Consider the following 144,179-nt stretch of genomic DNA (forward strand, 5'->3'; position numbering starts at 1 on the left):
TTATTTTCAACAGAGAAAATGTCACTGAGCGCCATTAAGGACCATGTGCCCTGAGAGAGTTTTACTCTTTCCCCATTAAGCGATGCCTTCTCGCAGGACCCCAGTGTAAGAAATCAAAAATGTAACATCTACCTCTGTGCATTAAAAGGCAGGAGCTCAAAAGACGTTCAGCAATCTGGGTTAGTCAAATCAAGTGTGTACATTCTAACTTCTAACTCTTTTTGTGTTACTGTACCTCTGCAGCACCTCAGCACACACTGACATTCTCCACTGATGTTTATATAGCTTCTTTATGAGCATTTAAACTTTTATTGATACAACTTTTTGACGTCTCCTCAAGCAAAAAAAAATAAAATTGAATATAAAATCATCCTAGTGATGTTTTCACTAGTGTGTTTCATCTTAATTGTACGATTTGTTGTTTTCTTTACCCTTGAATGGGTCCTTTATAGTTAAATACTTTATATTGTCATCGGGAGCGGGTCCTCTCTATGGAGGCTGCCATGCTTTTCACGGTAGCCCAAACAGGACAAACACCTTTTCTCAGGTGCTCCTTCATGTTTGGAAGGGTCGTGTGAGGTGAGGGGTATTCAGCTGCAACATGCTACTCCACCTCTAGAGGTCACTAAATTCTACACACAGAAGCTTTAAGTTTAAAGAGGGATTTTTGCTCCATAAGGAAGGTTATAGTTCTAAACTCTTCTTTATGGACAGAAAATTAAATGACAAACACTTCTGATTATGTGTTACCTTCCCTCTGTGGACAATACATAAGCATTACATCAAGATTAAGACATTTTGTGATATTGTTATTGATGGAAATTATATCGCGATACTTATCGATATATTGTCTTATGTCCAAGCCCTGCACAAACCCATTCCTATAGTGAACCAGGTTTTTTTTGGGGATATTGTTATCTGAAATGTTTAGTCCTATAGAACGAGCTGTCTAATGACTTGTCACTAATGCACCTTGCAGCTGCTTAAAACATATCAAAAATATTTGTCCTGATGGAATCCCAGGAATATTGAATCCATTCCCCACCTCTTCAAAATAAGTTCACTCTGCCAACTCGGCATCAGTATCGAATGATACAACTTTTTGACGTCTCCTCAAGCAAAAAAATAAATAAAATTGAATCTAGGGATGTTTTCACTAGTGTGATTCATCTGAATTGTAAGATTTTTTGTTGTCTTTACCCTTGAGTGGGTCCTTTATATCAGGAGCGGGTCCTCTCTATGGAGGCCACCATGTTTTTTACAGTAGCCCAAAGAGGACAAACTAAACACCTTTTGAGTTTTTATGATAACTGAAGTCTACTACAGGTTCTCGTCATGTTTGGAAGGGGCATTTGAGGTGAGGGGTGTTCAGCTGCAACATGCTACTCCACCTCTAGATGTCACTAAATTCTATACACGGAAGCTTTAAGTTCAAACTGTGATTTTTGCTCCAGAGGGAAGGTTATAGTTCTAAACTCTTTAATGTGTTACATACACTCATATGCCCAATGCATAAGCATTATATCAAGATTTAGAAATGTTGTTATAATATTATTGATTATATATTATCTTGATATACTTGATATTGTCTTATGTCCCAGCCCTACACAAACCCATTCAGACATAGTGAACCAGGGTCTTTTGGGGATGTTGTTATCTGAAATGTTTACGCCCAGCTATAGAACGAGCTGTCTAATCACTTGTCACTAATGCACCTTGCAGCTGCTTAAAACATATCAAAAATATTTGTCCTGATGGAATCCCAGGAATATTGACTCCATTCCCCACCTCTTCAAAATAAGTTCACTCTGCAAACTCGGCATCAGTATCGATTAAAAGTGCCTCCTCCTCCTCGGGATGCGTTCTACTCTCTCTCCCCGGTCCAGGAGTAACTTGGGTGAACTTTGTCCGGGTGCTGGCTCGGTGCAGTGGGCGGCGGGTCCGGGCCCGGCTGGCTCCAGCAGGGCGGACTCTGAGCTGCCTTCGGAGGAGGAGGAGGTTTCTCTCTCTCTCTCTCTTGTCTATCTTGCGCGCTATCTCCGCCCTCCAGGGAGAGACTACTACATTCACCCAGCGCCTTCTATTCTCCTCCTCCTCCACCACCTCCTCCACCACCTCCTCCTCCTCCTGCTTCACGCACTGCTGTTAAACGAAGATGAGGTGTGACTGACGGAGCGACCACTGAAGGACGCACCCGGCTCCGCATCCACCTGCCCCGGGGATGAATTTGTGGATTATTCTGGGGACGTGGTGAAGCTCCGACGCTTTCCAAGATTAAATCAGCCGAGATAGACACCAGGGGCACCCCCACTCCCCCCCCAAAAATGTGGCAGGTATTGTGGAGATGCTGCTGCTGCTGCACATCCTCGTCATTGCGCCTGTGAAAGAACCTCTGGGATGTTTATTGTGGATGCGTTTTTGGTTTTAGTACGCGCGTCTTGCAGCAGCCTTGCGCAGAGTTTCCTTCATCCTCGTTTCAACATCACCCATCATCGCTAACGTGCAGAGAGGTGGGGGGGGAGCCGTGGGTGCAGCCACTCACAATGCGTGTGCTTTGTTTTTAAATGTAAGATATAAGTGACAGGGGATGAACTAATTGGCTCCGTGGATCGTTAGAGCTCCAGCGCCTGACAGGAGCTCCCATCATGGCCAGAGACTGAAGCTGAAGGCAAGGGGCCGTTTGAAGTCACATGTGCCCGGGACAGACAAGTAAGATGACAAGAGCCGTCCCCTTGGGAGAGTGTCTTTATTGCCGAGGAAGCTGCGTTGGGATCACATCCGAGTTCCTGGATTGCAACCGAGTTGGAGGGACAGGGAGCGGAGGGAGAGGAGAGGGAGGAGAAGCAGAGGAGAGCTGCTGAGCTGCACCACGGAGATGATGGACAAGCTGTGGCTCCAGTGATGGACTGAGCTGAAGGTAGATCACACAAAAGCTAAAATCGAAGAAGGGATCTTTTTGACACTTTCATTCACACCTGACCTGCATGGACACACAGCAGCTTATAGGTGAGAGGAGCCGCCCACTTTGAACCCAACAAACTGGCCCAATGGTTGAAGTACAGCTCCAGGTGGACGACGCCGGCCTTGATCTGGAAAGCGTCTCTCAGGTCTGCACAAACTGATTCTACAAGTAAAACCTGGGAACCTCAGCCCCCTTTCCCCAAGTGCCCGGGAAACCCCCCACAGGATTCAGTCTGCAACCTCAGATGTAACAAGTTGTCAAGTTTGCGTCACCAGGGAGTCCTGAGATTTTGGGTAAGTGTGGGAATCTGAGTTTCATGCACCAAAATGTAAAGATTTTTCTAGAGATAGATAGACGAGATAGATACCCCATGTCGGAGTGAAGCGTTAGAGTCAGCTAGCCTGGAGATGTTCATGAGACGTTTAAGATAGTTGTCAATCTTAGAGTCTACAGGATGATGTATAACAGCTTTTGTCCAATACAGCTGCACACAGAGGACAGGTGATCACACCAGGTGTTTTTTGGAGACGTCTAAAACGTGTGCATTATAAAGCTGAAATGTAGCCATGGGCGGTTTGACCATATATGGAGTGTTCGGGCTCATGAAGCTCTGATTACGCACCACGTTTCTTTGCAGGATACGAGACCGTCAGCATCACTTGCTGAATTTGCCCAGTACATAAAATGCATTTGTCCGCATTTGTAAATTCTTTTTTTTATGAATGCAATTTTGTGGCATCCAAAATACCTGCAAATCCAGGTAGTGCCATTGAGTTGCCAAAAAATTAAAGCTAGCCGAGTGTCATAGTTGATTTTGTAAGTTATGCCAAGTTGAATCTTGTACGTACGTTAGTGGATAAGAAAATTTCAAGCCTATGATGTCCCACTGAGTGAAGTCTAAGGAAAGTGGCAGGTTCGTGGTCGACTACTCTCCAATCAGCACTGATTTCTCCGCTACCTGCAGTTTGCTAATGAGCTCCCCCTCGGTGTAGTGCATTGAACACCTGCACAGACTACAGGGGAGTTTCTTGGAGCTCGGATATGAATAATGAGATATTGACAAGGTGCTTCTTTCATATTATTTTAGGTTTGAAAAAAAGTAAAACAGACCAAACAGCACTTTCAGGGTTTATTTAGCCTCTCAAATAAGATTACGATAAAGATTAGTGTTTCATTTGACTTGGAGCAACAGATAAAAGGACATCAGCGGGTGGCGTGTTTTCTTTTGTGTGTGACCGTTTTCCTTTCCCAGCTTCCTCCATCTCAACAGGCAAGATCTGATGATGTTTAGACTAGAGCCCGACCGATGTATTGTTTGGCCGATAATATTCACCTACATGAGCCTTTCACGTACATATGAGTGTCGGTGTTTTCCGATATGTGCGAATAAGAATATACATAACATTTATCTTTACATTTGACAGTAAAATATTTATTTTCTTTCAGGTTCAATACATTTGGTAGTATTTGTGTTTTCTTTTCATTTATAGTTATTTGTATTTAATGATATCGTAAAACATTTCTTTATCATGAGGGTTTAAAATGGACATCTTAGGAATCATTGCCAAATTACAATATAGTAGTAGCTTCAACCCGTAATCTTCAAATCGCTTGTGCTTTAGTCACCATTATTGCACTTTAACTCTTAACATATCGGGTGATGTATCTGTTTATCTGATAGAGACACTGATCTTTAATCAACAGACAAAATTAGCCAATTAGCATTATAAGCTAATTTTGCTCTATTGTGCCTATAGCAACCTGAAATCAAATATAATGACCTCACTTACATAATAGCAAATATCTATGGACAATTCATGGGCAGATTAAAATACTATGGCGGAATCGGTATTGGAATTTCTTTACTTTCTAATATCAAAATCGACATCGGCCCAAAATATCCATATCGGTCAAGCTCTAGTTTAGACACTTGATAACATAGCAATGACGAAAGGTGTCCACCATCTTCATCGCCTATTTGATTGTACAGTTAAGATACTGTGATGTCTTTTGTACAGTTCTCCACCTTGAGGAATAAAAACTATAATGCATTGCAAAGAGAGGAGCGACACTTAATGAAATGTCTGAGGCTGCACCTCTGATGGAACAAGATAAGTCCGGCTCACTCTGACTCATTGCCCCTCGCAGGATTTCCTCTTCCTCCTCCATATGAAATATCCATCTATGTGGGAGAACGACTATCTCATACATCTCCTCATGGAATGATTTAGCTATTTTAGTCGTGGACATTTATTCATTTTCTGAACTGGTGAGAATCTGGCGTCTTTGCCGCTCTGCCACAGTTGTCAGCTGGCAAGGAGCTGATTCTCCTCCAACACCAAGTTTTCCCTCATAATTCTGCTCAGCCATCTTCAATGAAATGCACAGAGGGGCTTTCTGTTGCTGCCAGGGACAGAAAGCCTTTGTCAGTCTGTTTGAATGTTCCCTTACAAAAAAGAGAAAACGAAGGGGACGCCTGTCAGTGAGCTTCTGGCCCAAAATCTTCTCGTATTGCTTTCTTTTGCCTCAGGCCATGAAGTGCTTACCCAACCCTTATTTTTTTGGAGTAACCCAACAGAGAAAACATCAGGTATTATTATCATTCTGGTTATTGTCCTTCCCGAGCCTCTGTTTTCCAATTAACATAATCTTTTAACGTTTTACCTCACAATGTGGAGTTGAACAACTTCTCTCTGGAGCTCCACAAAAAGTCGGTCAGCCAATCAGAAGAACCTCAGAGCTCTGTACCTGAGGGCAGAGGATGGTGACTGTTTAATGACATCTCAAAGTTAAGGACATAGTGTCTGAATTTGGTCTTTGTGCATTTCTCCACGGATTGTGTGTTGTGATACCTCCCCAGTATGTATATATCACCTACCTACTCTATAATCAATTAAGACATGGACATCTCACTTCATACAATATGGGGCCTTAGTCGTAAATGGACGCGGCTGCTTCTTGTTATGAGACAATAAATATCTTCAATGTTTTGCCAACAACCCTGTTTGGATTGATTAATGTAATGGCTGTTTAATGACCTATTAGTGCCCATTCAGAGAATAAGAAATAGAAGACTTGAGAGTTACACACTGATGTGCCTGTTGGAAAGCTTATCAATTAATCATAGTAACAGCTTGTGGTTAGGCAGCAGCATGACATTTAGTCTCAGTCTATAAAGGCCAGTTCATTGTGGTTGCAATACAATTTGATCATTTACTCAGACCTGCATGTTTCCAAATGTCTTATCCATGCTGAATGAATTTAAGATGTGACTTTATATTTTAAAAAATGTAAGCTACAAGTAACATTTCACCTTGTTTCCTTCGTAAAAAATGAGCCAAACCAAATGTTTTACATTTCAGCGTTTAATTCTTATCCTCAAACACTTTTAATATCTTTCTTGTGTTGTTTTTTTTAATCATGTTCATTGTCGTGTCGTGAATATCTAAAAACAACAACCTGTCTTTGCCACATAGCTGCATGGACACATCAAAGACGTGGCTGCCGCATCAGAGTCAGTTTGGGTTGGTTGGTCAAGCGGAGGTCTGCTGTGGACCTGGAGTTTTAACCCCAAGTGAGTCGGTTCAGCCCCGGATCTGTCAACGTCTCTCCGCCGTCCGTTTTGCTCTCTGTACCGTCCCAGTTCCTCCAGTCTGTCGTGGTCCGAGGAGATTTCTTTTTCTGTTGTATATGTTTTTATGTGTTTCCCCTTTAACACGCTGTTTTCTCTCGAAAATCCACTGACACCACCTTTGCCAATGGTTAATGAAAATGTTTGACACGTACTTCAGCCTGTGCCACTCTGCTCCCTTTCCTCTGCTGGGGCTTTCCAGTCTTATTCACTCCTCTACAGCTTTACAAGTACCGTCAATATCATTTTTTTTTTTTTTTTTTACTCTCAATCCTCCAGCGGAGCAACACTCGCCCTCTGAGCCCTGCTTTGTCACACTCCCAGAGTTTTATTTTGACATCCCCTAGGTTTGATAGCACCATTTGCCTTTCACTTCAGCTTTGATACTCTCCCAGTCGTCCTCCTCTCTGTGCCTTTCACTTCCCCAGATGAAAGCAGCCATTTCTGCTCCCTCCAGGGGCGGCAGGAGGAATCATTTTTTCTGTTGGTTTGCGCAGCGTGTAAAGCTGTCTTTTGATTTCGAGCATTTAGTCTTTTTTGTGTTGAGCTGAAACAAACAAGGTGGTTTTTATTCTTTTGGGGAAGTCTCGGTTGAAAATAACCTCGGTGTGAACTGTGATGTGATGATATAATCCAGGAGCGCCTCAGTCATTGATGAGAGCCTCAAACTTGTGATTGATCCCCAGATTTTGCCAGATTTCCATCCCTTTAATGTGGGTTTTGCTCATTTACAGCCTCAGCAATAATGCTTACAAATACATTGGTAAAAGTGAAGGTAGTTGGATGGAGAGCAGTGCACAAACTACAAACAGGTTCCTATGGTAACTAGGCCACACTCCCGTTGGCTGGCTCACACACAGGCAGAGCGAGAAGCAGGAGAGATGAAGACAGGGATGCTGGAAAAAAAAAAACGTGACAGAGAGCAACTTCAGATTGTTTTTTCAGGTTTCTGGTCTTGTTCGCATCTTATGGAGTGTTTGCATTTGCTCAATAATCTTGAACCTGAGAAAATGTTCAGAGTCCCTTCCGTTTCTTTTCCTCCCAAAATATCTGTCAGCCTCTCCGAGCCGATCACAGGTTATTTCCCGTGGCTCCCTGGCGCCCACACTGCCCCTGATTCCTCAACCCCTCCACCCACCTCTGCTTTCAAATCCTGCAGCTCTACCGCTTCTGTGCATCTTACATTTACTTGATTACAGGGCTGTTTCTAAACATAGCAGCAGAGTGGGTCTGAAAACAGTCGGAAGCCTCACATGTACTTATTTTTGCTTAACTTTTCCCAGCGCAAAGCCAACAGCCTATTTGCTGCATTTAAACATCTTGTAATTAAATCACTGGTAAGTTTTCAGGGCTATTTTAATTTCTAGTGTATGCATTATGTAGGATGCATAATTGAGTAAGTCTGAATAGATTAACTCCTCGATGTTTGCAGTCAAGAAGCAGTTTCACTTTAACAAACAATTGCCCTGATGTTTATTCATCTTGCGTTGAAATCACAAGGCAGGAGAGAGGAGTTGATTCCATTTAGCAGCTGACTCTCTGTGTGCCGGCGTCTCCGGTGTAATCCCATGTTTTGTAAACCGCTGCTCCAGCTCAAACCGTGTCAAACCTCCCGGGCGACGCCGGCAGCTTGTCAGAGAGCCACGAGGTTGATGGAGCGAGGTTTTGCTCCTGTCAGTCACGCAGGCTGATTGTTTGGACGGCTCACTGTTAATGAACATTCTGCACTTGTCTGCGGGCTGCACTGAATTTGTGGTTGCAGATAAAACACTGTTGACCCAGTGTGCTCCAGCAATCTGTGCTTATTTTGTTAAAGAATAAGAAATTCTTAGGTTCAGAGAGTCCACTCAACCTGAAATACAAGAAAACATATTTTCTCACTTGCCCCTTGTGCAAGTAGATTTGTGCTTTTAGTGCTGCGTAGTTGGGACGAGCTCCTCTGAAACGTCTTTTGCATCTTTCTCCAAAACACCTTCCTACTTCAGTTAATGTCCCTGTGAAAATGAGCTCTCTTTTTCTAATCATTTAAATAGCAACTTAACACCCTGTTTGAGTTTGAATACTCCTCCTTTATCATACTCAAAAACAGTTATTCATCCCGCACACAGAGATCAGAGTGAACTTAAACTGTTCTCAATATATAATTTAGATGAGGTCACAAACTGTTGAATCGTGAAAGAATAAAAATGGTGCATAAAGAAGCAAATATTGTCACACTCATAGTACTTTTGTTTTTGAGACAGATACCAGCATTTTTTCAGGATAAACAAAATGAGAATGATCTAATGGCCAATATTAATGTTTGTTATACATTAAATGTTATATAAGGATCCCTAAAATTTGAACTGTGACTGAGCTGGATGTTTGGGCTTCATTCAGGTAATTTATTGATTATAATTAACCCAGACTTGGTGCAATTTGCTACTTATGGAACATCGTAAACGTTTATACTGTTGACTGTTTGTAGATATTATATCGGCCGGCCAATTAATTTGTTGTGCTACAAAAATGATGGAATGAAATGCACGTACTTGCAGTATATAGCTTGCTTAAGATCAGTTTTTAACTGCACCATCAAATGCCTTCAGTCCTCTTGATTTGTATAGATATTTGAAAATGAACAGATTGATAGAAACAGTATAACGTTTTGAATAGATAAATATAAACATTATGGCAAGAGATTAAAATGTCACAGACCATGAACCTTCTGAAGTAAATGAAGGATGAGCCTTTGCTTCAGCATCAGGTTACTAGCTGCAGAGTTTGTGCTGTGATTTATAGATGTCATTATATTTTCCAAAGGTTATGAACTTGCATTAATTTGTCAACATGTTCAACCACAATTCTATGACAGGAAGATTTTGCAGTAGTTAAATTAGGATTTAGTTTGGCCACCGTGACATATTGACTTTATCACGGACATGTTGGAAAAAAATAGCAATTTCCCGGCTTTAATTACCAGGTGGTTGTTGACATGAGCAGTATTTACTAGTCGGAATATGGCAATTAGAGAGACTTCCATATGACATGAGTGCGACGTCTGCCCCAGCCGGCCTGTCTGTGAGTCAGCAGAGAGTCCTCGTCGTCAGATGGTCCAGAGTCAGACAGAACAAGATCCTGTGTGCGTGGTCTGGGACTGGAAGCCACCCCGGCCGGACCGTCACAATAAAATCAGACTCGCTCACTCAAGTCAGAAGTGTCGGCTCCCACCTCCAATGAAGTGAGATGAGCATTTTGAGCATTAAAGCTCGACAAGCGATAAAACTCATATATATATATATAATACATGGGACATAAAACTGAATTAATATGACAGATATCAAAGAGCCTCGTTTAGTAGCATAAAAAGTGACGTTTCTCATCATGAGTAAAGAGGTCGACTGACAATTCTTCAATTTCTCCATTTTCTTAGAGATGCAGAGTGACATCCGTATAATGGATTTTCTGAAATATGTCCTCGGCTGCACAGTTTATCAATTCAGCATCGCTATCGTGATGTGAGCATGAACAATAGAGACGGAGAGGTGTATAATGTCAAGTAGGTTGTGAGGCAAATTAACTCAAACATGTCATTGATGTTATCTGGTGAAAATTCATATATTTCTTCATATTGAATATAAAGGGCTGAAAAATAATGTCACTCTTCTCCAATATCGTGTTTATTGACTCTTTTTTTTAAAAAGAAAACCTACTGGACTAACTTACTACCCTGAATCCTCCATCTTATAACACCCACAGAGAATTATAAGAATTTGGCCATGCTACTGTATTTCCTTTGTCCTAGCTGTGTCCCCCACATGACACTTGAGAGGACACAGTGAAACTCTCTAATTACTTCCAGACCACTGACACTGAGTGGGGCTGAGAACTGTTTTGTAATATGTGTGAACAATTGTTCACTAGCAAACTTCACTCTTTCTTTTTTTAAAGGAAAAAACACCAATTCAAGTTTCATCCTCTGATATTGATCCCGATACCTCAGCTAAAACCAGGTGCAGTCTTTAGATTATGACCATTATAGATTGACCAGTCCTCAACATTTAAATATCTGAACAGCTATTGAATGGATTTCAATTTGGTTCCACTGTGACCAGAGGATGAATCCTACTGGTTCTTAACATTCCTGTGACTTCTGTCCAGTGTTTTTAAGTTTTTTCGACATCGTTGGATTGTCGGATGACTGTGGCAACTCTCTCAACGAACACCTTTTTTGATATTGGATTCTATTTCATTAAACATTTTAGATGTCTAAATTGACTATAGGAGGAGAGATGCAGCAGCTCAGGGTCTCCTAAAACAGATGTGTGTGCAGAAATGCATGTATGTACGTATATCTTTTTTTAGGTGCTGCACAACAAAATTCATCTGTGCAGTGACAATAAATCCTTCTATTCTATTCTATATGTATTTGGGGATTAGCCTCGTCATAGGTGATTCCCAGTGTTGGAGCTGTAACCAATCTATTATATCAGATCAGTGCAATTGCAGTTTCAGTAATGATGTTTTGATGACTGTACCAATGGGTTGAATGATAAGTTGGTATCAGTTTTCACTGAGCACCTTTTATGCTGAATGAATAGCTGCTGTGAGATGTCATGGGTATCGATGGCACATTGATCTCTTGATTATACTGCATCAAATTTGTGTCCGATCCTGTGAAAAAGGTCATTTTATTCACTTTATTTAAAAACAAAGTTCCCAAACATGTATTAATAGAGAGTGATACTGTAAAGGTTGAGTATGTTTCTCTTACACCCACTCAGTCTTCCTCTTTCTGTCTTTCTCTCCCTCTGTATCTCAGTTAGCTCGAGGCTGTTGCCACCCACATACTCCGTCCTGACAGCAATTTAAATTCAGAATTGCCCATGTGAATTCATCTTTGTGTTAAAATATATATACGCTTACTTACGGCCCTTCGTGTCACAGGTATTTAGTGGCAGCTATGTTAAAATTGGAAATATGCTAAATCATCCCTTGCCAGGAGCCTTCAATCAATTGGATGTAGGTCTTCCCTCGGTGAAGTGTCAGATTTCAGACCCACATGAGGCACAAAAGAGGCTGAAAATCTTCCACCAGCTGAGGAAGATTCCCTCTTGTGGGCACCGACAGGTCCGATCGGTTTCGCGTGTTCGCAGAAACGCAGGCTGGTGCAGCGTTTCACTTTTTTCATCATCTTTTACTGTGCGGCTGTGTGCCAATATCTTCTACAGTTCTACAGAGTAGAAGCCCTCAGAGTTGTTTCCATGGATACCAAACAATTAGCTGGGATTCAGAATAGAACCTGGAGAGTCGCCTATTTACAGGCTTTGGGAGCAGGGAAATCAGAGGATGACAGAGTGTCTTGATTCTCTGTAGCAATGGAGGGGGGGAAAAGAGCTCCTTTGGGTAATGGGCGATTTAAAAAAAAAAAAAATGACCCCCTCAGATGAATCACAGACCGAAATAGCAGCGCCGAGTGAATATCAACATGAAACCTGATCACATGCAGCTTTCAGAGATGAACCTATGGAGTTAATGTCTATGCTACGTTTCAAAGGATTAAATGTATGACGCGTGGTTTGAATTACACAACCAGCTTTTTTTAGGAAAAGGAATGAAATCCTGACAATATATTTCAAATACAATGCATCTCCTTTGTATAAGCATGGCTGGAATATCCTTTCTGGCCTTAAGTACCTAAGACATGCTTTACTGCTTCTTGTGCTGCTGTCATCACAAACCCGGAGCTGAGTAAAATTCAGTTTTTCGATTCAGCCTGACATCATGTTCATATCAACTGATTTCATTAAGATAGAGGATAATTTGTTATGTTTTGCCCAAGTCTTAAATTTGTAGCGAGTGATCTATCCGTCTCACTGATAAAAATGTTGCGTTGCCGGAAGTTACTGAATGTTTTTCACATTGATCAAACATAACGATTCACACGTTGTTATTTTTAGAAATCTGCTCAGAACCGCTTATATTGGGCTTGCCACCATTTTCATCATTTTTCATGAACGTAGCTACTTAGCCAGCTAGCCACCTACACTCATACACTGCTATATCTTCCTACATATCTTTCACATCAAGATATATCTTTGAACATGGCTGGCTTAGGGGCGGCTGAAGTCCACGAGGGAATCCACTATCCAGAGAGTATGTGGTTTGATCCCTGACTCATCTAGTCTGCATTCCGACGTGTCCTTGTGCAAGATGCTATACCCCAAAGTGACCCTGACGGCTGAGCTGACAGTGAATGAATGCTGTTCAATGAAAGTATGTGGGTGAAATTGAATTGTAAATTAACGGGGCTTCAAGTGGTTTATAAGACTGAAGAAGCACTATAAATAAACCATTTACCATTTAGCTAGGTCGCTCTTTAGAAAGATGGTTCATGGACGGTCGTTTTCCCCTGATAGAGAAACAATCAGATGTTACTTGGTAGGTTAAAGGATGGTCCTCGTTCTACCGTTGTAAAATCTGATTGGTTTCTCTATCAGGGGGAAACAACCGCTTTGAATCAAACATATTACTCGTGTGAATGTGGCAGTAATTCACAAGTCAACCAGCCGAGGAAATAGGACAATTACGTAGGGGAATAGGGAGGAATTTCGTACTGTACTCCAAAATAAACTGCTCCTAGATTCTGTGATTGGAAGGACCTGATCACATTTGCCTTCCTTCTACTGTTGGTAAAGCCCCTCTTGGATTCTATTGATCCTTGTATGGCAAGATAAATATTTTTGAGTCATGTATGGAGTATTCACTATCTTTATGCTCCTTGCTCCTTATTCTTAGTCAGCAAACAGTCATATGGAGGCAGCATCAGGTCGGATTCCCTTAAGACTACTGCTCATACTTTTATAGATCCATCACCATGTTCCAGAATTTGCACAGCCCTCAAGTCAGACTGTGGCTGTAAAGTTGAAGATGAGTCATAGGAGTGTTTCCTCTTCAGATTATATAGGAAGAGTTCTCACTTCAGCTCTGCGTCATTTTTCCACGACCTTCACAGAAGAAGTTTCTCCAATAGAATCGTCATAAATAGCTTCTCTCTCAGACAATACACACGTCTCTTCCAGACACAGCGTTGTTTCTTCTTGTTGTTTTGAGCTGTGGCTGTTTGTCCTTGTTGACGACTCTTCTTCTCTTCTGCATTGTTGGTGTGTCGGTAGCTTGCTTGTGGTCAGTGTGTGTTCTGTCATGATTTCTGATGCTGTTTCCCTTTGTTTGTGTCCGGAGCGGCTGCAAGGTAATGATTTTAGCAGTTTGGAATTTTTTTGGAAAAACTAATTGTTGACCTTTTCTTTCATAAGCGTAGTCCAGTTTGCTCCGAAAGTGTCAAACCAAACTCTGACATATGGATTGGTGCATGTTAGCATTTTCTTTTCATCAGTATCTTCCATCTTGTGCCTAAAGCTCAATAAGCTAAAGATAAGAGACTTGATACCATTGCTTGAAATAATAATGTGCTAACTTTGCACAGTTCATAGTGTACAGTTGCACTATATTGATTTGTACTCTTTGCAGTTTAAGGAGAATCTGGAACCACGTACAAATTCTAATTATCTAGATTAGAAACTATTTTCTATGGCTTTCATATTTATTAATACCATTCTTTCTTGGCACTCTTTTCTCATAGACCAATCTCGCAGGGCAAGTTTTGCCTCTGTAAGACAGTCAAGCATGGAAACTCCTCCAAATGCCACCCCACAGCCCTTCAGACAGCCGGTGAGTGTTTAGTCTTATTTTGCCATTTCACAGAGAAGAATGTATAGATTGGATTTTATTTAGTCTGATATTGTAAAATACCAATTCTTACTTGGGAAGCAAAGCCAATATTTGTTGTGCTTAAGTTAGAGTTTACTCACTCATTGATAAGAAGAACATTTTCATGTACATTGCTTTGTATTTTAGCATTTTCATTGAATTAAGCAGGATTTTATAATAGTTGGACATCAAGGCAAGCAATAGAAAACATTTGAAAACAGTTGAAAAGTTGAAAAAGCAATAGGGCAGAACTGTAAAAGTAAAAATGCTACAAAAGAGGAATATAGTACAATACAATAAAAACATTCTAAAATGATTAAAATTGTCAGTTAGAGCAGAGCTAGGATAAAAACATTTGTTCAATACAAGTTGTTCTGAATAAAATTGTGTATTTACTCTGCTCTTATATATCTTATCTGTAGTTTGGTTTGTTTTTGAATTTTCAGAGTTTTCTCAATCGAAGGTTGAAGGGTTCCATCAAAAGGGCCAAAAGCCAGCCCAAACTGGACCGGACCAGCAGCTTCCGACAGATGATCTTGCCCCGGTTTCGAAGTGCCGACCAGGAGAGGTAATTAAACTTCACGGTTCAAAGCCTTCCAATAATTTCGGGCAATAACATTCATCCAGTCTAGTTGCATATTCTAACTGAGACTCATGGGGGTTCTGGAGCTTGTCCCAGCATGTTTTGGGAAGAAGCCAAGCCAAAAAGCTGCAGACAGGTTGCCAGTTTATTACAAGTGTAATAAATATATTCTTACCCATTGAGTGATTAAGTGCTCGCAGTTCAGCCAAGACACATTATGAAACGGCCAATTAATCACGCGTCTCCTTGTGGTTTGTATTGTGGATTTGTTCCCTTTACGAATTAATCCCCAAAACAGCTAATTTTCCGATGTTATAAACATGTTTAATTCACAAGTCAGCATCAGTACCTGTTCTGTTACAGCTCGTGTTGTGTTGAGCTCACACAGATAGAAAACAACACCCTTGATCAAACCCACACAATCCCTGAGAGAATATGGCAGCTCCATGCAGAAAAAGACAGATGATGGAAATGGTGTCATGTTGTTGTGCTTATAATTGTGCAGGAAGCAGGAATTTTTAGTACATGCTAATGTGGGTGCAGTAGTACAGCAGGCAAAAGGCATTATAGCAACATTATAGTTTTTTTATGCTAACATCGTATTTTAAGTTTAAAATCTAATAGATTCTAGTTTCACAGTTTAATTATGCATACATTTATCTCGTCTGTGTGATTTCTATCATCGTGTCAGGATGAAATATATTGCATCTTTAAATGCTCTCATGGGCTTTCTCTTGTTTTGTATTCTGACGTGAGGTCACATCCCCCAGGACTCTTGCCTGCGTCGTGTTCAAGATTTTATGCTGTCCTGACACAATCCAGTCATGACGCACACATGGGAAAAGTACATACGTAGAGAGGGAGAGGCAGAAAGTCAAAAAATAAATCATGCTGACAGTTCACTTTCCTCCCACCACGATGCAGAATAGACATTTTTAGGGCAGGTGTGGATGTCCGTTGCTCAGAGATGTGGAATGTGTCATTTAGCAAAGGATGTGGAAATCTTTTAGTTCTAAAAATAAAAACTGAGAAGCCCAGTTAAAGTTAAAACCAGAGGGATTTTGTGAAGGCTGCACTGAAGGACGATGGGGAGGAAGCTCAACGTTGTCGGGGTGAAAGTGACTCTGTCTTTCAGTCACTGTGCCGTTCACCACTGCCTCAGACAGCTGCCTTCACAGCCGGCCTCCAGTGCTGCCCACACACGCCTAATTCACTCAGTAGTGATAAGTTGACTTAGCTGTAAACCCTCGCCGTCCAAATTCACACTCGAGCTTTCCAGCACAGCCGCTCTACCTCTGCTGCCAAGGCGGTTTACCAGAGCCTTTTCCACGCACTGCATTCTGCCGTGGCTCTTAAACCGGACGATTTGCTGTATCTCTGAGCAGCATTAAATCTGGCCTCCAATTAGTGCTCGTCATTTGCAATAAACTGGTGTCTCTTAAAAGCTGCCCTGTTCTTCTTCTTCCCCGTTGTTTTCTCTCCCATGAACAAAGCTAATGTTAATAATAATGATTGAAGCTCCAGCTCTTCAGTGCCGATGAACGCCAGGGCTTCAGTTCAAAGTGTTTCAATTATAGGTTCAAAAAAAGTTTGAGGGATTAATAAACCTTGACCATGTCACCTAATGGATACAGCGTCTGACCTGATCCCAGTGAGATACTGAACCCTTATAGCATTAGCACTGTAACCATGGGCACTGCAAGAAGTAATCCAGCACATTACCACAGTAAAGTAGTGGTTAGTTTCCCCCGGCATGTAATTTTACTGACAGCAGCCGACTCTTTAGCTTCACATTTAAAGCAAAGACATTAGAAATTGCACTCATCTTCTTATCTAACTTTAGCTGGGGAAGGCAAAATGGGGGGGGGGGACTTCACCTGTGTATCTCACCGATCCATCAGCAACCAAATCAATTTACTGACTTCCATTCAGGCTATTCACTGCACCTCAGCCTGAAATGCTTCAGCTGAACTCAAAGGGCAGGCACCCACTCAGCTGTCTGAAATGGTGACACACACACGCACACACACGCACACACACACACGCACACACACACACACACACACACACACACACACACACACACACACACACACACACACACACACACACACACACACACACACACACACACACACACACACACACACACACACACACACACACACAATCACACAATCACACACACGCTGAAGCTATCCCAATAGTGGATTTAATTTGTTTTGGCCTCTTTTGCCACAACTGGTCAGAAAAAAAGTGTTTTCCTCACAACATTTTCTTTTTCAATTGACCCGCTGACCTCGCTTCGCCTGAGAGACTCACCTCCATTCTTCCACTTCCACCAACACTTTCTCTGCTTTGATAGAGCTGCCCTGTTTTAGAGGTCACCAGGTCACCAGGTCTAATCCTCTGGGCCTTTTTATACCTGCACTACAATGTTGCTGCAGACTGTAACTGCAGAACAGTTTATTACAAATGTACAGTTTCACACAATGTGCACAGCAGATAATATCAACATTACATTTAGAGTTTGCATTGAAAGATTATTGTGTGGTTTGAGTAGCCCAAGGAATAAAACATAAAATGTTGGTGCTGATCAGAATTAGGAGGTGGATTTTTAAACTTTTTTTGTAACTTTCTTGAACTTTGAAAGATGTATTAGAACACTTTATTGATCTCTCAGAGAATAATTCATGAATCTTGATGGAAGAAATCTGTCTGCAGTGTTTATGGAACTGATATTTATGAGTCTGTGCGATTTGGTGCAGATCCAAATAGAAATATGGATCTAGTAATTTTAAATGTGGTTTCATGAGGGGACTGTATGCATCAATATCGTTGTATACATAGGGTTTGATGCTCTACATCAGATTTGTAAAATGTTATAAAAATTGACTGGTATCAAGATTTTTATATTTGAGACACTGTCGGCCATTTCTTAAAAACATACAGCATGAGCCACATGAGCTGAGTCAACAGAGCAAACTGTGAACTGACAGTCTGGCTGTCTTAACGTCTCCATAAACTCATTATAAAAGGATCTGGTCTGAGGAACCATTCTGAAATTGCAGGAGGGACTCACGAGGATTCCTGAGCCCCACTGAATCATTTTGTATTGTATGAAGCACTGACATAATCACATCTGACTTTGAATTGTCAATAAATCTCCCCCTCGTTCTTCTTCTTCCCCTCCCGCCAGGACTCGCTTGATGCAGAGCTTCAAAGAATCCCACTCCCATGAATCCCTGCTCTCGCCGAGCAGCGCTGCGGAGGCTTTGGACCTAGTTTTGGATGAAGAGGCCATAATCAAACCTGTCCACTCGAGTATTTTAGGACAGGAGTACTGCTTTGAGGTGTGTTAAGCTGTTTAACCCTTCTACAATTCTCCCACTTTTTCCCGATTCCCTTCCTTCTCTCGCAACCAAAATAGTAATTTCATGTTGTGTATTTAAGTAACAAATCGGGTTACCTTTAAATGTCATGTTTATTCTGTTTTTAAACAGGATTTCTTCATCTCACAATCAATCAGTTTTAAGACATAGGCTTGGGCTGTTTCGGAATTTTAAACGATTTATAAAAAAATGGGTTAAATTGGTCAAAATGAAAGTAATTGTTATTTGCAGCCATAAAAAGTAAACTCCCTGATTATGATGAATATATATTTCTTGTTTTTTTTCTAAAGGTGACGACCAATTCAGGGACAAAATGTTTTGCCTGCCGCTCGGCTTCAGAGAGAGACAAGTGGATCGAGAACCTCCAACGAGCTGTCAAACCCAACAAGGTTGATACAATAGATTTTTCTTTTTGTTCACTTCCTCAGCAGACCTAGGGTGCAACATCAATGTCAGTTGTAAAAAAGGACTGTTATAATGCAGTAACAGCACTCCTCGTTTCGTTTCCAGGACAACAGCAGACGGGTGGACAATGTGCTCAAGTTGTGGATCATCGAGGCCCGGGACCTCCCCACTAAGAAACGCTACTACTGCGAGCTGTGTCTGGATGACATGCTGTACGCGCGCACCACCAGCAAACCCCGCACGGACACCGTCTTCTGGGGCGAGCACTTTGAGTTCAACAATCTGCCTACCATTCGTAGCCTTCGCTTGCACCTCTACAAGGAAACGGACAAAAAAAGACGCAAGGTAAAGGAAGGGTGCCGGTAAAACCATAGAATAAAACTGGGGTGGCACAACTTTGCAGTGGTGCCTAACTTTTTTGAATTACAGCTTGGAAGGGGTCCTAATGTCTGGCGGTTGCATGTTTTTCCCGTGTACATTTTCTTGTGCTACTCTAACTTCCTGCCACAGTCCAACGACATGCAGATTCGGATTATGAGATGCTTAATCGTTCATAGATGTAAATGTGAGGCTGAATACGCCAGCGGTGTAAATCATGGATTTATGGATCTAATAAAACATGTTGTTCTGTTTTCGTGATCCAGGAAAAAAGCACATACCTTGGCCTTGTCAGCATCCCCATCTCCAGCATCACGGGCCGGCAGTTCGTGGAGCAGTGGTACCCGGTGATACAGTCCAGCGTTCTGGCCAAGAGCGGCGGTGTCGGAAGTGGCAAAGTCATCAATGCCTCGCTGCGCATCAAGTCTCGCTACCAGACGATGAACATCCTGCCAATGGAGCTGTACAAGGAATTCGCCGAGTACACCACCAACAACTACCGAACACTGTGTGCCGTTCTGGAGCCGCTGCTGAGCGTGAAAAGCAAAGAGGAGGTGGCGTTTGCTCTGGTGCACATCCTGCAGAGCACAGGGAAGACAAAGGTGAAGATAGAAGATATCTGAGTGCATGCATCTTTGTCTTTGAGTTCTACGGCCAATTTATTTTTTCTTGCTGCTGTCATGTGAGGCCTTGTTTGTTAAAACCCTGTCAAGCCAGTTGGCGCTTAAAATGTGATGCTTGTCTATTGGCGGTATTACAGTCCAGGTGCTTGAAGCTTCCGAAAAGGAAAAGCACACCTATACCGTAAACTCACTAATAGACAAGCATCAAATTTTGAGAGAGAATCGGCTTGTTCAGGGTTTCACAAATGACGACTTGACCACAGACGCTCACTTGAGTTGTGGTTGTGTTTCCATTGTGTGGCTTTTTACATTGACCACCGTACAGTTCTCTATGACCAGGTCATTTTAAATGTCTTTACGGAAAAGTGTTGTTTCTTTGCCTGTGCTCCACTGAACTGCAAACGGGATCTCTTCTCAGGAGTTCCTGTCCGACATGGCGATGTGCGAGGTGGATCGATTCATGGACCGCGAGCACTTGATCTTCCGGGAGAACACGCTGGCCACCAAGGCTGTGGAAGAGTACCTCAAGCTGATCGGTCACAGATACCTCAAGGACGCTATAGGTAAACCTGAGCACCACCTAGTTTCCTATTTCCTGCAGAAAGAGTGAAGGGAATATGTGTAAGTTTATCATAAATCTGATATTTTGATAAGTTGATGTCTTAGACCTAACTACACTTCAGCATTTTATTCAAACGTCTGCCTCTTAGCAAAGGTAATGTCACTGTTTAGAGTCGACATAGTGACATTTTCCCGAGGTACCCTTATTTGTTGTGGAGGCAGCTTTTAATACATAAGTGATCTGAAGAAGAAACGTTTAAATGTCACAGCAAATATGAATCACGCAATAATAACTCTTATGCAAAAACATCAAATACAACATTCTTCTTTTATTTTATTCAAATGTTAATCTGCTGATTATAGTTATTATGATTTTAATGCACATAGACGATAAAGAATGACAGTATTTTTTGTTTAAGCCACCTTTATGTGTTAATATGCTTTACAGTTATATTTATATATCAGTATTAGACCACGACAAACTAACATCTAATAATAATATTATAAAAGAATGCAGGTAGTGCCAGTGGCAGATTACAGGAGAATGATCTGATATAGAAAATATGTATTTGTAACATTTGCTTGTTCACTGTAATTAATTATGAACACAGATGGTTGCAAGTGACTTAAATGCTTCCGCCTCAATATTGATCAGGCCCTGGTTTCACAGTGGGACAGGGACTTAAGATTAAAGCAGCTCAGCTCTACAAAGGCAGACCAACAGAATCTGATATAAGACATTTGACGTAATTATAACTTGGACGAAGGGCTAAAAAGTCAGAGACATAAACATCACATAAAGAAGCTGATGATGCACTTTTCAGAAACATAATGAAAATCTGTTCTTCAACTTCCAGGTGACTTCATCCGAGCCTTATACGAGTCGGAGGAGAACTGTGAGGTGGACCCCATGCGTGTCCCCCCCTCTGTGCTCGCCGACCACCAGGCTAACCTGCGCATGTGCTGCGAGCTGCTACTCTGCAAGATCATCAACTCTCTCTGGTCAGTTTGTACGCTCCAAGAAACTATATACAAAGAAAAGGGTTTCATTGTAGAATCAGAGGAAAAAAATATAATTTTCAAATAAGGAAAATAAATATACAGACAGAAATAAAACATACAACACAATCACATATTGTTAGATTTTTTTAATAAGCACCACAACTTTCAATTTCAAATTTCTTTCTCATATTTATCTAATAAATGATCAAAACAAAGTGAAATCAATGTAAACGCTTTCTTCTTGCAAACTCTCATATTGAAACAGAAATTAGAACATTATCATTCAGTGTTATAAAACAACACCACTATGTTAGTCTCTTTAGAAAAAGGTTTTATGAGTATGTTTCTTTATTCTGAGCAGGCTACAGTGCAGTAATTATCCGTACGTCTCTGGAACTGGATGAAACGCCAGATTTCTACATCTCCCTCCTCCTCGACAGCTGGTACTAAGGTCATGTTCCCCTTTCAGCATATTTCCCCGCGAGCTGAAGGAAGTCTTCGCCTCGTGGAGAGCCAGATGTGCTGAGCGCGGGAGAGAGGACCTCGCCGACAGCCTCATCAGCTCCTCCCTGTTCCTCCGCTTCATGTGCCCGGCCATCATGTCCCCCTCCCTGTTCAGCCTGATGCAGGAGTACCCCGCCGAGCGCACCTCCCGCACGCTCACACTCATCGCCAAGGTGATGCAGAACCTGGCCAGCTTCAACAAGTGAGTGTTCGTCATCGCTCGGATCTCTACACCCTCTGATTATGTTCTAGAAGTGTGGACGTTGACAGAGACAGATACCTGCAGTTTGGACTGTCAATCATGTTCATTGAGTTCTGAACCTTTCAGCTGCAACAGATTCAACCCTTCTCTCTGAAAGTTTTAGTGAAATTCATTGAATATTACTGACTTTAACTGGAACCTGTAATAAATGCATCAAATTTTAATGTAATTTTATGAAGTCCACTTTTTTAGAAACATTGGAAAAAATAGTCTGATTATCCCAGTTGTCATATTTTTTTAGCTCTGAAATATATCTTACCAGTTTCACTCCACCCCAGAAATGTGATGTTCCCATACGACGGCTAACTGTGTAAACATTAGATTCATCCACTCTTTCTTTGTTATTCACTCTCTTCTTTGTCTGTCACACAGATTTGGACCCAAGGAGGAGTACATGTATTTCATGAACGAGTTCCTGGAGATGGAGTGGGGCTCCATGCAGCAGTTTCTTTACGAGATTTCCAACATGGAGACGGGAGGAAACGCCGGCGGATTCGAGGGCTACATTGACCTCGGCAGAGAACTGTCCATGCTCCACAGCTTACTGTGGGAAGTCATGGGCCAGCTCAGCAAGGTGGGGGGAATAATGATTACATTAGTTAATACAACACATTTGGAGAGCAATTTAAATATTTGATCATTTGAATATTTAATAGGATTTGATTTGGATAATGAGGTTCTGCAGTTTTTCCATTTTGCTCACATAATGAATCTTATTTTAACTAGGAAAAACAGAGGTGGAATTCGTACTTAAATATTTAACTCTAGCTCTTGCGCTGTCGATGTAACCAAATTTCTACTGTAGTTTCAAGGTAATTAAAGCTATAAATACTTTGTGGTCATCCCTGAATATCCTCCTGGATCATTTGAATTTAGAGAACGATGAAGTGAGATTTACAGCCGAGGTTCTCAGCCTCTGGGCCGTGGTTCGGTAACACTTGCCTCCAGGCAGGAAACAATATGATTCTGCAAAAACAAACACTGAATAATGATTTTGAGGAAAGCACTGATCCAACTTCAGTTCTTCTAATACACATCCCACCACCTAAAATGAGCGTATATGTCAATACTGAGTACTGATCAAAATGTATTTTTTAATTATTTTTAAACATATAAGCTAGGTTTCCTTGACTGTATCTGTGTTCTAGGACGCCATTCTCAAACTGGGACCTCTACCACGGTTGCTGAATGACATCAGTGTCGCCCTGAGGAACCCGCAGCTGCACATGCCGGCAAATCACCAGCCCGACCGGCCGAAGGACCGACTGTTCTCACGGCCGTCTTTCAATCGTCTCATGTCCTCCGACTTCCAAAGCCTGATGATGCGGGACTTAAACAGGTATCGTGGTTTTTCTTATGATCGATATCACACAGCGAGTGAGAATTCAAAAGCTCATAACAAAACACTGGTGTATTTCTAAAGAGCCCATAATACTCCTCTGGCTTTTTTAAAGTATTCTATCAATCCATAACTGTCGGGCACCATCTGTTCCCACACGCTCTTTCCTAAACCCTGTTTCCTCTGTGTTTCAATTCACGTCAGCACTCTGCTACTGTCGTGGGACGGTTGTTCTAATTACAGCCTAACTGTTTAAATAAGAAGTCTTTAATTGAGAATAAGAACAGAGGAAATATCACAGGACGCCACCGCAGCTATTTTGTGTTTTCTATTAGAAGTTCCTCCTACCGAGCGGCTGTCTGCGGGGAGCTAAATCTGCCGGAGTAAACACCGAGAGCGCTCAGAGTGAGTGACAGGATGGAGTCAGGCCTCGTTAATCATTCTTAATAAAACATGAAGGTCTGACAAACCTTTTAATCCCATAGACATGTGTGCAAAGGTTAAAAACATCTTGTCTAGAATCATGTTTGCTCACTTTATTTAGGCCTGTAACTGACAATTATTTTCATCAACCTGTGAGGGGTTCGGAGATGAATGTAGTGGTTAACTGGATAAATCGAGATGATTGCTCAAATAAGAAATAATAAAAAAAACAAAAACCTATTCTGATTAAGAGCAGATTCCTCACATGTGTGCAGAAGCAGTGTGAGAGGAGCTGAAGCCTGAGCACAGGGAATCTAAGGAGTCTGTCCTCATATTAGTTCCATTAGGTTCCTCCTCTTTCTTGCTGTCCTTTCCTGTCAGCTCAGCTCTCCAGTGTCCTCGGTCTAATTAAGGTATAACACATCCCAAAATACTCTAAAAACACAGGACAGAAAGCCGAATACACCACTTGGGACTCTTCATTGTGTGCTTACACTTTTGCTTCCCTCCCCAGGGCCCATGCATAATAATTATTAAATGCTTAGAGGCAACGCAGTATTCAGTTGGTATTACTTGTCTTTATCTCTCTCTGTTGCTCCTGCAGCTCAATAGACATCTCTCGCCTGCCGTCCCCTACGACGGGAGTGTCAGCCGTCGAATCCCTCTCGTCCAATCTGAACATGAGACGCCACGCAGAACGGGACCTCCGCTCGTCGAGGGAGGTTTTCTACGTGACCCGTCCACCGCTGGCTCGATCCAGCCCTGCGTACTGCACGAGCAGCTCGGACATTACTGAGCCCGACCCAAAGGTGTGGTGACATGTAGCCGTTTATTTTCCCTCTGGTTTCATAATTAAGAAGCTTTTAAAGCTCTTTTGACAGCTTTGTGAGTGTGTTTGAGATCCCAGGGAGTAAAAGCATTCATCTTAAGTCCTCGACGTTGGCGACAGCAGTGGTCAGAGGCCGTCAGTCCATGCATTTCATTACAACTGCTACAAACATTCAGTCTGACTCAAGAATCGCCTGATTAGAAATTGGTGGTCAAAGGTCAAGGTCCCTGTGACTTCACAAAATCAGTTTCCTGGCCATAACATACACTAATTGTAACAAAGATTTCACATCATTGTCCAATTATGAAGTGAAGAAATTTAATATCCAAAAGGTCAAAAGTTAACTTCATTATTATTATAATTATGTTCTGCAAAAATATTTTTCTGCTCATTATTCAACACCATGTGTGAAAAACAAGTCTCAGAGTAAAAGCATGTTTCTCACTAGATATTATTTGGAATGTCAATAGAGTGACAACTTCTATTTTTCCAAAACATATACTTTTTTATTAAATTGCTTCACAATCCTCACTACATATAGTATAGTCTGAGTTTGGACGGCTGTGGATGTTAACTTTATCTTGACTGGTTTGCGGAGCCAAACAACAGCAAGGAGGTAATTCGAGCACCTTAAAACAACAGAGCTACTCAAAGTGCTTTAAATAAAATTTTAAAATGTAGAAATTAGATCTAAAAGAGGAGATAAAAGATAAAAAGCTTTTATCTCTGGAGTAATAAAACCTACGGGGGCAACTAAGAGAATTTTTTGTGTTTTTTAAATCTCATTTATATACAATCACAGTCTGTCTTTTGTGTCCCAGGTCCACAGTGTGAATAAAAGTGTCTCTATGATGGACCTTCAGGACTCCCGTATGAACAGCATTTCCAACCTGAACTCGGTGGGAGACATGCTCACCTCCTCTCAAGCCTCCATCGCCGGGCTCGGCCACAGCTTTGGGAACCTCGGCGGTCCTCTTCGTATGGGAGGACATATGCCGCCGGGCTCGTCGGGCTCCGGTTTGAGGCTGAGCCAGATGGGCCACATCGGGGGGCCCACAGAATCCATCTCTCAACAGCAACAGCAGGCAGCAGCGGCCATGCACTTCCCACTATCCTTCCAGAACCCGCTATTCCATCTGGCCGCCCAGAACTCTCCAGCTCAGTCTCAGCAACATCCCCCTCCTCTCCTGCTCGCCCCAGAGCCTGAGAATGGCCACCATGATTACACACCCACCTTTGGCAACAGTGGTTTCTCCCGCAGCGAGGACTTGTCCGGCCTGCGGTCACAGAGCAGCCTGGTGCAGCCCAGCATTGTCCACTCGCACAGCTACAGTGACGATTTCACCCGACAGAATCAGAATAACGACTACGCCTGGCACCAGCTGTCGCTGCAGGTGCAGGTAGGAAACTCTCAAACTAAATTTGTCTCTTGCAGAACCCTTCGTTAAAAGCTTTATTTTTTCATTAAGAAACACAAAAAGGTTAATATGATGATGACTACTGTAGGTGACAACCAAAATATTACCACCCCATAACCTGTGTATTAAACTGAATTTATTGATGCACCATCACGACCAACCTGACCAATGAGGCACCAACATCTTTTACAATCTTAACATCTTAATTCTTCTTATATTTGTTTGAAACATCAGTTGAAATGCTGGCTTTGAATTCCTATTTTTTCCACAGTTTCCTTACTTTTTGCAAGACAAATTTTTTGAATTCTAAACCAAACTTCCTGACAGACATAATCACCTTTAACATCTCATCGCCCCACTTGGATCAGACCTTCTGTTTTCCGTACAAAACAAAGATCCAGACAAAATGGCAAATGTCTACAAAAAGTGGTTTCCCTGAGTAGTGTGGAATATGTAAATCTAAGGGCACCTCTGAGAGACACTCGTTATGCAACAGCTAACACGCTGAGGCCAGTTGATTCCCTCACCTCCTCTGCCGAGCTGTGGAGGATGCTTGACATCTATCACACTGTGCCGCCTTGTGTCAACAGGACTGGAAGCTAGCTTAAGGTCAATGGAGCAGCGAGAAGTGTCTTAACTGCGGACAGTACAAATATCATCATATTATATGAACTCAAAACCTTAGCCTGGTGCAGATCGGACTGCAGTTTGAGCATTTTTAGTCAAATCATATAAATTAAACTCAGGAGATTATTGTATTTTGTTGAAACGAGTGACTGGTGGACACGATCACACTCATTAGTTTACTACAGAGCGTCCGTGTAGAATTACAGTGTTTAATGACACTGTCATGTCGTCTTCAGCTATTTCTGTCCTGCTGCGTGGGCCTTAATGGAACAAACATCACAAGAGCGTCCTGTTTTATTAATACAGATGGGGCGATCAGGACTGTGCTTTAGGCATCAATCATCCATCCATGCCTCCACACTAGGACAGGTACACATGTTTTATTTTTAGGTTCTGCGCTTTTATACATTAAATAAAATAATTGATGCAACAATTAAGTACGCAAATACTCACGGTTCTTATGTGGAGGTTAATCTACTCCAATTAATGCACAGACTAATGTAACATCCATTATTTTATGTCAAATTTGATATGCTGAAGCTCAGAGCCGGAACAACTAAAAATTGTACCCAAACACAAAAGGTCTTAGCTGTACACTCATCCGAGTCCAGAGTCTGACCAAGACATCAGCATTCGGCTTTTCATGCCCCAGAAAACCTGAGCTCAAACTGTCAAAACATGTTAGAAAAAGCCTTTTGTTAAAATTGAATTTGGAGCAGCACCACTTAGTTGAAGGAATGATTTAACATTTATTCTTATTTCATAAATACATTTTTTTATGTATTTCTATTTAGTTCTAGGTTTTTACATCCTCCTTATGCACCTTTTTATATTAGCTCGTACAATTTTTATTTCTTGACTTAATGTCATTTTATGTATTGTCATAAATCCATCTGCATGTCAATCCATGTAATCATTTTGCAGCATCTCGTATCAATTCAGATGTCATATGGTTTTTGTTTGGAAAGAAAACAATTGAATCTGTATAAGAAAGTAGTGAAATTATATAATTTCTTTTACGTCCTTGGATCAAACACATGAGTTGGACTTGAGGGGTAGTCATGTGCACAGCTGCCTTTGTGTCTTACTGGATTTTACCACTGGGTGGCATTAGAGCGTGATCATTTTAAATTCTCTATATACAGATTTTCAGGAAACCAATTTAAGTGAATAATTCATTCAGTAAATGAGTTTAAGATTAAGTTTTTTTTGTGTGCGTGTGTGTTGTTTTATTCTCTCCTCTCAGGAATCTCTCCAGCAGCAGCACATGATGGGAATCGCATCACAAACTCCCACTGGGACGGGCACCCCCGCCTCTCTGGCTACGCCTCCCACCACAGTCCATCCTCACCGCCAGTCATCCATCGCCCCGCAACACCTCAAGTCCCAGCGGTCAATTAACACTCCGGCCACCGCCACGCCTCCGAAGGTGCGCCCGCAGAGCAGGAACCTCCTCCTCAACTCCTCTGAAGCAAGCTTCAGTGGCAGTCAGCCGAAACAACGGCAATCGCAGCAGCAGCAGCTACAGCAGCAGCAGCTACAGCAGCAGTTGCAACAGCAGCTGCAGCAGCAGCAGCAGCATCAGCAGCAGCAGCAGCTTCATCAGCAGCAGCAGCAGCTTCAGCAGCAGCAGCAGCAGCAGCAGCTTCAGCAGCAGCAGCAGCAGCAGCTTCTTCAGCAGCAGCAGCAACAGCAGCAGCAGCAGCAGCAGCAGCAACAGCAACACACTCAGCAGCAACAACAGGACACACAGCTGTCGGTGACTGACAGTCCGGCTCCCGGGCTTCCGTACCAGACGAGCGCTGCCAAAGAGAACCAGGGCCCGTCAGCAGCTGCAGAGGAGTCAACTGACACTCCCACGAAAAGCACCAAGAAGCCTCAACAGCTGCAGCCTCCACAGCAGCATCTGCTCAAACCAGTCAATAAAGTGAGTCTAACCTCAAACCTTCAATAATAAACTGTCTTTTCAATCTCAGCTCACACAACAGCATAAGAAAGAGTAGATTTAAAGATTCAATGTATAGAGTTTAGTGACATCTAGTGGTGGAGTTGAATGTTGCAGCCGAACACCCTTCACCTCACCGTCCCCTTCCAACATGAAGGAGAACCTGTGGTAGACTTCAGTTGTCATAAATACTCAAAAAGTGTTCAGTTTGTCCAGTCTGGGCTACAGTAAAAAAAACAATGCTCCCGATGTAAATATAAATGATTTAAGTCTAAAGGGCCCATTCTAGGGTAAGAAAACAACAATTCATACAATTCCGATGAAACACACTAGTGAAAGCATCATTAGAATGATTTTATATTTAATTTTTGCCAATAGCTCCCTTTCCCCTAAATCTTACACACTGGACCTTTAAAACTTGATTTGAAAACCTTCCACTTCAGTTAAACTCACTTTTATTTTTAGGACATGATTCAGGCATCAGTTTGAAATGTGTGTTCCTGTTCCAGGGTTCTCAGTCCAACTTGAACGAGCGGACTGTGGCCTGGGTGTCCAACATGCCACATCTGTCTGCTGACATCGAGAGCCTGCGGCCGGACCGAGAGGGTCAGCTGAAGGAGTACTCCAAGAGCATGGATGAGTCACGATTAGAGAGGGTTAGTGCGCTCACCTGCTTCCCTTTATAGTGGGCTAAAAATACAACAGTTTCTAGTGTGGGAATGTGTGTGTGTGTGTGTGTGTGTGTCTGTCATAAATATGACACTATTTAAAGTGAGAGCTGAGATGAAAACAAAAATTTACAGGAAGAAGCAGATTCAAAGAAATCTTGAAAGCGTCATAAAACAACTTCTTTCCTGAAAAAATATGTTTTCTTAACATGTGACGCACACACTCTGAGTGTAAAACTCTAGTACAGGACACTGTCAGCTAAGAAAAGCTGCAAGAATCAATTGTTTAAAGGGAATCATGCATTTCAGACAAATGTTGGTCTGTTAAGTTGTGAGTTTTTCTCCTATATATTTAGACACGAAACATATATAGTATCAACAGTAAAGATCAATTATTGACACAAATCCAAGAACAAAGTTTCATTTGTTATATGAAAGACTATGTGACTAAGATATAAAGGACCTCCTGAAGCATGACTTTATTATATATTTTGTTAACAAAGTGATAGAGTTTATTTCATTGTACATGAACAACGTTTCCATAAAGGAGTTTAAATCACCACGAGTAGAAATGGCGTCATTAAGTACCATGAGTTTGTTTGGAGAATGACTGATTTCTTTCTGCTAATATTACATGACTGAGGTATTTTAATAATAATGATTTATTTGATTTACTGAACAATGAAACTTGATTTACAAAGGACTTTTCAGCTGCACAGTGCTTCACAATAAGAAAGACAACAAATCATTAAAAATAAAATAAATAAAACACACCAACTACCAAAGGTTGAACAACAACAAAAGATCTTTGTAATCTGTGGTTTATAGATAAATAAAAATCAGTCATCATTGAGGAATATTGCCACAAAAAAATGGATTTCTAAATTTGCTTCCTCTTTCAGGTCAGAGAGTACGAAGAAGAGATCCACTCCCTGAAAGAACGGCTGAAGATGTCCCATCGCAAGCTGGAGGAGTACGAGCTTCGGCTCCAGTCGCAGGAGCACACGACCAGCAAGATCCTGATGCAGTATCAGAACCGGCTGGACGACAGTGAGCGCCGCCTCAAGCAGCAGCAAGTGGAGAAGGACTCTCAGATCACAGGCATCATCCACAGGTGACTTGTGTTCAGGTTGAAGTATAAGCAAACTTAAAATCCACATGTGGCGTATCTCAGAATTATTTCCAGCTGTTCATCTATAAGTGACGGTGCATTGGCCACAGAGATACTTTCCAGTCTGTCAAGGCCGCTCGTGGTCATGTGACCTGGACAGGCACTGACAGGAAACTATACAACAGTATTTGCTGTTGCTGGAAAGTGTAACAGGTTGCAAATGTTTTCAGGGACACACAGAGGGAAACATGCAACGTAAAGGTTTGAAGTGGTGAGTCTTTTCCAATTCAACAAAATGTTTTCCAGCTCAGACAGAAATTCAAAAGTTTTCCACAAAAATACTTCACAGTAAAACCTCATAGTAATTATTTTACATTTCCATGCAAATGCTGAAATTGGAAATTGATTTATCAATAATAGAATAATGCAACAGATTTATCTAACGTAACTATTTGTGACCTACACCTTACTCAGGTTTCCCCTCCGCTGAAGCCCAACTTGTAATATTTGCTTAATGATAGCAGATGAAATGCACAGGCTCAAGTTTCATTTTGGTTTGTTAGATTTTCTGGTGCAATAGAACAAAGTGCAATATTTGGAAACATGGCTATTGTGGCCATGCTAGTGGAATATGACACAGAAATACATGAATAGATACATTTCTCCATAGCACTACTAGGCTTATACTTTTACCATTTTTTCTCATCCAGTTCTCAGAAAGCAAATAAATTGATTATTTCCCAAAATATTCATTTAAAAGTATCTCATTTAAATATCATGACTAATACAGAAATAAATATCCATACTTATATGAATTAATTATAAACATAGAGGCAACTAATCCAGCATTATTTTAATAGTATCACGGAGGTCACATCTCATTTGGCAGAAAGCCTCCTTTAGAGTTAACTTATTCCTAAATACTCTGAATGCAGATATGGCAGATGGGTGCACACTTCACTATCCTGCACACACTCGTACGTTTCCACAAGCTGACAGCTGAATTTGAACTGTCTGAGCGTTCTGCAGGCAGCTCAGCTTGAGCTTCAGGAGGATAGCTGAACGTGCCCGGAAACGTGTCAGGACCTTAATATCATCATATGGCCACATAATCCTAGAGTAAATCTGAAGAACGCCGGGTTCGTCATTCTATTTTTATCAACCGGTTTGTTTGTCTCTATTTTCCCTGTTGTCAGACTCATGGCTGTGGAAGATGAGCTGAGAGTTGGTGCCATTCCTGATATTAAGCCTCGAATCCTCACAGACCAGGTTTGTGCCTGTGTCTACATCTGTTATCATCTCTATTCGCCAAACCAAGTCTTGTCCTGAGAAAAAAACAGAAAAAAAACCCCAGTTTGCATCATTCTTACATCATTATCCAGAGCATTCGCTTAAGCCAGTGCAGGAGAGAAGCTTGCAGCTGCCATGCACGTCACCTACTTCCCATCTTTTCAAGAAGTCCGTTCATGTCACATCTGAGCTTTCACCATTTTACTGCACATGTGCGAGGGGGAGACAATTGACAGCTGGATTGAGCTTACAGAGGTTGTTATGTTTGTGTGAAGGAATAAGATGGTTTCAGGACTTAACTTAAAGGTTATTGTTTTACCACATAATGCATTAATCATTAGAGGAACCTTGTCTGAGTCACCGGCAGCATCGCAGTAATTCTTCAGGGCTCAGCCTTATAAATGCACCATGTGGGCTGGATTGTGACGCAGGTGGAAGAGGCTCTGTGTGTGTGTGTGTGTGTGTGTGTGTGTGTGCACGTGTGTGTTTACACTAAAATTACACAGGAGAAGCATTTGCCGTCCTTGAAATTCGCTGTCACCTTCCTCGCAGCCATCAATATGAAGGGCAAAGGACATAATTGGCTGTTGGAAAATCAGACCGTTTATAGAAGCGTTCCACTGGGTCTGTTGTGAGAGAGTAAATGTTTTTTACACCAGACTTCTCGAACAAATACGAGTGAGCAATGAGGGCGGATCCAAACTCTGAAAATAAAATTAGAGTCTATAGTTTGGGAGCCGTCCTCTGTGGCTCAAAGTCATGCTCAAATTTAAAATATGAATTCAAATGCTTATTATTGGCGCTTTTCGCTTCAAGGACAATATGTGAGAATGAACAGTTTTCACATCCATAACAATAGTTTTGGGAAATACATTTATTTATTTTCCTTTACCAAGGACTTGTACCACTTTATAACACTCAGGTGACTATAAAGCTACAGGGAGCAGCTGGTTAGCATCGCTTTGCTTAGCACAAAGACTGGAAATGGAGAATTGAGGCAGGGGCTCATGTGCTGGCTATAATTAGCCAGGAGCAGTGACTTCCTGGAGTCTCTGCTGGTTGCCTGGCAATAGATCCCAGCCAAGAAATACCAGAACCCCCTCACTCTCTCCTCTTTTTCAAATCACCTTCAGACAGAGCCAGGCTAGCAGTTTCCCTTCTGTCTCCAGTCTTTGTGCTAAGCTGATTGAAGGAAGTATCGATACTGCAACATATGGTCATCCTACGTTTATCGCTGTATCGTGATATGATCGTTGTCGTGTATCATATTGTGAGTTACCCTGCGATTCCTGCCCCTAGTATCTAATCTCCATGAAGAAAGGGAATAAACATTTAACCCGAAAAAGGTTAAACTGTTCTTTTAAAGCTGCACCTGCATGAGGTTTGAACTGCAACTAGTAATTTCCCCTGTTTTCTCTCCCCTCCAGTCTATCAACCACGGCTATGGCGGACATCCAGGATCCTGACTGCCAATTCCAGAGTGACCAGAGTTCTTGATGGTCATTTGAGGGAGAGAAGACTCAGATCCTCTACAAAGAAATAGAAAACAAACACAAAGAAGAAGAAGAAGCTCTGCAGTGGATCCAGCAGGACGTCTGGAGGCTTCATCTCCCAACGTTCTTCAAAACAAAACAAAACAAAAAACTTTGCACATATTCAAACTTTGCCTGTACCAGAACTTGACAATCAGTTTAGTGTGAGGACCGACGTGTGCGGTGAATCTTACGCACACGTTGAATGAAATATAAGCCAACGCCACAATTACGGCAATACTGAACCCATTGAATTTATTGATTTGATCGGGAGAGGTGAGACTAGATATGGTGAGGAGGAAAATGGAGCTATGATTTGTTTTTCCCTGTTACAAGTGCCACACTCGCTTTTCACCCCAGTGGCTGCAGACAAAATGTATAAAAGGCTTTAACAAGCACAATATCTCCTCCTGGTGACAAGGAACCAGCCTGTCGTTAAATCAGAGCCTGAGCAGAGAACTGCTGTACATTATTACTATTTGACTCTGATAAAAATCTTTCGTAACATATTCCCACCACAGGTGGTTATCATTAATGATTTTTGCATCTTTTGGCATTATTTATATTCCAGCTAACCTACGTGAATAGACACCAAACAACTCCTACAATCAACAAATGTTATAACTGCTTAAAATACAATCTAGATCCCCTTGTTTTCCTGTGGTGAACAGTATAAAACCACAACTACAATCTATTAAATTTCTGTTCAGTAAAGTATTTCTTAAAGCTACACATTTTTTAATATAGAAAAGTCCTATTTTACAAAAAAAAATTGGAAGTCAAAATGCATTGTTCACTTTGTAATAATAATAATAGTGATGAAAACAATAATAATCAATATATACAACATTTACAACAGTGGAACTCGACAGTTCCACTGTTGGACATTTCTAAATCCTTTTTCGAGGGAACAAAGAAGCTACGACATTTACATCCTGTTACAGCTGCAGCTGAATATCTTTGGGTTTGAGTTCGGGTCTCGGAATTGGTGTGTGCAGTTTTCTGATATTTAATTGGCTAGACATGCAAATGAGTAAACTACTTGAGAGATACAAATGGACGGAGTTGGTTTGTTTCTGGTTGAATCTGAGAGACGCTGTTGATCAGGGTTAGGGTCACTTTCTGGGACCCTCCTGAACTAAACCCCAACCCTCAAACAACTGGCCTTTAGTTTTCTAAACCTGTCAACTTGTTCAAAGTGATCAAATCCTCTCAGCCGTCCACCTCTGCTTTTTTATCATGTTAACGTCGATTTCTTTCACAGCACTTTGCAACATTGCTTTGAAAAGTGCAATATAAATACATTTAAATATCTATGATTGTACTGGAAACAAATGATATTATAGGGAAGTATAGAATTACTCATCTGTTGTGTTTGTTTCTGAAGCATCGATGTGCAACACTTCTGCATGAGCTTTTTTTGTTTTTTTAAACATGAAGACGAGTAAATCAGTTTGCAGTCAGATATTCTAATGTACAAAAAAAACGGGGCTTTCTTCTCGGAAGGCATCTGTTTTTTGTTTTTTTTATTCCGACCTGCTGACTCTTCTGTTTCTTTTCCAAAGAGGGCAGCATTCAGTCTTTTGCATTATACAACAAGCAAGTTCTGGGAGGATCGGACGAACAAAAAGACGAGAGACGGCAAAAACGTGTAGTATATGTGCATAGGATTCGACTGCCTTACAGTCCGTGTCACAGGGCCCAAAATAACAATGCAGAAACAAAGCCACTTGTAAACTTTGTATATTAAATGTCCTTTTTTTGTAGTCAGGTGATGAATTAATAAGCAGTGTGTTGGTTTACTCCGTATGTTAGTCAGAATCATTTATATTACAGATTTCATGGTTGATATCATTTATCTTAACCTCTTGCCTTTAAAAAGACATTTTCTTTCAAGATAAATAAAAATGACACAAGATTATATGTTTATGTTACCAGAAATGTATAAAATAGCTTAATGTATATTTATTCTTATATGTAAAATGTATTCAAATCAAGGGTAGGCCTTCAGGCATGTTGGACGAGTCGGTGTTTACCGACTCTTATATATTATAACTCTTAATGCTGCAATCCAGAAACTACGGTGTCCTGATGGGACTGCGTTCAGGGGACGAGGGTCGGACGAATTCCCAGCACTTCTGTCTCACATGAACTAACGGGGACACATTCTTAAAAGATCTTTGCCAATGTTGTGAGAACCAAAACAGCTGTGGTGCTTTCTACAATACTGGATTGCAGTTTTAAGTCGTCTTCTTTTCAAATACGTGTTTATTTCTTTATCCTGCATTGCAATACAGTATTTTTAAACGTTATAATGCACTTCTGTTTTCATTTTACAAGAAGCTGCAATCCATAAACTGAGGAAAATGATTTTAAAGACATAAAAAATATTATATATATATATGTATTAAATATACGTTAGACCCATATATTATTGAAACTTCTCTGTATGAGCTGCAGTGGTACAGGGTGCTACCTCTGAACTCTTCATACCACAACCTGAGAGGACACTTTATTCCATGGCCCCCCCCCCCCCAAAAAAGCTTATTTATTTATGAGACAATTCTGAGAAAAAGTGTTAATTTTGTTCATAACTAGATATAAAAGTTTTAGGTTTAATTTTGGTTCCTTGTTAAGAGTTTCTGTATAAAACCTTTGCCATCACAGGGCCATTTCTAAAGTTCTGTCCTGTTTACTACTGCATTTAAGTGCCGTTACCGTAACATTCACATGAATCTCCTTTTTATTAATGGGATGGGATTGATCATGTTCCAGGAATCTGTCAGACTCTCAGGTGTCAGGAGGAACACAGAGACATCTTTTCATACCCTTGATGCCAAATGCACAAATTATTGACACACAATCTTTGGCGAAGAAGCTAAACACATATGAAATGAGGGTTTTGTGCTCTAAAGGTAACTACTCTGCTTTTCTTTTGGTTGGTTCCTGATCCTTATCTCATCATTTGTTGCTTTTAAAAGGAACCAAGAGTTTTGTCTGTTGCTCCAAATGAAACAATGTGATAAAGACTCCACTGTAATACAACTTGGTGGGAATTATTATTGAAGTTACGATGGAGGAAGTGCTTAATGTTTACAGAGTCGTGACATTTACAGGATGTATGAACCTTTGTTGACCTAAGGGGAACAGAAGAACTGCCTCTTTGCTGGAGCTAAAGCAGGACCTAATAAATGATATGAGATATCTTGTATATTTTAAGAAAAAGAGGTAATTAACAACAATCAACATATTTATGTTTATAAAATCGATGTATAGCGTTTTGGAATCTAACAAAGTATTTTTCTTGGCAGCTATTATTCTGCACAATTGATCTACTGTGTTACAAATATATAGTTGGTGGGGTTTCTGACTTGAATTCGGCCTACTGGATGTAATACCTTCATTTACTTGACATTTCTTTTGAAATAAGCCATGCCCCATGGATAAGCCATACCCTCCAAACCCCTGATGTTCTATGGTGGATGTTTAATGTTGGTAGTTTTATTTACAATGGTAGTTATTGTGGGTATGATTGCGCTTGTAATGATTATTATTAGTGTAACTATACTTGATTGATATAATTTGTTTTGTTTGAACAAAGGGAATGTATTAATTTTTCAGGTGATTTCTGAGTGATTTCAATAAATTAATAAACCCCTAAATAGAGATCTTTTATTATTTATCCATGGTAAGAGTGTGAGTGGGATCAGTTTAGGACTCAATTGGTTTTAAACCTGAAAAACACCACCATCTTGTGGTCCACTGAAAGTGTCTACACTAATGATAACACAATAAAGTTGGACAAAATATAGATTAAAAATAACTTTATTTATTTCTCAAACAAACAACAATGTTTATTCACTCTTGACGATCTAAAACTAAGACAATAACAACCCAGAAGTACAGTGCAGTTACGGTTGTTGGTCCAAACTGCAGCAGTAAATATGTGCACAGTAGTTTTATACAATAATAAACCATCTTAAACTTATTCTTTATCATGAGAAAGAGAAGAAGAAAAAGCAATAGTGAGGTTTCATGCAGATGTTACATTTGCAGTGAATTGTAGGGTAAGGGGTTGGCCATGAATCAGCATCAAATCTTCATGCAACTGATACAGAGATACAGAGAGCTAGCAGCAGCAGCTCTACATATTGGACACTGCAGTTGGGAGCATTGACACTGGTGCGTATCCCTCTGTGTGAGAAGGAGTTGTCTGGCTGAATGTTTTGAGAGGAACAGCCAGGTGCCCAGCTTGTGCCGATCTCTCCTTAGAGTAAATGCAATAGGGCACCTTGGACACAACGGCCAGACTCAACTTGAGGAGCACGTTGTGGAGCGCCAAGCGGTATTCCTTTCTAACCAGGCAGTAGATGACAGGGTTGAAGCAGCTGCTGGTGAAAGCCAAGCAGTTAGCCAGAGGGAAAAAGTACGTTTGAGCCTTGTAGTACGACATGCTGATATCAAGGATGTCGAGTTGGATCAGGACACCCCAAAGCGTGAGGACATTGTACGGGAACCAGCAGATGCAGAAGGAAAGCACCACCACCGCCACAGACTTTGAAATATCAGCCTTTCGTCGAGAGCTGCTGCCTTTCAGCTTGTGGAGACAGAGGAAGCGCAGCAGAAGCAGGTAAGAGAGGATTAGGATGGCGTAGGGCAGAAGAAAACCCAGCACCAAGCGCAGGAGCTGGTTTATTCCGAGCCAGGCGGTGCCATCTGGGAAACGGAGCAGGCATGCTGTGTCGTTGCCCACGAGTTTCAGGTCAGCAAACACAGCTCGGGGCAGTGCGGCTATCAGCGCTCCGGCCCAGATAAAGGCCGCGGCCACTGGAGAGGTGCAGGATCGATTGCACAGGGAGGTCCTGGGTCTGAGAGCAGTCGCCACCAAGCAGTAACGGGTCAAACTCATAGCTGTCAGGAAGAAGCAGCTAGCGAAGACGTTCAGTCCGGTGAGTAAGGACACGGCCTTGCACGTGGCCAGGCTAAAAGGCCAGCTGTAGTCCAGAGCAATTTCCACAGCCCAAAACGGCAAGGCCAGGGAGAAGAGCAGGTGGGCCAGAGCTAGGTTGAACACAAAGAAATTGATGGTGCCAGTGTGGATGGTGTGTGTGGAATACAGCAGGAACATCACCAGCAAGTTCCCCAATACTCCGGCAGTAGCCACGATGAAGTACACGACGGAGATGACGATTCGTAACCAGGGGGGTCCATCCTCAAGAATCATCAGCTCCTCGTTATCACTTGTGTTTGGGAAATTTAGGGGGGAGTTATTACAGAACGGGCCGAGGCTGCAGTCGCTCATGAGGCTGCGGAAGAACTCAAGTCTCTGGAAGTCGATGTTTGACATTTTGACAAACTGTTGATGGTCAGTGTCGTGCACTTATTACTCAAGATGTGGATCTCTCGTCCTCCTTCTGTAAGGAACAAATTAAAAATGTAAAGTTCTGGTTGTCGGGTTATTGGCAGACAGTCATCTATCCCTGAAAGGAAAGCGGAAATCATTATTACATAATGGCAGCCACAGTTTATGAGGAAATAAGTAGATTAGTCTTGTCAGATAAACAGATTAGGCTAAAGTGTTAGCCACAGAGTTATCTAATCTAATTCACATCTCAAAGAAACAAACATCTCTGGGCAGACACAAAAATAAACATAATTCACCTTATGAAGTGGAAAAACAATCTTCACAAATCACGTCAACAACATATTTACATCCTATATATAATCTCTAATAATCTGTAAATGTCTATTGTCAACCATCATCAAGTTTGAACATTTTGAGTTTTACATTCAACATGAAATAATAAATATATCTGAAGTTTAAATCAATAGAATCTGAATTTACTTCATGATATTAAGACTATTTTTTTGTGTCATACAATGGTTTTGATGTAATTTTGTAACTCACACACTTTGCAGGAGCTTTAAAAAAAAAAAATCACTTGATTTATTTAATTTTCTCATTCGTGGCAGTAATCTTGTCTTTTCATGGTTTAAATCAAACAAAAAGCCAAAGATACCATCTCCTTGAGTAGTTACATTTATCAAGTAAATATTTGCGAGAACCTGTAAAGTGACTAGATACTTTATATTAACTTCTCTGATTTAAAACATAGTGATGAATGAATTACTGGATTAATCCTCATATGCCACCACACTTCATCATGAACCACTACAATGCACAAATCACCTTGAAAACAAAGATAGCAATGACTATTGAAGCAAAATGTACCAGATACAGAAATACAACATTTTGCATTGTTTACAATCCAAGCTGCCATTTATTACTAAACTCAAGAAACAGTGGAATAAGTAACTAAACTATTTCATCTACATTTTAAATTAACAGAGATGAATAAGACTGGGGCTTAATTTGAAACAGGGGCTAACAGACATAAAATAGTTAAATTTACTGAAGCTGTTTGGCCTAAAAGCTCTGATTGTCCGTTAAATACACAAATTCTCAGCTACATCTAGAAAAAAAGTAACTTACCTTGATATTTACCAAGGGAGACAGATCTTCAGTATTCAGACAGTCCACCCACCAGCTCTGCTGCATAACACAGAACGACAGTAACAACAATGTGTTTGTCACCCACCCTGTTTTCATGCTCCACCCATTGTCATAATTTCCACTCACCCACACCAGCTCCACCTTAAACACTAAAAACCAAAAACAATAGAATAACAGAAGAGTTAAGAGTTCAATTTTTTTTAGTTTTGAGAGAGAAACTAAACAACAGATTTTTTTTTTCTTGAATCTCCTTGATTTATTTATTTTTGTTAAATTACTCTCTCTGCACGTTTTTATACCATTTCACCCAAATCCGGTATAATTGCTACATCATAGAACAACCAAATTATATGTTTAATCTTATAATGCATTATGTAAATGATATATATATATATATATATATATATATATGTCAAACAACATGTGTGACATGTCAAAACTCTTGATTACATCATGCTATTAAAGTTAGACCTACACACGTGTACTCAAAGCTATTATGTGGCATTTTATAGAATTTTTAACAGCAGGAATTCAAATGACCACATCAGTCGTAAGGAATGTGAGTCACCAGTGATCAGCCCTGAAATTAAACATATGTGCTTCACCTTCCTTGTTCCTTTCTCTAACTGCAACTTGCTGTTTTACGGAGCTGAATTTGGCTACTTTTGCTGTTGAGTAAATTGGTTTGACTTTTGGTAAAGCACTTCAAAAAGATATGCACCAGTTTGAGGCCTGCCTACTTTATTGTTGTTCAGATATTTAACAGGGTTTTTCTCATCCGTATTCAATCAACCCTCCTTGTAAAGTTTCTTGAAATCTTACTAATTGTTATCCACCTGCGATATGCTGTTAATATTAATCAATGTCACAGGTTTATCATTTACCTTTTAATGCTCCGTTTTCTTCACATATCCATGAATTTGATGGAACATGAACTGAGATTTTAAAGCCTGTCATTTCAGAGTAAAAATGTAATTAAAATCAAATAAACATCGTGGGTCTTTGCATTGAAGAAAACACCAGAGGCATTACAGGCACTCTGACCTCAGGTACAGGTAAAACAAATGACACGGCTTTGACAGAAAATTAGGCAATTAGCTTTTTTTTCTTCTATTTATATCTGTTGTGTTGCTTCGAGATTAGATTGAGCAGCAGGGATGACTCCTCATTAAGAAATGTTGATAGTGGAAAGGACATCAGCACTGAATGACTAAATGAGATTTGCCTGGAAGAGGCGGAAGCGTGGGGAAGTTGATTAATGCTGCTCTGTGGAGCCGTCTCCATAACCTCGCTGGACAAAACATACAGCTGCCACACTGGCAATCTTTTCATTGGAACAACAATTCATCTTCCTGTTTTTCTAGTTTTGCCAGTTTTTCTACAGACATTTCTTTTCCTTATTTTTACTTGCTGCACAGGGACTGAAGATTTTTACTTGAATCAGCTTTAAACAGTTTTAAATCAGTGTTTGGATCAGACAAGTGTCTTCCCGGGGTCTGTAAAACTGCAGATGAATTATTCCCTGTACATTCAAAGCAGCGTATCTGTTAAAAATATGATATCACCTATAAAACTCACTAATTTATACATTATATCTCAGGTATTGTAATCTGCATGAAACCTAAAGTGTCAAAATTAGGATTTAAGTGCCTGACAAATAATTAGAGCTGTAAAGGATTTAGTTACAGAGTCAGGGGTAGTTGTTTCCTGTCTTTATGCTAAGATAAAGTTTTGGTATACACATCTTCCCAAATAAGTCTTGGTAAGAAGGTATGTTTTTTCCAATTATGTCAAACTAATTATCATTATTTTTTAGGATATATTTCTAGGCAATTAATGGAGAGAGAGACCGGCAACGACACGATGCAAAGGCCAGGTGGGATTGAATCTCCAGCCGCTGCAGCACGACTCAAGCCTCATTAATTAGCAATCCATTCCATTTCAATTATTTCATCAACTCAGCCCTACATTCTTTCATTTTCCAGGCTTTTATTCTGTAGTCTCCGCTCATATTTAAAAATGCCTCACTTGCCTCACCCCTCTGATAAATTCATCGCTAACTCATTATATAAAATCAAAAGAGAATCAAGGCCAATCATATCTCTGTGTTTCTATTAAATAAGACAAATGGAAGTGACCTACTTTTGGCATTTCAAGTCATGTCCAAGAACAGTGTGATGCACCGGGTTTCACCTGAATTTCAAAAGGGCCGATAATCTACCCCTGGAACACTGGGAGAGGTGAAGTGCTTTTACATCATATGTGGGACAAACTGAAAGCCACTCTAAAACAGTGACTGTGACGTGAGCAAAAAAGTTTTGTTCTCATGCACATTCAACTAAAAAAGACTCCAAGAATTTCCAAAGAAGAAAATGAATGAAATGTGTTTGTTTAAACTTGATTTATTTATGTAAAACATAGATTAGCTGTTCAGATGTATATTTTAGTTTCCACTTTTATAAATGGATAACACCATGCTGTGTGCACTTCTGAGCAAGCCAGCTGAGTTGTGCCATGGGGAATATGTCTGTGAGGACAGCGCTTTGTCGCCACCCATTGTAAGAATGGGAATACAATAGATTGTCCAAGAAAGGAGCAGGAGGAGGAGGAGGAGGAGGAGGAGGAGGAGGAGGAGGAGGAGGAGGAGGAGGCGGAGGAGGAGGAGGAGATGAGCTCCCCTCAGCACTCACTCTTAGTTAAAGTGAGCCCTCTGGTGACAAATGTTAGATCCAACAACCAAAAACCCATTTGTTCTGTGGTGGAGCCTTCAGTGAAGGAATATGTGAGAACATGTAAGACAACAAATATTTATCTTGTGTATTCACCATTAATAGATTGTATATTACTGAGATACTACTTTGCTGACCTGTAAAGTGACGTCTTTTAGCTGTTATTCTGAGCTTCGAGCTTCATCAGGACTCGAGCCATAACAGACCAGAGGCCCCTTCTCGTATTGTTTGACAGCTGTGAAATCCAACCACTGACTTTGGCCTCCTCTGATTGGTTGGAAGTAGGAGGCTCGCTCAGAAACCTTAGGAGAGAATATCTCTGCACTACTGAATGGGCCGACAAAACAGACAAAAAGTCTTCTGCGTTCTATAATAGCAAAGTGTTGGGGTTATCATCCTGCGTTTGCTATTTTACATCTTTAAAGAAACACTGTGTAACGTTGAGTGACTACCAAGAGCGCCCTCTGCTGCCCCATATGGGTATTGTGTTTTATTAACACGTTTCTACATAGGGAAATTCTCCACACAAAGTTTACTATTAGGGCCCAAGTTGATGTTTAACTAGAACTTGCACTTGTCCGCACTCTGGCACTTTGACAATTATTTATCACTTTCTTTCTTTTCCTGTTTTTGTATTTTTTAACTTAATTTAATTTCTTTTTTTCAAATTTCCTTTCCTTTCTTTTGAAGCCAATTCAACATGTTTCTGTTTTTATCTATATTGCATGTAAGGGACTATCAGCTGCATTTCCTGAATAAAAGGTGCTCTATAGATGAAGTTTATTATTGGTCTCTTTCACTCTGTGGTTGTTGTGGTGTGTATCAGGGGAGCTGGGGGTCTCCTGTCTCTCTGTCCCCGGGGGCCCATCTTCCCTTGGACCATGGTTAGAGCTGTAGGAGTTGAGGAAATAAGCGATGATCCTGACAAATATGTTATAATTAAGGTCATAGGAGGGAAAACCTTTTGTTCACTGAAATGTTCCCCCTCAACTGTATCAAGAGAAGTGACCTTTTGGAGAAAACCACATTCTCCTCATAGTGTTATTACTATGATCTGCACTTTAAAAACACAAAAGTTGGATTTTTTGTGTATACACATTGATTTCAAGGAAAAGGAACAGCCCACACACCAAGTAATACGGTTCTTTCAATAGAAGTAGATGAGACCAGATAAGTTAGACTATTTATCTGGGATTTCAGTGTCAGACTGTTTTGTTAACTTGCGTTTTTCACTTGTAAAAAATGAGGGAAGACCAGTTTTAAAATTTTACGTAATACTCATAATTACTCACGTTACATTTTCACAACCTATTATATAAACATCTATCAATGTCTTAACTTTTAATGTGTCCACCATTTAACAGAGCCAGGCATTTCAGTAGGCCGAATTCAGTTTAGTTGCTTAATATCTAATTGAGAATGTTATGTCAAGTGGTTCCACGCAACTGCCTTACTTAAAGTCAACTTGACTGTAATAACTTTTTATCTTCTTAACTTAATTGGTTGAACATAACATTATTAAGTAGATTCAATGAAAGAATATTACATACAAATTAACCAATATAGTTGAATTGAACGTACTCAATTTAGTTGTATATAACTAATCAGTTGAACATAACAGTATTAAGTAGGTTCAATGAAAGAATATTACATACAATTGAACCAATCAAGTTCAATTGAATATACTCGATTACCTTGTGTATAATGTATTTGATTTTATTAAGTCCATATTACGAAATAATGTACATAAGCAGTTACTTAACACAGTTGTGTGGAACCACTTGACAAAACTTTGTTAAGTAAATCCAAAAAGTCATTTTTTTTAGTGTAGAGACCAATCAAAGGCTCCATCAAAGCCATCAAGTGGCGGCAGCATCCCGGGCGCGTCCACGTGTCACCTCTCAGGACGCGCGCGTTCACGTTCGGCTCTCCATTACCGTTAATAACGTTATCTCTCTGTGTGTCGTCACTCATCCCCCCCCCCCCCCACCGACGACGACCGCTGCTGCTGCTGCTTCCTGCCCCGGGAAGAGGAGGAGGAGGAGGAGGTGCAGGTGCTCCGCTGCAACTGAGAAACAAGGGACCGTGAAGTTGGAGGAGGAAGAGGAGGAGGAGGAGGAGCAGGAGAAAGAGGAAGGTGAAGAAGCGCAGCGCCCCGGAGTGTCATCACTTCAACCGCCATTGTTTGTGTTTCTTTTTACCGGTGATGGGATTCCTCCAGGAGCCAGGAGCCTAAACCCCGAGTCCGAGGTAAGAGAGGCAAAGTGCCGCTGAACTACCGAGCAGAGAGCCGGGGAGGTCATTGTTGTTTAGCCGGGCTGTGGGTGCTCGTGTGGCGGCTTCGTGTGGGAGTTTGTCCGGGGGGAGGAAAGTTAGCGGCGACCCTCCCGTCCGGGGGGAGGCTGGACCGCGGAGGTCAGTGGTAGTGAAACGCCGCCAAGTCAAGTGTCCTCCGCGGGTGTTGTCCCCGCGTTGTTGTCCCCTCCACCCCCCCCTCACACCCGTCCTTATCAGGCGGGTAGTAATTGTCTTTTTGCCGCGGAGCGAACACTGTCAAACTTGTGGTTAAGTGAGCGGGACAGACAACAAGGCTGCCATTGTACCGGATCAGCGGCGGATTAACGGAATTCCTCTTTCTCTGCACCGTCTGCATGGCCTCCAGCCTCCCTCTCTCCCTCTATCCCTCTCTCTATCCCTCTCTCCCTCCCTGGCCCTCGCGTTTATATCTGATCCAAACATTTAGCACTTGGGAGAAACTGACCCACCAGCAGCAGCAGCAGCTAGACCCGGGATGAACATGTGGATGGGCCGGGGCTGCCCTGCACCCTGGGTGGGGGTGTTGTTGTCAGGGGCATGTGGCAGGAAAGCTGGTGATTAGAGAACAACCAGGCTGCGTCCTAATACTCATCGTTCAAAACAATGCAAAACGTGTGTCAGAAAGCAGGGAAACAAACACAAAGACCTGTCAGACAAGTACACAAAGGTGATTAAGTTGCTTGGCTTTGTGTAAGAATCAACAGGAAGTAGAGCTGTAAAGCCTCATGTCTGATGAGCCAAAGGCCAAATGATGTTTCACTTTATATCTTTATATCTGACACAATTAATCAATTATCCAAGTAGTTCTCCATTGGTGTTCTTGGTTCACTGCAGGGAGATGGGGCTGTGCTTTGAACTGTACACATCAAAGAAGCATGTGTCTCATATGTGTCAGATTGTGTGTTGTCGCACATCTGATCATCGCATCTGAAGGATAAAGATGGAGATGTAGGCTGAGAAAAAGTCTAATTACATCCCACACACAAACCTGAAGTCTGCACTAGTCAACCTTTGCGTTCGATCACTCGCAGACGACAAATAAACAAACCTGTCTCTATCTCTTCCTCCCTCCTCCACCCCTCCTTCCTCCCGTACACTTGCACATCATGCACGACATGCACCATCCCTGCCCCCCCACCCCCCTTCCCACCCCCAGTATGTGGTCAGCCAACATGTGGGGAGGTAATCCCAGCTATTAGGGTAATCTCCTCAGCATGACGATCAATAGGGGAGGGTGTGCATGCGCGACGACTACCAGACATGGTAGCAGGGGGACACACAAAAAAAAATCGTGCTAAAGAAAAATGATTTAATCGTGTAGACTGGGTCAGGAGACTGGGGTCTGGACAGGGGCTTGGTGCTGGGATGGGGGGAAGGGTGCAGACAGGAAGATGTGTGGGGTAAGGCCATCTCCACTTTGGGCAGATCCCCTCGTGTGACAATGGGCTGGGGCAGTTTGTTTTTTTCTCTCGATCTGAGTCAAATCAAAAGAAAGATACGACCGCACATCTGGAAGCAAAAGCATCAAATAGACGGTGACACAGCCGGTGTTGTGAGAAAGCAAAAAATGGATTGCAAATACAATCAATAACATTTATGGAATTTATTGTTTATCAAAGAATTTAGCAACAAAAGCATATCTTGTTAGAGATACAACTGAGGCAGATATTCTGTTTCACATTTCTGAACATAATTTGGAGGGAATGCTTTAATCAAACAATAATAGTGACAATCTGTTGTGGAAATTAATGACTCAGATCACATGAAAACCAAGCTTTCAAGTGTTGAGAGGAAGTCGCTGATTCTGCAGGGAGGAAAACACAAGGGACACTATTCAACATGTCTCGTATGACACTTGTACAAATCATCACTTGATGAAGGAACATGCAAAACCAGGAAGTTAATCAGTTATCACGACAACATCTCTATCTTATCAAACCCTTTTCCACTTGCTGTCAATACCCCCCCCCCCCCAAAATATTAAAAAATCCATTCATCTCATTTGTAATTATGAAACTCCTAATTGTTAAGTAAGTACCTTGTTGTTACTGACTGTGCATCTACAGGTAAAACGCAGTACAACAATCTGAAGGATATGTTTTACACGGCTCCAGAATTGAACAAAACAAATCTTCCTAGCAGGATAATTTTTCTGTGCATGACAGTTAATTAACTCATCTGCACTATATTTAAGCAGAAAATATGGATATCAGCTCCTGAATGAGTGTGCACGTATACAGGTGCACATTCTCCCGAGGGTGCATCCTCTCTTATGATGTTATTACCTCAGAGCAGAGCATGCAGATGGACCGTACTGGAGTCAGCCTCGTGTTAACATATGCTAGCTGTCGCTCCCATGTCGTCTCTCTCTGTGTGGGTCGTGGTACCTGCACCTTCAGGCCCTAAATGTGGATCTATTTACAGAGGGACTACATGTGTGAACAGATGGGAATAAAACCGCTTCTGACATGTATCCTGTAAAACAGCAACTAAAAGACTAAGGTAGCTGCTGACCTATGATATAGGAAGCCAAGTTATATAAATAGAATACAAAAAACAAGTTCATTTTCTAGTAAGCAGATCTATGGAAAATACAAACTAATTATATAATAATTAAGACAACAAATAATTGGGAACAATCCAAAACTGAAACGTTTATTACTGCATATTAACTTGAGCTTTGTATTTCACAGGCGGATTAATCAGGAAATTGGTTTGCTTTCTTTCATGAAAAAGTAGAATCAGTGCACATCTCAAAAAAGTATTTGGAAAAAAGGGGCATATCACAGTATTAACTACATCAATGTACCTGCTACTGCAAATAGTATTTATTCTTCTAAAAGGAACTGTCATCTAATTTTGAAATATTGCTTTAACAAAGCTCATTTCTCATTGTTCAGGATGCAACCTTTTCGTCTGCAACACAAAAATATAAGGGGGTGAGTCAGTATTGAATGGACTGAAAAGATTCCCCAGTTTGTGACGAATGAGGAGAAAATAGACCGAACCTGCCCTTTAAGTCTCCAGTGGAGGAACTGGAGTGCAAACACCGACAAAATGTCCAGATGGAAGATGGGAGGGATGAGTAAGGCGTTCACAGATCCCTTCTGTTTGGCCCCATTGAGGCAGAGGGAGACGAGATTGGATGGGTCTGAGGGAGTCGGGTTACTATCGGCCCATTCTACTCCAAAGAAGCGGTGGTGTAAAAGATGCAATACCCCTAAGGAAACCTAATCCAGACCCTGCTGCCAGCTGTCATTCTTTTGCTCCAGGGCAAAATCGCTAAGCAGGTATCGCCTTACCCCTCCTCAATCCTTACCTTAATCATAGCACAGTATGGGAAGGAGAAGGGCAATTTGGCTTTATACACTGATTATATCCACATTATATACCATGAAAACAACAAACCTATAGGCAAGGTCAGGTTAAAAACGTCTTATAAATAGTTGTGAGGATTTGCTGTAGGTTTATTGAAATTGTATTTTGGAAAAACAGTGGCATTCATATCAGTCTTATCTAAAACACAGAGGAGAAATGTAAACACTCCAGTCTGTAGCATTAACACTTAGAGGGGATATAATACCATTTTACTTCGACTCCCACGTATAAAAGAAAATAATGTGTTGAAACCACTAACTGTATCACAACTGTTTGAGGTAATCAAGTAAAAGAGGTAGTGAGATTTATTAAGTTCTACTGTCAATAGTGAAGTGTTCAAGGTTCAACTAAAACTGAAGGTTACGTCAGAGTTTCAATCTTAAAATTGTTTAATTGAAGATGAATCAAGTACAACTGCAAGAGCCCTGCATGTGTCATTATCCAGGTCAGATCAAAACCACAAAAGAGATTTAGAGCTATAAAGACTTGTCTACTACCCGAATTGCAGATAAGAAGAAAAATAGTCCTCTTCACTAAGGAGGTTATGTTTCCACCCCTGTTCGTTTGGTTTGATTGTAAATAGGATTACACAAAATCAACATAACGGATTTTCATGAAACTGGTTGGAAAGATGCATTGTGGGTCAGGAGAGAGTCCATTAAATACAGGTACAGATCCAGATCAGGTGGAGGATGCTAAATTCTTTTTAACTCTCTTAAATATTGTGGCGTTTTTCAACATTCACCCTTTTCCCAAGGAATAATTCATGGATCTTGATGAAAACAAATCAGGCATATTAAGGGTACTAGTATCTATGTGCGTGTAAAAGTTGTTGCAGGTGATTTAATTAAAGAGGAGTGTTGGCCTTGGAGGAGGTATAAGCTCTACTGAGTAACATTCAAGCTACTATTTGTATAATCCGCTATTTATTGAAGCAATTTTATGAGCAAAACATTTACAATTTCCAGCTTCTCAGTGGTAAGAATTTACTACTTTTCTCATACGCAGTTAACTGTGTATTTTTGTTTTCTGTAGTATTAATTAAAACATTTTTACATTTGATATGCCACATAATTTAATGATGAGCGAGAAACGAAAATGGCATTTGAGTTCGTATTGAAAATCCCAAATTGCAGCCCTAGTGAGATTGTTTACTTCACTAATAGAACAAACACTATATATATATTTTTTTTACACAAAATAAAATTTTTCCTTTTAATTTAAAAAAAAAAAGTATTCCTTTTTTAAAAAATACTCTTCATAATAGAAACACTTTTCAAACACCATTTTCCAGAAATGGCAAAGTAGCTGGAGTAACATGAATATTGCTTATTGCTAAGTGTACTATAACATGTGGTATATTTAATCTGTGTTAATCTTTTGATGGTTTCTGTTGATTGCATCGGCAGTGTGATCTTTTTGAAATGGCGGTGTCTAAACGTTTACCTGCCAAAAGACAGTCGAGAGGAAAGACGGTGTCAGGAAGACTGATAAAGAGAAAGACAGAAAGCAGAGGGATCGAGAGACGTAAAGAGAGACATAAAGAGAGACTGTCAGCGCGAGTCTGAGCTGACCTTGCCATGATAATCTAATCCCTGTCGAGAGTGCTTTTTTTAGAGAGCAAGTTAATGCCAGCAGATTATACTCCAGTGTCTCCAACACTAGCCAATCCACACAGAAAAGAGAGTTGGATTCATTGTGGATCCTCACACTTACCGTAGTGGATACATTACAGTTTCCAGAGTCATTTGAAAAGGTCTTAAGAGATCGCATCTCCTCACCTTTGCCTTCCTGCTTTCATTGGAATCGTTACTGATGTCTGCATTTGGGTTTGCATCAGACATTCAGTGTCTTTTACCCACACGGTAATTGTTTATGTTTCAAATACAGGTACTCCTCTTTGTCGATAGCTCTTTCCTGCGTGTGCTTCACTGCACTGAGGGGACATGCACGGAAAAAGACCACTCATTGAGCAGCTCATCTCATGCTATGAAGAGTAATCCGTGTACATGTTGTGTAACTGAGTGGAGAGTTGGACAAGGAGGGGGATGGGCTCCGATGTGCGCAAGTTTGTCCGTGCTTGTGACTGTTGAGCCCCTGGCTGTCTAATCTCTTAGGTACATTAGGCTGTTTGCCCACAGTCCTGTGCAGCTTCACGCTTTTTCGTGCAATTAAGTAACTCGAGGAACGATGCTGAAAACCTTTGGGTTGTGTGTAAATGATGCATCGGAAACAGTTTGTACTGAGGTATATTGGTATGTGTCAGTGACCCACAAGTCATTGAGTGCTTATTATATCGGCGTGTTTCATGCAAGGGAGAGTGCAGGATTTTTTGGGAGTGATGTGAGTAACACCTTTTTATGTAACTCACTTTATATTTATTTTGTCAAGCACTTAGTTACTCAGGGGTCACAGATTATTGTTCAGACGATAAGGCACTTTCTATTGCACTCACTATTCCAGTGATGCTCAATGCAAGGTGACGTGAGCCACCTGGGCTGAGGTCTGACTCCAGTACATCTGGAATGAGTCATTTCCATCTGTTTCAGCAGTGAATCAGTAATTACTTTATTTTCCTGCATACAGTAAGCTGTATACAGTAAGGAACAAGTGAGGCGATAAGAAACCAATTCCTATCTTTGGTTGCCCGTAATGCTTTACAGGTGCTCAATATGGCCGACTGTGTGGTCTGGGACTTCTATTTATAAGTATGGCAGTCCTCTTGCTGTGCCAATCTAGGCATGCACTTTATGCTGATGCTGAGAGGGTTAATATTAGTGCAACAACCTTGAACGGGATACATTTCTGCTTCAGTTCGAAGGGTTGTGGCACAACCCTAAGGCTTCAGGCATTGGTGATATGAAGTTCTTCATTGAAAATCAGATTCCGAGAGGCCATCTGTCAATTCGTCTAATTGTATGTCACAATGAGTGCAGGATTATAAGGTCCAAAAGTAAAATACTGCATGAAAGATACTACAGTACTTGAATTAATATTGCCTCATATCTGTAACCAGCAAAGTGTTCCACTACATGAGGAATCAGTAATAATCACTTTATATATGCTGTTAAATTTTTTCTCTATATAGAATCCAAGATTTTGACATATGTGTACTGTAGCTAAAATTGTGTTATAGCAATTTCAATGTTCTTTAAGAAAACATTGATTTGATTTAGTGCATGGATGCATTGACAGGGGCCACAGCAGACACAGACACAGGGCTGGAGGGATGACTTGAAGATTAAGACAAAAGACATATGTCTTAACAATCCTAACAAAAACAGCCCCTTGTATCTCGACTGCATTAACAACAAAGACAACTTCTCAATCTGTGGATCGGTTTTGTTTTATGCTTTGGATGTGTTTTCAGCTGATAGAGACCGACAGGATTATTGGATACAAAACAGTAGATGTGAGGCTTAGCGACCGACTATGGCTTTGAACACTAGCATAAGGACAGTCACATGCTATCTCCAGTCAGGGGTATGTTGGCACAGGTTTGTTGCTGGTTGTTGAGAATATTTGGATGACTTCAGCACATACACACACACACACACTTCACACAGGCACATATGCATGATGGGAAACACGCCTGTGGTCACAGCATTTTGCAGACACTAGCTATAAGTCTACATTTCATTTCTGCATTTCAACAAATAGAAAATAGGGGTTTGAGATATTCTCGCTTGCGTGATGCTACTAGAATTATTAGTTGCAGTTCTACATGACAAATTCTACTGACAGTCCCTGGCAGGAAATTACACCCTCAGTTGGGTGCAGCGACCAGGCACACGAGGAGTGCACGCACATACAACAGTGGATATTTTCATTCAAGTACTCGCACACACACTCACACACACACACACACACACACACACATCACAGCACACAGGCTCTCAGCATCAGTGCCCTGACCATAGGGAGTTTGTGCTGAGCTGGTTGGGACGTCAGGATGAATCAATGCGAGGACAGCTGACTGGACATGCCTATTCATCTGCCAAAGAAAAGAGAGAGAAAAAAGCGAGGGATTCTAAAAGAAATGCGCTAAACCCCCGGAGCAACATGTTTGGCTATCTGCATTACTTTACAGATCCTCCAAAGGGCTTTCAGTGTTTGTGGGATGAGAGCAGGAGAGGTGAAAAAACACGGATAAGAAAGACAGAAGGTTCAAAATGTTACATAAAGATTGATTTTGGTCTTGAAAACCATCAACATACACACATTCCCTCATTTATACAACGTATGTATAATTTATGACAGAGCAACAGTAGGATACTGCAGATGCAAATATATAGAGCACACTAAGCATGTAGGCTGCTTTGACAAAGACCTAAGCTCATACTGTAGAGGCGGCTAACTCCACACTGATGGCCCGTTTATTCCCATCTGTTGCCCTCAGCTCTCTGACTTTATCCCCATTGTGTTAACTCATTACATTCGCCTTAACCTTAACCCCTTAATTGCCACCCTCCAGTTTCTCTTGCACCTCCTCCCCCTCTTGAAGACAGTGTGCCACATTGCCCATGCACTAATCTGATGGCGTCTGCCTACCAAACACCTGCCATGTCCGGAAAAACCTACCAAACTCCTCCCATATTCCAGATACTGCACCCCTTCCAGCGTGAGCGGATCAGCACACATGACCGCGAGCAAGCAGGCATGCATGCATGCGGACAGATGCGACTGGATGCAAATACAGATAATTAGACAGGCAATCGCATCCCCTGAAAATCATACTAGAGTCGGCCTGGTTTTTTAGCCTCTAAGTGCTCGTGCACCTAGTTTTTCCTCACGTTTTGAGCCTGACAAGACAAACAAGAGTTGTCCTTTGTCCTGCCTCTCTGCTCAGACTTGTGTTCGAAGACAGTGACATGTAGGCCCAGGCCTCTTTGCTTTAACAATAACTCTCTTGACCCCCCAATGAGGGGTGGAGGGCCAGACATGAGGCGATGTGACAGTTCTAGTGCGGCCAACACAATAGCAGGTTTTTCTTTTGACTGCCTGGCTGGCTGGCTATACACCACAGATTACTTTCTTTTGCTATTAACAATCTAACAGATAGTCATGTTTGCCCGAGGAACATGTTCAACCGCATCAGAGTGTGCAATGATACTATTTTTTAAAATAGAGTACAACCAAGGCTTGTTTTGGTTCAGGGTGGATTTGTTCTGGGTCAGATGTCTCAGAAATATCAGAGCCTCTTATGTCAAGGTTAAGCCCACATCTATGATTGTAAATTATAAAAAGGATTAAAACGTAATGGTTAACACACAAGGTCATGAGTGACAGCGAGAGGACAATAAAAATGCAGATGTCCCTTGTTACCTTTAACCACAATCTTTCCTCCATCGTAAAATCAGGGCTGTGTGTGGTCTGTGTGCGAGTTTGTGAAATGAAGTTTGTTGATAATGTGTTATTGATCGCGAATTAGAGTGGACTGCCCCTCAGGGTCCATCCTGGTCGGCCAGGAATGAATACATCTCTTCATGCTTCACCTCATGCACTCAATTTCGACATAGGAAACCAAAGGACACACACGCATTTTGAGACACTGACCCGAGCTCTAATACGTACAGACAGGCGTCGCTCTTCCACTAAGGGACAAAAGGTTATTCTAAAATCAGTGTGATGCAAATTGCCTCAGTGGGCCATCTCTCCCACAACAGAGCTTGTGGTTTTGACACATGCTGAGTGAAACTGCCCTAAATGTCACTGTTGGTGTATTTACAAGAAAACCAGCCTCTGCATTTCTGAATTCAAGTTGTCTGTACCTTGAGTTAAATAGGAAGTTTAACTCATCCCCTGACTGATGATTAAACAAACTAATCTGCCGACTCTGTCTCTCTTTCTGTCCCTCCGTCTGTCTGTCCATCCGTCCGTGTGCCCGTTTGAATTTGATAACAAGGTAGATATTGCATGTCTAATAAATGTATTCTCTATTTTCAGATATTCTTCCCAAAGATGACAAAGACCAGGATGGACACTGAAGCTGTAAAGTTTTGCAACTGAGAGCTCACTAACTTCTGGAACATAAACTTTGCATAGTTTGAGGATTTATTACAAGGCTGTGGTTATTGTGCTCCAGAAAAAACATAATGGAGACAGAAGAGAGGGGAGCCGTTTCCCCAAAACACACAGCTAGTATAAAGGCTGAGGCAGAGGAAGATGCGACCTCTGGACACACGTGTGGGGTGTGTGGTCGCAGCTTTCCACTTCTCAGCTCTCTGTCCCAGCACATGAGAAGACACACAAGAGAGAAGCCCTACAAGTGTCCATACTGTGAGCACAGGACGGCTCAGAAGGGCAGTTTGAAAGCCCACATCCGAAGCCATAAACTGGGCCTGTTGGGCCACAATACCAGTGACAAGGAGGGGGACGTCAACAAGGAGGAGAAAGACAACACTGAGACCCCTGATCCTCCTGAAATCGTCCCCAAATCGGACAAAGCTCACAATGTCAACGGGAAGGTGAAAAAGAAAGAAACCAAGAAAAAAGTGAAGAAAAAAGAGAGCGTCCAGGCTGATGATGACGAGTCTTTTACCTGCGCCATTTGTGGCCAGGTTTTCCCTCAGGTACTGCTCCTTAAATCCCACATGAAAAGACATCGCAACGGCCAGGATCACGGTTGTCGGATATGTGGACGTCGCTTTCGCCAGGCGTGGTTCCTCCAAAGTCACATGCGCATTCATCGGGTCAAAGACCAGTTGCAGGGCGGAAGAAGCAACGAGCCGCCTGCTACAATCAATGAAGTTCCCCAGGACCCAGCATCCCTGATAAATGAAGAGTGCCTCTATGAGCTCTGCGCTGGCTGCGGTAATTTCTTTTTTGACCGCAAGACATTGCGAACACACGAGAAGCTCCATAAACTGAACCACACTCAATCACAAAATCCACCACATGAAGACGCTGAAGCCTCTGAGCTGCAAAATACTAAGAGCCATTTTTTGGAAAGTTTGAACCTCATACCTGTCGGGGAGAGTAATGCATCTGAGGCAGAAACCGTGGGCACGAGAATTCCAGAGCTGGATCCAGTTTGTAGTTACCAGGCGTGGCAGCTGGCCACAAAGGGACGACTAGTGGAGGCCACGGAGAAATGTCTGGGATGGGAGGAAAGACTTGCTGATGCTGAGGTGGCATACGACATGGACAAGGGCGAGTATGTTCCCCTGAAGCCGGAGAGGAAGAGGAAGCAGATCGACTCCTCCGGCTCCAACACTAAGAAGAAGAAGGGGGACACAGGCCTCAACCACACGGCAAACAGCCTGGCTCAAGCTAAAGGAGGGGACAAGAGGATATCCCAGAAGGATCGGATACTGTTGAATGGACTTGGTCATGCATTCTATGAAGCACTGCATAATAAGAAGGTCAAAGATGTTCATTACTCACCTAAACAGACCAAAAGCATCAGGAGCCAAGACCAGGAGGGTAAGTCCAGAACACTGCACCACATTAGAGTGTTTTGACAACATAGTTGATCGAATTCCTTTAAATTGGGAAACAATAATCAAAGGTCATGTTTGTGAAGGCTTCATGGAACTACATTCTTTGACAGATCATAAGTTTTTAGCTTTAAAGTAAGATAAACCAACTAGGCCAGCAATTCAACAGCAATTCAAAACAAATGTAATTGCTTTATATTAGGTGAGAGATGAATCTACTACCATTATATTGTGAGGAAGGGAGACCTCTAGTGGATTTATAATGAATTTCAACTGTATTCAGAGTTTGAAAATGAACATCCTAGGTTTTCTCCAGAGGATTCAAAATAATCGAATGGACTGATAGATTACACCATTACTACTAGTACTACCTGTTTGTTGTGTAGTGTTTGTTGTATTCATTAATGAAAAAGTTAAAAATCAAACGTTTGTTGCAAATATTTTGTTGGATTTAAAGGGCTTAAGACTTAAGAAGGCTCTTTGCACACAAGATGACACAAAAAGATTCATTGGGAATTTGGAATTTTATCCATATTGGAAATGTGGTAAATAAATCAGAGTTATTTAGATTAATGCACAACACAGTGACTTATTATTATTTTTGTGTGTAGTTTCATCTTCAAATTTTGCATTTGTGGCAGGTAACATACATTACTTGTAAGTCCTTGACTAACATCAAAATGTCTTGCTTAGTTAAAATAGATTTATAGTTGATGAGGGGAAGGATTGTTACTGGGCTGCTTTATCAACCCATTCAAACATCTGTGTTTAATCAAGACTGAATATTAGAATGATCAAGATAACAATCACTAAAGGTTTTTCAGAAAACTTATATTTAATAAAAGTATTTTTTTATATTTTATATCTGATAAACTGACACTAACACACCATTTAATTACATGTCTGTTCCTTACACTGCTTCTGTTACTCTTACTGCAGATAAAAAGCCCTACTTCTGCGAGCACTGTGATTTCCACACTGTTGACGCCTCACTACTCAGGTCGCACCAGCACAAGCACAACCAGGACGTCCTGGGGTCCCAGAGCAAACACGGCACCACTTCGGACAACTTGAGCAAGAGTGGTTCCAAAACCTCAAGATACATGGACTACCTCAGAAACAGGAGTGTACTACTCAGTCAGCCATACTGGAATCCTTACCCATGTTTGCCCAGCCAGAGCTTAATAGAGTCAAATATTAAAACGGAGAAGACAAGTGTTACAGAGGTCAAAGGGCAAAGACTTACCACTGACGATGCTATCGGTCTTCTCAATCTGTCTGCGTTGCCTGTAAGTGAGGGAGACGACACCGTTAATTACCCATTAAAAACAGAGGGCCTTGTGAGACATCAGTGCCCGTACTGCTCCCACACGACCGGCTACCCAGAAGTACTGTGGATCCATCAGCGGGTGAACCACAGGGTGGATGGCGGCAGCTGCATGGCGCCCAAGTGGGCACCGTGCGTTAACAATCTCAAGAGTCCAAAGGCTGGTGTCTCCCAGTTGAGACGCACTGGGCCTCCTCCGTTCCTCGAAGGCAAGGACTGTCCAACTTTACCAGCCCCAAGAACTCAGCGCACAGAGCCCCCAAGCCCCCCAGCCCCCAGCAAGAAGCAATCAACAAGCACTCATTCTCAGTCCAAAACCCAGTCAGGTGTCCCCAAGTCCAAGCACCAGTCCAAGGAGTCGCGCTCTGTAGAAGGGACACATTCTAGTGCGAGGGCGGGACTCAAACCTCAGAAGAAGTCTGGTGGACATAACCGGGCAGCAGAGGGGGGAAGTAAAGGCTCCAGCGTACCAGCTACTTCATCGAGCAGTGTAGTGCACAACAAGAGCGTCTCTAGTTGCCAGCCAACCAGCAGCCCCAAGCACAGAGGCCACAGAGCGGCAGTGGAGGGGAACTTCCCTCAAGAGGGTTTGGGTTTTATGCTGAACAGGAGCCACAGTGGGACTTCTAACATGGCTGCAGAAAGACTCAATCCCCGCAGGCAGTCGTGTGACTCCTCCTCAGGGCTCAAGGGTCCTGATCTGTGGGCTGCCATGAACATATGGGGGCTACACGGAAGCAAAAATTATTTAGATCCACTCCTTTTTGCTCAGGGAAAGAGTGAGTCACCAGTAGAAATGCCAATGGACGTTGATGTTCTGAGTCTCCTGAAGAACTACAGCCCTCACGACCTGGCTGCTCTCTATCAGCACTGGGGGTTCATCGACCCCCGGATCGATCCACAAGGTGAGGAGGACCTTTACTTCTTTATTTTCTTTGTAGGCAGAGAGAAAAAACTGTTTAACTAAATATTATAAAGGCTCACCTAGATTGATTGTTGATGTTGTGATGTTTAAATGGACGTGTCACATTTTCTTTTTTTTCATTACTGTTAATCAAACCTGTTGAGTGGAATAATTAAAATGTTGTAACACTTATTTTTTCAGCAATGTTGACGTTAAATGGAAATTTTGGAAACGAAGTCCATTCCTCTCCTGAAGCTTCCAGACAAGTGAGTTTCCTCTGCAGCATTCACTGACACTACGTAGGTTTGGATTCAAAGCAAATGAGTGTCTACTAAAATGTTTCATCCATTAAACTTATCTTAATCAATTAAATTAAATATTATCAAGATATTCATTTTTATATTGAAGTTTCCCCACATATTAAAAAAATAAAAGCATTTCTTACTCTTAACAGTAAAGATATATAGGCCTGTTTTCCAGCTGACAAACACATCAACCATTAACAGAATCAGGAAACATTACTATTTTTGATAAAGTCATTGAGTGTCAGTTCTAAAATCAAACTTTTGCTTTAATTACAAACAAAAATGTGCAACTTAAGTCAGTCAACATGAAACGTGATCCATCACTAGAGCAACATGAACGTCCCGTCCATCTCCACTAACTGTCCCTGTCCTCCTGTTTGTGTCTGTGTCTGAGAGTCTGTCACACGTGCGTCTGCGTGTGTTCATTTGTTAGCGTGTCCGCCTGTCAACTTCCACAACCTGGCTGTCTCCTCCTTCGCTTTTTTGTTATAAGAGGCTCTGACAAGGAAGAGGCAAACAAATAAGTAAAAAAAAAAGACATAGTTGTGCCCCTCAGGGTAAAACTCGCCCAGCATCTCCATACCGTGTGTCATCCGCAGCCTGTCAGTCAGGCCTACCCTGATGCTACCTACCACTGCTCTGTCTTTTCCCCCTAGAGGAATGTGTGGGTAACTTCTGAAACACAGGAGATTGGCAGCATCTCCTTCTGTAGGGGTGAGGGATTATAAATCAGATGAAATGAATATGGATGACACTGTGGGTGATATTAAACAGTATCGTGGGAATATGTCTTTTCTGGAGGAGCTGACAAATTATGAAAGATGTTTATTTGTTTATGTCTCCTTGTCTAAAAATGTTTGTTTCTGTTTTCTTTGTCTGTGTGTCGTACTTATGATGGATCATTATATCACCATAAGATAGAATATCAAACATCCTCCATTAAAGACAACAATAAAAAAAAAAAATTAGGGTGTTGCTTTAATAATGGTTGACATATTATGATATTAGAACATTCCTAATTGTGATTTGCATGTCTAGATAATGTGAATGTATATTGTGTGTGCACACATACCCACACTACTGGATCTAACTGCTGCATCTCTAACTCTGTGTCCTGCAGGCAAACAGCCGCTCCTCTTCATCCTCAGGGTCTCTTCATAAAGGAACGTGAAGACACATCGTGTTCCTGTCGGCTTCCAGCGTGCACGATACGAACAAACAAAGACGCCGGTTGTTCTTTCCAGGAACCAGCCATAACTCCTAAAGGACAGGGGCACAGGTTAATCCACATTATACTGTATCCAAAGCAATGAGGTGGACTCACCTTTCTTTTGTCATAATATATGGTTGTTTTATTTGAAGTGTTAGGATTTTTTTTTTAAGAATGTTGATATATTAATTACTGCAACACACATGGATAAATGTTCCCTGGAAAGGAGGCAGAACCATTTGAGCTTATTGTAAAAATGATGGATCCACTGAGTGGGAACAGCAGCACATGTGGAAATAAACAGAGACACAAGGACATCAGCTGGTTTTGGGGCAAGAACAACTTTAACTGGAGAAGGGCCCCACAGAAAATCTGAAATACCAAATCTTACAAATAACGATTCTACCAAAACTTTCAGAATTATCAGTAGGATACCCCAAATTTTTTATTTCACTTTTACCTTTTTTATGTATGTTTACATTTTCATTTTAATGTTCTTTATGGAGCTTATGACCTTATTTTTGGGTTCTGGATGATTCTTATTACAACAGGGCAATCAAATGATAAAGAGAAATCTGTCCATATTTACAGATTATTCAAACTTGACCTGAGCCTGGAGCTGTCAGTGATTAATGGCCAATTGTCGATATCTCTGCTCTGTATCATGACAGTTAATACCGAGGGGTTCTCAGTCAGTTATTTCCTCTTCAGTTTCAGTGAAGCAGCAGAGGATCTCCTCCACAGTCACTAACAAAGCACATCACCATCCTCCCTCTGCCAAGCACCAGCTTAATTAGAGCTAAACTAAGCTGTAGCACTATTAAGTTCCCCATCCCACACAGGTTTATAAAGGACAGGATGCACTGGTTGTGTCATCTTCACTTAAAACTCAATGATTTGATCAAATGGTTCTGCAGCACAAAATCTGATGCGGTGAACTGGTTCAACTCAAAAACCTCAAACAAAACCTCAGACTGTAAATTGCCATCAACTTTGGTAGAATTAAATCCTGTTTTGGTCAAACAGCAAATCTGTGGCACCAGGGCCTTCACCATCAAATATCATTTTATTTGTTTCCAAACCATGACTGTCCAGAATAGATGATTAATTACTCTGAATTACATTCACCAGTTTGTTGAAGCAGGTTTGTGGTGAAAGATGCTTGAATTTGTCCTTTGTGTCTCAGATCAGGAAAATGGTGTAAACATCTTTTCACATTATTCTTGTTATGTAGCAATTTAATGCTGTAATTTCTTTTTAGAATTAGAACATGTAGCGAGACTTTCTACTGATGTGGTCCCGACTCTGCCTGAAAAAAACCCTACGGTTTTAAAAAAACTGTAGAAATATTTGTTTTTGACTTTTTGGAATTCACCTCATTCTCACTTTGTTTTCCTGTCTTTTCTGTTTGCAGATTTGTTTAGTCTGTTTATATTTTAGTTCCACCGATTCAGTGTATTCATCTCCCATAGAGAAATAGTCTATGCATTTGACCGAAAGCCATCGAGTTATGGATTCTTGGGAGATCTTGAGAATACATAAATTATTGCTGGAGTATAAACTCTATGACTTGTGTGGAAAATTGTTGTTTTGATAAATATTGTAAATGATAGTTTTATTTAATGGTATTTTTGTTTGATAAGAGTGGTATTAAACACTCCTCAGTACTTGATATTTGTAGCAACAGCAGAAAATGTTAAAAAAAATTCAGTTTTTGTTTTTTCCAGTGACACTTGAGGTCAGAGTGCAGGGTCCGCAGGGAGTGAAGAACCTGCAGCGGGTATTATTATTATTATTGTTTTAATTATTTTCATCAGTAGTCTGAGGAGGCTGCTGCAGACAGTTTGGCAGGAAACCATGAGACAGTGACGCTTTATGTGAGCCTGAACTTAAATGTGAAACTAAAGGTTGAGCTCTTCCTGGGTTCATTTGTTTTGACTGTGTCGGTATCAGAATTTCTATTTTCACCACTTCTACGTCTGTCTGTAAAATTATTCAATAAAGTTGGTTAATTCTTGATTTATAAGAGTGTCGAGGTTTGTCAATACACCAACACTTACATATTCTGTCTTCTATCTTTGTGAGTATATAACCTTCAACCCCCAACCAACCCAAATCCAAACCTAATCCTTTCCTTCATAGTCTTAACCCTTGTTTTGATGGTGTTTCAGTAACAACTGACCAAATGTCCTGAGGTACAGAAACTCCAGCATTCAGATAAATATATAAATGCATCAGTAAACACACATGACTTGAGAACTATTGAGAATATTTCCTACAAATGATAAATCACTTTTTCCCGACACTTCTCCAGAGGATCAATCTGAGGAGTCGTTTTCTTGTTTTGATGTTTCTAACCAATGATCTGTGGTGATTGAATATAAAAAAAAAGTCAAACCAATATGTATATCTGCTTGATGTAAGAGGCCACAGACCACGAGGGAACACAAGTTCAACTAGCTTCAGTTTAAAGGGTCACAAACAAGTCATTTTAATGTCTAGTATTTAGGTTTCGCTCTTCAAATGATCCTCATAACAAAATGGAGACTGTTGTTAGTCTTTATTTGCAGATCATTTCCTAATTTTGCTTTAAAATCTGATGACTTTAGGAATTCTGTCAGTCATAATCACATTACTATTATTATTATTATCAATTGTCCACAATTCATTCTGTAAAATAAATAAAAGTAACACATCAAATTGGGCCTTTTCCTTGCTGCAGTTCACCACTTCTACCAGCAGGTGGAAGTCAATAACTACAAATGTATGAGATCTGCTTCATTACATATTCCACCCCTCTTGGTTAAATTGCTCGTCATCTATATAACTGCTGCATGTGACATTATATTTCTTGTGCCATTTTTTCTTTAACGCTAACCCGTATACGTGTTTGCCCTAAAACTCCTACTATAGACTTGTCATGGCACAAAGACAGAGCTTCAAATTATAGATGAGGCCTTATTTCCCTCCATCAGCAGACAGTTCTGTGCCTGCAGGCTTGATTGAGACGTCAGATCTGCTACATCTCAAACTCGGGGCCCAACTGAATCCACGGGAAACTTTGTTTGCATTTTTGCTTTTTAAACGTGTCAAGTGTGTAACGTTAACCTTATGGAAAAACATAATAAGTCACAGAGTCGCAGAGAAACGTTTGTATTCTAATATATTTCGTGACGGTCAACATATGCAGAGCTGACCTTATCTGGTTGGTGGAAGCCGGAGGAGAAAATAAATACTGAATAAAGGTTGTACTCTCAGCTGCAGTCGTCTGGCACATCCACGACACATGAGCACTTGTGCCACCGTGCATGTGTGTGTCTGTGTGTACACGCTGGTGTGCCTGTATGTCCTTGTCACAATGTGTTTGTCAGCAGGGTTGTGTTATATCTTGGTGCAGTGACAGCATCAGTTAGCTGCCGGAGAGACATCAGAGATCATGTTGCAGTGCCAACAGCAAGAGGGCTGAGGGTTGGTGCCGGCCACGGGGCCTGAGAGTAGATAATGTCAGGCCGCTCGGAGCTGCACAAACGCTGCGGCATATGTTGTCTGACAGGGAAACGCCTGGATGTTGTCGAGTGGAGAGGAGAGACGGACTGGTGGCCGATTGGAGTGACAGCTGTCAGGAGTGTGTTGCACTGCTGTCCTTATAAGAACCAGTCTGAAGTTAGAACTGGAAAGTAACTATTCTGGGTTAGCATTTAAACTAAAAGACATATTTTAACAGGGTAGACCTAAAGAAAGGGAAGTGGGAGGAATTTACACACCAGACAATAATGTGTCGGAAGAAATGAGGAAGCATAAATAAATCAAATGTGTAAAAGGCCAGAAAAATGAACTCATGGATCTAAAGCTCTGAACCTGTGAGAAACTGGCTTTTGAAAATAACACTTTTTGTTGATAGTTTTAGAAGATGATGTATAAAATAAAACATATCAAAACAATATCTGAGTAGGTGGAGATCATCAGGCATAACACAGATTTGTATTAAGATGCCTTAAGGAAACAACAATGGTCAACACAAACCTACGGCCTTTGACCTCTTCATTATATGTCATGAAGAGTCATACCATTATTCTGACAAATCTGAATTTAGGTGTACACCTTTTTTAGCAGGCAGTCACATTTCCATATAAAAGCACATTTAAATTCCTTTTAAGTCTCTGTGAATTGCAGCGGCTCAGTTTCAGATGCTGACTGTGACAGTAATGACTCGACACTGGGCTGGAACAGTGACAGTCGGACACTGGTGATAAGGAGATTTCCCTGCAGCCACAGTCTGTGATGGAGATGTCCGGTACGTCCCAAAAATGTTCGAGCATAGCATTAAAGTAAGGACGGTCAGAGATGCATTATTATACTATAAGATTCTCAGAACACAAATGTCCCCCAAGTGTTATTTGTACATCTTATTCTCATTTTTTATTTATTTGCACGAATTTCACAATTTTTTTTAATCTGGGCTGCATTGTTTACTCTCTTCTGTAATATGTTGAAATTAATTTAAAGTCCATACTTTACAGCTATAAAAAAACCTAAATGCAATGAAAATAGGGTTGTAATGTAGTTGGACTAAAGATGGACGCTGACAGTCCAGGTGGACGGAGACGTGCAGGAAGAAGAAGACATATCCATCAGATTAACACACAGTAATATCTTCCTGCTCCGGCTCCCGGCATCAGTGATTTATCAATGCAAAGCTAATAGCATCAATATGAATCTAACTAAAAATCAATATTTCATTACCTAATTGTTAGCGGGGATGAAGAGGGATGATGGTACCAGACAGCGTTCGAGAGCATTTGGAGTTCACAGAGACATCTGGAGGACAAAGTCAAACAGGAAGTGCACTCTCACTTAGGACACACTTTTAAAGAAGAGGAGGAAGAAAAAAAAATCAATGTGACGTCTTTAGTAGGATGAAACAGCGACAACAAACAGAAAGAAAACAACAAATGATTTGTTTGCAAGGTTAAAGCTGTGTTGGAACCTTAGGTTTTATCAAAGGGATGGACGTCCACATGACACACACACTCACACACACACCCGCACAGACACACACACACAAACACACACACACACACAAGTTGCAGTGTGAAGAATTTATTCAAAATATTAATCGTCTAAAAAGCAGAATACATATCAAACCAAGACAGTCAACTCAGAACCAGAGTATTTATTGCTTGCTTTTTGTTGAATAAGGCAAAAGTCAATATAATATAAGTCGGTGACAGAGATACACAACATGAATCCTTTGCTGCTTCTAATCGGAGCCATCAGATTTTAGAATAAGTCATATTGATAATCTCTCTTTAAAATAAACTGTCTTAAAGCGATTTACGTTATAATTTTTACATTATATCGTGAAGAATCTATTCTAAATTTAGTTGTCGTGCTCTTATTTCTTGTATTATCTAACTCGCGCTGCATCGTCTCCACACGTTATTCTTTTCCCTGCTGATTTACGCTGAGCGATGATTTCGACCGCTACAAGGTGAACACGTGTTGTTGCAGTGATCTACAGCTTGGACCAAAACCAACGGCTTTCTCTTTAAAAAATGATAAAGCTCTACGATTAAAAGACCTGGTTCTGAATTCTTATTATTTGCTACATATCTCGAATTAAAAGACCAGAGCCATTACTATTTGCTTAGATTATTTTTAAAACTCAGTCGTTGGGTTCTTCATGTTCAAGTTACTCAGACTAGAATAATCACAGCTTCTGTTTTAGTGAGTGTTTACAGCCCCACCACAAATACACCACAGAGGCTTTGTTCATAAGATTCAAAGACACATGTTAGTCTATGGTTGTGGCCTCCAGCACAGAGGAAAGCTAGATATAGATATACTGTAGACTGCATGTTTGTCTATACTATCAATTTATTATAGGTTTTATTGCTGGTTTTTCTCTGCGTCTACATGGGGAAATAAAATGAAATATGATCTAACCTCAGGTCCTTTTTGGATTTTACTCAGAGCTATTTGTCCTTTCCTCTCAGCTGCAGAGAACACTGTGTGTTATTATAACAGATGATATATAGTGAAAATAAAAACTTCCACATGATACAGATTCAATTAACTTTTTCACTGTCAGTCATCTACAATCCTCTCAATGCCTGATACGCAAAATATTTGAATGACAACTTTAACATTACTTGAAAACGATTAAAAATAATGAGATCAACAATTTAAAAACATTGTGAATGTTTATTTTAAGGGACTTTTATTTTTTGAATGTCTTTTAATTTAACCAGTCTTCACCATATCTACAGATACATGTCTGTTTTAAAATAACTCTGCTTTATCTGTAAGTGCTTAGACTACTTTGTAAACATGGTATAATTAAAGTGTGTGCTTACACTTGTGTCGTGCTGCCTCTCTGTGATCGGAGATGAGAACAAACTGGTCGAAGAAATTAGCTTCTTCTTGTTTTGGAAATGTGCTGTAGTGTTATTCACCTTCTTTTTATACATGTTACTTATTGTGGTTGGTTCAGCAACAAGGAGAGAGCGGTTTGCATCGAGCTACTAAAGTCAGGGACAAATGAAAATTCTGTGAGAAAAGGGAATACAGGTTTTGAGGGGTGCAGGACAGTATATTTAAAATTTGTAGAAAGCAATTCTGATAAAATAATTTGTATATTCTGCATACAGAGGTTATTTTAACATCCCAGATCTTAATCTTACTTTCCTCTACTAAACATGCAAGTTAACAGGGTGCAACCACTTAGAATCTCTTTATCTCAGGTAATCCTGGTATTAGGTTTACTCTATGCTCTGGATTCTTTTGTGAAATGACGAGGACCTGCTGAGAGTCATTCTCCTGAACCCGCTTTCCAACAGGAATCCTAGACATTTTAAAACAGCAGTTCATCGCAATTTGCATCACTCACATGGAGCAAAAAAGAAAATAGATTGCAATCTTTCAAAACTGCCTTAAAAGCATCAGTCAAACAGGGCAGGGGAGCATGCAGCCATCATGTATAATACGGCCATCAACCGAACAGTAGGAGGAGCAAAAGCATACGTTGCAAAAACAGGTATGAAAATGAGAGAATCTATCTGCATCATCCAGGACCTTGAAGGTATCACCCACTTCCCCTACAGTTGTTAAATAGACTGAGAGGAGGATATCTCGACGCTGCCAAAATAAATCTCTCAGATAAACACATTATTTCTTATGTCAAAGATCTGCGTGCACGCCGACACCAGTTAATGCTTCTGTAATTTATGAAATGCTTATTTATAGACTTTGAATTTGTAGCGCGGAGCAGAGAGAGAGAGAGAGAGAGAGAGAGAGAGAGAGAGAGAGAGAGAGAGAGAGAGAGAGAGAGAGAGAGAGAAGGGCTCTGGTTTAATTGCTGTGGAGCAAAGTACATGACAAGGCCCAGGAACTGGAGAGAAGCCAGATCCCTCCACTGTCGGGCACTAATAACACATCACAGTGACAGAGATGCGCCTCCTCTCTACCTCGCTGTATCGATCTCCTATCTCGCTGTTAATAGTCCTGTTAAACACCAGCTCCTGGATCTTTACTGTGTCCCAGCCCACTTAACGATAAAACTCCCCCTCCGCTCACCTTTTAAAATCACAGAGAGAGAGGACAAAAACTGTGTAAGGGGATTCAACCGCCTGCAGGATAAAATGTTGAAGAACATGAGAATTTATTTGTTTAATTTGTGTGTGAGATGACGCGTGGAGGGAAAAATTGTAATTTAGCGTTGCACTTCAGTCACATGTGTTGATATTTAGTTGGTCTTCATCAATTCAGCCTCGACTGGGCTTTGTGTTTAGGGTTTATTAGTAAATGTTGCCATATAAAGATGGCCGGCGAATCTTCACTTACCACAATCCAGAAATGAAGGCAGAAGATCCTGGTACAAGTGCTGCCATCTGGCCTGATGATGTCATTTGGAGGTGGAGTCTGCATCATTGAGGTTCCGCTGGACCAATCACAAGTCAGTCTCAACTACTGAAACGACCGAAACCATCTTTGAGAAAAATTTATTTGACGTGTGCTTTTTCTTTTTAGTTTGGTCAAAGTGGCATTAGCTAACAGAGGAGGTGGGGTTCATAACCTACACTGCTGCAAGCCACCAGGGGGTGATAAAGCAATTTTGGCTTCACTCTTGTGGAGTTGTCATGGCGTCCATCTTTAAATACAGTCTCTGGTTGTAAGTAGCTCCAAACAAATCTGAGCCTGACTTTTAGCACTGCTGTTGATATCCATGTTTCACCTTCAATATTTTTTAATGTCTCATTTCCGCCTCAGAAATTTGGCAGGAAAACAGCAGATAGTTGTTAATCATGTAATTTTACGACATTGTAGCTCCACTCTGATCTTATACATCCCAGTTTGAAAATACACATATATGGGTCAGATATTGGCTTCAAAGACAAACTGGCTAAACTCACCTGTGTCCAGATTTAAAAGGAGCCTTCGGATGAGCATTAATATTCCTAACGTTTGGTAAGTGAGCAGCTTTTGGGCAGTAAACAGTGCATTAGGTAATTGGCGAAACGGGAAGAGACAGAGGAGTGCGTCTGAAGCAAACACAAGTTCTGCCCATGTAGAGCAGACGTCCGGGGGGAGACCAAGTCTTTAGTCAAGGACTTGTGTTTTATTGGTTGAACGATATAAAACATGACAAAATGTCTACTCAAAGAGAATCAAAGATTCCCAACCCCTCCCATGGGGACGTGTATATAGGGCAAGAACTCCGAGCATCTCCCTCTGTCGCTCTCTCCCTCCTGAGTGGTGTGAAGTCTCCTCCATCCACAAACAACCAAATACCACTGAACCTCCATCGGTGAAACAAGCTACTGTGTGTCAAACAAAGAGCTGAGCAGCAGGGCAGTCTGTAGTCGTACTAGTCGTGATATATTCTGATGGTAATAAATTAACTTGTGCTTGAAATCGTGAAGAGTTTTTTCTAATCCAACACAGGATTCGGTGTTAATAAAATATAATTAACACAAGTCCTGTGATCAATCCGTTGTTTCTGGTGCAGCCCACCGAAGATGAGATATATTTAGGAAAGTAATTTGTCGCAATTTGTAAACCTTTTGTCACAAATCAACACAGCAGAAGTAAAAAAACAAGCTCTGCGGGTGTCTGCCTCCAACGCGCCAAGATTAGAAGATAAAAACGGATAAATTCCAACAGGGTAGCATAGCTTGTTTGTGCCTTTAAACTTTTTTTGATAGTGGGTTCTCTCTCCTGCTGGAGTACAGCTCCTTTTTAGCAACAGAAAAAAACACTAAATTTGAGAAACTAAACAGGAGCATAAGTGCGATGTTTGTTGTTTTTGATTCTACTGAAGCCTCAGGAAGGAATTTCTAGCTTCAGTGCCGAGGCTTTGAAGAGAGTTTTCTTAAAGGTGTGCAATGTTTTTCCTGTCTCAAAACAGCATTTGATTTTTATTTATCCTGCTAATGTCAGGTATCAGGCGCACACGCAAAACACACAACAAACACACACTCACACTCATTCTTAGATCAGAGAAATGTTTCTTAAAGACAGAATACATTACTGAGCTCTAAGATTATACGTTTTCACACATTCCTATGAACCAGGAGGGTTTAACAATATTTTGTATTCCTCTTTGGTCCTTTTTATTATTTTCCTATTCATCCACACTACTCCATATTAAAATTTAGTCTCAATGTGTTCTGTAGAGATTCTCTTAAAAACTGTTTTACTGAGGCACATCGGTAACATAGAGGCTGAGTCACCAACTGTAACAGCAACTTCCAAAAGTAGAATCCAACCGAGAACCTTTATTGGAAAGTCCGATCGATATAGATTTTTAGGGCCAAACGGAAAATCCAATAGTGGCAAGTAAACATTTCCCATAACTATAAATCAATATGTCGATCGATATGTATATTTCCGAAAAGTCAATGATTCCTTAGATGTTGTTATCAAACCCTTATGTTACCTTAGAGTCATGACCCATAGGTAATTGAGACTTGAGATTTCAACATAAACACAAACGTAACTGGAATTAGTGTAATGTTATCATATATGCTCATCATTTCTGCAATGTTTAGTCTGTAAAAGAAAGTCCTATTATTTGTGTTTTATTGGCGATCAACCATAAATAGTCATAAAATGGCCCAAAAATTATAAGAACAATGGCTTAATCCCTCAGTTTCCACTTGAAATTGAAGATTATGTTTTAGCTGCCTTGACTGATTGTTACAGGAAGAGAGTATCGTTAGGATGACTCAAATTCCACTTACTGTTTTTTTTTATAGCACTTTCAACTGAATTCTAGAAACTATGAGATTTTAAAGAGATGAGATTGATGATAAGCTAATAGTGAGATAAGCGAGATGAAGAAAACTGTGGGTTGGTATGTGTGAGAGGCAGAGAGCTCGGTAGCTTTTCCATTTAGCTGTAAAAATCAATTTATCATAACATCTACTTTATTGCTTTCACCTCTTTAGGAAAAACAAAAATACACCAAACTGTATTTACAGTGCACTTCCTCCTGACCTGGTCATAAAATGCCAGCGAACACACCATTCCTCAGCGTTGCACAATAAAGTGACACTTTCCCACTGATGTGTGTTATTCCCGGGCTGTAAAGCTCAGGTGCTGTGACTGTGCTCGTGTAGTGTTACCGAATGATTCATAAACTCTGCTGAGTCTGCATGTTGCAGGGATGTGGGCATTTTTCTTCTGCCGCGTTCACCATAATAGCCCCGTTCTGAATTATAGCGTCGCTGAAGGTGGCAATCATGTTGCCAAATTACTCATCTTACTCGACAATAAAAAGGAGGAAGGACGGAGAGCGACGACGCGAGTTTCTTTTTTACGGGGCAGAGCTTCATACGCACATTTATTGGCAAGTCTAGCTTTAAACAAGAAAAGAAAAAAGAAAAGCGCAGACACAAACACATGCTCTCAGTGCAGCAACAAATCAATATAACTGGTTTTAAACTGTATTTCTATCAATACCGAAGCCGCGGCGGCTGAGGCTTATCTTTGTTTCTCTTAGACTTATTCGAAAATGACTCAACGGGGAGATGAAAGATAAAGTGAGAGAAAGTGTTTCTCACGGTGAGGGCCCCCCGAGGCTGGGCTCTTGGATCCCTCACCACTACACAGGACTCGTCATGCTTGTCATTTCAATGTTCCTGAAGGTCGCTTCATCTGAAAGGCCCAGGAGGGAGAGAGGTGAAGAAATACACACTGACGTCAGAGCGGAAAATAAGTAGGTTTTCAGTGGGAGATGAAAGCCGCTCACATACGATCGCGGCTGCGTCCTCGTCAACAGACACACATCTTTGACGAGATCGTAACAATGATTCACTTGTAACATCCTCAAGGGAGAGACTGCTGAACAAAGGGCCCACGAGCATTTGTTGGTCAGTTGTGTAGCTGCTCAGAGAGGGAGAGTTTAATAACACAAGATACACATGTATACTGAAGAATTCAGATTAACATTGATCTATTGGCTCACATTCAATACAATAATAATTATGTCAGTAAATCACTAAGTAATAATCAATCTCCTCTGAATGTAAACCCGATTTAGAACTACAGCCCAGCTTGTTCACACTTTGCAATTTCTACTCCGACTTGTTCCCGAGGAAAAAAGTCATGAGAAAGAAAATGATGAGAACAGAACAAACTTTGTTCATTTGCAACCGATAAACATCTTTTGCAGTAAATTACCAAAAATGGCACCAGAGTCACGCAGCTGTTACTAATGGTGACAAGTCAAGGATTGATGCTGAAGTATTTAAAGACTCTTATTGTTGTCTGCTGCTGCTGCTGCTGTGTGGATCAGTGTTTTCTATCAAGCTCACAGTTTTTCTCTCATGACCCATATTTACTGACATTTCAAGCTCAGTATAAAGAATCAACAATTTACTGTTTCGGGACACACTAGTCGAATTTGAGGTCACTTCAAGTCTCAGTTTTCACATGTTCCCCACTTATCTGTATCTCGAATCATGATTTACACTAAATTCACGTAACTCACTTTTCCCATTTAGACCTAATGCTGACTTTGCCTCTTTACATTTGAACAAGGCAGATAAAGATTGTGTGGAACGGACACGTTCTCAACAGCACGATACTCTGTGGTGCGTTCAGGCGAGAAGTGGCGTCTGGGTAGAGCAGGAGGCAGAAAACCACGTTCGAATTCTGCTGCCGAAATCACGTGTTTTTTTTTTAAACAGCACATCAACAACAGCAGCATTGTCCCTTATCGCCGAAAGCTCTCGGATCCTGTTGTATTTTCAAGTTGACATGTTGGTCTATGTCTTCTAGCTGTAAGGCTCCTTTTGTCATCCTGAGATTTTTGTTATCCTTTAGTCTCCAGAGAATGTTCGGAGTAACCGAATCGGACGCTGGCTTTCTCACATTCAGCCTGTCCTTGTGATCCCAGCAGAATACCCAGAGTTCAGTGCGTGTCTGGATTAAAGCAGCTCCACAGTCATTTCTCTACCGTCCAATTTTTTGGGATCTTAAAAATTAAATCTACTTTCCCTCCTTTGTAATTGCTATGGGCCTATGAAGGGAAATCACTGCAATAATGGATGGTGCAATGGCTCATTACATCAGTCTATAATAAAATTATGTATCCCTATTATTTTATGGACTCACTACGTTAATGTTTAATGTTTTTATGTCATTCGCTCGACGTATTATCAATTTCTCTGTAGCCCATTACTACGTTAACGCCCCTGTTCATTTGAGGGGAGCAGAGAGTGAGCTCCTGATAAACTTCAGTCTGTCAGGTTTACTCAGTTTATTCCAATTCAGTTGTGTTGCTTGCATAAGATGCATTTTAATTTGTTTCTCCCTTAGTTGTGAGGAGCATGTGAGTGAAGAAGCACATCCAAATAACTCCACTGGTTTTCTTATGACTCACGAGCTCATTCGTCTGTTGTGGTCGTCACTGAGCAAACACAGAGGCCCACTGGGAACACTGGACTTATCTTACAGTGCTGGATTAGACTGCTCTTTGTGGATTTGATTTGGAGAAATAACGCCGGCATTCTCCGAGCGTCTAACCGGTACCAGACACTTTCACAACATTGGGTGGATGTTGTTGCAGTTGCTGCTGGTCACCAACAGAGGCTGATAAAGGTCACGGATGACTTCATGTCCTGTGGAGCACATAGTGATACAGTGCTGAGCGCATTAAGGTAATGTGATATTTACAGTCTGTTGTGTGTCCTGCACTGGTTCCAATCTCTCTGCAGCTTTCCTGCAATTGTCTCCACTTTAATTGCTTTACTGCCCCCTGAATACCCTCTGCTTTTTCTCTCTCTCTCTCTCACACACACAGACACACACACAAGCACACACACACACACACACACACACACACACACACACACACACACACACACACACACACACTCTTCCTCTGGCCCCGAGTCAGGCAGGGCAGCTGCAAAAGGCCTCAGCAATGCAGGCTGACGAGAAGTGACAGCTCTCTGTATCACTCCCTGGCACTGACAACTGACAGATGGATACCACTCACAGAGACTGCAGGGGAAACGAGGGCGTGGGGGCGGGGGGTGAGGGTGAGGACGGAGTGGGGGTGGGTCAGGGTGAGGAGGGAGTGGGGGGGAGGAGGACAGGGAAAACACCAAGGAGGACGATTCTTCGACATTACTCGATTCTATGTTTCCAGGGAGCTGCTGTGTGATTGAGTGCTTATAGCAGAATTATAGGCGTGTGTCGTGAAAAGCTTAAGCCCTTTTGCACACAAACATAAACATGTATACACACACACACACACACACACACACACACACACACACACACACACACACAGACACACACACACAAAGCATACCCACATTGGAGTTATAAGTACCAGATGTTTAAACAATAAAGCAGTACTTACATAGATACACATATCATACTCAGTAAAATAGGCCTACAACATATCGTACTGCTCTAAATTGTAACATGGATTACATCATGAATATATAATAAAACATGTTTAATGTGTTTTGCCAGGAGATCTAAGAGAACTGGAGTGATGAGCATGTGTTAATGAATTTGTATAATTGGAGTGAATAAAGAACTTATTCATTGTTCTGTGAAAAAGTACGAAAATTAAAAATCCCAGCTCTCCATTGTTTTTTTTTCAGAAACACTTTGTTTTCTCGATCACTCACATGCCAGATGTTTTTAACATGTTGTCACTCATGCTGCCTGAAATGATGCGAACACGTTTGACTTGTGAACGTGAAAAAATGTTCCGTTTGCACGCTGCAGAAAGTGAACAGATCTATCAGAGCATAGTGTCTATTTTCCTTTTAACAACAATATCACACTGAATGTGAAATACGATGACAGTTCGAATAGAGAAAATTTTCCTCCTCTGCCTGTGACAAATGCTGATTGGCTTGTTGGCTTGTACCTGGCTGCCTGACATTGCCAATGTCAAACAGACAATAATTAAAAGTTAAAATGGACTGAGGAAAACTGAATGCATTTTGCACCTTGCCCATATCATCACACATCAACTTCTACAGTGTGAGTTTGCAGTGTCATAATTTAGCTGGAATATAGTTATTTCCGTGGCTGAATCTGAACAGATACTTGATCAATTCAATAATATTATATTCAGACATATGTGTTGGAACCGATTACTCATTTAAAAATAGTAATTCCGTAGTTATAGCTTTTGACTAGCGAATATTTTGCAGTTTTTTTTTTTTCATGGTTAAAAACTGAATCTCGATGGGTTTTTGTCTCTTGTTTGTACGAGGCAAACCATTTTAAAGACACCAGTATAGATATTGGGTAACTGGGATTGAACATTTCTAGTTTGTTGTGTTTTAAATCACACCTAAAGAAAGGAGAACAATACTGTGTGACACAAACATGCAGAAGTAGAATCACACTTATTGAAAACTGCTCAAAATCTTCCATCCGCTGAATTTCTGTCATATCAATCCTGAGGTGAGAAATCAGGCTGTTCAACAAAAGGCATAAAGTGTCCTTTGAAATAATTGATTCTGAAACCTAATCCACTGCTTCTGGTTTATATTCTGGTTGATTTTTATATATAGGGATATGTTGGTACATTCACTCAAAATAATAGATCATATGCCTTCGGATTTACTCTTATTTCCTAAATTCAAATCATAAATCCATTCTCACCTCAGTTGTCTGGCTTGGTCGTTCTCACATCAGAATCGACAGCCTGGTTGTGATTTTGGTTGTTTGTGATTCGACTGTGCAGAGAAGTGAGGAACGGAGGAAATGAAAGAACATATCACAGCAGTAAAAACTGATCTCAGGGGGAAAGACGCTAAGCAGACGAATAAAAAATCAAAATGGACAATAAAACTGCACATGACAGCCGCAGACACTTGTACCTCAGTCATGTTATTTACTCAACAGCGACTGTATTTTAACTACTTTTTTTCTCCAAATAAAGATTAAATGAAAGTCTCCTCTCAGATCCGTCACTGTGACTGCTACAAGCCATCATCCGCTCTTGGAAATCAAATATTACTCTTAACTGTAAAAGCCACATGGGGAGATATTCGGTGAAGTCGGAATTCAACATGCTCCGATGTGATTTTAAGTCGGCACACGCTAAGCACCGCGCTGAGGCTGATTGAACTAATAAGCTCATGCCTGAAACCTTAAGTGACACTGTAAAACAGCAACAGTGTCAAGTCCCAAATGGGCGACGCCACACCGAGGCGATGATGACATGAGCATTGTGTATCGGAGGTGAAGAGTGTGGTAATGTTGTCAGCGCACCCCGAGGCCTCGGAGCCATCATCCAAAACAAGAAACCGCGCCGATACGCCGTCTCGTTACTGGCTGGCGCACATCCTGTCAGTCTTCCTAACGCCAGGCTGCTGCTCTGATTACTTCCTCTCCACTTGCTACATCCCTCGCAGACTGCTTGACCTTTTGTAATTACGTAAAATGATATTTATTCCGCTCTTTCTGGAGGGTGAAATCCTCCCGAACATGGGAACTTGTGATGGTGATAGCTCGAGTCTCCCGTGGACGTCCACAGTGTCTCAGGAGCGTGATTGCTCGTGTGTTGATAGCTGAGGGCAGCTTGTTTTCTTGGAACGTATGGAGTCTGATGATTCTGAGCCAGGAGGAGTGCCCTGAAGAGGCCAAGTACTCTGCTGCTATCTGAGAACCCCGAGAACATATCATATGCTCTTCTGTATCAATGAGAATATCTTGTTCCGTCGGAGGCTATTTGTTTTGACACTTCCGCCGCGATGGAAAGTGGAGAGTGGCAGGAGGGACGGCCGAGAGACGCCACAACAAAACAACATCCGCTGGAATTGAAATAATAACGTTAACACACGGCTGCAGCTACGATGTGGAGCAACAAGCTGAGGAGCAAAACGTTGTGAGACTCAAACATAGGGAAGCATAAATCCAACTTTTTTATTTCCTGATAATAAAACACCTCATCTCAGGATTTCTGATGAAACAGAGTTTATAATTCTGTATCACTTCTCTCTAAATACTCAACTTCCTGACATTTTTGTGGAAATTAATGCAGCTAATAGTTCACTTATACTTGTTTAAAGTAAAAATTATGGCAACTATCATATTAATACAGACTGTTACCACTCTCTTGTCTATACGATATAGCGGGTGAGTATTTGTGAATACGTGTATTTTCCATTTTCACAGTCTTTTAAATGACCAAAAACCTACTTGCTTGAACAATGTATTCCCTCCTTACTGTTTACTTTCATCACTTTGTCAATACTAGGAGTTAGCCTAACGTTATTACATAACCTTATATCCGTAGCCGTTGAACTATGTGTTGGTGTGATGTGTTGTAGCTTCACAACTGTATCAGTCACTGAATGTAATTACGGCCGATACCTGGCCAAGAAGAGAATCTGCAGCAATAATGATCCTGCAGATCAGATCAGTGTATTAGCAGTCACAGAGATAATAGTCGGAGTAAAGAACGTCAGCTCCCTTCAACTTCAGCTCCTACACAAAGTGTTTTTTCAAACTATATCTGCTGTAAAACAGTCTAATTTTCAGCCACTGAAATAAATCCCTCCCACACACGGGAACACAGACGAAATCTGCCGTGAAACTTAATCACAAAAGGTCGCGTTGGCGAACGAGCAACAGATTAAATTAGCATAGAATTAGATATGGAAAATGACTTCTGTCAAATCAAACTGTAGCACAATTATAATATGTTAATTACTTATTCCATTAAGGAAGTTGATTGCAGATCACAGGCGAAATCATGCGGGCTGAAACACCTGGAAAAGAGGTGATGGAGCTTGAAACCTCCTCTCTCCCTCCTCCTGTCCCCTCCTCTCTCCCTCTTCCTGTCCCCTCGTCTCCTTCTCCTCCTGCGCTCCTTGTCACCGTTTCTCATCTACTCTCGCCTCGGCTTTTCATGCGCGCATTAATTGCCTGAACGTGCCACGCAAAGAATGCTTCAAAGGGCGCAGGACTTTCTCATTTGTTCATCAAAGGGAAGATGATGAGTAGTGCGAGATCATATGACCTACCCACAATGCTCCTCAGGGGAACCGCGGAGCAGATCGGCGAGTGTGAGGCGGCCAATGAAAACATGGGAGGGGCGGGGGGGATTTCCTTCAGCAGGTCGAATAAACAAGATCAGATTTTTCCCATTTGTGTTAAGTAACTTGAAATGTATTATTTGTAATGGTAGTAACAACCGTTGAGGGTTGTGTGTTTATTGTTGCATGTTTAGGGTTGAGAAAATAGTTAAAGCAAAACAGGAGGTTTGAATTTGTTTAAGTTTATTATCTTTGCAGAGGAGTTTTTACTCCCTTTCCCTTTGTTTGCAGCAGGATTATGCAAAAAGTAATTATTGAATGGATTTCCACAAAACTTGGTGGAAAGCTAGAACTAGGACCTAGATCCGGACAAAGGTGCATATCCCCAAAACATGTTTAACTCTCTTAACCACAGCAAAATTTGGCATTTTCCGAAATTATCTCGATGAAGGAAATGAGTATAGGTATATCAAAAGCAATGAATAAATAACGGAAGCCACACATCGGTAGAAATGTAAGAACAAAGTAAATGGGAGCGCTTTAGTTTGACGTTTCCAGACTCTTTGATATCATGTGGAAAAGATCAGTCATGTGAAAACCGAGCACAGAGTTCAATTTGTACATATCGTTCTTCCTTCATAACTCACGGTTGCAGTGAGCTCAGACCAGCGGAGACGGATGAGTGACCATAATAAAGCTTTAGATACCACATTAAACACAGAGCCCAACACCAGCAGCTGTATTACCTGTAAATCTACCGTCCATCCGTCCAACATGTGGCCCGACGCTGCTTCATCAGCCAGAAACCCACCTGATGCAGGAGCTGTGGAAGCAGCCTGAAGACACAGCAGCTACAAAGCAGATGATAACTATAAATAAGAAGCAGATGACCAGAACAATAGTAGTTCAAAATGGAAAACAGCTGATTTTTACAGCAGCATGACGCTAAAACAGAAGCACAAGTGTTACATGGACTAAAAATATTAAGAGCATGCTTCAATCTGAAATGTTAAGACCTCACTGAACATGAGGAGGAGAGATATGTAGAATCTATGATGGTACACAGGACAAATATTTCAGGAAAAAGCTGCAAAACAAACTTATATACTCACGTACCGATTGAAAAAATATAATTTATTCTAACAACAAACAAAAAATGGCAAACAATGTGGAAAAGTATCACATACACTCAAGTATAAATACTCAGAATTGAGTTTTTATATTTTAACACAACAAATAAGCTTAGTGAAAAGGAAATAAGTGCGAACAACCACTACTGATGAAAAACTCCACAAGGAAATAATCCAACATTGATACCAAATCACATGTTGTATACACGGTTACATGTCGACAACAGCAACACAATCAGATCTGCAGCAATTTTGTGTTTGTGAATTATTGTGAATGTGAATTAGTTAGATATTTGCTCCCACTGCAGTGTGACAACTTGTGGTAATGCACACTGTTCAGGTCAATTAGGACAGAGGACGCTCATCACGTGTCCGTCAAGGCTGCGTTGAATCTACATCCCCACTCCACCGGCCTGAGAGCAATAAATCACTCCACAAAGCCGTGGTATTTCTCCAAATTGGCCGCATTTCTGGCGTAATTTATTATCTCGAAAAGTTTAAGCTGATGTGAAAGTCTCTCCCCGGCTGATTGAGAGACTGACACGTCTTGTGCGAGTCACTGAGGGGCTGAAAGACGGCGAGATGATGGCAAGGCTAAATGACACTTGCCTCTGACAAGTGGCAAATGGGAAGGATTAACATAAGCCAATGAGCTACAGAATGAATATATGTTCAAACCTCATTTGAAGTGGCATCTGTGACATTGCCATGCCAATTTGGAGGGAATTCAATCTGCCCGCATCAACTCTCTGAAACTGTGATTGGACTTATGAAGAGACCAATTTGTTTCTAAATGTGTGCAGTCAGGCCTCTTTGTGATTATGATACGATATCTGTATCTATAGTCCCGGGCTTCAGCCGTATTCTCAACTCCATCAGCGCTCAAATTAGCCTTTCTTATCAAGTATTTGAGGGAAGATTAGAACATAATACAGTCTATCATTTTGAGAGGCAGGGCTAATGTTTGCTGGGATGTTTGAGGGGTTATCAGCTGTCAGTAGAAATTGCTGGAAAGTTGATGAAGTCTGTGTTTCATTTACGACCAGCAGTTAATCCAATGCACCAGAGTTGTATTCTGGGAAGAATCATTTTTGATGAGCCTGCCATCGTCCTTTTCATCAATCTTCACGCGTGTTGATACAGTCCATAAATGTAATGGTCACAGTCAGGGTTCAGTAAATATGGAGGCTGGTGCCTGCAGACAGTTAGCTTAGCACAAAGACTGGAGACTGAGGAACGCTTCACTTCTTGCTAAGCTAAGCTAACTGGCGGTAGCTTCATATTTAACCTAAAATCACAAGAGTGGTGTCAAAGTATGAATCTAACTCTGGGAAAGAAAGCTAATAAGAATATTTCCTAAAATGTCACACTTTTACTATCATAATTGAGCCTTTATGATGACTTTTGACGAAACAATAATTTACTATTAGTAGTAACTATTTATACCGACATCCAAATAAATGTTGGCTAGCTTCATACTGTATTCGGAGGTAACGCAAAAGCATTGCAAGGTAGAACTAAAGTATTGAGTATCGGTATCTTTTCAAGTAATTTTGCAATGTAAATGCTGTGAGGGATATATTCAAATAGAAAGCTTTGAACTATTGAAAATGGGGAAAATATATTTTAAGATTTATAAGCGATCACACAGATCACATTTAAAATAAAGTCTTTCTTTTTTAAAGGTTATACTAAAGACCTATATGATTTCTTGCGCTTTTGAGTCTCTTTAAGTTTGTTTTTTTCCCGTTTTAGCCTTTTAATTTGATTCTATTTCCTTCTTTTTATTACATTCTTGTTCTTCTCTTTATATTTTTGTTGTTCAACTCTGGTTCTTTTAAATGTGCATTACATATAAACTTGACTTGACTAGAATTAATACCCACTACAGCATTTAAATGAATAGTCGTCCTCTTGCCATCTGCAGTTTGCGTTTTTCTTGCTTCCTGTTATTTAAAAGTACCAATTTTGGAAGTCGGACACTGCAGGAAGCGACGTGAAATCCTGTGTGTGTGTCTCACGGTTTGATTATTGTGATGAATGATTATCATCTCTCCTGCTCTCACAGGGCAGCAGACTATAGGAGTGACCAGTTCCTTAGACTATTATCTCTCATCTGTTTGTGCAAACGGCACTTTACTGCTTCAGAGGAGATGTGTCTGAATAAAATTAGAATAACTGGATGTGAACGAGGAGGTTCACTCTGGTGGGGCCTGGTGTTAAAGCAAATTGTGTGTGCATGAGTGTGTGTGTGTGTGTTGGTGTGTGTAGCGGAAGACAGGAGTCCTGCTTATGTGTGTGTGTGAGCGTGTGTGTGTGTTATGTGTGCAGGGGAGCTTGCGTTTGCCCTGTCACATGATAAATGTTCTCTCTCTTATAATCTATGTGCTTCAAAATATGATGTATGTGAGGATGAACTTTGAATTATAACCTAAAGAGTGAATCATTAATCTTCTGACTTTGGTGGGGAGTGGACCAGAGGAATCCATTTTGTGTGTTTATGTTTTATGAATAATGCAATATTGCAAGTGGCCAGCTGGATGTGGACAGTGACGGCCAGATGTGTGGAAGTCGACATACGAGCAAACGGATCAGTTAGCTGCAAAGAAAAGGAGGCGAATACGTGTTAGTGTTTACATGAAAGGTCAACAGATCCTATTAGGGTTTCACCATGTGACCTCAGTGCTGTGCAGATACAGTTGTGACACTGGTTTAACTTGTTCGTTAACTGGTCTATTTACTGGTCCGAACTATATCTCATTGGAGTAAATATTCAGAATTTATATGTCCGATCACCAAACTCAATCAAAGTAAATAAATGTGAAGAGGAAGTGAAATTTTGCAAAGGGTCAACTGAGGGTCCTTATCTCCACGAAACAGCTCTAGCCAAAGATGTTAGAATGTAAACTAAATACGATTTATTTTAAACCTAACATTTTTATTCTAAGGCTGTACTATTTATTCACTATTGGATAGATTGCCATGATATTTTTGTGCACACGTTCATGGTCCCCAGATGATACTTCCTTCTGGCTTTGGTTACCCCCTAACTTTCCTCTTCATTGCCACCACATGGTTGATATTTCTGATCAAAATACAATATCTCTATAATTCCCATCAGCCTCGGTTGTAATTTGTGTTCAGTGCTAATTAGTAAATATTAGCTAAAACACTAAAGTAACCATCTTAGCTGAGTTTTTAAAGCTGTACTGACACAAAGTAGATCCTCCCGGTGAAGTAAAGTAAACTGAATAGTATTGACTGAACTGAAATTGAAAATTCAACAGGATCCTGCATAAATAAATACATAAAACGATCCGGCTTTAAATAGTTGCTTCTTAATTTTTTTCGCAGTCACTGATTTGTCATTTACCATGAAGTATGGGATTGTTGTTCTCCACCCTCGTCAATAATCTGTTTTCTGTCATTACCTTCAACCACACAATCAACGGTAAGAAATAAATACATGAATAAACAAACAACCAAATGAATGAATGAGTAAACAAACTAAATGAATAAATAAAGATAGGTTGGTGAACTCATTCTCGCAAAATATTTTTTCCTGACCATTTGAAAATAGCCAATCCTATTTCATTATTATCGTGATTCTTAATTAATCTCGTAATCTGAATTAACCAATTTTCTAACATAATTTCTCACTGGCTTAAGAGGCGTCCAATTAAAACATATTCAAATTCATGTCATTTAACATATAAAAGCTGCAAACCTTTACAACTGAAAGGCTGAATTAGGTAAATTATCCTTTTGATTGAAAATGTATTTTTGAGAACGATTGATTATTTCCAGAATCTTATTTTCTTTCTATTTCCTAAATGATGAACCGACTTGTGTTTTCACCTCAGCTTCCTGTAGACGAGCTGTTCCTCTAGCTTGGTTTATTTTGCTCAGTTTGCAGTGAGACTATCTGTTCAGATCATTTTCAACAAAAACACGTCCGGTTACAATTCTACGAGTCGTTTATGCATCTTCCGAGTCAATTATTGTTTTCCACCGGGAGAGCGAAATGATGCACAATTGGCCACGCTGCAATTTCAAATTGTCATTTAGGTCCAGAGGCCCCAGTGGTGTCCTCAAGCCGAGTGGCAAAAAGCCTTCTCACCGGGAAATGTAAAAAAAAAAAACGGCCAACTTATCAGGTGCAGCGCAGACACAATGTGAGAGGTGATTTAGTCTGAGCAGGATACATGTCACCAGGGTTTTCTTTGTTTCCCTCTGGTCTGATTTCAGCTTAAATTGCTTCTGTGAGGGCTCAGCCTGGCTTCTCATTATGTCGCCCCTCCCACTGCTCACACATTGCAGTGTGATGCACTGTACCCTCACACGGTAATGGCCCCCATCAGTTCAGTCTCACTGTATAACCATGTGTTTAACTGCAGAGGAGGGGTTTTAGAGGGAGAGTTTCCAGGTCGTCGCAGAACAAAAGCAAAAGCAGAGAGACCACACAAATGTAAAAATGGTAATATATTTAACACAACCCAGATTAATAACACTCTTGCATTGTTATTATTATTATTTTGTTGCTTATGAACTGATCCTCCACATGTAGGTGACACTGTGCAGTAAGTCTCATTATATGGATTAAATCATTCAGGCTAACATGCAGTTTTACACCCGTAGTCCAAGCTAAATGGAGAAAAACAATAAACCAAACTGTAAAAAAGAAGAAAATAATTATGTGGGTTAATATTGGACATTTTAATTGCATGACTTTTGTCCCTCTTTAACAAAAACGTGTTGGGGTCATTCACACTAATAAGAGTGGATACATATTCTAGTATTTGAACATGTGTTTTCCTCCATATTTTAATTTAGTTTATTCATTAGACATCCATCTTGCCTAAATCTTGAAAGAATGACAACAGTGCTCATTAGACCAATGGAAGGGTCTTTATTTGACTCAGTTGTTTTGACTTTATTCCTAATATTCAGCAACAGGAGACGACACATCTACACACACACTTACACTTACACACACACACACACATACACACTATCCTGACTGCTGGCCCACTCTCCACAGTCGTCTGAAACAAGATGGAGAAGGATATAGCGAGCAGGAAACTGTACATTAACTAACTTGTAACTGCTGGCGGAGAGAGCCGCTCGCCCTCTCTGTGTGCAGCCAGGCAGCCATAACCAGATGCATCAAGCACACATTACATCCCTATACCCTGAGTATTTACTCTGTCACCCCGCCAGAAAGATTAGTTTAGCTGGAGAGTTGATTTATGGACGACAGAAAGTAATCCCTTCTTGTCCTGCGCGCTGTAGTCGTGCCTCCTCCTTTGCCACCGCGCCCGAGCTTACACAGTCTGAAAGCCCTTGATACCGTGTTCGCCCTAAGGTGTAATGTTTGATAATATAACTACTGCTTCTGTCACCCAGACCCCCCACCTCATCTGCGCCCACAGCCCGGGCCTCTACCACTCCCCCCCGCCCCCCCTCCACACAAATACATTAAAGCCCCACAATGCATTGGGATTTATGAGGGTGTAGTGGCGGCGGAGAGGGGAGGGAGCGAGAGAGAATGTGCATTGATTGAAAGCCCCAGATAGTCCCATCCAATCCCGCCCCAAAGAACATCAGTTATTTTGCATCCTGACACAGCGATTGATAACTTGTAAATGCACGGCAGGGATGACAAATGCAGATGGAAACTGACTCTGACAAAAATGATAACGGCATCGGTCTTGAGGGGATGACGGAGGTGAAGGCGGGATGCTGCTTAAAATATTTAATAATTGATACGGAGGCAGTGAGATGTTGTTTGACCCTGGAGGAGTGTGAATGTCATCAGAAAATTGCCAAGACTTTGAAGTGAAATACATTAATGATGCGTGTGTGTGTGTGTGTGCCTGTGTGTGTGTGTGTGTGTGTGTGTGTGTGTGTGTGTGTGTTTGCCGGGGAAAGAGGGAGGTTGTGGTCTGTTTTGGCCACAAAACTGTTTTCGCATTTGCGATCAATGTTTGTCTTCAGGAAATAGAATTTAACATTTTATACGTCTCCAGGCAGTTTCCTGTTATTCCAATAATTAAAAACCCTGGTGCTGCACAAATCAGAGCTGCTGAAGCCCAAATCCCAGCAGCTGATTGGCTGCAGATGAGAAATACTTCAATTATCAGCGATTTGACGCATTAGAGTAAAATATTCTTTTAATATTTATATTTTGTTGTATACAACTAAGGATTGAAATGAGCATTGATCGGACTATGTTGAATCTTATTGATCAAAAAGGCAACAAAACATTGTGGTAGTAAACAGTGTTGTACTTTTGCTCATATAGATATATTTATATACAACAAATTTTTGTGTTTTCCTGCCAAAACACATGATCTTGCAGTTCAATATCTGCCACGTTAATAAACTTCATATTTATCTTCAGGCACTTAAAGCATTTAAAATTAGGGATAGTGAAATAAAAGAGAATTGCCTTGGTTTAATACAGGAACACCAAAATGTCAAATGCAACAATTCTGTGTAGCAGCACCACATAAGCAATCTAGGGATAAATAAACATTATTTTGAGGAAACAGGGTTGCGTAATTTATCACTTATTATGGAGAAAGTAGCAATACATTTCAATCTCAAGCTCCACTTAAAGGTTATATCCAAGATTTCAAACAATAAAGGGGAAGTCAGCTCCATCAGCCTCTCCGAATCCCAGGATATTTACTGAAACACTTTTCTAAATTTCCTTCACCTCTTTTAAATCAGTAAACAAGTCTTCAGAAACAGTTTCAGTTCCTGCTTGCGGCTTTGCACAGTGTAAACACGCTTCATGGACAACACTAGTAGGGATGTGCTCTGGATTACAGCACGTGAAACATCGGAACGCGTCTCCATATGGTGAAGTGTGGACACCTGCAGTGGACTCAGTGGGACGCTGGACAGTTTTCAGCCTCATCAGCCCTCAAACCTTCAACTAAACAATCCTCAAAAGTCTCCCTCCTGTCTGGTTCTGGTGTTTAGACAAATCAGTCTGAAAAGTACAGAATGTGAAGCATTTCAATCCTCTTACCCCAGTCTGATGTCTGAGAGGAAACAGACAATTAAGAGGCTGTGATTAACAAAGTGCATGAGATTAAGGAGCAACTGGGGTTAAGTCCATTATGTAGCGACGAGGAGGAAACGGAGACAGGTAAACAATGTTAAAGTTCACTTTGCAGTTTTATTTATTTGTGCAAGAGAAAAATCGAAACCTTGACACTTTTCTTTTGATTGTAGCTTCACGAAAGAAGGATTTATTTCTCCTGCTCTCATTGTTCTGAGTGGAAATTAAAGAATAACTGGAAACAGTCTCACAAGGCCGAACGCTTACTGAAGTCAAACCCAGAACCCTTTTACTAAAAGCCTGAATCCAAAAATTAGGTGGTGAACAACAAAACCTCCAGTTTCCTAACCCCCAGTCCCTGACACCATTATTGAATGAGACTACACTATTTAAAGGGTGATATTTCAAGCTTGGCAAAATTACAACAAAAAGATGCAAAAGATCACAAACTTGAATACAAGTAAAATGATGCGATACAAAGGTTTAACAAAAAGGCAAAATAACTGCAAAGAAATGAAAAGCCTCAACTGAGGGACACAAAATGTCCAATAAGACGCCTACAATGACAACAACGATGCAAAAAACAAGAGATGTAAAATGAACACAAAGAGAAGGACAACAGATCAATTTCCATCTCAGTCTAAGAGTCGTGTCCCTATATAGATTATTTTGGCTAATACTTTATCCTCGTCCTTATAGCAACTTCCCTGACTGAATGGAGGTTAGTGAGAAACCTACCAAACTGTGTGTTACAGCTTCTAATGGCTGAGAACTGGAAACGTTTGGGTTTCTTCTCTCCTGGGAAAATACGAGAGCAGGCACAGATCAGGACGCCACGAACACACCGTCACTTTACTAAATTAACTTCTGTGAAAAAGCTGCAGTGAAATTCTGATTAAAGTTGGACTGATGTTCCTCAGAAGTTGGTTCTCTCTCTCTCTCTCTCTCTCTCTCTCTCTCTCTCTCTCTCTCTCTCTCTCTCTCTCTCTCTCCGTCTCTCTCTCTCTCTATTTTCTTTAAATACGCTTGACACCGCCTACCTCCAGATAGAGGAGTGAGGAGACTGAGGGGAGCAAAGGAGAGAGCGAGCTGACAGGAGCAGAATGTGAAGAGACATTAAAACATTTCAAATGAAAGGTGCGTCAGAAGAGCTTGTCAGTGCATTACCGCCGAGATTAAAGGGGTCTCGGTGTCTTCTGTCGGGTTCAAGGGAGACTGCATGAGGATTTGGCTCAGGCTCTTAAATACCTCTGTCGACTAAGATTCAAACAAACACTTCCACAATAATTACATGTTGACTTTTCTTCATTGCCGGAGCAGAAGGTAAAACATTTCCAAATGAAACTCTGCGCATTGTCAGCGTAAGTACTCTGTGCTGTTTATTTAAGTCGGGGGGGAAATGTTTGAGGCCATTATTCACTGATTAGGACGAGTGGCACGGAAAACATAATGCCGGTAGGTTTACAAGCCTTTGGAGTTGAAAAGGAGGAAGGTATTTAGTTCAGGTATTAGTTTGGAAATGAATGTGCTGTCATGGAGGAATAGGCAGCCGTGCCCGAGTGGTTCCAGGAGGTTTCTGCTTAGAGCCCTGACACCCTGAGCTCATATTGAAGGTTTTTTTGGGGCTTAACACTCACACAGATACACCTCAAGTTACTTACACCACACCATACGTGAAGAAACTGTCATTGCTGCTCCTTATTATGACACAGTGTATTAAGGTTACACTGTAGGAAAGAAATTGTCTTAATATAACAAGAATGAAGCTGTAACATATAACAAGAAAAAAGTTTTAATGGAGTCACAGTTCAATGAGAATAAAGTTGTTATATTACGAGAATAAACTTGGGATTTAATGAGAAAAAAGATCATAATATTACAAGAGTTAAGTTGTCATTTAACCAATAAATATTATTAAAGTAGGTTGTGATTGAGAAGGAAACCACACTAATAGTATAACGTATACTTTAATGACCATAACGTTGTAATATCACGATAATGGTCATAATACTCTGAGAGTAAAGTTGCAACATTACAAGAGTAAAATTCACAATATTGTGAGAATAAAGTTGTAATTCAATGATTTTAAAAAAGACAAAATATTGCGAAAACAATCAACAACCCAACATTAGCATCTCTAAACAAGAGATAACTTCAATCTGTTTAATTTTTCCTGTAGAATAAACAGTTCTGATACAAATTAGGACATATATCCTAATAATACAGCAATATATCTCTATAATCTCATAGTATAACAACTTTATTCTCACAATCTGACTCTTCTTCTCTTGAAATGACTCTAATACTCTGTTGTCCTTCCTTGTCCGTTTCAACAAAGCACTGCCACAAAATCCTTCATCCAGCCTCATGACCTCTGACCTCCCTGCTGATGGAAAATGACCAAACGCATCACAAACGAACACACTCGAGTTCCATGTCTTTTTTAAACTGGAGAGTTTAGCAGGAAAACACACTCACTGTGTTCTGGAAACCAGTCAGCAGCTCAGTGGGAAGCCGTGGACTGCTGGTGTCCTTAATAGCAGAAGCTGTCAACACAGACAGGGTTGCTGAACTCTAGACGGGCCTGTCAGACGTCCAAGCAGCTGTGACCGGTGCTGCTGAATGCAAACATGAGTGGCCATTTGTATGAACTTGGCAGGCTGAGAGGTGACTGTCAGAACCTGGGTTGAGGAGAGAGAGAAAGAGAGAGAGAGACAGAGAGACGCAAATCCGCTACCTGTCTCACCCTGGACATCTTCAGGGAATAATAGACAAACAGTGATGTTATTTCATGTAGTTCTGACAGTAGATTAACCTTTGAAAGGGCAGCGTCACACAACAATCTCATCTCCAGGTTCCTCTTACAGGCTTGTTCCAGAGATTTAAGCTTCGAGAAACCGTCTGAATAAACTCCGTCTGCTGATGAAGACTCTGGGATGTGGTGGAAATGTCGGGAACAAGCTAGTAAGTGAACCTGGAGATTGTTCTGTCACAAAGTATTTTGTATTTCAGTGTATTTTATAAACAACATCGAAAACCATTCAAACGTTTCGAACATTTTAATTTCCAATAAAGCACCCCCTAGTGGTCTAGTGCAGAAGACGTAAATCTTCAAAAGTATATTTTTCTACAAACATCTGAATATTATCAGTAAGTATTTTGTAAAACGCAATTATCATATAAAATTGTATTTTACAGGTCCATATATTCCAATGATTTCCCCAGAAATTTCTTGAAAAAAAGATATATAATTTATTTTTACAATGAGGGAATAATACAGACTGTGTGCAATTAGTACACAATTAGTAGTTTGATCTGAATTAGCTGCAATAGAGAATCTTAGAACTTCCAGCAGGTCTGCTAAAGAGACAAATGTTGATTTAGCAATATAGGTCAAATATAATTCAACATATATACAGACAAGAGAATAATTCCTATGTATATTTGAGGGTATTTGTTAAGGTAATTCCCATCGATTATTAACATGATGTTATCAAAATATTAAATATTCTTTCACAAACTAAGTTTAATACTTAGCTCACATATAGTATTAAGATTTGCAAGTTTTTTTCTTGCACATTTAGATACAGCTTTCCAGAAATATAAGTCAGAAGTCCAGCAATGTAAATTATTATTTGACCGCTGTTCTGTTTCTGATTTGCATAAAGCACCGGGAAGCAGTTGAATTATATTGGGTTTGACTTTCAGACAAAAGTACAAACCCATCGCTGTTAAGTTTGAGCTAAATAAAAGAGAGCCTCATGTGAAAACAGAACAACACACATTTCACCGAAGAGACACTAATTCAAATTCAACGGAATATTCCAAACGTCAAGGGTTTGGAAAAACCTTCTAAAACAAATGAACCTATCTTCCCCGCAGAAATGAAAAATGGCAGCATGTGCAAATAACCTGGAGTGATGCTAAGCTACTTAATGTAAATTCTGCCCTGGAGAAGAAACGTGCGCTCTCTTCAGTTGACCGCTGCAGAAACACACACATCACAACAATGGAGACAAAAAGAAGAAACAGGAATTAGCTGAAAATCTGAGCAGACTGAAACAGAAGTGGCTGAAAATTGATTTCAAGTTCTGTCAGTGACGGTGAGGAAAACAGCGCGCACACACACACACACACACACAAACAGCCTCTCCCACCAACTGCCTTGAGAAAACAAAACCGTGCCATTAAAAATATAATAGGATTATCGTTTCTGTTTGTTTGTCACGGTGGATAAAGAAAATTACAGTTAAGAGAAGAGCTTAGAGCCACATTGTTATCGCCACTTCAGAAAACGAGGCGCAGACACAGACGATTTGCATATTCATTTCCTGCTTTTTGAAATTCACCTTTTTAATTAGGGCCGCGTGTAACAATCACTTAATATCTGCAAACACCTTGACACCGAGAGGCGCCGCGAAGAGGTCCTCAGACGCCGCCTGACTTAAACGCGGGATCATCAAGAAAACGGCGAGCGAGGCTACACAATGGCGACGAGTCGGAGTGACGCCTGAGTGGGAGGAAAAGAGCTGACAAGGATAAAAAAAAAATACGGAACTGAGGAGTGAGATGAAGGCTAACAGTCACGCACTGGGTTGTGGGAGCCGTGTTTGTTTTCTTGTTTGTGTGAGGAACTAAGAAAGAAAAAAAAACAATCACAGGAACAAGACGAAAGCTTCAAGACAGGAATCTGTAGCTGATTACGATCATCCGAATGTGTTGTCGCGTTTGTTGTTTGTGTGTTTGTACGCCACCAGACTGCGGCTCCCGAGGACGACAGGGAGGACTTCCTCGTGGGTCTTCGCCTGCCACAGCATCGGACAGTCCCCCTCCCGCTTTCTCTCTTGTCATAATTATCCTGCAAAAACACAACAGTGCACAGTAAACTTTGTAGGGATCGGGTGGGGGATGTGTGGGTCAGAAAATGGGATTCAGGACAGTGCCGGGTGCGAGCTGGAGACAGGCTCGCGGCTCCCAGCGAGAGATGTTTCTAATTAAGAGGAGTTTGGCAGCAGGAATTCCCCGTCCTCCCTCCACCACCTTGATTTCACGTGAAAGGTAAAATTGTCGCAGAGTGAATTCCAAAGCAGCGACAAGGAGACAACAAGAAGTACAACAAATCTGTGTGTGAGAGAGTAAACACAATCCTGGGGCCGACACTTTCAATAATCTCATTCCTAGTGTAATACCAGTGTAATGGTTAATGGTTTAAATAGCAGGTTGGTTTTAAACAAAACAAGAATCGTTTTTCATTATGCATAGTTTGATGGGCCAACTCTTATGGCTGAAAAAAGACGGATGCAGTGGTCATTCACTTCCTGCAGAGAACTGATTGTCCTTCTACTTGGTAAATTCTCCATCATAAAATAAACCTGCCATAGAGTGAGCACATGTGGCTTTGAGTTTGTTTTGTTAATTTGACAGTAAAGAGCCGGGTTAGCTTCTGGATGAGTTCTTTCTGCTGAAGCGAGCTCTGTTGGACCTCACTGACCTGAACCTGTGTCCTGATCTGAATACGTTAGAGTGGCCGTTGAGTGGTTGAGTGATGTCATGTGCTATTAAGGCTGTGACGTAGGTAATGGCTTTAGAATTGAATTCAGAGAGGTTGGGTGTGGAAAGCTCTATTATCGGTGTTTAACCATGTATGGGTTACATGTGTTAGTGTTGTCCAGTTGGTTACACAGAGCATGTAGAGAAACAGGCGGAGCAGGAAAGCAAAGAAGAACGAACCACTTCTGAACCTTGTGCCTTCTGTAGGTCTAAAAAAGTAGACCTGCAGCAGGCACTTAAGACCATGTGCTTACAATGTTAATATAGATATAGTCTTGATTAGATTAGATTTAATAAAAAGAATAATCTTGAACCTGCCTCTGAGTTTGTTTCACTGATTCAAAAACAATCAACATCAACACAACATTTGAATGTAAAAGTAACAATAAAAGATGCAGAGCTGTGATGAAAGATGAAGGATTACACGGAAATAACAAGAAAACAGTTTCTTCTGTTTTCTTGTTATTGAGGGTTTCATTCAACTGACTGAACCGCTTCACATTGATATGACCAGCGTGTTGTTTCATTCCAGACGTCATTATGAGGGAGATGACAGCTGCCACTCACAGCCTCTGGTGTGTCTCAGAGCTGTGGAGTAATTGCTCGGCTCCAGTGGCCGTTAGTGTGATAATGATCATCGGCAGTGACAGATGAACAGATAATGACCAGAGCAGATCGCACGGAAACAGCAGCAGCTCACAGATAAACATGAAGTACGTGTCTGTCTTCATTTCATCACCGGTTTGAATCAACCCCTGTGTTGTTGTGGTATCTGCATCACAACAACACACAAGACAATTCATGGCGTTGAGTCTTATCAAGGCTTCATGTTGTAATTAGAGCCCAAACTTTTGTCTGAAACTCAAAAGGTCCAACAAGACTTTTGATCATTTGAAATCTAAGTATATTGTCCACAGCGGATGATGCATTTAAGGTTGTAGGAAATGTGAAAATATGTTGGATTGATGCAGCATTTATGGGTGTTTTTAACCCTGGTATCAGTTGTGGCTGAGTTAGCAACAACTTAAAAATAAGTAAATATGTTTCTACGAATCTATTAATCTCTCAGCCTTTAACACATAACCCAGGTTACAGTACAGACTGAGTTGGTCCACTGAAGTCTGATTAAGCTTAAAAACTGATGAAAAACAGACAATACAATAAAAAAAAGAAAAATTCAAGAAATGTGGAAACAAGTAATACAATGTCCTCCCACCACTTTATGTTGTTTAATAATTGAAATCAAAGAACTGCTTCTGTGCTTCCCTTCCATTTCCAGCATTCACGCAGATGGCAGCTGGGCTCCTCTGACTGGCAGTTAGACTCAGATGACATGACAGATGTTATTTCATTTCTCTGTCTCTTGTTTTTCTCTGTTTGGACAGAGGATATTAATTGGAGCGTTTTTTTTTCCCGCTCACGGTGCGTTTCAGCTCCACCATGTTTTCAAACCACTGCAGATATTGATTTTCAGCATTAAACCCTGTGCTATCGACAGAGTGCAAACTAGGAAAACAAGAAAAATTAAGTGTTTTTCAAATTCAATATAAGGGTAAAAAAAACTGCCCTTAAAGGATTGATGGGATTTGACTTTCAGCCACAATTCAACATGCTTCGAGCTCCGTGTTGAAATCGTTTAACTAGTTTCCTCCTTGAATACTTTTCTCCTCCGTCAGCTGTCAGTGGGAAATGCCACTGCGTGCTGCCTTTTTGTTTTTAAGGATATTCCTGCAGCACTCGCAGGAAGTGCACTCAATTCACTGTTGCCTATACTCTGTAACCAAACCTGTTTTATTCTTAGGGTCGGTACGTAGCACTTTCTGACATTTTTGATGTGTTTGCACGTCTCGGTGTGATGTGAGTGTACATAAATAACACAACTCTGAATATCTCTGAATATCTGTGTGTGTGTGTGTGTGTGTGTGTGTGTGTGTGTGTGTGTGTGTGTGTGTGCAGTAAGACGGGGATAGGGGGGTATGCGGATGTTCCGTCTGCAGCACTGTCTTGTTGCCGCATTTCTTGCTGACAGGTCTGATCAGAAAGTGATGACAGCCTATGATTGTCAAAACGCCTGTCGCTGAGTGGCAGCTCGGCTTTGGCTCTGCCTTATTTTCCACTTCCCTTCCCCCTGGTTTTGTCACATCTCTTTCCCAGCAGTGGGGTTGGCTTAACTCAGAGTGAAGGTAAGAAGAAGCGCACGCAGGCAGCATGAGGAACTCAATCTCGCTGTGTTGTGTTAAGGCCATTGTAGATGTCACGCGTTAATACTCCCACGGCGGTGGAGCAGCCAGCCCGATAGTGACAGTGTGGGAGTTAAACCAGGAGTTGCAGAGCCGAGTTTGGTGAGTGTCTTGACAAACAAAGCAGAGCTGCTTCTTGCATTGTCTGCTGGACAGGTGTGACAAGAGCAATACGTGTAGCTTCCCCCGAGAAGAACGCTCGAACCATGAGCTTCCAATGGTGCACCAGCACATAAACTGCATAATAAGGTTCCTCTGTTATTAAGTGGTTAAGTCTAGTTGATCCTCTTTGATTCAATAAAGTCTGTATTAACACAGATAACAGGTTAATTTGATATTTTGGAGATATTGTTTCTTCAGTCTGTGGCGGATACATTTAACTTCCCCAGTTTGTTACCTGGACCTCTGGCGTATTGGTTTGGATGATGTAGGCTATGGAAAAACAAATGTGCAGTGACAGGAAGTTCATTCGCAGATAACACTGAATAAAGTTGTTTGAAGAGCTGCAAATAAAAGCTTCTATGGTCGATCTAGAAAAGAAAACTGCGATAGCTCTATAGGACGACATAGGGTTGGGCAGCAGTCCTGATTTGAGAAACTGGATGAATATAACACTCGTTAAACCACTTGAAACCAGTGCTGAAAAACAATATCACTTCAATGACAGGGATTATAAATGAGAAAAGGATATTATAAGTCAAGATACGAATCCCAAGTTTATTGAGACAATTCATTTAATATAATTCCTAGGACTAAGGGTTGAGCGAGTTATTCAAATATGAACCAGGAAGTTGGTCTGAAAAGTTTGATGGACACTTTAAGTAAAACCTGGCAAATACTTTGACTTTGATTCTCCGATACAAAACTTCAGCTAATTTGATGGTTTGTTAAAAGCCAGTACACTTGATGTCTGATGTTGTCTGTTTCCTGACTGTATTTTATAGTGTCACTGTCTTGTACCTGTCAAATAAACAAAGAGGCTTCTTATTTGTTTCCTTAGCGCCTCATTAAACGTCAGCGTGTTTAACGGGAAATAACAGAATAAAAGCCGCGTAAGAACAAACAGCGACAGTAACCACATTATATCCGTATCAAGATCACAGCACTTAATCACGAGTGTAAATTAATAAATAACATCCGAGCAGTCATTTACCATGTGATGAAATAAACATCTCAGATTTCCTCTTCTAGCTGAGTAGCATCGGCCTCGGTTTTTGATTCATCCAGATGCGGGTGAAACAGCTGTTTGGGTGTTTTTGCCTCATCAAACAAACTCATCATGTCAATACAGTTTCCTGCAAAGTTCACACTTGTCAGCGCTCCTCCGCCGCCCTCCTGTCAATCCTCCGTCACTCCATTCTGTCTGCCACCGTGAGTGTTGGAGAACTGGTAATTAAAGAGATGCTAAACTCACGCTGATGTTGGTGATTTTCATTTGGGGCTGTAGAGAATTAAGATACATTTTATTATCCCAAACACATGCACAGACATGCACAAGCACACTCATGCAAGGACCTCTGCTTTTAACCCATCTGGTGCAGGACACACAGAGCATTGGGCAGCCATGTACGGCGGCCGGGGAGCAGATGTTGGGGGAGTAAGGTGCCTTGCTCAGGGGCACTAGACAGGGTAGGGAGAATCCTCTTGGATTTTTGGACAGATCAATCCAGGTTCGTCTTTTTGTTGTCTCTCCGTGGAGTCGAACCAGAGACGAACCAGACCTTTTCTGCCCATAGTCCAAGTTTCTGCCACTAGTCCAACGCCTCTCCCTAAGAATAAAACAGTTAGCCCAGCCGCGGCTTTAACGCAGTGAGAGAGGGAGAACGAGGGAGAACGAGGGAGGTGAGCGTGGCTCCGACTTTGTGGGAAGTTGTTGCAGATCCGGGACACGAGTTATCCTCGGTGGAGATGTTAGGCGAGGCTGAAGTGACAGGCCAACATCCATCCGCCTCCTCAACTTGTCTATTTATATGTATATTCATATTCATGAGCTATTGGACCATGTGCCGCTGCCGATGCATTTAGCATTATTGGAAAAAAACGAATCTCCGTCCTCCCCCCTGGCAACTGACAGAGAAAGATTGCAGTGCCCAAGTGACAAAGGACTGGCAGGGCTCGGTGCTAAATCATTATCCTGACGTGGGCCAATGAAAGCAGGAGCTCATCGCTGGACTTGTAAATATGACTCCACCCTTCACTATGGGCATTAGGTGGATTGTTCTTCTATTAACACATCTCTTAGAGATGGCGGCTGTTTGAATCCAGAGACGAGAGGAACTCGGGTGATGATTTACAACTTCCTCGCCTCCAACTTTTACCTCAACAGTTTCCACAGACCAGAGCATTTCGGCCCGAGAGCAGCGTGAGTACGCCTCGGATGGGGTGACAGTTAACCTTTAAATCAGCCAGTAGTTTTAAAACACAGAAAAAAGTGACTTTAATCAGTGTCTGCTGCACCAGGACACAGCGTCACTCCTGCACCACCTTCTTGAAGAAATGCTCTTTTTAGGTAAGATGATATTTCAATAAGCAATGTTCTCTCTGAGCAAAGTAACAGAACAACAGTACATAACAATATATAGAAGCTGTCTGTACAGTATAGAATGGAGTTTTAAAGAGGGATAATTTGCATTGTGTGCAGTGACATTTGAAAACTACAAAACCTAATTCTGACGAAGAAAATGTATTATTTTCGAGGTGAATTCGTCGGCAAAGGTGCACGAGGCACATTGAGTTATGTGAGTGCAGGATGAAAAGGGAACAGCACTTTAAATTAAAGCATTAAAATGCAATGGTGATAGAAGCATGTTTTGCATGATAGAGAAAAATAATTTTGCAACGTCAGCCTCATATGTTTAAAGTTTAAATAGACACATTTGTCTGCTAAAGGGGTAAATATTCCACAGTAAACACAAAACGTCTGGAAGCATCTGTATCTCATTTCTCTCGTGCATGTCACACACACTAAAGTCACAAAAACACAACGAAACACAACACTGTGCCCTTTTTAGTGTTCTAGCTGGTGTCATGCAGTCAGTCCACGACACTAACACTGCAGAAGTGCTGCTGATCATTACTGACACGTGTCCTACTGTGCCTCGGACTTGAACACCGTCCAATTCAGAGTGAGTCATCAGAATGCCAGAGGGCACAGGTGGAAAAAAACACACACACACACACACACACACTAACCGAAAAACAAAATGCCACGCTACCGGCACAATGCCTTTCACAGCTTTTACTCTGAAATGTGACCAGAAACGACGCATTTTTAAAAACAACGAAACACTCAAGACAATGAGAACAGATTATAACTGCTTCTAGTTTGAGGAAGTTTGTTAAACTCCTTTGATTCAAAGCCAAAGAGAATCTCTGGAAACTCTTTTGTTTATTCTGGAAAATACGACTTTCAGATTCCTCCACTTCTCTCATTGATTTGAAGCTTATCTCTCCACATCTGCTCCTCCCCTCTCCCTCTCTCTCTCTCTCTCTCTCTCTCTCTCTCTCTCTCTCTCTCTCTCTCTCTCTGTCCCTCTCTCCCCCCCGGGCCCCTGCACTTCCCTCCTCAGTTCTTCCTTCAAGCCTCTGACAGTAGTGCTGCACATAAAGACACTGCTACCTTTGCATAATGCGGATGCGCCTTCTGTAGGTCGAATGAAGCTCCTTCGACATGTGTCAGAAGCTTGCCGTGTAGGCTTGGACTAATGATGGCACGACGGCCAGCCCACTGCCCCTCAGCATATGCCCACTCTCACACATGTGTGTCTGTGTGTGTGTGAGAGTGTGTGTGTGCGTGTGTGTGTGCGCACCGGCAGGGTTCGTCATGCTGATTAAAAGCAACCCCACCCCCCCACAAAGCCCCTCAGAAAAAGACAGCAGGGAACATGAACCACTGTCAGGTTGGCCCAGATGAGGACACAGGATCCGTGTCACCTGAATTTACCGGCCTAATATGACAGCCAAGTTGTGATCCCCTGTCTGGGACGTGTCACGTTTGCAGAGTTTGGGCTTATTCTCATGCAAATGATGTCAGGTTTGGACAGAATGTGAATGAGACTCGTCACACTGTCCAAGGGTCTAAACCCAACCGCATGACAGTGGTTCCTCGCACAACTGAAGATGAAATGAATGCGACATTTGACATTCAAACCTGGCAACCACAACCAGGAATAGTTCAAAATAATGAGGAATTTGCGAGAGGAACCACAGCAGCACCGGTGTAACCTATTTACCTTTTCTTAGGTCCTAAAAAGCACACATCCAGACTCCACTAGAAACATACAGAGTCCGATATTAAACACAGACACACACAGATTCCGTTGCCCCAGTTTGGACGAATTTCCCATATACTCAGATACAGATCTAGAACAAGATATACATTTTAAAGGTATATGTAGCCTGTGTGAAACGATACATGATATATGCAGCAAAGATAGTGGAAACGGCACTAAAGAAATGTCCAGTGTGTCTTTTCTCAGGTGCGTTTGTGTTGTGTTTACTCTCTAAAGTGGATTTTTCATATAATTAAATTAAACTGAATAATAGCCAAACTTGAGATCCCACCAAAAATTAGCTGTTCACATATAAGTATCTCAGTCTTTCAGATACTTTGACACGACAGTGACGGCGAGGCGCATCACACCTGTGGGCTTTCCAGCCCCGGTAAAAAGGCTATGATAGATCCTAAAAGACACTCCATCCATTCAGCACGATGGCAGCCGTCATTATTCTCAAAAGAATCGACTTTGTCACTTCTCCATTCTTCAAGAGCCTCTCCCTCGGCCTGATGAATTGTGTCGTCTCTATCTTCCAAAACAAGGCTCGTTCCTGACAGGTACACAACACTTTACACGACGGTTGTGACGGCCTGCTGATCTCAGCGGGGACACACACCGAAAAAAAGAGACGTGTCAACAAGCGATCGGATTGAACTCTCTGTCCATGACGAGACGTCTCGGGTGATTTCAAACCTTCGGCTTCCCTTCGAATCCGCCGCCGAGGCTTAATGTTTCGACAGGAATTTAAGGTGCTATATTGTTTTTCTGCTGTCAGAGTGGCTGCTGTGGTAATGAATGAGTCTGCCACCTCAGGTGTGTTTATCTTCTGTGTGAGAAACTTGTGATGTCGGGTCCGATTGACGTCTCACAACTTCAGGGCCTGTCAAGGTAGAGACATCGTGTTGGATGAGGTGAACATTTGTATTAATTGAAGCGTAAAACATTCCGAATATTAGTTTGATCATGACAATAATAACTACTAATGCAACTGTAACTATTCAAGAGATTGGCAACTATTCATTGTTTTTGGATCATGAGGATCAGCAGCATTTTGAGAGGAAAACCTGCAGAGACTCACCCACAATACTATACACGATAAAGTGTTATTGGCACAGCTAACACAATTGTATTTCTGTTTGTTGTTTTCTGCAGACCGATTATACTGCTTCTGCTTCTGAAGTCAAACACATATTCTTGTTTATAACTTGAATTCATGGAAATGAGACGTCACACCTAATTAGGGGGCCACCGAATTAACCAAGCACTAAAACGTGGTTCCAGTGACTCCAGTCCTCTCTGCATTAAAGCACACGGCACATTCACAGAGGGATTCCTCTCGATGCGCCTCTTCCCTCAGGTGTGCACGTGTGTGTTTTTGAAAGCGAGGTCTTGTCACACAGAGCTGCGATCAACAGAAGGTTGCCCGGAAAGCGGCGAGGGGTGACAGGAGAGGACGAGGTTAATTCACCGAGTCCTTGCTGTCGGCATGAGTACACATGATACGCATGTCACAAGGATTCAAACAGTGCCCGCACCATCATGTGCATGTTGCTGACACTTAGTACTTCATGGATGTACAGATGTTACTGCTCAGCAGCCGAACAGCTTACTGCGACTCCAGGCTTTCCATTCTGATTATTATAAATGGATAACAGGCTGCATCACGATGCCTCTTGTCATAAACACCCTTTTGTTTAACATCAGATTTGTGCTGCTGTCTTGTGAGCCTCTGTTCGCCGGGTAATGGTGATGACATGGAGCCAATTTATTTTGTGTTTGCTTTAAAGCAAACAAGAGTCATGAGAGAACAAACAAAACATTGACTGCCTGACAAAGTCATATGGAGCTTTTGTATCTGTTGTGACAAGACAAAGATGGTTTGTTGTGGAGACCGTGTACGAAAACAGCAACATGGTAGACCTCCATGTTCTCCATGTCTATATATATGTTTGTGCCTTTATTACTACTATATACTAGTTTACGCACAAACACACGCACACATCCACTTAATGTGCATGGATTGTATTTCTGTTCAATCAACCTTCCAGGTTTTACACATTTGCACAATATATTATACGACAATACTTCACATTGTCATATAATATATATTCTATACATGTAAAACCTATAAAAATAAGTTAACATTGCTCCACAGATATAAAAACACAACATACACTGTATAACATATCTAAATAGGTTCAATTCAATCAAGAAATAGAAACAAAGAACCGAAATCTTAACAATATGTGAAGTAAAATTCTAAACCTGAAAGAAAACTACACTTTTAGAGTCCTTCTCTAAAATGAGTGTATATGTAAATGTGACTTTTATTATAGGTGACTCTTCTCTGTATTTCTCACAAGTACTTCTCATATTTCCCTGCCACACAAAGCTTGCTGCGAGGCACTGGAACTCTATTGTTTCTTGGGAAAAGTGCCTGAGGCTAGTGTTCAGAGCTGCGTGGGGTGGGTGCATGTCGACTTAAATACCTTCAGTGGAGACATGCCACGGCCTCTTTTATCAGGTGTCTCTGGCTGAACTATAAAGCTTAGCTCCGCGCTAAACCATAAAGTCAAATCCCGATTTCTTTTAACGACAATGACAATATTTTTCTAAAAGGGATTACGACTCTATTTGAAATTGCTCACGCACCTTCACTGACGTGGCGCTCGTCACGGGCTCTGAATTGAAGAGCCCCACATTTATTCAACAATGTGTTTAAATGTGTCAAACCAAGTGCCAGGTAGTAAAGAGAATATGCTAAAGTTATACTCACCTGCTACAAGGTTACACTACAAATGTTCTGCAAGTTTGTATGCAGGGGGATATTTTGACTTCAGTCTTTACTGCCTTAACAGCTGCTTCAGTACTTCAACTTGAATGATGTCATAGTGATGTCATCTGGGTTTTCTGGGTGTATTTTATTTTATTCTATCTTATGTTACTTTAACTGTTGGTATCTTGATGTATTGCGTGTTGGTGTATTCTTGTTGTACTTTTACTTTGAGAAGCACTTTGGTCAACTAAGTTATTTTTAATGTACTATATAAATTAAATTGGCAATGGACTTAAAACTTGGACCCTCTCTTAAACTCGTGGTAAAACAGTGAAAGTATCTTTTACTAGTTTCAGAACAGTTGTCATTTTCATGTTGTTTATTGTCTTAAAATGAGTTTGCTCAGGTGCATTGCTTTCTTGAGGCAGTGGAAAGAGATTGTGCGACTGACCAACAGTAACTGAAGTCAGTGGCTCGGTATTTCACTGGTATTTTCAGGGTGTGTTATCATACAACAAGCACACACATACATAGGCTGGTGCAGAATTCACATATTCTGTGTTTGTTACACACAGATGGTCTGCTGTCAGACTCCACACACAGGCACAGACAGGATCTGTTTTCTCTGCAGAGAAGCTTTCACTCCTGCTACCTGGCAAATAGCAAACCACCACGGAGCAAGCACACCTGGCCTTTAAAAGGGACGAGGAGACGGCACTCTGACTGGTTTATCGCATATTGTACATAAAGTACATGCATGATTAATTAAGCGAGAGAGTAAAACCGTTTAGAACCATGAAACTAGTACAGTGACAGTTTTTTCTGCTGCTAACCTAGAATAATTGGATTTGGATACGCCCTTAATGCAGTTACACCATGTGCTTTTTAGAACCATGAGCTTAGATTGTTGAAAGAGAGTCCTTGAAGTTTTAAATATAAAGTTTGAAAACGTATAAACCTGACGGGTATGAAAGACGCAGGCATTTAGTATAGTGGGGACAGTCTTGTCAAAGATGAAGGATAGTGTTTTTGGAATTTGACGTTTCTCCAGGACTAAACACCATATATCTCCTGCTGCTGCTTGACAATACTTAATAGCTGGTGCACAATCAACTAACTAACGCAGGGGTACAATGTGTTTATTTTGTGAAAGTTGGGTCACATTAATGTGATCAGTCACAGCTCTGATTAGATAACACAAAAGTTGAAACCCAGAGACCTCGACCATGAACAGTGATAGACATGGAGGATCTTTAAAACCTGTTTCAAGCTAACTGTTATGGCTCAGAGTTACAGGAGCTGCGACTCACAGTGGGGAAGCTGCTGCTCACTCAGACGTACCCAGGAATGATCCAGAGTGTGAGAGAGCAGGTCCCGTTTGACGTTGCTGCCACCCTGTTTGTCCGAGCAACACCAGCCAGGACGACCCCTCTGTTGATGCACAAGAATCCTGGCTGCAAAATGGCTGAGAAAGGGTGAGAGTGCTCCGAGTGGTTCCAGCCCGGCCCCTTGGAGCTCCCAGTGGCCCTGAGAGGATGAACCGGAGTTCATTTATTCGACACAAATTCAGAAGTCAGACCAGCTGTTTGTCTGCTTTCAGCTGAAGCACCATGTTGGCTGTCAGAGCGCTGTCAAGTGGAGTGCTGTCAGAATCCATCCTGTCACACTGGATTGTATTTATGATGCTGACAGTAGACGGCTGGATGGACATTTCAGTGTATCCTGGAATATTAGAGCGCATACCTGCAGTGTAGTTACCACTTGAATGGGATACTTACACTTGGACTCAGCCCTTCTCTGTCTGCGCTACAGCAAGTAAGAGCTTTGGAAGCTTCCAACAAATCTATAAAATCAGTTCTCCAAATATCCCTATACTTTTGCCTGTTATCTGTAGCCCACATTTAACCTCAATGTGCAGGAGCAGCAAGGATGTTCACTATTCTCCACGCAGAAAATATAAATACTAAATTATTATGCTGTGAAGCATCAGCAGAAAGCTGTACAAGTCAGTGATACATTTGTTTCATGTGTATTTAGATTTCAGAGAATATAAAAAAAATGTGCAGATTACATAAATGTGGTGTATAAGAAAGACGAGAGAAACAAAAGAGAATGATATTGTGTTTCAAGTTCATGTCTGCGTTCGTCTGGACTTTCTCATTCTCCCCAAATCACTCAAACAACACGTCAGTTTAATCCAGGACATGGAGTTTATTTTACAACTGAGGATAAAAGAATGGCATTCTGAATAACTGGGGGTCGAGGACAAAAACCTGGAATTCTATCAATGAGCAATATTTTTTTTTCAATGTTATGTACAGTACCATGCATCAGAGCAGATGCCAGTAGATTTCTGTCATTTGATGTAAACCACATTGAAGGACCTACTTTTCACTGAAAAAAATGGCATTACGGTCCAACAATATTCTGTAGCTTTACACATTCCCCCCCCCCATAATTGTTTTAGAAAATAACATTATAAAAATGCACACAGTACAAATAATGTTGAACTGTAAAGAGCAAGATATGTTGACATACATGTATACACACTTGCTGATTATTCATACGATAACTTTTAAACTTCATTTATTTATAGCTTCACAATAATAAAACTGGTAGCCTACCAATGCAAATACTGTACATGTTGAAACAACCAGGAAATTATATTTTACTGGAGAAACAAAGAATCTTGACATTTTGTGAGACATTCTGTGATTTAATGGCAAAACACAAAGCAACATCAGAGTCAGTCCCCACGATGCCACGTTGATCGAGGGAATTGAAACTCAAAACGGTGATGTGCGGTTATTTGTACCCACAAGTCTTCATTAGGTTACACTTCCCTAAAGTGCTGAAATCACCGTAATGTTTTAGAACACCATCTTTCACATGGCCTCGTTTCTAAACCATGTACCTTCATATAAACAGCGGTATGCAAAATTTGATAACCAGGGATATTAGCTTTGTCATCGTGGTTAAAAGTTCATTAGACATAATATGCTCACTGCTTTACATAAGAAACATGCAGAAACCGTCTCATAAATAATATGCAAGTTGTGTTGAAATATATTTATCTTAAAAACCATTCAGAAACAGTGATCAAAATAAGAGCATGGCCCAGTTTAAAAACAAGATGTACTTTTCCCAAAGGCTCAGAAAAGATGCAGTGCATTACAAAAGCAACAATCAGTCACTACATAGTGCCATGGCTGCTGCACCAATTTGGTACATTTATGTCACCAAAACCTTCTCTAACACATCTTTGAGCCCCTGTAGTGCAAGCTCCTGCCATTTACTCAGTTGAATAATTACAATAAGTGGTATTAAAGCTACCATGTCAGCATTATAATATACGTCCCAGCAATGCTTAATACAGTTGTGGCACTATTCGTTCTGACAGATTGAAGCTTAGAGTCATAGTGCAACAGTGATCCGTCAAGCTGTCAACTTTGTCTGACTTCATTATTTGTCAAACTTTTCCAGCTCTTTCACAAAGATGAGGTGGTCCTCTGGTGACTTCCCATGTGATTTGCAAAGGTGCAATTTGATTGCATGTTTGCTCACAAATGTCCGATTGCACAGTTTGCACTGATAAATGGAGCCAGTGTCGTCTTCTGTGAGTCCAGAGGGACTCAGACTGAACGTCTTGTCCTCTATTCTGCTGACTGCTTGCTGCTCTAGTAAGTCTATGGATAGTTTGGAGAGGTCCTTCAGGGTGAACCCAAGATGGGACTCCAAATGGTGAATGTAGGAGGAAGGAGTCCTGAACTGGGATGCACAGTCACTGCACAAAAACAGAGGCTGGCCAGAGTCAATATTTTTTAGGAACTTTGTGCTTCCTGTCCGCTTTAACTGGTATTTTACATTGGCCAGCCAATGAGAGATAGTGGTCATGGAGAGACCAGTGAATTTACAGATGTGGACCCGTTCCTGGGGCCCCAAGTCAGTTATCACTAACTTTCCATCAGGAGTCTCTCTGAGACTGGAGGCAAACTGGGCCTGGAGAATCAAGATGTGTTGAGGATTCCAGTTTGACTGTCTACCTTTCCGTCTCTGGATGGGAGACAGCTCCTCCAGGCCGTCCTCAAAAGTACAGCTGTCTCCGTCAGATTTCTCAGAGATGGAAGATGGGGTTGTAGACTTCGGTGTCAAACGGCCAGTCAGATTTTTCACCATGTCTGAAATATCCATCAAAGCGTTCTCCCGCAGAGGAGGCGATGAAGACTGAGAGAAAGCTCGGAAAGCTGGTTTGCTGTTGTTACTGCTGTTGTTGCTGCTGTTGTTGTGTGGTGAAGCTGAAGTACCCTTAGTGGTACTGCCATTGGTGTTTTTGGATTTTGTCAAGTCCATGGGCTGATCATCCTCCTCCTCATGATACTGACTCACCGGCTCTGCTGACTTATTCGGAGCCGAGTTGCTGTTGACCTTGTGAAGCATTGCAAACGGGTCACTGAAGGGTGTTGCCACTTTTGAAGCTTTTCCCAAATGGTTGTTCATGATAGACTGCAAAGCACTGAGAGGGTTCACAAGTGGTTGTTCAGGAGAGTGATCTGTGATGATGGTCAGGTTATTGCAGCCATTGCTTAGAGGCTTTTTTGGTGAATCAACTTCACTCTTGATATGTCTGTCTAATTCTCTCGCTGTCGGCTCTCCATCTTTGCCTCTTGACTCAGTCTGGTCCTCTGCAGCAGAGGTTTTCCTTGCCTTTGAGACATTGTCAGGATTTGGTGAAGCTCGTTTATCCTTTAGATTTGTCAATGGTGACTTTGCAGACCTACTCTTATTCTCAAGATGCTTTTCCTCTTTTTCAGTCTTTACTGGTCTTTTCCCTGTCACTTTTTCTACTAGCTCTTCCATGGCCAGCACGTTGCTCTTGTGACTTGGAGGTGGAGAGGGGCTATTTGGTGAATGCATCAGAGTACTTAGATCAGCGGAAAATGCCTTCAAGCTGTTGCTGCTGAACAAAGGTTGAACCTGTGCTGATGAGGGAAAAGAAGACCTTATAGATCCGTGGAGCTGATAGGCGGCATGAATGCTTGTGTATCCACCCCAGGTTGGTGTGCCTGTTTGGGCCTTGGTGATGGCACTTGAAACTGTGTTTTCTAAAGACTTGATTATGTCAAAGCCACCTTTAGGTGTCTCTTCCAAGTCTTCCTCTCTCAAATACTGACAAGATATAGCCTTTCTAGGTTTATCAGCTTTCTCTGGAGGGTCTTCCTTCTCCTCTTTGATTTTTCTCTCTGGTTCCCTGAATTCTATTTTCTCTTCCTCAATCAATTCATCTTTTTTTTCTTCTTTTCGGTCCTCAGGGCTAGAGGGCGGCAAAGGGGAGTCATTCTGTGACTTCCCATTGGGTGCCGGGAGTCGTGTTGTAGTTGGTGGCAGAGGAATGGACTGAATTTTCTCCTCAATGATAGGATCAAAAACTAACTGCTTACCCTTCTTAGAGGCTGAATTGGTGACTTTCAGAAAGTGTCCTGTGACCATCATGTGGGCTGTCAATTGTTGCAAGGTATCATGTGAGCTGCCACATTCCATGCATTTGAGAATTTGTGCCTTCCTTGCCTCAAACTGCCAAGTGTAGCTGGCACCATTTTGGTAACCGTATCGATTGTTAGGGGTGACATAGGGATTAGCCATTTTTTGGTCTTTGGGAGACTCTCCCATGTGTATGCCAGATGAGACAGACTCAGGTGAGCTTGGGGACATCAAGTCTTGAAATGCTCTTTTTTTGGTTGGGGGTACCAGCTTGGTCATGGCTGGCATTGGTTCTTTTAGAGGCACTTTCTGATAGTGTTTTGTTTTGATCATGTGAACACTAAGGTCTTGCAAGGATTCAAAAGAGTGGCCACAGTACATGCATTTAAGAACTTTCTGGGCATCTTCCTTGCCTTCCATCTCTAACAGGGAACGCTTGCGTGGCTTGGACCACTTCTTGCTTCGATCATCCTCTTTATCCTTATTGTCATCACGATAATGGCCCGTCTCATTCATATGCACTGTCAGGCCAACCAAAGTATCATAGGCCCCACTACAGTCCTTGCACCTGAACTTGCTTGCACCTGTAAACACCGGGCCATAGAGCTTATTATTTTGTCTGTAAAGCTGCACGGTGCTGAAAAGGCTAGGCTCAGGAAGGAGTTGGTATGGAGTATGCTGTAGAGTTTTGGCCAAAGCTGCCTGGTGCCAGTCATAGGCTAATCCTCCTGCGCTGCCAGAACTTACACTTGTGCCACTGTGGCTGCTGCTCGACACTGTTCTCGTGGTGGTACTGCTGGTGGTATTATTTGTAGTGGCCGAGGCATTGCTACTGCTACATCTGCCTTTCGTATGGTTGCTCCCTGGGCTGTGACTGTTCGGGAACCCATTGCTCCCTTTGTGATGGCTCCCATTGCCGTTGCTAGTGGCAAAATTGTTCCCTTGTTTAAGCATGTCCATAGCAATGCTGGACCAGGAGGCATCCGAGATCAGGTTTGCATAGACGGCTTTCATTTTCGTCAGACTGTCATGTAGTGAGAGGCCATTGATGGACTCTGCGCTTTCCTCCAGCTTCTCCTCTAACTTTTCTTGACCATCATTAGAGGAAGACATGGTCTTAAGGTCCACCAATTGATCACTGGTGGTACTGAGTGGGGAGGCATACCCTGCGTCTGGGTTGGTGCCATTGCTGAGTGGGGAGTTTGGGCAGCTGAAATGATCTCTTGCCTCCTCGTCTTCATTGAACAGATAGTCTGCGTCTTGACCATCCAGAGAGAGGCCATCATCCTGCAGATGTTCCTCTTCATCAATTTTGTCCAATGCAGGTTCGTCATCAGGTCCATAAGCTGGAAAACAAAACAGAGGAGACACCTGACGTTAGATATTTTTATATGCAAATATATCTATATTTGATAAATGAGACACAAATTATGCATTGGCCAAATGCTACGCATACACTATATGTAGGTGGTATATGTATTAAAAGATTTTTGTCAATAGTCCCAGAAGAGGACACAGGTTTGCAATAATAAAGTGGCAAACATCCATATCTTGACAATGACAGATTGTCCTCTTCACTGCACTGCCTAATGAAGCTATTGAACACTACAGCTCAGCAAGGGTAGAGAGGAGATATGCACCACTGAAACACTTCTGCTTTGCTTAAAAACTAAAAACAAGCACAATTTCAAATTATGATGTTGATGACACTTATTAATCATGTGGTGAGATCAGTAGCTTCACAATGGAAATAAAGACATTGTTGCCTCTTCTCAATTAAAAAAATAACAGTAAAAGGGAAACTGCCTCATTGATCGTTCTATTAAAGACTCCCTTTGATGTTTCCCTTCTTGACATATACTCGAGTTGAAACACTGAATTAATAAGACAAATTTACTGCAAATGTGCAAGCATTTCAGCATACTCATCAAATACACAACGTTTTTCCTTATCAGCAAATTAAAATGCAACAACATCCTACAGCCATTTAGGGTATTTTACTATTTTATTCTTTATTCTGCTGCTGAAGTGAGACTAAAGATATGTTCTCCTCTTAGAAATGCTTTATTCTTCCAAAATGCCGCATGTACTATGGATTTACAAGTAAGAGATTGTGGAGGAAAATGCCAGCTGCATCTCCCTTGCCAAGCCATGGTTGGCTGGAGTCAACTTGGCATCGGCTGTAGAAGTCCTCACAGCGTGATGCTAGGAAATGGCCAGTGGACATGACAAGCCTTGTTGTTACTGCCTGTGCTCACTGAGTACTCACAGCGTCAAGTGTGCCATTTTAAAAGAATAGGGGGAGGTTTACAATATCAATGGGAAATGGCTGCCTTGTCTCTCTTTGCAGTTGTCTACAAATTGTGGCCGAAATCTGGATTCAGTTGTTGTTTAAGACCTAGATGTCAGAGATTTCAAAACGACAGCAACTACAATTCACTGGAGCCCCACTATTGTAAAAAATAGGCTTGAATAGGACCTTGAAAGCAGATTAAGAGTTAGATATTACAGGAGAGCAGGACGAGGGAAGAGTAGAGGGTTAAATATGTTAAGGCAGCTCCCCCCAATCCATCCCTTGTAAGATGCTTGTCTGAGGTGCCAGAATCGGTCTCCAGTGAGGAGGCAGATGTGCTGTCGGCTTCAAACAGCGTGTAGCTCTCTATCCCATAATAGGAGTGGACATAATACCTGATGTTTGTGAGGTGCCAGTTACTGCTGCCTCGGAAAAGCTGAAGGTCCAACAGCTGCAACTCTCTGCCTTGTGTCTGTGTGAGTGACGCTCAGAGTACAGCCCTCGTCTTTTTAATTAAACCACTCCTGTGCCGGGTCTCGCTCTAACATGTAAGCTCTTAATTATTCACTGACATCATTCACTTGAGCTCCTCACTAGATTAGGAGATTTCAAACTTTTGCCAAAGCCCCTGTAAAGCTTCTTTTTTTTTTTTAAAGATGCAGCCAATCAAGATGGAGCCCACTGTATTGAAACAAATGCACAAGTGAACCTTTTCAAAGTCAATGTGGTGGAGAGCGGTTAAGGATAAAGCAGCAGCTGACAAAGTGAGAGGAACCTGACAGCACTGCAAACACACATTCACACACATGAAGTACACCGACACTAAATCCCACTTTTTTTCCCTGCCATGCTCCGTATGTTGCCTTGACAGGCCTCATTGTCAGGAGTGTGTCAGTGTCAGCTCGAGGTGTCGGTGTCCACGCAAACAAGCCCGAAAGGAGGCGGGAGGGGAAAGTAACAACAACAAACACAAGTCAGCCATTTTCTTTAGCCCCCCCCCCCCACCCTCTCAAGCCTCCTCCTTCACCATCTGTGTCAGGAAAGCTGCGGGTGCCACCGCCGGCTAATAAGGCAATCAGAGATGGAAAAGATGCTGACACGGCGGCTTTCCCGCGTCACTCAGAACAAAAGAGGGAGAGAGAGAGAGAGAGAGAGAGAGGGAGGGAGGGAGAGAGGGATAGGGAGGGGATTAAAACGGTGGTGAGGGTAGGGGGGGGGGGTTGAGGTTGTCTGTTGTGGTTGTCAGTCAAAAACGTAAGCCCACTTTGTGCTGTCAGGGAGGATGGGGAAAAGAGGGGAAGTTTTGAAAAGAGAGGAGAAAAGATGTGTTTAGGCCAGTGAAAACGAGGTGTGTGTGTGTGTGTACGTGTGTATGTGTGTGTGTGTGTACGTGTGTGTGTGTGAGTGTTTGGGTGTGTCTGGCAGAACAATACATGACAGGGAAACAAGTTAAACAGCACCAACAAACTAAAGATATTATTAGAGGAAAGAGAAATCATTTGAATTTCTGCCAAGTGTGTGCAAGTGAGCTAGGTGTGGCAAATGATTTGTGTGTGTGTGTGTGTGTGTGTGTGCATTTGTGTGTCAAGTGTCACAGTGTGTCAGGTGCAGGCAGGGATGCACTGTGGTGGGTGAGGGGGGAGAGCGAAGCCATCTGCGTCTGGAGAGGAGCCTGTCACTATTGTTGTGCCCAGAGTCCAGGATTTCCTGCTGTAGACAGGTGACACCACAGTGGGACATCCCCCAGTCTCTCTCTCACTTGCACACACACACATATGCACACACACACACACACAAACACAAACTAGATCCCTCCCCCAAAGCATGAAGCAGTGTGAGGAACAATGTGATGCAAACACTCCCACAATGTTTTTATACAGAGTTGAATTATCAAAGTGAGAAAAGCGTGGAGAAGACAAATTCCTTGCCAATAAAAATGATGAAACACATATGCACTGATAATATAAACATGCCTGCAGTGAGCGTGCTCTCACCTCAATGTTATTAAGGTTTTAGCAAAAATATGTCTGTGATACAAATTACCAAAAACTGAGGCACAGGCTAAATGGTGGCATTGAAAGCCAATCAGATTCCTATTCTTGTTACCTCCAACAAAAACTACTGCATGGATTTCTTTGAAACTTGGTGGAAAGATGCATTATTAAATTTGAGTGCAGATCCAGGTCACGCACTTGATGCAAGAATGTATTTTCAATTTCTTTAACATCGCAAGATAGTTTTATTTTATTTCTTTTTAATCTCGATTCATCTCTCAGGAAACAATTCTTGGATCTTGAAAAAAACCCCATCAGATTTGTTAAGGGGGGTGACATTTATGAGTCCGCACAATTTGGGGCAGATCCAAATAAAAATTTTGCGAAAGAATGTGGTTTCTTAAGAGGACTGTTGACGGAGGTATGCGCTTTACTGGAAGCCATTTTATTTAACTTATTGGCTGCTTAAAGTATTATTATTATCAGATTAACATTGATCTTTATTCAAACAGGGTTTGCATCTGTCTGCTTTTAACATTTGAGAAGTTTGGCTTCTTCTGCGATGTAAAAACATCCTTAAAGGAAGGCTTGAAAAAACTTTTCTTTGGTGTCTGTTGTGAAATTCAGGTGTTTTAACACAGCTCTGTCGTCTCTTAGTCAGGATTCACACATATGTACAACAACTGAACCTCAGACCGTAAAACTGTAGCAAAAGACAAAAAGAGAACTGTAAATTAATTTCACAATTAACCCCCACTCCCTCTGTCGTTCACACACATCCACAACACACATTCCCCTCTCAACCTTCTCCATTTATTCATGTTGTCTCCGAGAAGAGGGCAATCCCGACTCTCATTTGCAGTGCTAATGTCCAATTCCGCCAGCTTTCACCCGGCTGATTTGCCCTGCGTGGCCGAGCGCTGCCTTCGGAGCGGGCCGGCCGGGGAAGCTCCCTCACACCGTTTAGCAGCCCTTCAAAATGGGAGCTCTGGCGTGGCAGTCTTATTTCTCTCTCCCGTTTCGCTTTGTCACTGGTCCCTCCATTCGCTGCCACTCACCTCTGATGGCTTTGGACAGGCCTGATCAGTGTGTGTCATTGACCTGCGCGGCGTGCATGAGTGTGTGCGTGTTTCCGCGGAGAGAAGGCTGTAAATAAAATGACATTATTATTTCCTCTGTCCTATCATGTAGAAAAGCCAATTATGGTAATGCTGAGTACGTCAGGCAATCTCTGTCTCTCCCCGCTCTCTGCTGTCGTCTTCATTCTTGCTCTTTTTTCCACTCTGGGATAGTTGTTGCTTTGGTTTCATAGGACCTGACACTCTCTTTGAACAAAGCACACTGAGAAAAGCTGGCACAGACCAACAGTCTCCTCTCAGCCCCGAGACAACTGAGCACTAACAGAGCTTTTCATGCAATTCTGCATCAAGACTCACCGTCACGTTTACCAAATAAAGTAACTTAGTTAAATAGGAAACTCTTTCGATCCATGTAGATTTCTTATATGACAAACATTTCTCCCGTATGCTTTGTCCCCTCTTTTTCCATTTTGTCTCACAAATCCCGTGTTTTACTCAGTCACTGCGACCCAACACGGAGATTTACAGATCAGCGTTACCACGGACACCGTGTATTCGCCATAATTTTACCCCCAGCCTTCCTGACCAGACATGTAAAAGCCTACCCGCATGGAAAGGCCCACCATATGGCGCAATATCTCCGGGGCTACTCATGTGTCATACGAATCCACCTTCTTATCTTCCACCACTCTTCCAGCAGAGGAAAACAAAACAACCAGTGCCGTCTGCCCATCATGCTGGTGGATAAACGTGCAGGCAACATTTTACAATTTACATTTTCTAAACTTGTGGCAACTGCTCTGGATTCTGTCTCAAAGCTTATGTTCCTTATCAAACTGAGAAGTCTCCGAAATGTATATGTAATAAAAGATGAATTAGTATTTTCCTAAAACTTGGGACAGTCCCCCGGGGGCTTTCACATACGTTCCAATTAATCTGCAGTTACTTGAACTCATATTATGCTAATAGGCTTTTTAAATGGGTCATACAGAGAGCGTATTTCACCTTCATTAGATCACAGACGTGTTTATGTGAATGAAAGAGGGAAAGACAGAAACCAGAGACAGAAAAAGACACAACAATGGCTGCACAGAGACGAAGCCACAAAAAAAACAGGACAACTGCAACATTTTCTAAATAAAAAAAGACATTTCCAGTTCTCCCTTGCACTGCTCTGCATGTTTCTCTTGTTATTCCTCTCTGCAGTTGCTCTCTTTTGTCTCTGTCCGTTTTGTTCAGATCTCATGTGAACCGGTTTTGACACGCCATGACATTGACTGTGGTCCATAAATCACCTTTTCCCTGAACTGTCAGTGCCTGCTTGTTCTGAGATGAAACAACAGCCATTAGATCATCGGCACCGTGGATTCCAGCCGTTTCTGCTCCACGTTTATGCCAAACAGACACACACATGCACACAAACACACACATGCACACACACACATAACCACAACAATCTAATGTTGCTGCACAGACATTTCAAACCATCTGGTTTGTTTTCAGGCAAAGTGCAGATAACGCATTACTAATGCTAATTAAAGGTGATATGAGTGAGATTTACTCCAGCCATGCTAAGAACTGATTCAATGTAGGCTTCATGAGACAGATGTCATTTGGTTAACACATTTACTTTAGAGCAAATATATCAGATTTCAGTCATGGACGAGCTACAGAGTTAAGGTTAAACTTATCTTTATGAAATTTTAATTTAAAACATCTGTATTTATTCAATCTTCTTGTATCACTCTGCACATCTTTAATTATTTAACATGCAAGTTGTTTAATTTCTTCTTTTTGTATCTTGACACAAAGATGCTCGGTTTAGATCTAAAAGGAATTTATAACAAGCTCAACAAAGCAACACGGTTTAATTCTTTCTTCATAGATGCCGTCTTTTGAATTCACCTGCATTGCCCCTGACAGTGGAGCTTCCCCCGACTAAACAACAGCTGCTCCCATCGCCTAGCAACAACCAGTTGATGGATGACCCCAAAGATGGATAATTACCATAAATCACTATGGTTGTGTGGAGAATAGAAGCAGAAAATCATTGCAGGGGAGAAAAAAACCTGTCTGAACCACGGTTTAAACTGGTGTCTGTTGTTCAGGGCGAACTTAGCCTCTAATTTTGAATTGGTTGATGACCGGGAAGTTACGGAAAAAGACAGAGTGGCAGACTCAGAAAATCCTCTTTGGTGCATTTCCTGAGAGTGGCGAGCGTTTCGGACTCGAATGATTAGTGGCTGTAAAGTGAAACCTGATGGAATGACTCACGGGACAAAACCTGTCCTGAAGGAGCACTGACAAAGAAAACAAAGTGGGCAGAGGAAGGAAGAAAGGAAACGGCCGAGAATGAATGATGGCAGCAATGATGAGTTTAGTGCGGCAAAGACGACAAGCGAGGGGGGGTTGGAGGAGAAGAAGCACGAAGAGGAAGTGTGTGTGTGTGTAGTCTGCACGTACATGTATATTTATGCACTGTGCATGTCTGAATGTGTGCGAGGTAGATGGTGAGATACGGGCAGAGCGGTGGGTGGGGGGGGAAGAAAAAGACTGCCAGAATAAAAAAAGACGAAAATTAGAGGGCGCGGGGCCAAAACAGGGTCACAACCTAACCAGTTCGGTCTAGCCGAGTCCGGTTGCACAATAAGCCATCAATCAACCTTCTGCACGCTGTCAGCCCTCCCCTCAATTCACAGAGGCCATTCACTTTGTACACCGCTGAGGAACAAAACATAGAGACGGGAAAAGAGCGACACGGGGAGAGGGAAAAAATACATGTCGGGCCACACGCACGCCCAAGAATCTGATCCTTCACTGCTGGAAGGAAGCGCCCTGCACGCCGCACGAGAGGCACCACCAAACTCATGGCATCATCGGATAAATATTTGGCTCTAGAAGATTACATGAAGATGATGAAGTGACTTATATTTAGAATGTATTTTTTTCCAAAAAGAGTTAATGAAGAGGCTAAATGCTATCTGAACTGTAGGGATAGCTATGTGATAGGCATGTAGCAAGCAGAGTTTGCGTGATCGCTACACGGGACACTTAAGTCGGCTACTAAACAAGTTTATAGGCTTATATAACAGCGGATTGCGCGACTTAGCTAACAAGCTACAACTGCTGCCTCCATTTTGATCTCTTACTTTCTGTTCTCTAAAAGATTAGCACTTTCGTGACAACCTGCAAAATGAATCAAATTTGAACTTTATGTAAACTAATACTGATGACAGGGATTCCATTCGGGATCAATTGATTTTGATGATAAATATATAACATACAACTACAGCACTGATATAAATGTGCAATATGCAACTTCGGCCGTTAAGGGGGCTCTCAATCCAAAAATAGAACTAATATACTTAGTTTGATGATGTTGTGAAGCAGCGTGAGATCGTGGGAGTTGTTGTCTTCACCACCATTGCCGATTAAATTCTACCTGACGTGACTTAGGAGCAAATCATGTCCTAGGAGGAGGTCACGTATTTTAGTTTTATTCTTGTGTCACACATTGTTCGTTGTGGAAGTTATATTAGAGACCGGAGAGCTACGGGTAAAGCAGAACGTTTTCTCTGGGTTTGAACCTTGGAAACATTTTGGATAAAGTAACTACGCAAGACAACAAAATAAATAACATAGGTCTATAATCGTATTTAGACAATGAAGAATTGTTATATATTCTATCTTGAAGAGACTGGGACTTTTTGACAATTTGTTTTCTGGATCAAAACAGTGCATCCCCTCCTCTCTACTCCATCTACTTCTCAGTGAGGAATTCAAAAACAAACCCAAACACTAGATATGCGATACAAGGCCGCACACAAGAACGCAGATGACTTTGTGAGAACAGGACCTCAGAGACCCGACTGACATCACTTTCCCAGCATGCACAAAGACAGACAAAGAAACCATAACGTAAGAAAAAAAAACTAAAGTCACTTTAGGGAAATTAATTAACCGCAAACCCTCCGGGCAGGAGGCTGCTCAGGACAACCGAACGTCCCCAAACATTTTAGTGCTTTTAACTGCATGTGACACCAGGGAAATTCAAGCAGTTGTGCACCATCGAAACCGTTATCCTTTATGCATCGCCAAATTTTCTTTCTCATTCTGCCCACTCAAGTGACGAGTTAGCGCTGAAGTCTGGCGCTCCATTAAACAAAGTTCTGCTGCTCCGTTTCAACACTGGTTTAGGATTTAAAGCGTGACGAGGAGCACAGGGGCGTAACCAAATATATAACAAAAGCATAAGCTGAATCACTCGGCAGCCGAGAGTATGTATATGTGCTTGTTTTCCTCCACTTCCTGATGACCACGGCGCTAAAGTGACAATAGAAGAAATTATAGGAGGGAGCAGGGATTAGAAAATGGGTCTCTGGAGAAAGTCAGTAAATTATGTATAGAGCTCTTAAAGTGGACTTGTATCAGTAGCCATCTCGCCCTAATTGTGTCTGTGTCCAACTATGCATGCCTGTGTGTGTCTGTGTGTATCTGTGTGTGTGTGTGTGTGTGTGTGTGCGAGTATACAATGGCTAAGAACAGCTTCGCAGTCACCGAGAGAGAGAGGCAGGAAGCGAGGAAGCAATCCTTCAACAGAGCACAATATCAGACTGCGGACAGACAACGAACGGCTGGAAGGTTCTGGAAACGAGAGCAAAGCCTGCCTCCCTCACATTTCAGCTCCCAACGCCGCCTCCCAAAGTGCCCTCCATCTCGCACCAACACACACACACACACACACACACACACACACACACACACACACACACACACACACACACACACGCACACACATAAATGGCACCATAACTCTATATCCGCAATCAATCCCCGCTATGAAGACACATCCATCTTCTGTAATGCTAATGGGAGGGTTTTTGGGGGTGGGAGTGGGTGGAGGACAGGGGTAAAACAGAGGGTACGTGCCTGTAAAGCTGACCTCAGAGCTGCGAGTGAGGTAATATGGGCTGTGCACGAGGGTAATAGAGACAGCGCAAAAAGAATAAGAAGCTATAAGAAGGCGGTGTGTGCGTTTGTGCGTCCGTGCGTGCATGTTAGCGTATTTATCTGCGTGTCAGGAGGTCAGGTGTGTGTGTGTGTGTGTGTGTGTGTGTGTGCGTGGGGGAGAGAGGGAGACTGATGGCTGTCAGCTTGCATCTGGCAGAGAAAATAAATTAGGCTTATGAAGACAAATGAAGGGGCTTTGGAAAGAGTAAACGGGGGTGGATGAAGGGAAGGGGGGGGACGACGGAGAGCGGGAAGAGGGAAGAGAGAGAGAGGGGGAGACATAATGGAGGAGGAAAGAGGGATGGCGTGAGTGTGCGGTGGCATGGATATGAAAGGACGGGGACGGAGCGGCGGTGCCAGCAAAGAGAGAGAGAGAGAGAGTTCCTCTCGGCAGCCAGTGGCCGTTCATGAAGAAGAACAGGCACACAGACAGGCCCGCTGCTGGCAACCGGACCGGCGCTGGCTGCAGGGGAAACATATATGTGGGTGCATGTGTGGGTATGTGCGCACGTGGATCCTCTGCCAGCATGTTCCAATCCAGGAAAGATACTTTACCCATTGTGATTCAGACGTGTTCTCTGTCTCCAAACTGCCGCAGCTCGAATAGAGTGCGTGATACTTGTTTGCATAAGCGCTGGAAGTGGCTCTCGCTGTGTCTTTCCTGTGCTTGTGTGTCGGTGTCAGCGTGTATCCGTGTGTGTTCCATCTCTGCAGATTTGTCAGTGTCGATCCCATGACACACTCCCCATCGCTGTGAGTGGAGGAGAGCTCTCGGGGGGCTTTGTCACGCGGCGGTCTGCTCGTTTCCTGAGGCCCGGCGCCCCTCGTTTGATAAATGACACATGTCATTCTGTCAGCCCCTGCCATCCGGGCTGGGAGGCCCCGAGCTGATGTATGGCTGCCCAGGCTAAAGGAAATCAGAGTGTTTTGGCAGCGCCCTGAGAACACGGCCTCTTATAAAAGGGGAATGTGTCTGTGCGAGTGTGTGTGTGTGTGTGTCTGTGACACTGAGTGCATGTTTAATTGTGTGTATATGTGCCTATTAGTGAGTGTCTGTGTCTCCCTCAGTGTGTGTGTGTGTGTGTGTGTGTGTGTGTGTGTGTGTGTGTGTGTGTGTGTGTGTGTGTGTATGGTCTCAACCTGTCAGGCAGACGGGCAGAGGGAGACAAATCATCGTCATGGCCGCCCCAGCTGTTCCCCAAATTTGGTGCGAGGAGGAGAGCGAGGAAAAAAAATCCTGCCGTTTGAGTTTTAAACGGCTGATGCTTCCCAGAAACAGGAATGAGTGAGAGGACAAATGGAGTTAAGCACACACACACACACACGCACACACAGACACACAAACACAAACCGAATCACAAATCCAAACGCTGAAATAGGAACCAGGCCAATCCCAGAAGGAAACAACAGACAGTTGGTTTTCAACACAGCAGTTTTCTAGCGAGCGAGCATAAGTATCCACACGCGTAAACACACATGCTCCAAACGTACACATGTGTAAACACCGGAGCGCAAACTGGGGACGCGGCGTGTGCACCTTGACCACAGGGAGAGGGCTGACAGGCAGGAAAAACAAGTCCCGAGACCGTGTTTACAGAGCTGTCACACGGGAATGATGGATCTTTTGTCGTGTTCTTCTCTTTGTATACGGACACGACGGTTTCAACCTTCATCCGCGACTTAGTTACCCTCTCATTTTTATTTTTCTTTATTAACCCAAACGTCGAGGTTTGTCTCTCGTCGGTGCTGCAGACGCCGGCTCGCAGCTCCAACGCCACACACATCCACAAACATTCCCCCCCAGCGGCGGAGCACGGTCCCACCTGGAGGTTGTGAACTCTGAATGACCCCGGTTGATCGGGTGCAGGCCGAACTCCCTCCCTCCCCCCCCGCTCTCTCCCACAGAAAAGAAGCGGGAGACGGGGAGAGAAAAAAACAGTGTCATTAAGCTGTGAGTGATGAGTGGCAGCCATGGGTGACATCCTCCCCTAGCCAACTGCTTTCATTGCCTCTCTCTCTCTCTCTCTCTCTCTCTCTCTCTCTCTCTCTCTCTCTCTCTTTTTTTCTTCTCCACCGCCTTGCTACTTCTCCCTCTCCCTCCTTCCACCTCTCCCTCCATCCCTCAACCCCTCAAGTCATTTCTCTTTCACTCCTCTGTTGCTCTGCCTCCTCTTTTTCCACTCCCTCACCCCCGCCTCCCCCCTTTCCTCCCTGGTTCTTTTTTGTTCACTGTCACTCTCTTTTTCTCCTCTTTTTCACCCCTTTATGCCCCTCCTTCAATTGCTGCTTCTCTGCACCTACTCTCTCTCTCTCACATACACAGACACACACACAGACGTACACACAACACACACAATAGCGCCTCACTCAATCCTGTCTAGCTCTGTGGCCCTGCTCATGTAGACACTCAAGCTCCTCAAATCCCACGTATCCAGAGGAGGGGGGGTGCACGTTTTCACCCGCTCAGGATTGCACCGCTTTAACAGCAGCTTCAGTCTGGCAACCGCAACGCTAAAAATGTACAACAGTAGTTTTAAAATAGTTCTGAGGATTAGAGCCCGACTGATACACATCTTTTAGGGCCGGCGCTGATATCAGAATGGGAAAAAATGTCAGATAACAATATATCGGCTGATAAATATCCGGAAAAGAATTGGCACTGATTCCTAAGATGTCGTGATCAAACCCTGATGAGAGAGAATTGTAATCGAAGCTTTTTATTTCTGACAGTTTAACCATCAACTTTATTTATTTTATAAGTGCAATCAAACGCCTTGAAACAAGCAGCTCAGAAACCGTAACTTACTGCGTCTCCCAGGTAAACAGATCACACCGAACACCATCGTGTTTGTACTCGTTAAAGCTCCGAGAGATTCACGATTTCTCGCTTGAAAGACGAAACCTCTTCACTGAAATTCTAAAAGGTTCGGCTGGACTTTGCCTCTGTGGGGTCGTCTCACTTCACACACTGAGAGGAGGGGGCAGTCTAACAAGGTAAAAGGGTTAATGGACTAAAATAGATAAATGTGATGTCAATCAAGATAAAACATTCGGCTCCTTCATCTCATTCCTGATGTTAGCGATGAACTCAGCTAAATGTCTTAATTCCCTCTGCTGACAAATAATCTGGTCCCATTCATCTGCTGTCCAGACTCTACAGATCTGCATCCTCACTTCCTTCTCATACTGATACGGTGATATACAAAAGTTTTTGACCTAAACAGAGTCCAGAACAGTGTAAACAGCAGCTGTGTATTATGAAAAAAAAGTCACTTGTTGGTATTGGTACCAGAGAAGCCTCAAGCAACTTCAGACCTGCACTTTTCTTCTTGCTGAAAACGATAAATGATTGATACTTTATTGATTTGCTCACTCATGTGGCATTAAGCTCAACAGACGGCGAGAGAGGGAGTAAAGTCCTCTGACCTTTTTTTACAGATGGATATGAATGATCATGTTTGTTAATGTGTTCCTACAGAGAGAAAAATGATGGATCCTAAAGTGGCTCTTAAAAGGAATAAAGGTTTGTTTAAGGTATTGATTAATTCTGATGATTAATTTAATTATTAAGAAAAAAGGCAGATTAATCAATGATGAAAATAATCTTAAATTGCAGCCCGAACCTGAATCCAAATTTTATGCTTCACAAACCGAGAGTAGGCCTATCGTTTATATGTTTTTCTTTATAAGTTAAGTTTATTTTTAGCTAACACGTTAGCCATCTAGTTTAATGCAGAAGCTACCGAGTCATAACTTCAGACCATCAGGTCATTGAACTGTCTCTAGGTTCAGTTTAGGAACAAGGCTATGAGGCGAGACAGGGAAAATAATAGTTAAGTAACAAGTCTAATGACATCACACTTATCTAAAAGTGACTCACACACACGGACAAAACTGGGAATGTGGCCATTCTTGGACTAGGCCAGATAAATTCCAAATATAAAGTATGTGTTCAGCAAGATGACCGATGTATTACACAAACCTCAACTAAGGTTGATGAGCAAACTGTACCCAAATTAAAAAGTAAGGTCGAAAAAAATACTATGAAATAGATATTAATGGACTAGTTAGACAAAGGAAAGGTTAAAGGAATAGCTCCACATTTACATTAAATGATCGGTTAATCTCTTATGTTTGTCACTCAGTAAAACAGCCAACAGCCGGTTAGCTTAGCATAGCCAAATGGAGAGAACGGAAACAGCTCTGTCTAAAATCCATCTCTCAGTGCCTCTTGAGAATAAGTAGATCGCTGTATCTCGTTTTATGTACAAATACCAACTTCCTGGAGTCTCACAGTATCCAGCTGTAAGATAAATGCAGTGGAGATTATATATAGATGTGTCTGTGTGAAACTAATCAACTTTAAAAGATGCAGTATCGTATCATTACATAGATTTGCGTACCCCTGGTTATCATAAAATCTCAAAAACAATATTTAAAAACCTAAAAACTGAAATTTTAAAAGTTACACTCCAAAATTAGTGTTGTACTTACACTTAGTATCAATCCTGCAAAATCAACATGTTTAGAGGGAGACAAGAGGCAGATGGACTACAGAGAGACACGTAAGGAGGCCAACCGTCTGGTCACCTGACAACCAGAGACAGGTAATCAGAAGCAGATGCTCAGGTGGACGTCCAGTCGGCTCGAGTCACACACACGGAGACAGCTGGTTCAGTGAGTCAGGCCCTGAGTGACGACAGAGAAGCTGACAGGAGACATTTGGGCCGTACCAGGGGCCTCCTGCTGCTTTCTTTGAGACAGACGACTTACAGGGACAGAGCCCAGCTTATACCCCCCCTGTGTCCGTCACTGTCTGAGACAAGACGCCGGCTCAGGACAGATTTGGGAGGAATTTTTTTTTTTGGTTGGGGGGGGGGGGGTTGCAGCATGTGGTGTTGTTGAATCGACCGCAATCACGAGACCTTATATCTCCTTTCAACTGCCCATCAAGTGACAAACAGGGGCCCGGCGGCCGTTAAGTGATTACTGTGTGACACCCCCGAGCGAATCGTGGTCAATGGGTTTCTTTCTTAATGAAAGTGTCAAAACTAAACTGAATAGCACCACATCAACAAAATGCGCTTTGATTCTCTTCCTGTGCAACATGCTTTATGGAGAGCTCTGCTTAATGGGAACAGTGCTTGGGAAAATGTGACAGTCATGTGTTCAGGCTTCAAAGAGGATGACACAAGACTTTATTGCCCTGTGACCTTTTTGGATTTTTACAAGTCAGATGTTTGACTGCAGGATGTCGCTGAAATCAAACTGTCGGGGTGGGGTGGGTGGGGTGGGGAAGAAACCGGGGACTTGATATATGAGAACAAGGCCCAGTGAGCCTGAAAGAGGAGAGTATTAAGCTCTCCTTTTCAGATGTTTGAGTTCATGTTCTTGTAACCAGTTCACTGACTCTTGAGCATCCGGTGAGAGAGCTCTAGATGAGAGCCCGAGACGGGGAGGGAAGATGAAAGAAAATATGAGCAGGAGCAGAGGAGAACTGAGTCAGTAAGATAGAGATTGATGACTGATAGGGAGATGAGAAAAGGCTTACAGGGGGAGGGAGAAAGAGAGGGCCAGTAATCCCCCCCCCCAAAAAAAAACTGAGGGAAGAGAATGAGAGAAAAAAGGGAGTAGGCTGAGATAAAGATGAAGAGGTAAGGGGAGGAGAGAGAGAGAGAGAGATGGCAGTGGCAGAGCACCGGGCTGCGGAGTGACCTTCCCCATGTGTCCGCTCTCAAGGACAAAGTGTCATCTGTTCACGGTATCCATTCCCCCCCGATGGCTTATCTGCAGTAAACTAGTGTCCAAAAAATGATATTCATTGCTTCTCAACCCACCTTATCAGTTGAATAAACACTCCCAGGGGGGGATAAAAAATATCCGCCCCCTGACTCTCGACCACTCGCAGCGGCCGGCCTGATGTGCTGAGGCCGGCGTTTCTCAGTGGCCATGTACTGGGGAGTGTCATGATATACAGCGGTGGCTCGAGCACCACATGCTCTACATACAGCAGCTCTCTGTACAACTCCAAAGGGGGAAAGGAAAAGTTTTACCAAAAGCTGCTGCTTAGTTTGCATGTGTTAAATTAATATAAATGTTCCCAACCCCGATGCTTGCAGACGGATTATATTCAAAACAACAGTGTACAGTTATCGTGAGGATACATATTAAGTCAAGAACCAACCAGGCAACCGCAGAGCAAAACATAAAGAAAATACACTAATTCTGTTTGTAAGCCCGCAGCCCTTTCGGGTTACTTTATAGTTTGGCGTGAAGAATTGATGCCACTTTCCATTAGAAAGTTTTTCATTTTCATGTTCTGAACCTAAATGAAATTTCTGCTGAGGCACAACAGTAAAGACAAACTGTGGACTGCAGTCGTTAGAAGCTAGAAATGACTCTTATTTCTTTTCACCACACAGTTCCTGCAACTGTTTCAACTCTCAGATTAAATAGTGGCTACTGTTAGCATGTTAGCATTTCCCTGTGACATTAATAGATTTAAGAGATTAAGCCTGAGATTAATGGTTATTAATGGCCTTTTCAATAATGATTAATCAGTCAATTCGATATTTCTGACAATCTATCATTGAGTAATTTCATCTATAAACAATTAAAAATTGGTTATATTTGCTAATACAATTATTCACTGTCAATTCAAACACCATCATATAACACAGAAATAACAGAAAGTAAAGACACATTATAACTTTTTCTGATTACTTTAACAGATTATCAATATAGTCAATTGACTAATGCATTCATTCTACCGCTCGTGGAATTAGTCTGGCCTAAAAAAGTGTTTAAGGTACTTTTACCTAAAAATCTAGTCCACACACTTTCAGTCACCGATCTCTTTTTTTAGAGAATTCTAAGAAACGTCTCCGAATACAAATGTTACTTTCCCAAATCCCCTTGAACATTAAGCAGCCGTAAAACCTGACTTTGCGAGCCAGAAACAAATTATTGAAAGTCGTAAATAGAGAATAAAATATGGGTTCCATTGCACCGTTGTCGCTGGTCTTTCTCTCCCTACATGTGCACTTGACTCTCGAGATAAATTACACCTAAGTGGCCACAGTGGAGCCGGCGTATGTGTTGGCCTGCGTGTCTGCACTGTAGCACAGTCGCATATAATCAGTGGCTAATAACAACACGGTGGGAGTTGCTGCCTCGCCGTAAATCAATAGGCAAAATAATTGCTAATACGCTGGTTATCGATTAGCGTGCCCGCCATGCACTCATTTTCCGGGGCGACTGTAGCTTAGCGCTAACGCAGTGACAAGGGTAAAGTGTTATTTCTCAAAAAGGCACACGGGCCGACAGCTGGGCAGGGGAAAGAAATGACTAGAGGGCCTCGGCAGTAATTCTTAATTGACACCTGTCAGAGGGATGGCAGCAGTCACAGCTGCTGCAGGAGAACGTCTACCCAAGTCCTGTTCATCTGTCACTTTTCATATCTTTTATTCACAGCCACTCTTTTTTCTCCCTGTGTCGTCTCCTTCTTCCCCCCTCACCCGCTCCGCCTCGTACCCACCCTGCTCCAACACAGATGTTCCAGGCTGGTTAACAGAAGCAAGTTAACTCTTAAGGCCTCCAGCGACAACTCACGGCTGTTTTCAATGTGTAGTTCGCGGATCGGAGGCAGTTTTTCAGTCTTAGCTTAATTGACTTAGCACTTGACTCAAGTATCGAGACACGCGAGAGAGCAAGAGATCCAATAAGAAGCGAGCACCGAGGGTAATAAACCCCCCCGTGCCTGCTCTGGTGGTCATGTATCTCCAGTCTTATCTCTTGGCTTGATCACCGTGATTACCGCAACAGGCACCTTGCCTCAGTGGCAATTTCTAATACATCAAGTGCAGGACTAGGGGAAAAAAAAAAAACAAGCTCGGTAATATCTTAGATCACTGGAGCCAAATGCAGAAACCAATATCTGAGAGAGTCCTTCTGGCTGTGGACAAACTCGATCAACAGCAGCCAACGCTGGCTTATGTGGTCGCTCCAATAACAGCATCTGTCTGCTGTGCGGAGCATCAATCACACAAGGACACACTCGAGATGCACTGGAGGAACATCACACTGGACTTGATTTTCCACGAGCACTCGCATTCGCATTTGCACTCACACACACGGGATGATAAAAACATGCAGGTCGGCTGTTCAGCAAATGAAAAAGTAGGGGAGAAGAGCAACACACACACACACACACACACACACACACACACACACACACACACACACACAACACAGTGTGAATAGCAGTGGAAGCAGTCGAGACAGGGGCTCCCCCGAGCACACACTGACCTCCGGGTGTACCCCGGACCTCCCATCTTCTCGCTTTAAATCACGACTTGGCCATTTTTCTCTTTTCCTGCGTCTTCCTTTCCTTCCTCCACACTGAGCCTCACTCCCTTTGTCTGCGTCTCCAACTGCTGTGATTATTAGACAAGCTCAGTCCAGTGTTTGTGTGAAGAGGCAAAACGCAGCTGGACCGCTTTAGGCGCCCCGATCACCCACAATGCCTTGCCACAGTCAACAGAGACAGTGGGAATACTGCAAATGTTCAGCATCAAGTTTAGTTTCAGTTTCCTAATAATTCGGTCGTGATTAATCCCCGGATACTAATTGCCGCATACCACAAACCAGACGCTTTGTGAAATTCATATTTGTGTTGGATTCAGAGCAAAACACCATTAGACTTGGATTTATGATCGGTGCCTTTGCTCTCAGTCTTTTTCTCCTGCACCCAAATGGCCACTTTACTCAATCAGCAGGAAAAACTGGGGCTCAGCCTGTATCCTTCACAGTAATTAGCAACCGCTGCCCTAAAACCCCTTAAGGACAGCCATGTGGATGATGTCATGCTTGTTATTATTCCTGGTATTATCTGACATCCCTACTGTACATTGTGGCTTTTGTTTTGCAGCTGCTTTGAATTGTAGCCAGGATATCTTCTTATATCTGTGAATGGAAAACAGGCGCAGTGAAAAATCAAGAGACAATAAATACATGCAGGATGTATTTAAGGCCGGGGATGCTAGTCCTGTGAACAAAAAAAAAACGACCTTGTTCTCTCTTCATTTCTTTGTCAGAGCTCCTCGTGTCGTGCTTGAGTGAAAATCCAGGTTTTCCGGCTTCCTCTGAACCTCATTAAGCCCGGGGATAGTTTTACCTCGCGGGCTGCAGCTCGGAATGCCTTCACATCGTCACCCTGCTGCTGGCGAGCCTAATTCCCACATATTTTCAATTCGACCCTCTCTTTTCCATAAGAGCAGTCATCGATCTTCATTTGTCACTTAACCTCCACGAAGATGAGGACGGGGAGCGTGATGTGTGCAGAGCTGCGGGTGTGTGTATTAGCGGGTGTGTGTATTAGCGTGTGTCTTTGATTTCCTGCAGGCCCTATACCGGCTTCTGACAACACATGCAAATGAAAGCGCGGGTGTAGTGGAGTGTGGGATAGCAAATGTATCCACTGACTCCTTCAGTCAATGTCACCTGTTAATGACACTTTACATACACTTCCTTATCACCCCCGATCAGAATATTTCACTTGCACATTCACACCCACACACCCACACACACACAGTTCTCCTGAAAAAAATGTCATTAAATACTTTATCAGCGTCCCGATAAAACCATCACGAGGCTCTAATAGTCGTCTCTCGCTGCCGACTTCCGAGTCGACAGGCGCCGTGAGCTCAATTCCTGCCGAGGAAAAGACACAATGCAAAGTAACAACAAGGAAATGTGTTAATGCTGCTCGTCTTTGAACTTGTTCTGTCAAACAAACCAAAAAGACGGAGCCGGAGAGATCAGAGGGGGAAAAGGAAAGTTTGAAGAAAATCTCTCAAATTCACAGGAAGCTACAAGCAACATTCGTTATCTGTTAGAACTCATTTCCATAGAATATGATGCATTTTTTAAGCTACTTCACAAGCTAATCATGCAACCTTGAAACTACAACCAATACATTACATTACATTTAGCTGACCCTTTATCCAAAGCGACTTACAATAAGTGCATTCAACCCCGAGGGTACAAACCAAGAACAACAAGAATCAAGAAAGTACAAGTTCTTCAAAAATAAAGCAAAACTACAACCAATCAATCACCAATCCAACCAATCACGACCTTATCACAGGACCTGTCGGTGTCCAGCCCCATGGGGGGGGGGGGGGGGGGGGCGGTTTTGCAAGTCCCACAACTCGCCGTTGCCTCGTCTCGCTGCGAGCAACCTCTGCTGTTGAGTTTACACGGCAACAACCGGGGGGTGGGCGCCGGAGAAGTGGCTAACACCGAGTTGATTACATCAAGGCGGCTCGCAGACCTGACACCTTGCTTGAATTTGTCAGCATTAATCGGTGGGGCCCTGTCACTGAACCGTCAGCTACCTGGATAATTAGGGGCCGTGGCTAACGATGCCGTCGCAGGGAAGAAAAAGCTCAACTACCCCCCCCCTCTCCCCCCCGTACAACCAACCCTTGAGTCATAATTAAGAGACTGGGTTTGCATGGAGGTAGTGATAGTGGCAGTAGAGCAGAATTTGTTTAGGGGAAGGGAAAAAAAAAAAAGAAAGACGAGAAAGCAGCCAGTGGAGTGGAGCCGCTCACGAGGCACCGCTCGCCTGTGTGTTGTGTAGGAATCGTTGTGCGGCTCGGCTGCGACTGCAGTGTGGACACGCGTTGACGAGGCCTCTAATTAAACACGCGTCGTGCTAAGCTATAGACGGATCATTAAAACGCAGCGTTTGTTTAAAGCAAAGACGACGCAACGTATATCAAAGAAAATGAGCAGCACCCAGGCTCTTGATTAGTGGCTCCACTGCGGCTAGGATTTCCATTCAAGAGAGCAGACAAAGGAAAAAGTTATTATTGAGTTTAGGTTTGAAGGGGAACACATTTCCACATGGTCAGTATCACGGCTTGTCAGTGTACCTGCGTGCAGCAGAGAAACTGCTCCTGGATCTGTGTCCTGCTCCGTCCCACAGTTTGCTCCGCCTCTTCCTCCTGCGCCGTCTCACTCGGTAAAACTGGACGTTGTGCAGGAGAGGCAGTAAAAATCAGGGTTTTTTTGTGCGGCTAGAACTTTGTAATTCCCGTGGAACACATTCAACACGGCGTCCCGCTGTAATCACGCCGACATGTTGAATGAGAAGTTGACAGATTCATTACTTAGAGTGACAGTGTTTGATTGAAGATAGGTCGTCTGGGGAGGTAGAAGCGCGAGTAGACGTGCTGCAACGCCATTAATTTTCCTGCTGCAATCAAAAGCCTGACCTCAGTTTCAAGGCAAAAGTAGAATTATGGCTTCTTTGTGCATTTCACATACAGTATTTCACGTCCACTAATTAAACTAATTAGCTGTAATGTGTACAACGAGCTGCCAAATTTAAACAGGATAACGCTGCTGATGCAAACAGTCTGATTAATGAACAGTTTCCTTTCAACAGGGTAAAAATAGATGCTTCAGGGTCAAAGGTCAATTTTGAAACAACTTGATTAGAGCGGATACTATCAAACTATCCTCTGGACATAAAGTTGATGTGGTGCTTGAACTACAGCACTTCAATGAGGGTTGCAACAAATAATTATTACTGATAAATGTGGATTTTTCAAAATGTATTAAAAACGGTTTATAAAACATCTAAAAATAGTACAACACCAATGCCCAAAAGTTTTCAGTACGAAAGTTGAGGTCTTCAAACTGCAGATTTTTGTAAGTCCGGTAATTCAAAACCCAAAAATATAACAAATTTACAATAATAAACAGAAAAGTCCTCATGTGTCAGCACCTAAAAACAGACAATCTATGTTTTGCGAAATGCCTTCGGCAGGCTCATTAATTTCCTTTAGCACGACTAATAAAATAGCTAATGCCAAATAGTTTCAGTTTTAAATAATCAAAACCGTGGCCCATGACTAAATGTAAAATGTGAAAACAAACTGGGTAAAAGACAAACTCAAATCTCTGGGCCTGCACTGCTTTACATCTAAGCCCTGTTATTTATTCTTGTCCTGATTATTCTCACTTGCCATCACTGCGCTGTGTTCAGCCTCCATTAATTACCTGGGCTCCTGTGAGGAACAACCTCAGAAACAACTGCACTTCAGCGAGAAGAGACAGCGAGAAAAAAATGACGACAAATGACTGCAGCAAAAGTCTCCACTGCTCAAATGGCACCGCGCTGAACTCAACTGCCAAAACTAACAGATGCAGTAATGTGGTTCCAAATGAAAGAACACTGATGTATTGTCACTGGTCATAATCTAGATAGGGTACAGCGCCATTACAGGGTCTAGAATCATCACTGTGACTGATGAAACTGAGCCCATTTGAAATGGCATACAAAGAGCCATTGAATCCTCCCTCGCTCTCTCTCTCACTCTCTTTCTTTCTCTCTCTCTGAGGAGCGTATGCAACGTTTCGTTTTAGTGCAACTCCAAAGTGACAAATCTAGGTTGTGGAAATATCTGGTAATGCATTGTAAAAATAGCCTGCGTTCCAAGGTGCGTACACAGAGGAAGCAGCCACACACACACACACACACACACATTGACATCAGTGGAGGGGTTGACGTTTTTTTTTTTTTTTTTGATTGACCATACGTCAAGCAGTGGAAATAATGCACAGACAATGGCTTCCAAGTTGGGGGAATGACAGTTACTGCGTGTGATGTATGTGTCCGTCACAAAAGCAGACAATTAAATCAATATTCTAAAGCGGAGCCGGAATGGGGCCACGCCAGAGCTGGGCTTTGATGACCAGTATGGAGGCTGGAAAACAGAGGAAACAACACTTTTTCTTCCTCTCTCTCCCTCTCTCTCGCTCTCTCGCTCTCTCTCACCAGCGTTTGTGGCAGAGGTGGAAACAGACACTGCTCCTTTCCAGCGTGCAGACTCGCTCTTCAAACACATTTCTCTCTATCCATCACTAAAGCCTCGCGTCAATTAGAAATTACAGCCCCACCGAGTTCAAAGTCTTTCTGTCACAACCTTGATTAAGTCTGCTTAACCTCACATTTCCACCGCCTGCTTAACATTCTACAGCTGTTTTATTCGGCTTTGGTCATTACTGCATGAACTTCAAAGGTTCCTCTCTCTCTCCACCTCCCCCGCTCGTCATTTGGAAATGCATGTCAATCACACACACATCTCCCAGGGACATCAAATGGATTCAGGCGAACATGCGATTCTCTCACGCAGCAGTTCACGTCCGGTCAGCTCCACGACAACGAGTCGACTGGCGACGTGCAAAATGTTGTGATGCAGAAATTCTCTAAGAATATGAAATCATAATAAATGAGTTATTTCCTTTTCTCTGTGGAAGAAAAGGTTTGTAAAATGTGATTCCCTGATGTGAGACACCTAAATATTGTCATATTAAAAGGTCCTTAAAATTCCATTACATATTTGAAACCATGATTCATAGGTTTCTCATACCAGGAAGTCATATTATTAGCAAGATTGTTGTAGTAAACATGACTTTACATAACCTGGCACAAATAACATACTTGTACAGTTTGACTTTTGTAATAAGCGATAGTGACTTTACATTTGATGCTAAATGCTTTCAAATGATGGTTTTACATATTCCAATTAATATTTAGAATCATCATTAATATGTGTTTCATACCAGAAAGTATGATGTTAATTGAGTTAGTTATACTAAACATGACTTTAACACAACCTGGTGTCAATACTTTACCTGCTTAGTGACTCTTGTGGTCCCCAACAGGGATTTTGCTTATGGTGATAAATATTCTTAAATATTTGGAAACATAAATAATAGGTTTTTAATACCAGGAAGTAATATTATAGCAAGATTGTTGTATTAAACTTTACTTTTACATCGCCTGGTACCAATGATGCACCTGTTTAGTGACTTGTCGTATCAAATAGTACAAATGGTTCTATATGTTGCTAAATAGTTTCATATTATGGTTTTACATGTTTGGAAATGTTATCAATAGGTTTACCAGAAAGTTGTATTATTAAGAAATCATTACTAAACATGACTTTTGTGTCACCTGGTCCCAACAACATACCTGAATAATGACTTTTGGGTTACGTCATATAATGATTTACATAAGCTGCAACATTTTTAAATATTTGCAAACAAAATTACTAGTTTTTTAACACCAGGAAGTTATATTATCAGCAAGATTGTTGTACTTAACTTGTCTTTTACTAAACTTGGTGTCAATAATTTACCTATAGGGAGTTTTTTATGTTGCCCAACAGGGATTTTACATTCGTTGTTTCCTTGTTTATCACTGAATTGATCTTCTCTGTGTGTGTAACATGTATGACAGCTCCGCACAGCTTGGTGCTTCTCAGACCTGAACACAGAGGTCAGGTCAGGAGGTTTTTTTTGAAGTGACCATTAAGAGGCAGCCCTCCTCGCTTCACCCTGCAGTGTTTTAGGGCCATTCCTGTGTGGGACGCTTCCCTGTGATCTCGCTACGCCCCAGCACCCCCCCTTCTCTCCTCCCCTCCCTCCCTCCCCGTGTTCCCTCCCCCCCTCGGGTATTAATCGCCAAGTATTTATCCCGCTTGAGAACTTTTCTTTCAATTTGTCTTTTTCTCTGCTCCTCGGCGGGGGCAAAGAAGTTACCCCCTATTGAGGAGGGAGTCCGGCGGCCGGGTGCGCATGCGTGTCTCTGTGGCGAATGATTTACTGACGTTTATCAGGAATGAATAGATCAAAAGAAAGTCGCATGACAGGCGATCAATCAAGCATCAAATCAAGGGTGGCAATCCCGGAGCGGAACACGATCTGAGAATGTGCCTCTCCTCTCCTCTCTTGTGTTTTCTCTCTTTTCTCTCACTGGCACCAAACACATCAGACACATCGCCTGTGAGAGCGAGATAAGATGAAGCTTTGTTGGGAGAACTTGGATCCTGGCAACCTAGAAGTGGAGGATCGGCTTTAGGAAGCGTGGAAACTCAACTCCAGAGTGCAGCTTTCATTTCACACCGTGGCACATTTGGCACATTTGGCACCGAGGACGCATGCTCCTGCGTAAAGGAAACAATACTGTTGCCGATCAAACATGCCTCACTTGATTAGTGGGAATAAACTCGCCCCAGTGTGACCCGTGGTGAAATGGAGCAGAAGTCAGTGAACTCAACTCAACACACACACACACTCACACACACACACACACACACACACACTACAGGGATGTGTTGCCCTGGTGTGTCGTGTCCCGCATCTGGCCTCTCTGTGTGCACTGCTGCGTAAACTTGTGTGCACATTCCTGCTTGTTTATTCTACGTGTGTGTGTGTGTGGGTTGATAAATAAAGTGTGTGTGTTTCCCAGAAGCAGGGGTGTGTGTGTGTGTGTGTGTGTGTGTTTGCAGAGCCGGAGCTTACCTTCTGACCGCCGCGGCGCTTGCTGCTTTATCCTCGGCATGCTGCTGCAGGACTTTCCGCTGGACTTTTCATGCAGAGATCAGAATAGCGGGACGAGACGGTGAGGAAATCAAAGCCAGGAACGTGTCTCTCTCTCTCTCTTTCTCTCTTCCTTCCTCCGGTTCCTGGGCTGCACGACAGGAGGAGATCTGGGCGGAGGAGAGAGTAGATCCCTCGCAGGTTGAAGAGGTCTCTGTTTTTTTAAATCTCTATGCGTCTCTTCTGGGCATTTGGGGGGAATCGGTGCGTCCCGGTGAGGAAAACAAAAAAAAAATGACAAAATGAAGATCGCGGTGGATTCAGCTGGAAACGGGCTCGTCCTTTAACTTCTGCCGATCACACAAACTCATCGCAGGATTGCTGCAACCCAAAAAAATAAATAAGATTAAAAAAAAGCTCCGTGCGGATCTCAGTCTGTACCGAGGAGGGATATTATGGACAGCTGCCGGAGCTCTCCCTTCACCGCGATCCCATCAGAAACGCGTGTGCCAGCCTCTTTCTTCACCGGACTATTTCTCTCACACCTCTGTGTTCGCGGAGCTTCCTGTCTCTCTCCTGCAACTCCAAACTGCTCCGGGGATCCGACCGCTTCGGGGGGAGGAAGGAGAGGAAAAGAGTGACACGTTAGAGGAGCTGGTTGTGTGTCAATCAGTCAAGTGTGTGTTTGTCTGCGTGTGTGTGTGTGTGTCTGTGTGTGTGTGCACGGAGAATCACCCCACACCCCTTCATCCTCCACCCCTGGATAATGAAATACTCACATTTTTGCTGTCCTTCCGATTTGTCAACACGGACACTTGACGAATTTCTCAGAAAGTCATGAGCAGACGCGCCCTCCGATCACCACACTCTTCCTCTTCCTCCTCCTCCTCCTTCTTCTGTTGTTCTTATTATTTCCTTGTTTTTTTTCTTAAACGTGCAACTGTTTTATTCTCTTCTTTTCCTTGAGAATAAAGACCAAAAAAAGAAAAAGAAAAAGAAGAAGCGTGCCCCGGATATTGTCCGCAGTGTAAAGCGAGCACACGTCGGGTGATGCTCCACTGACAGACAGACACATCCAGCTCCTCTCCGTCCGGCCTCTCCGTTACTCCACCCCTCCGCCCGCCGCGTCACCCTGACAGGCAGAGCCCACCTGTCAATCCGCTGCTCCTAATTGTTCACTGGGATGGCTTTCATTTCAACGCCTTCCTGCCCCCCCCCCCCCTCCAACACTCCCACCCCACCCTGTACCCACCCCTCCTTTTGCGCACGGTGCCAACAGTGTGTAGGGGGGCTACAGACGCGCGTCCGTCCTGATCGTGGACACACACAGGAGTGGACGATTGGTAAAGAAGAAGAAAATAATAATAACATGGAATGAGAGGTGACTCTTAAAAGTTGATGTGTGTGTGTGTGTGTGTGTGTGTGTGTGTGTGTGTGTGTGTGTGTGTGTGTGTGTGTGTGAGGGAGAGATTTGATATAATAGTCACTGCTGGAATTCTTTCGCACTATTAGATAAACGGTGTGTTCTTTCAGGTTCTTTTCAGGCAGGATTTGGCACCGTCCTCATCTAATTCCACCCCCCACCCCCCCCTCCTCCCCTAAACACACACACACACACACACGTAAACAAAAACAAAAGAAGATAGATCCACCATATAAAAATCACCTATAAACCTATTAGACTTTGTTGATCCCACACAAGCAGGATAATCTTTGCCTCACGCACAGACAGATCAGGCCTGGCTGATTATTTGGATTAGACCCCCCCGAAACATCAATCACCAGTAATTCGAGCGCAGGGATGGGGGGGTGGGGGGGAAATCGTGTATTAAGAAAAAAAGAAAAAGAAAGAAGCTGCAGCCAAGAAGTCTAAACAACTTCTCCCTTTCTCTCCCCTCCCAAGGTAAATAATGTTTAAGAATAAAACAGCTAGGGATGAGATTGGAGTTTGCAGCTCCGTCTTAAAGTTTGTGGATATTTCCAGTGGCCTCTGCTATAGTGGGACAATGGAGGCTGCGGATCGATTTGCTACACCTTTCCACTGAGGCTTGTGGTGAAGGGGAGGGGCTCTGAATCTACAAGAGGCTCCATTAATAGCCTACACTGCGTCCTGTAACTATTATCCTGCGTAAAGTGTTTATAAAGGGCACACGACTGGGCCAGTGTTATCTTTAAGTGAGGGGCAGGGGAGAGGAGAGAAGGAGAAACTCCCAGGCTGGGTTTTTAATACCGGGTAACAGAGGGAGGGTGTGGTGATAATCACAACACAGAAGTTGAATGGCACAAGAAGTGGCTGCAGCCGGACACGGGTCTCATCCAGACCCATGGAGGCTCCAGTCCGGGCTGGAGCTTTGGAGCGGATCATTTACAAGGAACTGGATTACTCTACACAACTTCTGTGAGAACCACCAGACGGGCCCACTTCAACCAGAGCTGGTGAGTTTCTTAACTTGTCCTTTTCCTCACGTTTTCAGTCACAAAACAGAAGCAGCAGCCGCGTTGTCCCCGTGTCTTTACGCACACGAACAAGCCTCTCAGGAGGAAGCCTGCGTCTTTACGCGCGGTTCCAAAGTGTTGATCTACGTTCGCAGCCTGTCTGAGGACGCTTATTATGTGGTGAAAGAAAAACAAGGTACCGCCCCAACATCTGTCTGTCCCTGTCTGTCAAAAGCGACCTGGCCGCTGATTGATGGAGCAGACCTACGTCACCACAATTTCCAGACAGACACACAAACAGGAGGGCTGCGCCTTTGTACGAGCTCTATCCAGATTTACAAAAACATCTTCACATATATAATCTGAGTTAGTTCTTTAAAATAGTTCCTGTAATTACAATGCATTTTTTATAGTGTACACTATATGTTAATGCTAATACAAAATAATTTTACCAGTCTAAAGTACATACAGTATGAATCTGACTTTATTGAAATAAACTATCACCCTGTGGTTTGAAACTATTTTCAACCTTCAGCCCTCATGCAAATATGATCTTTATTCGGTAAAATGTCAAAGTCAGTGGCAAAAATATGAAGAATAAAATAAACCCAACCTCCTCTATCAAAATAAAACTACACAAACATGACTATAGGGGATATAGGATTTGTTATTTGGTGGTGTTAAGTGACACAGACTGTTGTTGTAAAGGTTTTTAAGCAGCAGAGAGAATGCAGTGGAATCACAGCAGCTTGTGCAGGCTCTGATCCCAGGCCAGCAGGGGGGGACATGTGGTTCAAGAGGCAGGGGTAATAACCATAGACTGTATATATAAACCACCTCTGCACCAACATGTCTGTGCTCCAGATTCTGTTATTACAAGGAAGTTTCTATTATATTTCATATTTTGGTTTATTTCTACTGACATTTATACAAGGAAAACAAAACCATTGTCGTTTAAGTTCTTGTCGTTGAGGTGTATTTGTATCTTTACAGCTGAATTATTAGAGACATATTATAAAATGTTTGGATTTTGTTACAGAAACATTTTAGTCACATAAGAAATCACCTGAGGACTGAAAATAAAATTCTTGCTGGTGAGACAAACAATAAACTGTTTGTGAATTTACTCCTTAATGTACCCACTGTATGTACAATGGATTCAAACATGATTATATTTCCACACACACACACACACACACACACACACACCCAGTCAGGCGTTTATGATCAGAACGTCCTGATCTAAATTGCTTTCTACAGTTGTTACACTTCCTGTGATGCGACCGCCCGTGTCCATGTGCACGTATGACAAAAGCTGAACACACAAACAGTTGTTTCCCACCACCACCACCACCCGCCCCCAGAAACTTGTACACATGAAGCCCCTCTTCCATGTTAACTGTGGCGCGGTGACAGCATCGCAACATGTCAGCTTGTTTCCTCCTCTTCTCCCTCAGAGCCTGTGAGAACGTGCATGTATATTTACATACATTATTCTCTACTTTCTACTGTCTCTCTCTTTTTTCTAGGTCTGACGTAAGCACAGCCATCTGAGGAGCAGCAGCGGGATCATGAAGCAAAGGAGTCCTGCAGGTTGTCAGATCAGGTGAGGGACCCACACTCACATGAGCTGATAATAACATGAGAATACTGTACATATTCAATAAAATTGTTTTTTCTCGTAAGAATAAATATATCAGGAATACTATGCCAGACTATCAGTAACTTAACTCTTTTAGGTTTTGTCATTAATAATATGATCATTGAAAAATGCCATATAATTTATAATCCAAATTTTTTTTTAAACTGTTTTGTACTTTTTATGTGAAGATTACAATTCCTACAGAGCGTTTTTTTAATTTATTAGTTAACTTTATTTACTGTATTTACTTTTGGAACCTTTACTGTACGTCAACAAACAATTTTGGAAATTATTTGCCACAACTAAAAAGAAGTTTGTAGATAAAAGAAAATATAAAAGAATAAAATATAATCTGAAACATCTACCAGAGTAATTGTTTCTTTTTTAATTTTCTTTTTGTCTTTTCAATCCTTCTGCACCTTCATGACTTTCCTTCTCCTCCTCATCCTCACTAGCACAGAGAGAATCACATGATCCACCAACATGAGCATTTCTTCATTTACATCGTTGTTAGACAAACAACTTTGAGTGTGTTTAAAAAGGAAGTTTTGAGACCAATAATGGATAAAGATCAATATATAAATATATTGCTTTGGTCAGATTTACAGAATTAATACTTTGCCCTCAGAAGTAAATTATTTTTAACACGCCTTCTTTTCATTGCAGTCCAGGAAATTTATTTTGGGATATATATATATATATATATATACTATATTGACAAAGTTCGTACTGACCCAAGCCAAGAATTTAATGCCTACCTCTTCACACTCATAAATAATTAATGCTGTGTTGCATATGTTTTGGCCTGTGGCGAAGCAGCCGAGCCATTTTGCAGCCATAAACCTCTGATGTCAAAACATTTAGGGATCTACTGGCGTGAAAGTGCACGAGCAGGGCACCGCACAAATCCAGCTTCAGGAGTTTCTGGTGTTTAGCACGTGTTTTATCAGGTTTCTGAAATATAACTTTTCTTTTCTTTCACATATTTCATGTTATTTGTATAAAGATCTGCCGCAGCAGCACCGGACGCCTTTACTTATCCTCGGCAGACTGAAATAAAGAGGAATTCTCTGCCCACAGTGTCATTCAAATAAGTGAACATTTGGAATGACGAAGGCTCACAGCTTATGATAATTCCTCTGCTCATAATCTTGACTAATCTTCAATCAATGATGGCTCCCTATCAGATTCCACACACTCATTGACAGGCTGAATATAAGAATATATAATAAAAAATTAATAAAGAGGAGGCTCTAACTTTGACATGAGCTATATCTCCACATCTATCAGATAAGACTGCATAATTAAAATGCCAAAGTGTGAGTATGGAGGAAGACAGACAGGGAGACGGCGAGGTTCTGATATTTTATAGAGATTTACTTTTCCACGACTTGTTTAATGTGTAGACTTAAAAAAAAATGATGTGTTGCTGTACTTTTGACAATGCAATTAAAGGTTTGTAATCCCCACCACGCATGAGCTTTTTTTTGTGTGTGTGATTTTGTCAGTTTTGGACGAAGGATGTGGTGAAAAGCTGCGCAGCGGTGACAGACGCAAGTTTATCAAAGGACGGGAGTCTCGGAGGGATTGGAGGTGTTGTTTTATAGCGACGCGGAGGCTCCGAGCTGAAGGGAAGAGGAGGCCACTTCAGCTTGTTTACACAAACTATGAAACCGCTGTTCAGCAGGATATATTTACTGTGTGTGTCTTTTGAACACGAGCTCCGTTCACGCACCAGAACGGGAGGGAAACTTTATCTGCACTTTGAGACAAACCGTGGGACACAGAGGTTTCCCTGCCTCCTGGAGCAACCTTGAGAAAAAGGAAAAAATAATCCTCGCCAAAATCTGCCCAATAAAGTGACATATTTTACATTTCAAAAAATACCTGCCTCCCCGAAACGCACGCTCGTTCGCTCTCCTCCTCGCGGCCCTTTTGTTTTCTTTGACACGTGCACTCCAATTAGCATTTTTCCGCCATTAAGGAGGAAAGAGAAACCGCTAAATGTTTGTCTCAGCCGGCCCTTTTCTCCCCGACAAGACTTTTCTTTCCGAGGCCTGGTGGAGAAAAAAAAAAGAGGAGAAAGAATCAACATTTTTTTTACATTCAGCATTCAGACAGACTCAATATTATCCTCGATGTTAACATTATCTTCTTCACACAACAATTACCAGCAGCTTTGTGCGAGAAAGTGATGTGACAATGCAGCCACTAGGGTTTGTGAGAGCCGTTGTCAGTCTGCATTTTGGAGCAATTAAAACGATTAAAATTAGTTTTTATGAGAGAACACAGGCGAGGAGGATTATTTTCTTCCTGTGAGAAGTCCTGTGATCTGTTAACTGAATATTTCACTGTCTCAGACGGAGGAACACCAGGCACAATACGACTAACCTTTTTCTACGATAAAACACAGCAGTCTCTGGAGGATAACACGCGAAAAAACGTTCAGTTCGACAGCGGGAGCACACTGAGAAGTCGAGTTTCCTTTTTTTTTTGTCATCTGTCCTCTTGTGTGTCAAATTAGAGCGTCCTAATCTTCAGCTTTACTCCTAAATTTAAATCAGCGAATTTCAAATTGCTCAGATCCCTCGCTGCGGGCTTTGGCTGCGAAAATCTGTCACCGCCGCTGGTGCGCTGTACATTAAGGGAAGAAAATGCTCTTAAAAAGGTGCTTTTCTGACATTAAAATGACTTGTGTGCACAGCGCCGCTCGATCCGTGTAGTTTGAGGCATATATTTATGAATAGGAACCTTTAATTAGGGCTTGTGTTTCCTCCCTAGTCACATTGAGGGATGGTCCTCGCCGACATTCATTAATGATAATCACCAAGAGCGATGGCATAGCTACAGGCCAAGTCTCCGGGGACCCGACACTTGAAAAGAAGCATTAAATTACACAGAGGGACTCTTTAATTGCAAAAAGGAAAATATATAGCCATCATTGTTAAATATGATCTTTTGTAAGCCTTTACTGGTTCAAGGATTTGTCTGAGGGTTTCTTATCCTCACAGTCTTTCAAATGGATCTAGAGCTATTTCTGAGATAATGCACAGAGCCCCTTGGATTTATTTATCGAGCAAAAACTGAGAATATAGGATCGTTTTTCACGTTAGCATTTTATTGTGTAATCACATTCCATATGAAAATATAAAGCAAGACATAGAGTGACGGCGCATTCACAGAAAAGTTGTGTTTGACCTAAAAACACAAGTTTATCAACCTCAATCTGTAGGAAACATGTAGATGTGTAGTCGAAAATTGCACATTGGCTTCGTCGGGGAAAAGCAAGATTGTGCACGTGTGACTGGCGTGATTCCACTTATCTTAAGTCCATCTTTAAGATAAGAACGATTACCATTTATGTGCGTGTGCGTCTCAGGACAATAAGATATATTCAAAATGATGTTCAAAAATCTGTTTTTAGTGGAAAGAGCCACAGCCACTAATATCAAGATGTGATATTCCCTGAAGAGATCAATTTTAAAAGTATTGATTATTTTTTAATGCATCTTTACTTGTGTCTCTATTTATCAACTTCTAAATTTTGCGATAATTATCAATATAATTATTTACTGCCTCTTATCTTGTTGTCCTCTGGTCTGGATGAGTTGTTCTTGATCGGTGTCCTTGTGGTGAAGACAGGGGATGCAGATGATAAAAACAAAATCTTCTTTGTTAATGAAAAGATCTCGATCGGGGGAAAAAAAGTTGTGCATGAAGACACACAGACATGACGCACACGTTCGTACTCACACACACCAACTCGTGACCTAATTGCTCAGTCTCACTCAACTAATTAATCACAGCTGACTTAACATGGTGACAAGGTTAGGTAGGTGACATTCTCCAAAAATCTGCCTCCTCTTTTCCTCCTTCCTGCTCCCGTCTAACCCTCCTCGTGTTTCTCCACTTGGCTTCTTCTTCTTCCTTTATTCCTTTATTTTGCCATCGTTAGTTTTCCACTACTTTTCTCTTTTTTATTTCTCATTTCTTTCATTATTTTGTGGAATCCTTTCTTCCACGTCGTCTGACTTTCTACCTTACTTTCTAGTTCCAATTTTTTATATCTTTCTAATTTTCCTTCCTTTCTTTCTTTCTTTCCTTCATTTCTCAACACATATCATTCTTTTCCCTACCATTCTTCCTGTTTTTCCTTCCTTCCTTTCTTTCCAGCTATCTTCCTTTTCCATATTTTTCTTCCTTCCTGCTTTTCTTCCTTCCTTCCTTCCCTTCCATTCTTTCTGTCCATATGTCTTTCTTCCTTCCTGTTTTTCCTTCCAACCTTCCTTCCTTCCTTCCACTATTCCTTCCTTTCCCATCTCTTCCTCCAATCAGATCTTGCCTAGCGTGACTCGTAGAGCATAACTTGGCCCACATCTATTTTTACCTGTTATTTGGGTGGGGTGGGGGGGTGGTGGGGGTTGCTTCGAAGAGGTGAGAGTGGGCATGCTGGGAAAGAAGGAGGGTTAGGGGCGGGGTCACCATGCTCCATTAATCAAAAAGAATGACACTCATGTCGTCCCTGACAACCATCCTGCCACCCGTACGTCTGTTCCCCCCCCACCTCCCCCCTCCCCCCTCCCTCCATCCCACTCACACGGGACAACTTTAGTGATGGGCATGGTGAAGGGAGAGGAAGAGAGGGGGCGGGGGAGGAGGGAGGGGGGTGGGGGGAGGTGAGCGAACTTTATTAATCAAGCATCTCAGATTAATTGTTATGAAGTGTCACCCGATAAATTCTCCATTTGGATTTAATAATCTTGGGGGTAGACTTAACAATCTCTGTCGTGATTTGAGTTTTATTGAAGAGGCTGAGGAGACGGAGAGAGTGAGGGGGAGAGAGAGAGAGAGAGAGAGAGAGAGAGGAAGAGAGAGGGAGAGAGAGATGCAGTGACACAAATAGCTTCTCGGCGGACAGTCCCTCTCCACATGACAGTTATGAAATACAATTATCAGCGAGATCTGCTTAAGAATTCATCAACTGCACCCCTGCTTTCCAAGGAGAGGAGGAGGAGGAGGAGGAGGAAAAAAAAAGAATCCTACATACAAAGCAAGTCTTAACTGATAAGACTTCTCTTTCTCTCCGCAGCCCTTAAACTATCATCTCAATTCTTCCCCGTCTCAGACGTGTTAAGTCACTGTAAAGGTGCGGGCGTTGCTTTGAAACATTCCGCGTGTTATATTAAAGCGTATATCATTAGGTAATCAGGCAATATGGTAAATGACACACCACATGCAAATCACCGACGCCGTGAGTAGTTTGTTTGAAATGTATTACCCGTTGGTTTGCGTCGGGGTCAATAATAGCAGTTAATCTCCCCATGCTGTGGAAATATACTGTCACCGAATTGCTCGACGCCCTGTCAGCGCCGGAAAGTAACGGAATCATAAAACGCAAATGATTTCAATCAACTGTCGTCTAATTGCAGTCGTATCTTTTGAAACGAACGTAGAATGGCCGATGCGCAGGTTGACAGTGTGCATAAAATTAGCATAGCTTTGCATATTGCGCTGCCATTAATGTTAGTTTTATTGGAGACTGGGGGTGATCCTGTTTTGTTTTTTTTCGGTGTGTTTCTCTGGCATTGTCTTACAGGAGCAAGGACAAAAAAAAAGACATCCAGCAGATTGTAGAAAATGGTTCGACCCAACTAGCGTTTAGACGTTTTAGCAAAGTGGAGCTAATTTCTGCATCAGAGAGCGGAATGTGGCCTTGTCTCTGTCTCGCAGCGTCTGATCCAGGCGGCTGTTTCCTAATCTGCCCGGTGAGGCTGCGTTGACAAAAGAGATCTGAGGGATAGAAAACGGCTCTGTCTTTGTTCAGAGTAATAATGGAAAGTCTTTATGTGACTTTTTTTGCAGGGAGAAGCTTGCATGTGCCTTTAACTACACGTTTCCCCTGTGCCAGATATCATCCTGATCAATGACGCCTGCAGCTCTGTGAAAAATTACGACGGTCGGATCGGCGGTAAATGTTTTAGCTATCAACACTGCTTCACCCGCTGTCGCCCGATCCCTCAGTGACACCCACATCGCGGCCTCAGCCTGGTTAAATCCCGGCCCTTCTCCTCCCATCGGTAAACCGCCGTTGTCTGCCTGTGATGTGTGACTCCTGAACGATTCCTCGACTTCGGGCTCATCTGTTTTTCGGCGCCGGGGTTGAAATGAGATGGTGGAGAAATGTTTAAATAATGTTGTGACAGTCGAGCACGGCAGGAGGCCGGACGGCGGAGAAAACCCTCAGTGCCGCTTGAGTTGAACTGCATAGTGACAAAGTGATTAGGACCAGGCGAAAGCCATTGTGTTTACACTTCAACCGAGTTATTTCAGACGAGTTAAGAGGATTTAAAACCCTGATCAACGGAGCTTTAGTGCTCATCAGCCTCTCTTGGCATTCTGTGTATATCTATAGAGTCTCTTCAAAGAGGTTTGTCTGACTTGATGTGTTCAAGTACAGGCTTCAAGCATAAAACATAACAGCTTTTGTGTTTCAATTAACTCTGCAATGAAAACAGTTTGCATTAATCTGCTGGATTAATTCAACAACAGAGTTCCTGCAGTTTTCTGTACGTTATCTTTTCTAATAGCCTGCAGGGCAAAGCACAACCCTATGAATTCATACTACGTTTTAAGAGAAGAGAAATGGACATGAACCAAGCCTCAGTCTGGTTATCTGTTGGATAAAGTAACATGTGCAAACAGATTTAAATCAATGGATCAGAATTCATTCAAAATAAGTTTGAACGTATCATGAAAATGTTTGAATCCACGTAAGTATGTAAAAGTACTATACTTACTAATATCCACTTGTAGTCAGAACAGGATTGTGAGACTCACCGCTGGTTCAATACAGAAAAAGTCCAGATGCAATGTGACCAAGCCACAAGCTCCAACTTCTTTCATTTCCTGAATCTAACACAGACTAGACACTGGATGCGTCTCTGATGTGTCAAAGTTGTGAGCTTTGTACGACCTTTGAATGAATGAATCTTTTGTAAAAGTTGCTCTTTTTCACTTATTCCCAAATAAACATCTTATATCACATTCTTGTACTTGTGTTCTTGCTGTTTTGTTTCTCTCTGCTTGTCGAGCTGCTTTCAGACCTGCACTGAAGTCTGGACGTACAAGATTCACAGCAAGCGAGTCGATTGCATTTCTAATGACATCCCGTCACTGGTGTTGGCTAATTAGAGAATCTCCTCCCAAAAAAACGACCTAATGAGTCGACGACAAATGATCCCGTTTGTGACAGAGCCCTCTAGTGGTCACAGTAATTACGACTACTGTCTCTCAGGAGCCAGGTAGGAATTAAGGTGTTATGTTCCTAAGCAACAAACTCAAAAGACCAAACTGTCACACGTGGGGGGGCAGCTGTTGGTTTCCTCCACTTGCCGCCTGTCAACACGGGTTTCTTTTAGGCACGGCCGTGATTGTTACCTGACATAATTAGCTTGGTTACCACGACAACAGAGATCTCCTTAACCCAAACAATGATCAAAGTTATTTTCATGCCTAAAAGTATACCCAACGTTTACCATAGAACTGACACATCGTGCAACAAGGATTTTTTAACATCTAAAATAATTATCTTGTCGTTCTATGTTGCTCACATTTCAGAAATTCTTAAACCCTGCTTGTGCATTTTAGTTTTTTCTTTTTGCCACAATCGACAAAGATACATCTTCTCTGTGGCTTTAAAGAAATAAATAAAAGATACAGCTCTCCGCCCAGCTGCCCCCCCCCCCCGCTCCCTGCGTCTGCCCCAGTGGTCAAGGACACCCGTATCAGTGGCCGTCAGGGTAGGGCCCATCCATCAGACGGCTATGGGTAATGGAATCAACCAGTGACAATGATCATCAGCACTGCAAACAATGGCCCATAAACATCCCCTGACAAGTGGTCAAATGCGAGAGAGGAGGAGGTGGGGGCTGGGTGAGGGTTTGAGGGATTGTGTGTGTGAGTGTGTGTGTGTGTGTGTGTGTGTGTGTGTGTGTGTGTGTGTGTGTGTGTGTCCAGATGTGTGAGTCAGTCAGACAGGGGCTGTAACACGAGGTGAAGTGGTGCTGAGGAGTAGCAGAGAAATGGAGAGGAAGATATCTCCCTGGGGACGGTGCGGTGGACCAACACGCTACCATCCGCAAACAAATGTCCCCCGAAGGTCGGAGTTCAAACACGCCTCAGCTTATTTTAAGAGTTTGCATCTCGCACTTTATCTTCCCTTTTCTTCAAGATCACTTTTTTTATCTGAGTTGTGTTTTATTGAATCACCTGCAGCAGCGAGGGGCCACAAAAAATAACAGGAGATAAGATTTATATGTATACACACACACACACACACACACACACACACACACACACACACACACACACACACACACACACACACACACACACACACACGGACACACCTTGGTCTGGGATTTTTAATGAAAACTCTCATTGAAAATAGGAAATTGAAAAATACTAAAAACTTCTAACCTGTATTAAAACAAAAGGCCCTAAACTTGCTGCTGCTGCCAAAATGGTTCAAACAAACTCTGGGCGACCATTGTTTCTTCTCTCTCTCTCTCTCTCCCTCAGTCAGCAATTAGGGAGGTAGAAGAATTCAAAGAAAGTCCTTTTCCTTTCTCTTTCTGTTGACTTTCCATCGCCATGAGAAGTTGTTGCTTTTGTCAAGCGGGGTGTTTCGTCACTCACAATTAAGAGCGCCCACACACACGCACACCAGCGCTTTAATTAGCCGCCATTTGTCTCGGCTTTCCCTCTTTCCCTCTGTTTATCCAAACGTCAGGAATGACACTGGCCAATTAGTGCAATGAAATAGTTTAGCCACTTGGAACAGTACAAACCAAGTGGGATGTTTGCTCGGAGCTCGAGGAATGGAGTGCAGCATTGTGTGTATGTGTGTGTGTGTGTGTGTGTGTG

At 42.0% G+C, this 144,179-nt stretch overlaps 4 protein-coding genes across 4 annotated transcripts; 2 read left to right on the forward strand and 2 right to left on the reverse strand.

The window, feature by feature from the left end:
- Positions 1–6,442: 6,442 nt before the first annotated feature.
- Positions 6,443–33,168, forward strand: LOC133026257 (ras/Rap GTPase-activating protein SynGAP-like). The gene is given in 19 exon segments (XM_061093127.1): positions 6,443–6,536; positions 14,215–14,303; positions 14,789–14,910; positions 18,125–18,278; positions 18,608–18,706; positions 18,807–19,067; positions 19,367–19,702; positions 20,142–20,286; positions 21,142–21,286; positions 21,756–21,992; positions 22,425–22,626; positions 23,201–23,391; positions 24,419–24,623; positions 25,465–26,043; positions 27,935–28,648; positions 29,152–29,289; positions 30,204–30,415; positions 31,609–31,681; positions 33,130–33,168. Coding segments are annotated over 19 exon segments (4,035 nt in total).
- Positions 33,169–37,378: 4,210 nt separating this feature from the next.
- LOC133025514 (relaxin-3 receptor 1-like) lies at positions 37,379–38,581 on the reverse strand. The gene has a single exon (XM_061092189.1). The coding sequence runs from the start codon at positions 38,579–38,581 to the stop codon at positions 37,379–37,381; it is 1,203 nt and encodes a 400-aa protein (XP_060948172.1).
- A 15,685-nt stretch (positions 38,582–54,266) lies between these two features.
- Positions 54,267–59,317, forward strand: LOC133025528 (zinc finger protein 516-like). Its single transcript, XM_061092211.1, has 4 exons — positions 54,267–55,596; positions 56,550–57,842; positions 58,043–58,107; positions 59,267–59,317. Exons 1-4 carry the CDS (start codon positions 54,267–54,269, stop codon positions 59,315–59,317), a joined length of 2,739 nt encoding a protein of 912 aa, XP_060948194.1.
- A 44,019-nt stretch (positions 59,318–103,336) lies between these two features.
- Positions 103,337–131,217, reverse strand: tshz1 (teashirt zinc finger homeobox 1). The gene is made up of 2 exons (XM_061093117.1): positions 131,159–131,217; positions 103,337–106,747 (listed from the first exon to the last, which is right to left on the reverse strand). The coding sequence occupies exons 1-2, from the start codon at positions 131,196–131,198 to the stop codon at positions 103,386–103,388; spliced, it is 3,402 nt and encodes a 1,133-aa protein (XP_060949100.1). The 5' UTR covers positions 131,199–131,217; the 3' UTR covers positions 103,337–103,385.
- Positions 131,218–144,179: the final 12,962 nt, after the last annotated feature.

Source organism: Limanda limanda, chromosome 19 (genome assembly GCF_963576545.1).
Source record: "Limanda limanda chromosome 19, fLimLim1.1, whole genome shotgun sequence".
In the NCBI taxonomy this organism is placed as follows: Eukaryota; Metazoa; Chordata; class Actinopteri; order Pleuronectiformes; family Pleuronectidae; genus Limanda; species Limanda limanda.

What these genes read in the sequence shown, in the direction of transcription:
- LOC133025514 (XM_061092189.1), bottom strand. Translation starts at nt 38,581, where the DNA reads ATGTCAAACATCGACTTCCAGAGACTTGAGTTCTTCCGCAGCCTCATG.
- LOC133025528 (XM_061092211.1), top strand. Translation starts at nt 54,267, where the DNA reads ATGGAGACAGAAGAGAGGGGAGCCGTTTCCCCAAAACACACAGCTAGT. An exon ending in CAGGAGCCAAGACCAGGAGG is followed by an intron (nt 55,597 to 56,549) that starts GTAAGTCCAGAA and finishes CTCTTACTGCAG; the next exon opens with ATAAAAAGCCCTACTTCTGC. An exon ending in CCCCCGGATCGATCCACAAG is followed by an intron (nt 57,843 to 58,042) that starts GTGAGGAGGACC and finishes TTATTTTTTCAG; the next exon opens with CAATGTTGACGTTAAATGGA.
- tshz1 (XM_061093117.1), bottom strand. Translation starts at nt 131,198, where the DNA reads ATGCCGAGGATAAAGCAGCAAGCGCCGCGGCGGTCAGAAG. An exon ending in AGCGCCGCGGCGGTCAGAAG is followed by an intron (nt 106,748 to 131,158) that starts GTAAGCTCCGGC and finishes TTTGTTTTCCAG; the next exon opens with CTTATGGACCTGATGACGAA.